The sequence below is a fragment of the Oncorhynchus masou genome, chromosome 12 (genome assembly GCF_036934945.1).
Source record: "Oncorhynchus masou masou isolate Uvic2021 chromosome 12, UVic_Omas_1.1, whole genome shotgun sequence".
NCBI lineage: Eukaryota > Metazoa > Chordata > Actinopteri > Salmoniformes > Salmonidae > Oncorhynchus > Oncorhynchus masou.
In genome coordinates, this window is record NC_088223.1 from 77029579 (window position 1) to 77143925 (window position 114347).

Consider the following 114347-nt stretch of genomic DNA (forward strand, 5'->3'; position numbering starts at 1 on the left):
TACAGTGTGTTTATGTTTTTATTTTTTGATCCAGTACTATTAGTGCTCTACACACAAAAAAAGTACAACATTTTACAAAACGTCACGCATTGCTTTTGCCAGTATCACTTTGGTTTACAAAGCTTAAGTATCTGCCTCTCGGCCTTCATCAGAGCTTCTGTGATATGTTTTGTTTCACCCTTTAGTAGACTGCTCTACCCACATCTGTTGAGCGAGGTGAATGGAGTTGGTGTCAATAACTTTTTTATCAAACATAAATGTGCATTTCATCATATAATATATCTCTCTCTTTATATATATATATATAAAGTGGGGAGAACAAGTATTTGACACACTGCCAATGTTGCAGGTTTTCCTACTTACAATGCTTTTAGCGGTCTGTAATTTTTATCATAGGTACACTTCAAAGAAGTGGAAGGAGGTTATCACTCAGAATCTCACGATACATGGCCCCATTAATTTTTTCCTTTACACGGATCAGTCGTCCTGGTCCCTTTGCAGAAAAACAGCCCCAAAGCATGATGTTTCCACCCCCATGCTTCACAGAAAGGTATGGTGCTCTTTGGATGCAACTCAGCATTCTTTGTCCTCCAAACACGACGAGTTGAGTTTTTACCAAAACATTCGATTTTGGTTTCTTCTGACCATATGACATTCTCCCAATCTTCTTCTGGATCACCCAAATGCTCTCTAGCAAACTTCAGACGGGCCTGGACATGTACTGGCTTAAGCAGGGGGACAAGTCTGACACTGCAGGATTTGAGTCCCTGGCGGCGTAGTGTGTTACTGATGGTAGGCTTTGTTACTTTGGTCCGAGCTCTCTGCAGGTCATTCACTAAGTCCCCCTGTGTGGTTCTGGGATTTTTGCTCACCGTTCTTGTGATCATTTTGACCCCACGTGGTGAGATCTTGCGTGGAGCCCCAGATCAATGGAGATTATCAGTGGTCTTGTATGTCTTCCATTTCCTAATAATTGCTCCCACAGTTGATTTCTTCAAACCAAGCTGCTTACTTATTGCAGATGCAGTCTTCCCAACCTGGTGCAGGTCTACAATTTTGTTTCTGGTGTCCTTTGACAGCTCTTTGGTCTTGGCCATAGTGGAGTTTGGAGTGTGACTGTTTGAGGTTGTGGACAGGGGTCTTTTATACTGATAACAAGTTCAAACAGGCGCCATTAATACAGGTAACGAGTGGAGGACAGAGGAGACTCTTAAAGAAGAAATTACAGGTCTGTGAGAGCCAGAAATCTTGCTTGTTTGTAGGTGACCAAATGCTTATTTTCCACCATAATTTGCAAATAAATAAATTAAAAATCCTACAATGTGATTTTCTGGATTTTTTTTCTCATTTTGTCTGTCATAGTTGAAGTGTACCTATGATGAAAATTACAGGCCTCTCTCATCTTTTTAAGTGGGAGAACTTGCACAATTGGTGGCTGACTAAATACATTTTTGCCCCACTGTATGTGAATGACTTGCCAGCAGCATTGAAATACAGGGCCAGCTTTGGGAATAATCGACATAAGTGTTTGCTTCGGGTCCCCAGCCACGAATCCATATTATTTGGATCAAAACGGAGACTGAACAAAGTGGATGGGATTAAGGTGACTTGTGCAGGAAATTACATAGTGTCGAAAGAAAGTGTCACTTACTTGGGAGTGACTGTGGATCAGTCTTTCTTTTTTTTCTTTAAAACATTTTTTTACCCCCTTTTTCTCCCCAATTTCGTGGTATCCAATTGTTAGTAGCTACTATCTTGTCTCATCGCTACAACTCCCGTACGGGCTCGGGAGAGACGAAGGTTGAAAGTCATGCGTCCTCCGATACACAACCCAACCAAGCCGCACTGCTTCTTAACACAGCGCGCATCCAACCCGGAAGCCAGCCGCACCAATGTGTCGGAGGAAACATCGTGCACCTGGCAACCTTGCTTAGTGTGCACTGCGCCCGGCCCGCCACAGGAGTCGCTGGTGCGTGATGAGACAAGGATATCCCTGCCGGCCAAACCCTCCCTAACCCGGACGACGCTATGCCAATTGTGCGTCGCCCCACGGACCTCCAAGTCGCGGCCGGTTACGACAGAGCCTGGGCGCGAACCCAGAGGGATCAGTCTTTCTCATGTCAAGCTATTACAACAAGAGTCGTCATCAAGAGTGCCAACAAGCTCAAGTTTTTATACCGCAAAACTAGGGTGTTTGACACCAGGATCAAGATAATTGCTGGTGACAACGTTGATACAGTACACCACTTTAAGTTATGCCTGTTCAATTTGTAAGTCGCTCTGGATAAGAGCGTCTGCTAAATGACTTAAATGTAAAAATGTAAATGTTCAACATGGTATAGTGGGCTGACAGTGAAGCAGAATAAGAGAATGCAGGTGGTAAAGAACAATATAATCATCTATCTGCTGGACGTATCTGCCAGAACCCATGTAGGAGCTAGTCAGTGCAGGGCATGCTGGTATGCTTCCAGAAGAGCAAAAAGTAGCACAGCTGAAACTTAGCCACATACACAACGTCAAACAAGTTACTGCCCCTTGGTAATTGAACACTCATATACACATGGTGCAGCATATAGCCACAATACAAGAACCAGTGTCCACTATTGCAAGGTGCACAGAGCCAATGATGCGGCACAGAGCATTTTCTGTGATACTGGAATTCAACTGTGGAATAGCCTCCCAATAGCCATTAAGCTGTCCCAGTCCAAAAATATTTTTAGAGGGCAGGTTAGAAAACATGTACAGGCCTACAAAAGAGAATGACTGAAATAGACTTATTTTAGTCTTGAAATTTTGTATTAATTATGTATTAATTGAGATGTAGGCTAGTTAGTTTCTCATCATAGGCCGATGTATTTTCCTGTGTATTTCCATGTATTTTCCTATGTTTTATGTCCTGTGTTGGTCTTACACCGAGGACAACACTGAAATAAGTGTTTTTACAGACCTGGGTTCAAATACTATTTCAAATATCTCAATTACTTTCACATACATTCAACGTAAGTTTTCAGATATCTTTTAGTTTAAAATGTTGATGTATTTGGAAATACACTTGGAAAATTATTTGAAAATTCCCACGTACACTGATTCATATACACTGACTCAATTACACTATTTGGTAAAACAAAAATAACCGTTCAAATACTCAAACAAATGTACTTGTTTTGGACTGTGCATTTGAAAATATTAAAATACACAGAAAAAGGTGTTTAAATAATAAATACTCAAATACACATGTGTAAACCCAGGTCTGTTCATGTGTCATCCTCTGGGCTTCTTGTAGTTTTTAAACTGTACAAATTGTTTTACCCCCCAAAAATGTATCAATCCATCAATAAATCAATTTAATCAATATAAATCATGAAACCTCAATGTAGACATTGACCAGTGTAGTCATTAAAGTGCAGGATAAAAAAGTAATCTATACATCAGTAAGTTCATATTTTATAGCGACAACATTACATGAAACAACATTTCTAACCAAATTTGGCTCAAACATCCATTGATCAGTGAGCAGTGCGCTAGGAGAGAGTCTGTGGACTATCTGCGTTTGAAAGGATAGTGTATGCCCAAAAAATGTGTCTGTCGTCTGTCGTCTATGGGGTGAGAAGGCACTGGCATTTAGGTTTCTCCAGCCTTGGACGGTGGTTCCTGAACTCGTCATCCCTTGCATAACCCAAAAAAGATTAACCAACTCTCTGCATTAGGAAACATTGACCATTGACCATTGACAACAAGACAGTATAAAAAGCATCTATAGTCTACAGATGTAGGATCTTAATTCGATCACTCTTTCGTTGCTGAGAATTTCCATGCCACAGGAAATGCAGATGAGCTTTATGATTTACATAAATTCACTGAAAACCTGCATTAACACACCTGTATATTAACAGTATTCCACTTTTCATGTAGCCTCATTTTGTCCAGCTATTAGCTTAACCACGATCAAGCAACATTATGGACGTTCAAATCCTGTTGCTGTAGTATTATTTTGCTGTGACAATAAAGGTCAAATTAAGATCCTACATCTGTATGTAGTGAGGTGGACAGACTGTGAGCTCATTTTTGAGGGGTTTCCATATCTTGTGAAGTCGCAGTGATTCCGTGGCTTCTGTAGTGTGGTCTGTCGGTTCACACGCATCGTATAATGACCCTCCGTTGCATAACTGTTCTAGCTCAGATCTGGGCAGCTGTAGTGTGTGATGTTTGCACTTTGCAGTTGCTATATCAGGAGACTGAGAGAGTCATTCTTAGACGCTATTACTTGACTGTCTCTCAACCTACAGCTCGACTAATGATCGGTATGGAAGAAACACACTGAAAACACACAGGCCAATTACTGCACTACTGAGGTTACCATTACCAAGTAGTGAGTTGTCAACCCATTCCAGCCCAGTAGACTCATTCCAATGTCATAATGCAAAAACAACACAATCTTTAATTTACAACGTGTATCCATTGCAAAAAGTTGGATGGTCAGCTTTAATCAGGGCTGGGTCGCTCCTCTTTTCAGTTCGCTGCAGCTAGCGACTGGAACAAGATGTAACAAACACTTACACTGGACAGTTTTATCTCAATCTCTTCATTCAAAGACTCAATTATGGACACTCTTACTGACAGTTGTGTCTGCTTTGCGTGATGTATTGTTGTCTCTAGCTTCTTGCCCTTTGTGCTGTTGTCTGTGCCCAATACTGTTTGTACCATGTTTTGTGCTGCTACGATGTTGTGTTGCTACCATGCTGTGCTGTCATGTGTTGCTGCCTTGCTGTGTTGTTGTCTCAGGTCTCTCTTTATGTAGTGTTGTGTCTCTTGTCATGATGTGTGTTATGTCCAATATTTATATATATATATTTTTAATCCCCGTCCCCGCAGGAGGCCTTTTGCCTTTTGGTTGGCCGTCATTGTAAATAAGAATTTGTTCTTACCTGACTTGCCTAGTTAAATAAAGGTTAAATAAAAATAAAATAAAGAAAGTCTGACAGTTAAGATTGCTGATGAGTCTTGGGGTGTGGGGGATTGGGCATAGGGAGAGGGGTGGGTGGCAGGAGCTGGGAAAGAGACTAATTTGGTCATTCCCCTGTTGAAGGTGGACATGCCGCAGACAGCTGTGTAATAAGAGACAGAGTGTCAATTCAGGGCAAGGGCAGCGTGACCAGCCCACACTCCACCCCTCCGTATCCCCTCACAGTGGTAGAGGAGGGAGGGAGTAGACTAATGGGTTGGGGTGTACTAGGTAAGGTTGCAATTGGGGTGAGGGAAGGCAGCGGGACCGAGGGAGTAATCAGGGGTCAGGAAAGAAAGAGTGAAGACATAGTGTGTGGGATTGAGTGTTCAGTTAGGGTTAGGAACAAGGTGGCGTGGTGGGTGACAGGTGTGATTGGGTAAGGCAAGTGTTGTGGTGAGACGAACCAGGGGTGCAAGCTGTTGCCGTTGCCTGTTGGCCAAATCACACCATAGACTTGCAGCGTTGGCAGGATGCCCGTCTCCCCTGGGGCTATCTCAAGGCACTTCACCCATCACAATAGCTCGCTCATTGGACTTTCTGTGCATCAGTGTTGGTCTCCTCTCGCTTTGTCCAGACTCTGTAACCCTGCTGCAAATAGACCAAGTAGTACATTCCGACAGGAGGATGACAATGATGCTGCCTTCAAGTGCTGTCCGAAAATTCTGGAATACGATTATTTTAGTACGCAAGTTAATGAGTTGTGATGTTTCTTCACTGACCTTTCACCTTTTCAATCAAGACGATATTGTCAAGATTAGCAAGTTAGACAACTTTATTATCAGCAATGTTAGCTATCTTATCTAGCCTGCTAACATGGTTGAAGAATTGTTCTGAATAAAAAACACTTGAATGCCATCATGTCATATTTATGACCTCAATAACCAGGAAATATAACACACAGAGGAGCATTTGAGAGCAGCACGACATCATAAGAATGAATAAATTAATTTAATTAGGGAAGGGGTCTGTAGTGTCCATTATGTGTGAAAAGTAATGTGATTGAATACTGGGGGTCATTTGATCATATTAAAATTATAGTGGGAGATGCATGGATGAATTTGCACTAGACGGGAATTGGTCAGAGTATACCTTTAAAACAGTTGTAATTCCTCCTTTGCTTTATATTTCATTGCTTTGTTGTTGATGTTGTTGTTCTATTGCAGTGGCATGTTCCATCATCTTTATTCTGGGGCTTCCGTGGTGAAGAAATGACTGATCCCCTTCAGGGGGTTCATTACGCTCCATCACGGAGGCATCTGTTAAACCTGGATCATCAGCAATGGGCCTGCCCTCATCCGCCAACAGATACATATCCCCGCCCACATAATGGGCTTCCAACGCTGCTAAAATGTCCTTCTTGCAAATATTCTGTCTGGATAAAAACAGAATGATGAGCAAACTAGACCTGCTGTTCAATAAATCAATTAAATGCATTTTAAGCCCTTTTTACATCTGCAGTTGTCACAAAGTGCTTTACAGATACCCAGCCTAAAACCCCAAAGAGAAAGCAATGCAGAAGCACAGTGCATAGAAAAAACTCCCTAGATGGCAGGAACCTAGGAAGAAAGAAACCTAGAGAGGAACCAAGCTCAGAAGATTGGCCAGTCCTCTTCTGGCTGTACCTGGTAGAAATTTAAGAGTGCATGTGATCATTAATGCCAGATCGTTGATCTAATATGACCTGCATTGATCTAAGGTGACATTATAGATAACGTTCATATCATTCACTTCACATGTAAATAACATGCATTACACATGCATTACTAATTAATCTGTACAAAACAAAACACATTAAAAGACAAACCTACTAGGTTAAACTGAGTAGCGTTTGTGGGGTATAAGAATACATGTGATAAGGGAAAAGAATTCCAGCTTTTCCCAACCTGTGCTACTGACATAAGGACCCCTGCTATCCATGGCATGTTAGGCAAAAGCATTGCTCAGCTTTTTTGGAGCGTGCTACTTACTACATCCACCCCATCGCACAACCCCTCCCACCATCCTGATGACCCCGTGGAGAGTCGACTCCAAAATACTCAATTCCTCAACCCCTTGACCATTGACTCCGCGGGTCTACTCTCATTTTCTTTAAAAAATTATTGATTGCTGCTAATATCGATTATTTTAGGATAATGTAAGTAACACATATCTGCAATACAATAGCATGTTCTTAGACTAAAGAGCAGCTTCAAGCTGTCTGTTTATTGAGTTTTGAATGAATGAATTAAGGTTTAGGCAGCTAGGCTGATGTACTGATAACCTTGATTATTTTGGTTAGTAGATTGTCAGACAGCTCCGTATGCATCGCTAGTCAATCACACAGTTCATGAGTGCATATACACACACTCTCAATTATAGCTAGAGTCAGGAGTCGACTGCAAAAATCCTGGATCGACTCCACAAAAACACTAGATCCCCTACCACAGGCACTATGGCGGCGGACAGGGAGTGGAGAGCAGGGAGGGGTAAGGTGCAGCTGCAGCCCCGCCTTGGATGACAGATGTAAATCCAGTCCTTCCGTAAACTAAACTGGGTATCAGAGACACAGGATTGGGCCAATGAGAGACCAGCATGCAGTAAAATGGGAAGCCAATGGCTGCGTGTCTGCCTGGTATATAAGAAGAGCTCAAGAATCTTCAGAGTTGGGTGACCTCTATATTTTGGCTCTGGTGAACAGGATCTGATCCCAAGGACTGTTACTTTTTTTCTTGTCTGGTGTGCAGGTAAAAATGCAACGCTGTGCTTTGTATGAATAGCTAATGCTTTGGGATAAGGGCAGTGTGGCGGTTTGGATTAGTTGGACTCGGAAAGGCTTCTGACCTAAAACATTATTGGGAGAAATGGTTTGAAAAATTGAATGGTGCACATTTTTGATTTTAGCGGAGTTCTGTTATTTTGGTGTGTCCTTATTTGAAAGGGAGAGGTGCTTTTTAAGCTCCTCAGGTTTTTTTTTTCCTCTCCTACACACTTTTCTTTCATTTTTTAGTTTTAATCATATAATTTTGTATTTTTCTTCTGTGCAAATAATTAATTCAAATGACAATATACTTAATGATGCAAAAATAAGCCCTGGGTCAGTAAATGTACATATGGGGGCAATCTGGAAGGGTTTCAGATCAGTGGGATAATGCACAGGATATTTTAGTAGGAGTCTGATTCTCTTGGCTCATTTGATGATTATTTATTTTTCTGGAAATGAAGATGTGAATTGTAAAGTTGTGAACTGTTGCAAAGTTTTATAAGCTTTGTGTCAGCAAATGGTTCTCTGGTGCGGCTACTGAGATAAATAAGTACGTGTATCACAATCAGATACAGTATGAGGGCTATACACAGCTGTGGAACAGGTGTAAAAAGATAGCTGGTCTGGAATGTCCAGCAATTGCTTTCGGACAGTTACTGTAACAGTCACACCCTTTTCATTGCTTTTGGACATGGGCATGTGATGCAACAAGTGCGTCAATAGGTCCAGATCATGTGCTCATTTTTTAAATAAATATTTAATGAAAGGTTGAGGTAAATTCAATGCCAACCAAATGCATTTAAGGAAAATAAATGAAATACAATTTATGAATTTGAGAATGGCCTATCAAGTATAGTGAATACAATTTAATTAACGAGTTGACCTTTAAACAGCAATGTTGTTTCACAAGACTTCATGTGTGATGAGCATCAAGGTAGCTAAATTTTCCAAGATATTGTGATGGAAAACCAAGAGGGGCTGCAAAGGGTAATGACATGAAGAGGGGGGCTCTTTGCATGAGTGGAGAGGAGGGGTTGGAAATATGTTGCATATGTAAGAGGGCAAATGGAATATAGGATAAGGGTGGAATGTTGAAGAAGATGTGAGGTTTGGGTTGAGGGTGTTAAAAATACCCAACACACAAGTGCTCCTCCCCCTTATCTATTCCAGAACAGAAACATGACCCAATGGACAGGGGACGTTGACTGACATTTGTAACTAGGATACGGGGTATCCACACCACTAGGAGTTTTTGCAGCTGTTCTATTGAGTATCCCGCAGTAATCTTTAAATGTTTGGCAAAGGAAGTTTCTCTTACCCCGAGACAGAGCACTCCTTGTAGACTTTACTCAGCTGTCAGTGTCAGGGAACTTCCTTTCAAATAGATTTGTGGATTGTTTTCTGTGCAACTAGACAATAAATATCTGAAGATTTCTTATTTTCTTTCCCTCCTGCAGTGTTAGAAACGCAATCATGCCTTTCGGTAACACCCACAACAACTTCAAACTCAACTTCAAAGTTGAGGAGGAGTACCCTGACCTCACCAAGCACAACAACCACATGGCCAAGGTGCTGACCAAGGACATGTACGCCAAGCTGAGGGACAAGCAGACCCCCTCTGGCTTCACCTTGGATGACGTCATCCAGACTGGTGTCGACAACCCCGGTGAGTGCCACATATCTCCCAAACACCCCCTGAGGATAGCCACCAACCTCCACAAACACACAACTGTCAAAGGTAGAACTGAGACGGTCTGGACAACCAAGTTAGCGCTCTAGGGTTTGATCGATCCTCATACCATTGCAATAATTACATATGAAAATAATACAATCCATTTAGCAGACACTTATATCCAAAGTGACAGAGCTGTACATACATTGCTCAAGACCTGTTCACGCTACTTGCTAGCAACAACACTGTGTCACCATCAGTCAACTTACTTGTAATAATGTCAATTCTGAAATGTTACATTATATGGTTGTGGTATTAGTATGTCTTGAGCTAGCTGAGGATTTAAAAAAAAATAAAGTATGTATTTCAACACCGGGATGATTTGATTTATATGGTTGTATATTTCAGCACCGGGATGCTGAAATACATACTTAGATTGTTTTTAAATCCTCAGCTAGCTCAAGACATACTAATACCACAACCATATAACTCAAATCAAATCAAATTGTGTTAGTCAAATGCACCGAATACAACAGGTGTAGACCTTACAGTGAAATGCTTACTTACGAGCCCCTAACCAACAATGCAGTTAAAAAATATGGCTAAGAATAAGAAATAGAAGTAACAAGTAATTAAAGAGCAGCAGTAAAATAACAATAGCGAGACTATGTACAGGAGGGTCAGGATGTTCTTGATGGTGTAGTCAGGATGTTCTTGATGGTGTAGCTGTAGAACCTTTTGAGGATCTAAGGACCCATGCCAAAACTTTTCAGTCTCCTGAGGGGGAAAAGGTTTTGTCATGCCCTCTTCATGAATGTCTTGGTGTGCTTGGACCATGTTAGTTTGTTGGTGATGTGGACACCGAGGAACTTGAAGCTCTCAACCTGCTCCACTGCAGCCCCGTCGATGAGAATGGGGGCGTGCTCGGTCCTCTTTTTCCTGTAGTCCACAGTCATCTCCTTTGTCTTGATCACGTTGAGAGAGAGATTGTTGTCCTGGCACCACATGGCCAGGTCTCTGACATCTTCCCTATAGGCTGTCTCGTAGTAATCTGTGGATCTGTTGGGGCGGTATGCAAATTGGAGTGGGTCTAGGGTTTCTGGGATAATGGTGTTGATGTGAGCCATGACCAGCCTTTCAAATCAATTCATGGCCACAGACGTGAGTGCTACGGATAGGTAGTCATTTAGGCAGGTTACCTTAGTGTTCATGGACACAGGCACAATGGTGGTCTGCTTAAAACATGTTGGTATTACAGACTCGGACAGGGAGCGGTTGAAAATGTCAGGGAAGACCCTTGCCAGTTGGTCAGCGCATATTCGCACTACACGTCCTGATAATCCGTCTGGTCCTGCGGTCTTGTGACTGTTGACCTGTTTAAAGGTCTTACTCACATCGGCTGCAGCGAGCGTGATCACACAGTCGTCCGGAACAACTGGTGCTCTCATGCATGTTTCAGTGTTATTTGCCTCGAAGCGAGCGTAGAAGTAGTTGAGCTCATCTGGTAGGCTTGTGTTGCTGGGCAGCTGTCAGCTGTGGTTCCCTTTGTAGTCTGTAATGGTTTGCAAGCCCTGCCACATCCGACAAGCGTCAGAGCCGGTGTAGTACGATTCGATCTTAGTCCTGTATTGACGCTTTGCATGTTTGATGGTTCGTCTGAGGGGATAGAAAGATTTCTTATAAGCTTCCGGGTTAGAGTCTCGCTCCTTGAAAGAGGCAGCTCTATCCTTTAGCTCAGTGAGGATATTGCCTGTAATCCATGGCTTCTGGTTGGGGTATGTACGCACGGTCACTGTGGGGGCGACATCATCAATGTGCTTATTAAGCCATTGACTGATGTGTTGTACTCGTAAATGCCGTCGGAGGAATCCCGGAACATATTCCAGTCTGTGCTAGCAAAACAGTCCTGTAGCTTAGCATTAGCTTCATCTGACCACTTTTTTATTAATCTTGTCACTGGTGCTTCCTGCTTTAATTTTTGCTTGTACGCAGGAATCAGGATAGAATTATGGTCAGATTTGCCAAATGAAGGGCGAGGGAGAGCTTTGTATGCATCTCTGTGTGTGGAGTATAGGTGGTCCAGAGTTATTTTCCCTCTGGTTGCACATTTAACATGCTGATAGAAATTTGGTAAAACGGATTTAAGTTTCCCTGCATTAAGGTCCCCTGGCCACTAGGAGCGCCTCCTCTGGGTGAGCATTTTCTTGTTTGCTTATGGTGGAATACAGCTCATTCAATGCTGCCTTAGTGCCAGCCTCAGTCTGTGGGGGTATGTAAACTGCTTCGAAAAATACAGATGAAAACTCTCACGGTAGATAGTGTGGTCTACAACTTATCATGAGATACTCTACCTCAGGCGAGCAATAGCTCAAGACTTCCTTAGATATCGTGCACCAGCTGTTATTTACAAAAACTCATAGTCTGCCACCCCTTGCCTTACCAGACGGCGCTGTTCTATCCTGCAGGTACAGCGCATAACCAGCCAGCTGTATGTTGATAGTGTCGTTGTTCAGCCACGACTCCATGAAGCATAAGATATTACAGTTTTGAATGTCCCGTTGGTAGTTTAATCTTCTGCGTACGTCATCAATTTTAATCTCCAAAGATTGCACGTTTGCTAGCAGAATGGAAGGAAGTGGGGTTTATTCGAAGTTGTTTTCGGTCATAAGAGACGATAGCGGCAACATTATGTACAAAATAAGTACAAAAATAGGTTACAAGCAACACAAATAAACAAAAACACAATTGGTTGGGGACACATAGATCATCAGTCTTCTTCTCCGGTGCCATTTCTAGTATAGATATGCAGGTTACCTTATTAAATATGCAGCAGATATTTATTGCATATTTTTCACACCACAGAGTGGGATATTAATGTCAGCTAGTCTACTAATGTAGATGTGCAATGTAGATGTGCTGCCTTCTTACCCTTTTCCTCCACTCCTCTCTCTCTGTCCTCAGGTCACCCCTTCATCATGACTGTTGGCTGCGTGGCTGGTGATGAGGAGTCCTACGAGATCTTCAAGGATCTGTTGGACCCCATCATCTCAGATCGTCATAGTGGATACAAGCCCACAGACAAGCACAAGACCGACCTGAACTTTGAGAACCTGAAGGTAGTGTCTAATTCTTCTGACATGTTTTATGGGTTTCATTTCCTATAAGAAATGCCAAAGAGTACTGCTGAGTAAAATCAGTGTGAAAATGTTTGAATAATCTCTACATAGGAGGTTGGGAATCACAAACTTCTTTGAGACACTTTAAATGTTCTGGTCTGAAACTCTGTTGTGACCTTCTCTCTGTATAGGGAGGTGATGACCTGGACCCCAACTACGTCCTGTCCAGCCGTGTGCGTACTGGCCGCAGCATCAAGGGATACACCCTGCCCCCCCACAACAGCCGTGGCGAGCGCAGAGCAGTGGAGAAACTGTCCGTCGAGGGTGAGCTTCCCAACTATCAATAGCTACATGACATATGTATACGCAGGATTATGCATGAAGCTAGGCAATAAAACAAACAAATGGAAATGGAGATCCAAATGTATTTATTTAAAAACATTTACCCCCTTTATCTCTCCAATTTCGTGAGATACAATTATGATCTTGTCTCATCGCTGCAACTCCCCAACGGGCTTGGGAGAGCCGATGGTTGAATCATGCTTACTCAGAAACATGACGTGCCAAGCCGCGCTTCTTAACACCCGCTCGCTTAACCAGGAAGCCAGCTGCACCAATGTGTCGGAGGAAACACTGTTCAACTGGAGACCGTAGTCAGCTTGCAGGCGCTCGGCCCACCATAAGGAGTTGTTAGAGCGTGATGAGCCAAGTAAAGCCCCCCCGGCCAAACCCTCCCCTAACCCGGAGGACACTGGGCCAATTGTGCTCCGCCCTATGGTACCCCCGGTGACGGCTGGTTGTGACACAGCTTGTGATCGAACCCCAGGCAGTAGTGATGCGGCAACACCGCCATTCGGGAGGCCGGAGATCTGAATTCTTAGGAACGCCTTAGATAATTGGAAATAGAGATCAAAAGTGAAACCTTAGCTGCAATGACTAGTGCATGGTGTCAAATAACTCCAGGCAGGTAGATACCATGTTGAGATTGAGCGGAAACTGAGGGGTTTTCTGTCCCTCCAGCTCTGAACACCCTGGACGGTGAATTCAAGGGAAAGTACTACCCCCTGAATAAGATGACCGATGCCGAGCAGGAGCAGCTTATCGCTGACCATTTCTTGTTTGACAAGCCCGTCTCCCCCCTGCTGCTGGGCGCTGGTATGGCCCGTGACTGGCCCGATGCAAGAGGAATCTGGTATGTACCCAGAACACAGACCAATAGTCAACCAAAACAATACTGTATTGTACTGTACAGAATATCCCACAATGTATCATAGTGATGTATCATGTGAAACCTCATCCCTCCTTTTTGAAGGCATAACGATGCCAAGAGCTTCTTGGTCTGGGTGAATGAGGAGGATCACCTGCGTGTCATCTCCATGGAGAAGGGCGGCAACATGAAGGAGGTCTTCAGACGCTTCTGCGTTGGTCTGAAAAGGGTATGTACTGGTACTCAAACCATTTTACAACTAGCTCTCACAGTCTCACGTCCGAATTAGACATTCATCCATATTTCTCAAATGTCAAGTTTTGAAGTTAATGCAAACATCACCTTTCAAAATGTTTAAGGTTACATTTTCAAGGTTATGGTTACGTTTTGGCCCCAAAATCTTACATTTAGGCATTAACTCTGAATGGTTAAGGTAAGGGTTAAGTTTAAGAATTGATGTAAAACAAAAATCTCAAAAACTTTGGAATCAGAGGCAGATGTTTACGCTCATCCACCAGCCCCGTCCACAACACACTAGCAAATCTGACACCTACTTTAAGGTAACAGTGCTCACTGTTGCCCCTAGTGGCCGGTTTCCACGTCATCTCCTGACGTTCTCAGATATGTATGGCCGTTGAATACTGACTTGTATCACGGGTAACCTGGCTGCCATTTTGACATGGTAGAAAAACATACCTAACACAATGAAAAGACATGAAAACGCAGAGAGACAATTACAAGAATGTTGATACAGGGTTTATTTCCCCTGACAGATTGAGGAGACTTTCAAGAAGCACAACCACGGCTTCATGTGGAACGAGCATCTTGGCTACGTGCTGACCTGCCCCTCCAACTTGGGAACTGGTCTGCGTGGTGGCGTGCACGTCAAGCTGCCCAAGCTGAGCAAACACCCCAAGTTTGAGGAGATCCTGACCAGGCTGCGTCTGCAGAAGCGTGGCACAGGTACACACACACACAACAAAAAACATCTAGAGCAGCTGCTGATATATTCAACTCTAAATCGTCACAGATCACGACAGTCTTCCCTTTTACCACACAACAAGTAAAAAGGAACAGAGATTAAGATGAGCAAAAGCTATTCTGAAATAGCCTTGTCCACAGCGGTTAGGACGTCTGTTCATTGAGTCTGTTATTTTTGGTGATATTGGATAATTTACAGTATGAGTAATTTTGCAGAGATTGTCTGAGACATACACTTAAACCTGCTTCTCTCTCCCTTTTCCCTGCTCTCTACAGGTGGCGTGGACACCGCCTCCGTGGGTGGAGTGTTCGACATCTCCAACGCTGACCGTCTGGGATCTTCTGAGGTAGCTCAGGTCCAGATGGTGGTGGATGGTGTCAAGCTCATGGTGGAAATGGAGAAGAAGCTGGAGAAGGGAGAGGCCATCGACGGCATGATCCCCGCCCAGAAGTAAAGAGTTGTTGACGTCGCTGAACGTATTTTGTTTTTCTATTTTCAAGTTATTTGCCATTGAGCCAACCAACCGGCGCTTAGGGGAAACTGATGCTCGCTCTAGAGACTCTTCACTGCTCACCTATTTTTCTTCTTTCCTTCAGCTTTTTCTTTCTCTCTTGTTTTTTCCTTTCCTTTTCTTCCTTGCGCCATTTTTTCCACTTCTCTCCTGTTCAGTTTGTAACATCCTGGATCAGCTTCCACTGAAGTCAGCTTGCCTGACAGATGTGGCATCACGTACATTTGAAATTTGGTTTTAGAAAAATGATAATTGAAACTGTGATTAAATAAACTTGGCCTCATGAACCAAAACAGATTGGTCTTTCTTGGTCATACACTCATGATAAGTCACTGTAAATGTTAAATCAAGTCTAATAGTGTTCAATTTAACAGTCAAAGTCTCTATATGGTCCTACACTGCACTGCGTTAATGGTACACATTCAAATGTGTAAATTTCACAGATATTCTGAAACTCAGTAAATAGTTGCAAATTAAGATAACACTGGCCATCACTGGTTTTTATTGGAATTACTCTACTTTGGTATAAAATGTAAAAAATATATATAATCCATTTGAGAAACTTCTTAAAGACATGCTCCCGAACTTTTGTCGACTACTAAGTATTTTTTAAACCTCCCACTTTGGTCTGGATGTGTCAATGTGTAGTTCATAAATGCATAATATATGAGCAAAATTACTGTTTACCACAATTACACAAAATCCCTAGTTTGAAAGCAACAGTTTTTCTGTATGCTGTGCTGTGCCATTTTTCCTACGTTTACACCCATAGAAATTTGTTTTCAACCAAAGGAAGAAGCCACTCCTGTCCAAAAGAAACATTGCTGCACGTCTGAAGTTCGCAAAAGAGCACCTGGATGTTCCACAGCGCTTCTTGCAAAATATTCTGTGGACAGATGAAACTAAAAACCTCATCCCAACTGTAAAGTATGGTGAAGGGAGCATCATGGTTTGGAGCTGCTTTGCTGCCTCATGGCCTGGAAAGCTTTCTATCGTCAACGAAAAAATTAATTCCCAAGTTTAACAAGACATTTTGCAGGAGAATGTAAGGCTATCTGTCGGACAATTGAAGCTCAACAGAAGTTGGGTGATGCAACAAGACAACGACCCAAAACACAGAAGTAAATCAACACCAGAATGGCTTCAACAGAAGAAAATACACCTTCTGGAGTGGTCCAGTCAGATTCCTGACCTCAACCCGATTTAAAATGTTGTGGCATGATCTCGAGAGCTGTTCACACCAGACATCCTAAGAATATTGCTGAACTGAAACAGTTTTGTAAAGATGAATGGTCCAAAATTCCCCCTGACAGTTATGCAGGTCTAATCCGCAACTACAGAAAACATTTGGTTGAGTTTATTGCTGCCAAAGGAGGGTCAACCAGTTATTAAATCCAATTCACATTCTTTTTCCACCCTACACTGTGAATGTTTACACAGTGTGTTCAATAAAGACATGAAAACTTTTAATTGTTTGTGTGTTATTAGTTTAAACAGACTGTTTGTCTATTGTTGTTACGTAGATGAAGATCAGATCAAATTTGATGACAAATTTATGCAGAAATCCAGGTAATTCCAAAGTTTTCACATACTTTTTCTTGCCACTGAATATGCCAAATTGTTCCTTTAACCTGACTCTATATGCACTAGTGAAGCCCCTATGGATAATATTTTGACAGGTATAAGCATTCTGGGTATAACTCCACCTTGCCTCCTTAGGTAAAGTTACATCCAGATAGCTTTCATCTGACAAATAATCTCAGATAGCCACTAGCGCATATGGAGTATGGAGTAAACAAAACTTCTTTGTCTCTTATGACTTCACCAAACAAAGACCATAATCTAAACTGTAGCTCGTATACCACCTAGCAACTATCTTTTCAGCTTACTGAGTAGGGTTTAGACCACAGTGTGTGAGTGGCCCTTTGAGAGTTCTCATAGATATCGCTGAAAACAAGTAACTTCATCTTTAGAGCTTGGAGCCATGGGGAGGTCCTGAGATCATCAAGGTCCAAGAATACTTTTTGGAACACCTCAAAAGGTATATTTCAGTTCTCTGGAGTACCTTAGATTTAAGCCATAGATGAGGCCCATAAACAAGGTACATGACTAACACTGGGAATACCAGCCAGGACCTCTGCTCCTTTGATGCAGATCACATGTGTAACCGATGTGAAATGGCTAGCTAGTTAGCAGTGGTGCGCGCAAATAGCGTTTCAACTGGTTGTCTGTGTGTGCAGAGGGTCCCTGGTTCGAGTCCGGGTCGAGGCGAGGGGACAGACGAAAGCTATACTCTCTCTCATTAAGAGTTCAGAAGAATTACAACTGTTGCTCGAGTCCACCTTTATGTAGAATCTGGACGATTATATACCAACACTATTGGACTTGTTTAAGTCAAAAGGAGGTGTTGTGAAGGTGGACATGGAGAAAATCCTTGAAGTTCTGTACGGGGTACAGTAACACCTTCACAATAGTATATATTTGTTATACTGTATGTATTCAGTTGCCAGTATTAAATGCAATTATTTAAAAACGGAGACATCATAAGAACAAATTCTTATTTACAATGACGGCCTACCAAAAGGCCTCCTGCGGGGATGGGGGAATGGGATTAAAAAAATAAATACAATATAAATATAGGACAATCACAAGAAGAGAGACACAACACTACATAAAGAGAGCTAAGACAACAACATAACAAGGCAGCAATACATGACAACACAGCAATGGTAGCAAGACAACATGACAACAACATAGTAGCAGCACAAAAACACCTCTGCCTGTTACCTCTGCCTTCTTTGTTTAAAAAATATATGTTTTTGGCAACGGGCCTGTCCTCTGATTTTCTCTTGACAGAGTTCACTTCCAGTACTGGACAATCCAATTCCTCTCAGTTTCTTCAGGCTGTTTTGCCATCCGTACAGGCCTGAGAAGGACCCAGACTCTTTAAGGCATGGCTACTTTCTTACCAAAGCTACTGCAACTTGGAAGATTTTGTAGACTTGGCGGATAGGCTGTAAACTGGAAGATCCTTTCAGACAGTTTCCAGGATGTCTCATTTCACAGACAGATTGTTGAGTAGTGTTCCATTCTTTGTGTGTGCTTCATTAGCTGCCTCAAGAATGAGCTTTGTATCAGTACTCAGGAACGTCTGAATACCTATACCTAAAAGAAGACTTGTATTAAAATCTATGACAATGTCAGGAAAATAAAACTCGAAAACTCAGCTTTAGATGGTTAGCTAAAAAACGGAGACATCACAATCCTATCGGACTTGAAAGAGCTGCTTGTTATCTATCTTACTAGCCAGCCCAGTTATTTAATTTAGCTAGTTTTGCTGTTAGATTATTGACTAGATAACTATTGCACAAGGTTAACATTTGCAGTGCTGCCTAACATGTTGTGAATACGTGAACAACACAAAGGTTTCTGCAAGGACAAGTGTCGCTAGATAGCTAGGTTTAGTTAGCTATCTAGCTACATTGTTTATTCCTCTCTGCCTGTTGGGCTTGCCTAGCAGTCAATCATTAAACTGCAGGGACACCATGTGTTCAGTTCTACTGTAATGTAATGCTGACGATACATTTTTTGGTAACATAGCTATTTCAGTTAATATAAAACTTACACAAAATGACAAAGGTTAGAAACAGCGCTGAGGCGAGTAAATGCACTGCTAACTTACTGCTAACTTTCTGCTAACTTTCCCACCACTAGCTTTCTTTTCAGACATCACGGCCGTTAACTAGCTAGCTTATCAATGTGCAAATAAACTCAGCAAAAAAATAAACGTCCCTTTTTCAGGACCCTGTCTTTCAAAGATAATTCGTAAAATTCCAAATAACTTCACAGATCTTCATTGTAAAGGGTTTAAACACTGTTTCCAAAGCTTGTTCAATGAACCACAAACAATTAATGAACATGCACATGCAGAACGACCGTTCTAACAGCTTACAGACGGTAGGCAATTAAGGTCACAGTTGAAAAACACCAAAAGAAAGATTCCCAGGGTCCATGCTCATCTGCGTCAACGTGCATTAGGCATGCTCCAAGGTAGCATGAGGACTGCAGATGTGGCCAGGGCAATAAATTGCAATGTCCGTACAGTAAGACACCTAAGACAGCGCTACAGGGAGACAGGACGGACAGCTGATCGTTCTCGCAGTGGCAGACCACATGTAACAACAGCTGCACAGGATCGGTACATCCGAACATCACACCTGCGGGACAGGTACAGGATGGCAACAACAACTGCACAAGTTACACCAGGAACGCACAATCCCTCCATCAGTGCTCAGAATGTCTGCAATAGGCTGAGAGAGGCTGGACTGAGGGCTTGTAGGCCTGTTGTAAGGCAGGTCCTCACCAGATATCACTGGCAACAACGTCGCCTATGGGCACAAACCCACCATCGCTGGACTAGACAGGACTGGCAAAAAGTGTTTTTCATTGACGAGTCACGGTTTTATCTCACCAGGGGTGATGGTCGGATTCGCTTTTATCGTCAAAGGAATGAGCGTTACACCGAGGCCTGTACTCTGAAGTGGGATCGATTTGGAGGTGGAGGGTCCATCATGGTCTGCGGCGGTGAGTCACAGCATCATCGGACTGAGCTTGTTGTCATTGCAGGCAATCTCACCGCTGTGCGTTACAGGGAAGACATCCTCCTTCATCATGTGGTACTCTTCCTGCAGGCTCATCCTGAGATGACCCTCCAGCATGACAATGCCAACAGCCATACTGCTCGTTCTGTGAGCGATTTCCTGCAAGACAGGAATGTCAGTGTTCTGCCATGGCCAGCGAAGAGCCCGGATCTCAATCCCATTGAGCACATCTGGGACCTGTTGGATTGGAGGGTGAAGGCTAGGGCCATTTCCCCCAGGAATGTCCAGGAACTTGCAGTTGCCTTGGTGGAAAAGCGGGGTAACATCTCACAGCAAAAAAACGGGCAAATCTGGTGCAGTCCATGAGGAGGAGGTGCATTGCAGTACTTAATGCAGCTGGTGGCCACACCAGATACTGACTGTTACTTTTGATTTTGTCCCCCCTTTGTTCAGGGACACATTATTCCATTTATGTTAGTCACATGTCTGTGGAACTTCTTCAGTTTATGTCTCAGTTGTTGAATCTTGTTATGTTCATACAAATATTTACACATGTTAAGTTTGCTGAAAATAAATGCAGTTGACAGTGAGGGGACATTTCTTTTTTTGCAGAAGTTATATATTGATGGCCTCAGGATCTTCAAACATCCTAAATCGAAGTCTCCCACTGGGCACAGATGTCATTTCAACATTTAGTTTTGATTTAATTTTGGTTGAGATGTCAACTAACATGAATTCAATATGAAATCAACAAAGGACTTCACATAATTTGATTTAGGTTATAAATTGGGTGAAAACAATAAAACAATTCCATTACATTGATGACTTTTTGCAAATCCAATCAGATTTCGAAGTTGATTCAACGTCATCAGATTATATTTTTGTTGTTGTTGAAATGACGTGGAAACAACATTGATGCAACCAGTTTCTGCCCAGTGGGCAATTTTTAGTGATCAGGCTGACCTCACAACCTCATCAACATTCCAGCCACCATGTATAATCATCTCTTCAGCCCCCTTACCTATATCTCACGCTCAACCCCTCTCTTGAACAGCCCTTCCGTTGATTCCCTTTGTCCACATTCACACCGTACACTTAAAAAATAGACGTTTATCCATAAACTGCGAATTTCGGAGGGAAACTATGCGATCTTGTTGTGTGAGGTTTGGGATAAGGATGTTAAAAATATCCAACGCACAAGTGCTCCTCCCCCGTATCTATTCCAAACAGAAACTTGACCCAGTGGATGGGGACATTGACTGACGTTTGCAGCTGTTCTTTTGACTATCTTCCACTGTCAGTGTCTGGGAATGTCCTTGATAGGTTACTATTAGGTTTGGTGGTTTAAACGTTTTCCATGGGTTCCTGGTGTCTCTATACTGTGATGTTTTCTGTGCAAATTATGGACTCTAAAGATCCAAGCAATTCTATAATTTACCCCCGTGCAGTGTTAGAAATGCAATCATGCCTTTCGGTAACACCCACAACAACTTCAAACTCAACTTCAAAGTTGAGGAGGAGTACCCTGGCCTCACCAAGCACAACAACCACATGGCCAAGGTGCTGACCAAGGACATGTACGCCAAGCTGAGGGACAAGCAGACCCCCTCTGGCTTCACCTTGGATGACGTCATCCAGACTGGTGTCGACAATCCTGGTGAGTGCCACATATCTCGCAAAACCCCCTTATTAATATACAGTGGTATATTAATGTCAGTTTGCCTACTATGTAGATGTGCTGCCTTTTTACCGTCCTCCCCCTCCTCTCCTCAGGTCACCCCTTCATCATGACCGTTGGCTGCATGGCTGGTGATGAGGAGTCCTACGAGATCTTCAAGGATCTGTTAGACCCCATCATCTCAGACCGTCAAAGTGGATCCAAGCCCACAGACAAGCACAAGACCGACCTGAACTTTGAGAACCTGAAGGTAGTGTCTAATTCTTCTGACATGTTTTATGGGTTTCATTTCCTATAAGAAATGCCAAAGAGTACTGCTGAGTAAAATCAGTGTGAAAATGTTTGAATAATCTCTACATAGGAGGTTGGGAATCACAAACCTCTTTGAGACACTTTAAATGTTCTGGTCTGAAACTCTGTTGTGACCTTCTCTCTGTATAGGGATGTAATGATGGCAGGTAGCCTAGTGGTTAGAGCATTGGGCCAGTAACCAAAAGGTTGCAAGATCAAATCCCTGCGCTGACAAGGTAAAAATCTGTCGTTCTGCCCTGAACAAGGCAGTTAACCCACTGTTCCTAGGCCGTCATTGTAAATAAGAATTTGTTCTTAACTGACTTGCCTATGAACCCCAACTATGTCCAGCCGTGTGCGTACTGGCCGCAGCATCAAGGAATACACCTTTCCCCCCCACAACAGCCGTGGCGAGCGCAGAGCAGTGGAGAAACTGTCTGTTGAGGGTGAGCCTTCCAGCTATCAATAGCTACAGCACATATGCATACACAGGATTATGCATGAAGCTAGGCAGTAAAACACATGAAATGGAGATCTGAATTCTTAGCCACTCCTCAGATGAATTGGAAATAGAGATCAAAAGTGATTCCTTAGCTGCAATAACTAGTGCATGGTGTCAGATAACTCCAGGCAGGGAGATACCATGTTAAGAGTAAGGGGAAACAGGGGTTTTCTGTCTCTCCAGCTCTGAACACCCTGGACGGTGAATTCAAGGGAAAGTACTACCCCTTGAATAAGATGACCAATGCCGAGCAGGAGCAGCTTATCGCTGACCATTTCTTGTTTGGCAAGCCCGTCTCCCCCCTGCTGCTGGGCGCTGGTATAGCCCCTGACTGGCCCGATGCAAGAGGAATCTGGTATGCACCCAGAACACAGACCCATACCAATAGTCAACCAAAACAATACTGTATTGTACTGTACAGAATATCCCACAATGTATCATGGTGATGTATCATGTGAAACCTCATCCCTCCTTTCTGAAGGCATAACGATGCCAAGAGCTTCTTTGTCTGGATGAATTAGGTTCACCTGCTTGTCATCTTCATGGAGAAGGGCGACAACATGAAGGAGGTCTTCAGACGCTTCTGCGTTGGTCTGAAAAGGGTATGTACTGGTACTCAAACCATTTTGACATGGCACAAAAAAAACGTTAACACAATGGAAGCGCAGGGACACAATTATAAGAATATTAATTTAGGTTAACCCAGAACTAAAGTCTTGTGTAACTGGTCCGATGCTCAATTAAGATTTCGGTCCAGGGATAGTACACTTTCTTTTTTTTCTTTTTAAAATTTCGCCTAAATGACATACCCAAATCTAACTGCCTGTGGCTCAGGCCCTGAAGCAAGGATATGCATATTCTTGGTATCATTTGAAAGGAAACACTTTGAAGTTTGTGGAAATGTGAATTAAATGTAGGAGAATATAACACAATAGATCTGGTAGTAGAAAATACAAAGAAAAAAACAACTGTTTTTTGCTACCTGAAAAAACAGAAAGGTCAATGTTCCAGCCATCACTCTGGTTGTAATTCCGATTATGTCCACAAGATGACAGCAGTGTATGTGTCATGCATAGGTGTAATAGGTGGCAGGGAAGTCAGGCGCAGGAGAGTCAAACTGAGTGTAAAATGGAGTCTTTTAATAAAGTTCCACGAGTATGCTCCATAACGATAAATGAACAAACAAACCAAACATGGGTACAAGGACCCGACGCGCACCTATGTAACAATCACACTATACTGACAATAAAACAATCTCTGACAAAGACATGAGGGGAAACAGAGGGTTAAATACACATCAGGTAATGAATGGGATTGAAAACAGGTGTGTGGGAAGACAAGACAAAACCAATGGAAAATGAAAAAAGGATCAATGATGGCTAGAAGACCGGTGACGTCGAACGCCGAGCACCGCCCGAACAAGGAGAGGCAACGACTTCGGCAGAAGTCGTGACAGTATGTGCAAAGTTTCAGACGGATAACTTGAACTATGAGTGAACTACATGACATTTGGTGTGAAGTCACCCAGGTACGTTTGGGCAAATTGTGAAGGAGACATTTGCATTCATATTACATTTTTTCTGCAAGAATATCATCAAATCTCTATACTTGGACTTTAATTGAGCTTTTCCAGTATTAGTAGCCATATTATAAGTTCAACATTTGCAAAACAACCAGTTTTCATAACTTCATAACTGAATATTCTTAGAATTTTTGTCCTAAAGGAAAAGGCATGCTGTCGTACAAGGTCAGTAGCTACATTTTACAACAGATACATGGTTTCCGGATACTCCCGTAAAGCCCCGATCAATGGCTATCTAGCTAGCATTGACCCGATTGGAGTTGTTCAAGTGAAGACCGCCCACGTCATCGGTGTGCCATGAAGGCATCGCTCTCTGACCAAATATGGTGCCATATAGGATATACTATACCCCTAATGATATGGTGAAGTCTGGTTACGTTCAAGGATCTCTGAGGAATACATACTAATGTGATTTGACTGGTTGAAACAACGTTTAGGGTTAGATTTTCACAGATTCCTTTCTTTGCAAATTGAACGAGTGGAAATACAAAATCGATCGTGCATGCTATATGGACCATTTTAGGATATAAAAAAAATATTTGATCAAACAAAACGACACTTCATGTTATCTCTGGGACCCTTTGGATGAAAAATCAGAGCAAGACTTCAAAATGTAAGTGCACATTTCACTTTCAGAGGTGAATTTATCAAACGTATCGCGGTGAAAGAAGTGTTTTGTTGTTAGGAGTTCTCCTCAAACAATATTATGGCATTTCTTCGCAGTAATAGCTCTTGTAAATTGGACAGTGCAGTTCTATTAACAAGAATTTAAGCTTTCAGCTGATTGGAGACACTTATATGTACCAATATTTGTTGTTTCTCTAAAAATCTGCGATCGTGACAAGGCGGTGTATGATTTGAAACTGTCCCGTTGACGGGACGCCTATCCTTAAGAAGAAGAAGAAGCGATAGAACAAGGATCAGAACCAGAACAAAGAGCTCAACCCCTCGCTCTTTTCAAGTTACAGGCAATTCTATTTGCCAAATGTCCCCTCCCCTTTTGGAATTCGAAAGACTAACACCGGTGAAATCCTGTTCAAAGCATCGGAACTAATGCTGCTTGTTATCTCACACATCCCGTTGTATCATGGCAGATCAACACTACTACTACCACTACCACCAGGCTGCGTCTGCAGAAGTGTGGCACAGGTGCACACACACACAACAAAAAACATTCAGAGCAGCTGCTGATATATTCAACTCTAACAGTCTTCCCTTTTACCACACAACAAGTAAAAAGGAACAGAAATTAAAATAAGCGAAAGCTATTAAGAAATAGCCAGGGAAAATGTATGGAGTAAAAAGTACATTATTTTCTTTAGGAATGTAGTGAAGTTAAAGTAAATGTTGGCAAAAATAGAAATAGTGAAGTACAGATAACCCCAAAAACTACTTAGGTAGTACTTAGTATTTTTACTTAAAAGTACTTTACACCACTGATTTTTGGGACATTTGGATAATTTACAGTATGAGTAATTTTGCAGAGATTGTCTGAGACATACACTTAAACCCGCTTCTCTCTCCCTTTTCCCTGCTCTCTACAGGTGGCGTGGACACCGCCTCCGTGGGTGGAGTGTTCGACATCTCCAACGCATGGCCCTAAGAATCAAGCGGTACAATGACGCCAACCAACCTGCGTGTAGTGGAGATATTTTTCTTCTTTCCTTCTGCCTCTTCTCTCTCTCTCTCATTTGTTGTTCTTCTGTTTTTTACTTTCATTTTCCTCCTTATGCCAATCTTTTCCACTTCTTTCCTGTTCAGTCGGTAACATCCTGGTATCCGCCTCCACCAAAGTTGGGCTTACCTGACAGACGTGAACATTACATTGGTTGTTAAAAGGTATAATTGAAAGTTATCATTGAAACTGTGGTCCAATAAACCTATTACCATGAACCAATACAGATGTCGATGTAGTTTGGTCTTTCTTGGTCATGCACTCAAGGTAAGAGCATAACAAGTGTTAAATCAACTTGGAAGTTTACACTGTTCTTATATTGTCCCACACTACACTAGCTTTCTAAACATTTCAGTTTGTTGCTCTGTGAATAGTTGAAATTTATCATATACTAACACTGCTTGTTTGATTTACTCTTCACTGGCATCAAGTGTTAAAATTAAACTCCATCAGAATAAATTTGAACTTTAATAGTGACTACATTTGAACAGTATAGTGTAAACATGAATTGTTACACAAAATCAGCTCTGTGTAAATGTTTGGCCACTAATAGAGTAGACTACCTTTTACTACAGTAAGGTGTAGACTAGACCAGTGGTGTAAGTACTTTGAAGCAAAAAATACTTTAAAGTACTACTTTAAATTAAGTTGTTTTTTGGGGGTATCTGTACTTTGTTTGACTATTTATATTTTTTTACAACTTTTACTTTTACTCCACTACCTTCCTAAAAAATCATGTACTTTTTACTCTCATACATTTTCCCTGACACCCAAAAGAACTCATTACATTTTGAATGCTTACAGGGGTGGGAAACTCCAGTCCTCGGGGAGGCCTCAGCAGGACAGGAAAATTGTCAAATTCACAAACTTATCAAGAGAACATCCCTGGTCATCCCTACTGCCTCTGATCTGACGTACTCACGAAACACCAATACTTTGTAAATTATGTCAGCGTTGGAGTGTGGCTATCAGTAAATTAATTAAAAAACAAGAAAATTATGCCATCTTGTTTGCTTAATATAAAGGAATTTGAAACAATTTCTACTTTAACTTTTGATACTTAAAGCAATTACATTTACTTTTCACACTTAAGTATATTTAAATCCAAATACAGTACTTTGACTTTTACTCAAGTAGTATTTTACTGGGCAACTTTCACTTGAGTCATTGTCTTTTAAGGTATATTTACTTTTACTCAAGTATGACAATTGGGTACTTTTTCCAATAATGGAATAGACTAATAGTTATTAAAAGTGCTGTTAAGCCATGGCAGCACTTACATGGTTTTCAAGGGCACGTTGAAGCTCACAACCTGGAGTAAACACTGAGACAACATCGTGTGGTGCTTGTGTGTTTGCTGGGTAGTAAGGTAAATATGATATTCAAAGTCTAACTGTCCAACAATGAAGGAGGAAAAAAGTTATTATTAGCAGTAAGAGCAATAGCAAGAATCAAGTGATGATCACGCACGCAGCAAACTGAGAGATCCATTGGAAGAAAAAACTAAAAGAAAAGGGAAAAGATAACATTTGTGAATTTTATTTCTCGTCAGCTCCATGTTTCTCACTTTCGCTGTAGACCAAAAGCACCAGGGCCTTTGGGCTACACAATCTCACATTGTTTGTTTCTGAAGGGGTCAATGGGTGAACAGAATTAGGCGTCCAGGTCAAAACGTGTCTCTTCATCCATCTCATTGGCCTCTATTGCATATTACATCAACGGTTAAAACAAATAAACAGTTCCAGCATGACAATGCACATTACTTAAATACTGAGCCCCTGAGGCCATAATACTGTTTCCAACAACCATCTATACCACTGACAGTCTCTTATAGGCATACCAGCACACATTGTACTATCTTTTTCTAAATGCATTTCATAGGTTTGTATTCCACCTGGAAACAATTTTTTCCTTCACTTTAGCAACCACTTTGGATATGTTCAACCAGATGCTTTCCTTTCATTCTGTAAAAACTTAAATGGACGTTTCTATGGCTTGAAAGAAACCCAACCCAACCCCAGATGTGCCTGACCATCAGAGATGGTCTCAATTTAAACATTTGTAACAACACATTGGAATTTAAAAAAAAATCTGTTATTTTACATTTTGTTATACAGTAGAGAAATTTAGAGATTTGTGAATTACATTTAGGAATATCAAGTGAATCAATTTCCCTGTAAGTAATAGAAGGAGTCAAATCATTGGAATTTACCCCAAATCTGCCATCTGTACTTGTGATAGGGGGGGGGGGGAAGCAGGGACAATACCCAGTACAGTTTCTCTGTGTCTATAATCATGTCGAAACACTGACTGCATCTTTATTTCATAAAGCATCCACCTATGGGTGTGAATCATTACATTTTCTACCCCCAAAACCCAAACTCTGAAGTCATGCAGGATTGCAAGTTGGTATTGTTCCCTATTGTCATTGACAGAAACTGCTTAAAACTAGAAGCACTTCCCTTGTTCTAGCTATAAATAAACCTTGACCGCTAAGATATATACTATATTCATATATTTTATATTCAGCCATTAACTGGCTGATATAAATCCATTTTTTTATTACGATATTCATCTAAAAAATAAATAAAAGTACCTGTGCAAATATCCACAAATTGAAGTGTTCACATTTAAGACATTGGCGCCATCCAGTGGCTCATTATGGGCATGGCCCTAGGGTCCACTGGAAGGAGCTGATTCAAGTCAAAGCAAAGTGCATTGAGGTCTATATTACCTAATGCTAATATACACCACAATGTTATAGGACATAGGACTGACCCTCTTCAGGTCAATAAGTGTGTCTGTCTGTACTGTAAAGGGCGGTGAAATGTAGTGGACTAGTATTGTTCTCCCATATAGGGGATCCTGTCATGGGGCAGACAAAACAGCACAAGGAGATTCAGAAGAGATGATTCAACAACGTGTCTGTGAAGCAGATGACAGTTGTGTGTTTTTGAAAAAATAAACGACAGGAGGAGGATTGCAAAAACAAACTGACATACAGACAGCAAAAACACTTGTGATGAAGATCAAACCCTACATGATCACGTTGGTCTGACTGGTTAAATCACCATGAGCAAAAAGCCAAAACTGAGACCGAGAGCGTTAACAGTAAATAACCAAGCCGACATCTTGGTCCCTGTAGCCTACATGAACATCACAGTACATCCTTCATTCTAATCAGGAGGAGGGTGAGGAAGCCTTTTTGAGGTTCTTATTTTCCAACATTGTACTTTTACTGTATGTAGGCTTACTGTAAGAGGAGCAACATGGAAAACACAGCATCCCAGTCACATTGTCTTTATGTCTCTCTCTGTCTCTCTAAATGACTCCTCTGCGTGTCTATGCACTTCCCCTACAACCCACAGTAGCCGACTCCACATGAAAAAATACATCAATATACTATGGTAAAAATACTGTAGTATTACTATATTTATATACTATAGTATTCACTGTAGCGTTTTGCAGACTTTACTATAGTATTCAACTGTAGTGTTTTTGCAGACATGACTGTTGTGTACTGTAGTATATACTGTAGTGTTTTTGCAGACATGACTGTAGTGTACTGTAGTATATACTGTAGTGTTTTTGCAGACATGACTGTAGTGTATTGTAGTATATACTGTAGTGTTTTTGCGGACATGACTGTAGTGTACTGTAGTATATACTGTAGTGTTTTTTCAGACATGATTTACAGTTTACTATAGAGTTTACTATTGTTACATATACCAGATAGGTGCAGTGAAATGTGTTGTTTTACAGGGTCAGCCATAGTAGTATGGCACCCCTTTAGCAAATTAGGGTTAAGTACCTTGCTCAAGGGCACATTGCACAGATTTGTCACTTTGTCAGCTCATGCATTCAAACCAGCAACTTTTCGATTACTGGCCCAACGCTCTAACTGCTAGGCAACTTGCCGCCCTGAAGGAAACCAACAGGACAAACACTAAAAGAGCTAATTTTCCATAACCTGTAAGTAGGTAGGAATGAAGTCTGAACGGATACTTTAGAGCTTCTGCTCTTTTATATAACCTGTAGGAAACACAATATATGGTCTATACTTGGCATGTATGTTTCTCATTCATGGGTGGCACAAATTGCGGTACGGGGTATGGGAATGGGTGAGGTATATGCAAATGAATATTGTAGAATTACTATAGTTAGAACACTGTAGTGTTTTTTGCGGGTACTGTAGTATTTTGAGGAAATTACTGTAGTATTTACTATAGTATTCTACAGTATACTACAACATGCTATAGTACTACACATGATCAATGGATACTACAACGTAGAGTTAAGTATTCTACAAAATTCTATAGTAAGCACTACATGATCGAGGGATACTACAGTATGGAGTATAGCATTCTACAGAACACTACAATATTCTAAAGTAAGTACTACACACGATCAATGGATACTACAGTGTGGAGTATTGTATTCTACAATATACTACAAGATTATATAGTAAGAACTACACGATTGAGGGATACTACAGTGTGTAGTATAGCATTCTACAGTATACAACAAAATTATATAGTAAGTGCTACACATGATCGAGGGATACTACAGTGTGGAGTATAGTATTCTACAGTATACTACAGTTAACTACATAATTCTATAGTAAGTACTATAGTACTATATAGTAAACTGTAGCATTTTGTCATGTGGGATAGTCATCAGCAGTAGACAAAACCAGTTTGATCTGAAGTTCACCAATTTCAAAATGCTGAAGGGTGTCAGAGTAGAGGCACCAGTGTGTGTAACAGTGGAAATGGGATTGGGTGGTTTCAGTTGCCTCAGAAAAAAAAAGATTTTGATGTTCACCTTCAATGTAGTGAGATGGCTGAAGATAAATCGGCATGGCACGGAATGGAAATCAAACGAAATTGCATTGCATCGCATTGCACTGAAAGCAATATGACATTTATATATCTATATATATCTATATATATATCCATATACATATATATACATATATACATATACGACTTACTCAAATACACAGAAATAAAATATTTCAAATACTTAAATAATCATGTACTTCAAACATTGTCTGTTACAAATTTGGTTCACTAGTATGTCTGACAGCTTTTCATTTTGGCAAAGCCATGTGGCATTCAAGGGCGCAATGTTCTGCAGTGAACCGCGGTTGGATTTTCTTCCTTTCCACCACCCTTTCAGCCATAATACATTGAGTTAGGCTATTTTATGCAGAGGAAATGTGTAACTCTTTCATTACTTGAATTCAACTTTGCTGAAGAAAGGTAATATTGTGAGAAGTATGGGATGAAATGCTTAAAAACAGCGTGATATGATTATTGGTAATGACCAGTTCCAACACAGACATTGATCCCAGCCAATCAGAGGGTTAAAATAGTTCCTCAGGAAAAGGAATGTGCCAATGGAATTACTTTGGAAGGGTGTGTGCAGGAAACCAAATGTACAGGTAGCTAAAGAGGTATGAAGGTGAAAAAATAGCACTATGAACCACAGTTTTGATCTACATAGATTACGTTTTCATATTGCCGCTGATGGAGCATGATGTGTACCAAAGTGTATACTACCTGATCTTATACATTAACAAAACAGCTTATTACGGTGTGGGTTGTACAATACTACAAAACTGAAACCTATATCTGTCCAGTTTATATTTGTCATGTGCTATAAGACTTACTGAGAAAGATTCATGGTGTGTCCAAGAAAATATCCCCATCTGCTACTTTATTCTGTTGATGATATTGTAAGCGGAAAATGGATGTGAAGGTCACCATTGGCTGGTTCAAAGTGTCTGTCAACTCCTCTGTCATTGCCAATAATTCAATCCCGCCCATACCATGCACACAATGAAAGACAGAGCAACTTTTCAGGCCACTTGTCAAATCATTGAGTTAACTGTCTCCCTATTTGTGCATGTTGTCCACTGGCGACAAGTCCTTGGATAATCACTTTATCCATATTAATGTTCAAATGGGAGAAGAATGACCAAAAACACATACAGTGACACGCAGAAGACAATCAAAGACGGCGAGACACAAGAAATGTTTTCGAGAATGTTTTCGATAGTGTCGGTTCGGAGGTGGTGATGGTTAAAAACCACAATGATACCAATCATAAAAGTAATAGCCATTCTGGCTTGAGTTAACAATAAAAAATATGAAGCTGGATATCTCTCTGGTCCGGATCCAGTGGATGAAGTTAGGGGGAGGAGATGCTTGAGTCTGTGTGGCGTGGGGGTTTGGGTGGTTAGGTTGAGACTGGTGTGGAGGGGGGTAGGTCTTTAGCCACGTAAGAGACAGGAGGAAATGTATTTATCTGCAGCCCAAAGTCCCTTCATCTATTTCTCTTTCCATCCTTCTCAACCCCCATTATATTCAGAGTTTGAGGTCCTTTGAGATTTGCGTGGCGATATCCCGGAAAGCAAGCGGTGCCCCCCAGAGTCGCGTGTATCGCACCCCGTTGGAAGACTCATTGTTGGTGGTGCTGCCCCCTGTGGAGAGGTGGCACACCTCGGCCTCAAAGGCCACTTGACCACCGGCCGCCCCGTGGGTGCAGGAGAGCAGAAAGGGGCCGGCATGGTGGACCTGGCAGCCGCAACCCCGTGCCGCCTCCCGCAGAGCCAGCACCACCTCCGCCGGGTCCCGCCGCCCCCCAGGTCCCCTCAGATCCCAGCCACGTCCGACGGCCCGGGGCTCGGACGCTTTTTGATGCCCAGGTAAATGGCGACTGGAGGCCAGAAAGGGACAGAGAAGTAGGAGAAAGGACAGAGGTGTGGAAGAGTGGAGGAAAAAGGAGGAGAGAACAGCTGTTAGAGAGAAAGGGGTAGTAAATGTGGGTAAGTAGAAAAACTTGTGGCGGGTTGTTGAATCTAAACTTTAATGTCCAGTTAAGGTGTGCAAGTTTACTGTCTGAAACATGAGTTCTAGATGGGTTGACGAAGGGTTGCCGGATATACTGACCTTGTGACATATACTGACCTTGTGACCGCAGATCGGCAGATTCCCTCAGGTTCATTTGTGACCCTGCGTAGAGAACAGACACACACACACACACAGTTAAAGGGGGAATCGGAGAGGTGATTTATGGGAGATGCAGTTCCATGTCCACCAAGTACACAGTCATCATCCATCCACAATACAGTGAAGCCATTCAAAAAGAAAGAAAAATAAATCAGAGTGAGGACAAGCAAACAACAACAGCAACAAAAACCTCCAGGTGTTCATGGGTTGCATGTTTCCTCACAATATTATTATGTAAGATCTATTGACTCCTGAGTCAATGGTTTACTCATCAATTGGCGCTGATGAAGCGTTGATGAAGATTTCGTGGATTTAGTGGCTTGGAAATACGATGTCATTTCTTTTTCTTTTTTTTTTGACATTTTACCCCCTTTTTCTCCCAAATTTCATGGTATCCAATTATTAGTAATTACAACTCCCGTACGGGCTCAGGAGAGACAAAGGTCAAAAGTTATGCGTCCTCCGAGACACAACCCAACCACTTCTTTTTAACACAGTGCACATCCAACCTGGAAGCCAGACGCACCAATGTGTAGGAGGAAACACCGTGCACCTGGCGACCTTGGTTAGCGTGCATTGTGCCCGGCCCGCCACAGGAGTCCCTCCCTAACCCGGACAATGGGCCAATTGTGCATTGCCCCACGGACCTCTCAGTTGTGGCCGGCTGCAACAGAGCCTGGGTGCAAACCCAGAGTCTCTGGTGGCAGTGCGGTGGCAGTGTGGTGCAGTGCCCTGGACCACTGCACCACCTGGGAGGCCCAATGTAATTTCTAAAGGAGACAAATAATGAGTAGGAAAACCTTTTGTCATCATTGTGATGTCGTCAGATTAACTTTAGATGCAGTATAACCACAGATAGAACAAGGAGCCATATGTTTCACCAGATGTATAAATCTGAATCATCCGGTTTGAAGTTCCACTCCCCACCAAATATGGTGAGGAGAGGAAGCACCAGTGGCCGGCAGTGAATGAATATGGAGCCAGATGGAACTGGTCCAACACGCTAGTTTTCTCAGCGATTAAACATTTGATCTGAATACAGTTTGCTTTTCACAAAACAATAATCTGTTACGGACAGAGTTGACTAAGTCTTGTAGACTTTAACCTTTGCCAAAGTGGTAAAATTGGTTGTTGTTTAGAAGGAGGGCAATGGCGAATTGAGTTACTGCACACACGCAGTTCACAGAGTAGGCAATTCCTAACGGCAATATGCAAACACATGCTAGAACGCGCCAATAGGACCTCGCTAGCTCGTGCTTGGCTCTGCCCACCTCCTTGCTTGTTCTGCCCACTATGCTTAATTTGCTCCCATTGGAAACGACTGGTTGTGGTGTAACATTAGTGAGCCTCCGTTCAGATGATGTGACACGACTGGGTGACGTAAGTGCAACCCATGAATACAGGTCAGAGTATGGAGTGATATTGCTGCAATATTACCCCATATCAGAGGCCCTGACTCGCACCACAGAGTCAACTAATAAGGCTGTATCAATATACAAATATAAAAAACAACCCCATGCTTCTCATATTGTGTTTGTTCGGTGGCAACAGTGAATCTGTACTGATATGATTGTACTCCACGTCTTTCAGGGGGAGATGGGAGAATCCACAGCAGCGTAAATGTTGGTGCATTCTGTGACACCAACTGTATGTCACTATCAATTCCACCACACAACAAAGACCGTCCGCATGTCCAGGAATCAACTGTCATTCAAAATAAAACAAGGTAGATGGAGTCACAGGAAGACCTTATGCACTAGGATGGTGCCCCTGGAACAAATAATTATTTGAACGCAATCCCTTACGTATAATAAAAGGATAAATAACACTTTCATAACATATATCATAGGTGTCACTTTATGACAACTAAGACCATGTTTACTGTTTATCAGCCAATTGTCTAGCAAAACTGCCATAGCTAATTCATTGTTTGTGTCACGTTAAGTCATTGTTATGACAGTGTTATGTAGCCCTTATGATGCAGGTTTCAGGTAAAGTGTAATCCCCCAGGCATGCCAAAGGAATGAACCAAAAAGCAGTGTGAGAGAGCTATAGAATAAAGACAAGTAGGTAGACACACAGTCATGCAGATAGACAGACAAACAGGCATGCATACAGACAGACAGAGACAGACAGACAGGCCTACAGACAGACAGGTAAGGCAGACAGGCATACAGACAGGTACGGCGTAGAGACAGACAGGCCTACAGACAGACAGGTAAGGCATACATACAGACGGACATACAGACAGGCATACCGATAGGCATACAGACAGGCATAGACAGACAGGCATACAGACAGGCATACAGATGGGTATACAGACAGGTATACAGACATGCATGTAGAGAGGCATATAGACAGGCATATAGACAGACAGACAGACCGACAGACAGGCATACAGACAAGTAAGTACTAGGCACATGGGAAGTTAGAGAAAGGAAGTCATACAGACAGACAGGTCAGTAAGACATAGACAGACAGACAGGTATGTACAGACAGAAACAAAGGTATGTAACAGAAAGGTAAACAGATAGGTACAGTACCAGTCAAAAGTTTGGACACATTGTAGAATAATAGTGAAGACATCAAAACTATGAAATAATGGAATAAATGGATTAATGTAGTAACCAAAATTAATGTAGTAACCAAAAAAAGTCTAAACCAAATCAAAATATATTTCATATTTGAGATTCTTCAAAGTAGCCACGCTTTGCCTGATGACAGATTTGCACACTCTTGGCATTCTCTCAACCAGCTTCATGAGGTAATCACCTGGAATACATTTCAATTAACAGGTGTGCCTTGTTAAAAGTTAACAAGGTAGGGGTGTTATAGGTAGGAGTGTTGTGACAAGGTAGGGGCGGTATACAGAAGATAGCCCTATTTGGTAATGCAAGAACAGCTCAAATAAACAAAGACAAGCGACAGTCCATCATTACAGCCAATTACAGCCAATTCGGAAAATTTCAATTTCAAGTGCAGTCGCAAAAGCGCTATCATGAGGATTACCACAGGAAAAGATGACCCAGAGTTACCTCTGCTGCAGAGGATAAGTTCATTAGAGTTAACTGCACCTCAGATTGCAGCCCAAATGAATGCTCCACAGAGTTCAAGTAACAGACACATCTCAACATCAACTGTTCAGAGGAGACTGTGTGAATCAGGCCATCATGGTCGAATTGCTGCAAAGAAACTATTACTAAAGGACACCATAAGAAGAAGAGACTTGCTTTGGCCAAGAAACACGAGCAATGGACATTACACCGGTGGAAATCTGTCCTTTGTTCTGATTTTTGGTTCCAACCACCATGTCTTTGTGAGACGCAGAGTAGGTGAACGGAATATCTCCCTATGTGTGGTTCCCACTGTGAAGCTTTGAGGAGGAGGTGTGATGGTGTGGGGTGCTTTGCTGGTAACACTGTCTGTGATTTATTTTGAATTCAAGGCACACTTAACCAGCATGGCTACCACAGCATACTGCAGCGATACGCCATCCCATCTGTTTTGCGCTTAATGGGACTATCATTTGTTTTTCAACAGGACAATGACCCAACATACCTCCAGGCTGTGTAAGGGATATTTGACCAAGAAGCAGAGTGATGGAGTGCTGCATCAGATGACCTGGCCTACACAATCACCCGACCTCAACCCAATTGAGATGGTTTGGGATGGGTTCGACCGCAGATTGAAGGGACAAGTGCTAAGCATATATGGGAACTCCTTCAAGACTGTTGGAAAAGCTTTCCTCATGAACCTGGTTGACAGAATGCCAAGAGCGTGCAAAGCTGTCATCAAGGCAAAGGGTGGCTACTTTAAGGAATCTTTGTTTATATTTTGACTTTTTTGGTTACAACATGATTCAATATGTGTTATTACATAGTTTTGAGTAGGTGTGTCCAAACTTTTGACTGGTACTGTAAGTAAACAGGAATGCAGTCACACACACACACACACACACACACACACACACACACACACACACACACACACACACACACACACACACACACACACACACACACACACACACACACACCGTTAGTATGTCCAGAAGGCAGGCAGGCAGGCAGGCAAGCAGGCCGACAGAGAGAAGCTAGAGACATGGGAACTTACTAACTGCTTTTGATCCCTGGGGAAGGGTACAACCCGAGACTGATTTGTTTGAGCCCTGGCGCTTAGAGGGTTCTAGATTGACCCTGATATAAGGAGAGGAAGAGCAACAGAGAGAGATAGAAAAAGAAATAGGAGAGGAAGGGGAGAAAGAGAAAATAATTGAATCATGGCCAAAGGAATGGTGGATAACAGCGCAGCTGTAGCTGATTGGCATGGAGGAAGCATATGTTTCATTACATTACATATATGTGATTATACTGTATATTATAGCTGATTCCAGGGATAGCTGGGTAAGCTCTGTTTCCAATGTCAGGGCCCAGGGCTGTGGTCTGTAACTTTGTGTAACAAATTCAGTTAGTGTGCCTACCTCCCCCGTTTCCCCTTCTAAACACAACCCTGGTCCACAACTACCTGCTTGTGAGTTTGGAGGCAGGTGTTACGGAGGTGACTACTATTATTCACTAAGGTGATTGTCCCCTGCATTTGGAGGCAAGCGTTACTGAGGTGAGTGTTGCGGAGGTAAACAATTACCTGCGCATGAGTATGGGGGCAGGTGTTACGGAGGTGACTACTACAATTCACTAAGGTTATGGAGGTGACTGTTACGGAGGTGACTGTCACAGAGGTGACCATTATAGAGGTGACCGTTACAGAGGTGACCGCTTACCTGCGTGTGAGTTTGGAGGTGAGCTTGGTGAAGAGGTTGGAGGTGGCACGGCTGCGGGCGTGCGGCAGGGGACTTGCATCATGGTGGGACAGAGTGGGGGAGGTGGGTGGGGCCGAGTAGACGGGCGGGCCCCGGTCTCTCAGCTGGCCTCCGTGGAAGGTGCTTCGAATGGTGGAGCCCCGTGTCAGACGACAGCGCTCGCTAGAGGAGGAGGAGGCCCCGGCCCCAGAGATGCTCAGGGTGGAGGGGGATGTGGGGGGCAGGCGGTGGGACAGGGAGCTGGATCAGAGAGACAATTCGAATTAGACAAATGTTACTGTCCACACTAAGTGGAAACTTGTTTTCGGCTTCACAATAACATGGTTGACAAAAAACAACACTAGAAACGGTGTGCCAGGTAGCCTAGCAGTTAGAGAGGTGATCCAGCAGCCAGAGGGTTACCAGTTCAAATCCCGGGTCCAACAGGAGAAATCTGTCGGAAGTGACCTGGCAGGAAATGGGAAGTGATCTGGCAACCAACTGGAGAATTGCTGGTATCAAATCCTAGATGCCATTTCCTGCCGTTGTCCCCTTCAGCAAGGCACTCAACCCCCCACAACAACAACTCCCCGGGCACTCAGTCTGGCAGCCCCCTGCACATATCCAAAAGCCTGTGTGTGTGTGTGTCTTTTGAATGAGTTGGGTTAAAGGAGAAGTTTTGCTTTTAACAATCAAATCTCAATTTTTTATGTAAATTAAATGTTATAGATGGTAATGAGCTTGAAGCTATAAATAGAATCCCGGATCCGGGATTGCTCGACGCAAGAAGTTAAGTTACAGCTGGCCCAAAATAGAGCGGCACGTTTTGTTCTTAATTGTAATCAGAGGGCTGATATAAATACTATGCATGCCGGTCTCTCTTGGCTAAGAGTTGAGGAGAGACTAACTGCATCACTTCTTTTTATAAAAACATTAATGTGTTGAAAATCCCAAATTGTTTGCATAGTCAACATACACACAGCTCTGACACTCACACTTATCCCACCAGATATGCCACCAGGGTTCTTTTCACAGTCCCCAAATCCAGAACAAATTCAAGAAAGCATATAGTATTATATAGAGTCCTAGTTGTATGGAACTTCCTTCCATTTCATATTGCTCAAATAAACAGCAAACCTGGTTTCAAAAAACAGAAAGCAACACCTCGCGGTGCAACGCCTCTCCCCTATTTGACCGAGATAGTTTGTGTGTATGCATTGATATGAAGGCTACGTGTGCCTTTTTAAAACATTTATGCAGTTCTGTCTTTGAGCTGTTCTTGTCTGTTGATGATGTGTATTATGTAATTCTTTATTATGTTTCATGTTTTGTGTGGACCCCAAGAAGAAAAGCTGCTGCTTTAGCAACAGCTAATGGGGATCCTATTAAATACCAAATACCAAACAGGACAATGAATCAACACACCTCCAGGCTGTGTAAGGGCTATTTGACCAAGGAGAGTGATGGAGTGCTGCGTCAGATGACCTGGCCTCTACAATCACCTGACCTCAAACAACTTGAAATTGTTTGGGATGAGTTGGACAGCAGAGTGAAGGAAAAGCAGCCAACAAGTGCTCAGCATATGTGGGAACTCATTCAAAACTGTTGGAAAAGCATTCCAGGTGAAGCTAGTTGAGAAAATGCCAAGAGTGTGCAAAGCTGTTATTAAAGCACGTTTGTTGTTGTTGAAAGCTGTCAAACGCCGAAACTGAAACCTGAACTAAAGACCTCGATTTAAAAGCTGACAGTGTTTTTATATACTTTAATTTTATGTTGAATTCTGCAGTTCTGTTGTGCAAAATTGCTGTGAGCGCTGCTATCTGTCCCGGGATCCTGCCAGATTCCATACAGGGGGAGAGATGCGAAAGCCCAGCTAGCCTTGCTGGCTCGGCGGCTCAAATGGAGACCGCTATTGAACGTTTCCAAGGTTGCAGGAGCTGAGTTTACATTGCTTTGTTCCGGGACAATGTGGACCACGTTGACTTTCAATGTAGCAACTGCTTGCTTGCAGAGGACTACAGGAGCGAAGTAACTACTCTTAGCAAGCAAGAAGAAAACCTACATAAGCTAATGGGGAACCCATGCCCACCTACTATTTATTTTTCTTCCACCCCAGTAGCCGGTTGCCGCTCTGGACGGGTGGAAGATGAACTGCCGTGTCGGCTCCCCACAGCCGACTGGCAGGTGCTAGGCAGGGTTCCATCACCGAAGGCCGAAAGGGTCTCCCCCTTCCCTGGAGAACAGAGCTGATCTCCACCCAACCAACCAGCCATGGAGGTACGTCACTCGCCGTGGAAGTGGCAACGGGGGTCTTCATGGAGATGTTGAGGCGGGAACTGACACAGACCAGAAACAGCTTTGCCGCCTTGGATCCAGAGGTTCTCGCGCCTTCGTCTGTGGTGGCTTCCCAATCACACAGATGCTAGGAGCTGACACTGTCATAGTCCATTTTTATTTTTTATTTCACCTTTATTTAACCAGGTAGGCTAGTTGAGAACAAGTTCTCATTTGCAACTGCGACCTGGCCAAGATAAAGCATAGCAGTGTGAACAGACAACACAGAGTTACACATGGAGTAAACAATTAACAAGTCTACAAATCAGTAGAAAAAAAAGAGAGTCTATATACATTGTGTGCAAAAGGCATGAGGAGATAGGCGAATAATTACAATAGGACACTTAGGACACTAAAGAGGCCTTTCTACTGACTCTGAAAAACACCAAAAGAAAGATGCCCAGGGACCCTGCTCATCTGCGTGAACGTGCCTTAGGCATGCTGCAAGGAGGCATGAGGACTGCAGATGTTTCTAGAGCAATAAATTGCAATGTCAGTACTGTGAGACGCCTATGACAGCGCTAAAGGGACACAGAACGGACAGCTGAACGTCCTCACAGTGGCAGTAACAACACCTGCACAGGATCGGTACATCCAAACATCACACCTGTGGGACAGGTACAGGATGGCAACAACAACTGCCAGAGTTACACTAGGAACGCACAATCCCTCCATTTTTTTTATTTTTTTTATTTGACCTTTATTTAACTAGGCAAGTCAGTTAAGAACAAATTCTTATTTTCAATTATGGCCTTGGAACAGTGGGTTAACTGCCTGTTCAGGGGCAGAATGACAGATTTGTACCTTGTCAGCTCGGTGATTTGAACTTGCAACCTTTTGGTTACTAGTACAACACTCTAATCACTAGGCTACCCTGCCTCCCATCAGTGCTCAGACTGTCCGCAATAGGCTGAGAGAGGCTGGACTGAGGGCTTGTAGGCCTGTTAATATATTATAATTAAGTCTATGATGTGATATTTGATAAAGCAGTCTGACTGAGCGGTGGCAGGCAGCAGCAGGCTCGTAAGCATTCATTCAAACAGCACTTTCCTGCATTTGCCAGCAGCTCTTCGCTGTGCTTCAAGCATTGTGCTGTTTATAACTTCAAGCCTATCAACTCTCTAGATTAGGCTGGCAATACTATAGTGCCTATAAGAACATCCAATAGTCAAAGGTATATGAAATACAAATGGTATAGAGAGAAATAGTCCTATAATAACTACAACCTAAATCTTCTTAACTGGGAATATTGAAGACTCATGTTAAAAGGAACCACCCGTTTTCATATGTTCTCATGTTCTGAGCAAGGAACTTAAACGTTAGCTTTTTTTACATGGCACATATTGCACTTTTACTTTCTTCTCCAACACTGTGTGTTTGCATTATTTAAACTAAATTGGACATGTTTCATTATTTATTTGAGACTAAATTGACACACACACACACACACACACACACACACACACACACACACACACACACACACACACACACACACACACACACACACACACACACACACACACAGTACACACACAGTACATACAGTATGTATGATTTTTAAGTAATTAATTCGCATTTTATTGCATGACATAAGTATTTGATCACCTACCCACCAGTAAGAATTCCGGCTCTCACAGACCTGTTTGTTTTTCTTTAAGAAGCCCTTCTGTTCTCCACTCATTACCTGTATTAACTGCACCTGTATGAACTTGTTACCTGTATAAAAGACACCTGTCCACACATTCAATCAAACAGACTCCAACCTCTCCACAATGTCCAAGACCAGCGACATCAGGGATAAAATTGTAGACCTGCACAAGGCTGGGATGGGCTACAGGACAATAGGCAAGCAGCTTGGTGAGAAGGCAACAACTGTTGGCGCAATTATTAGAACATGGAAGAAGTTCAAGATGACGGTCAATCAACCTCGGTCTGGGGCTCCATGCAAGATCTCACCTTGTGGGGCATCAATGATCATGCGGAAGGTGAGGGATCAGCTCAGAACTACACAGCAGGACCTGGTCAATGACCTGAAGAGAGCTGGGACCACAGTCTCAAAGAAAACCATTAGTAACACACTACGCCATCATGGATTAAAATCCTGCAGCGCACGCAAGGTCCCCCTGCTCAAGTCAGTGCATGTCCAGGCCCGTCTGAAGTTTGCCAATGACCATCTGGATGATCCACAGGAGGAATGGGAAAAGGTCATGTGGTCTGATGAGACAAAAATAGAGCTTTTTGGTCTAACCTCCACTCGCTGTGTTTGGAGGAAGAAGAAGGATGAGTACAACCTCAAGAACACCATCCCAATCGTGAAGCATGGAGGTGGAAACATTATTCTTTGGGGATGCTTTTCAGCAAAGGGGACTGTCAGGATTTGGCCAGGGTTGTTCCGGGTTTTGGTCACTAGATGCCCCCATTGTGCTTTTTGACCTTATGTTTTTTCCCTTGTTCCCCATTATTATTTGCACCTGTTCCCCTTTTCCCCTGATTGTATTTAAACCCTTAGTTTCCCTCAGTTCTGTGCTCTGTGTTTGTATGTTAGCACCCAGCCCTAGTGTTCTGTGTTTTCCTGTCGATTCCGGTGGATGCTCTTGTGGAATTCTGTTTTTGTTTTTGAGTGTCTCTTGAGGCTTTTTTGTGCTATTCCTACCACCTTTTGGATTTGCCATTTTTGTATTTAAGGACTTCTCCTTTTTACTTTATTAAATACACCGTCTTAAGTACTGCTGTGTCTGCCTCATCTTCTGGGTTCTGCTGACTATTCGTGGCTCAGTTGGTTAAGTGACTGTTTCTCACTCCGGAGACCCAGGTTCGTAACCGGGTCCTGACAGAAACACAGAGCCAAAAATGAACCCAGAGGCAGCCAGTTCCCAGGACCTATTTGCCATGCTGTCCCACCACCAGGAGACTGTCCAACGCCACGAAGCCGCCCTGGTTCAGCAAGAGGCCTTAATGGCTAGACATTCTCATCTTCTGTCAGAGATGCTGACTTCCATTAAGCAAATATCTGATCGTCTTACCCCGGCAACAGTTCCCATCCCAGTACCTCAGATTCACGTACCCATGGCAGTTAACCCCCTGGCTGAACCTCGTCTTCCACCTCCCCAACGGTTCTCAGGTGATCCAAGTGCTTCTAAAGGGTTTCTCACCCAATGTTCTCTCTCCTTTGAGCTACAACCCTCGTCGTTTCCCACCGACCGGTCTAAGATCGCTTATATCATCACCCTGCTGTCGGAAAAAGCCCTGGCCTGGGCTACTGCTGTGTGGGATGCCCATAGTTCCTGCTGTGCCAGCTACTCTGCCTTTGCTGAGGAATTCAAACGAGTGTTTCAAGGCCCAAGCAGTGGTTCTGACTCAGCCAAACAGCTCCTGACTCTCCACCAAGGTTGGCGCAGCGTGACGGACTATGCCATCCAGTTCCGCACGGTGGCAGCAGCAAGTGGCTGGAACAACGAGGCGCTCACGGTGTGCTTTCTGAAAGGCCTTTCCGACACTATCCAAGATGAACTGGCCACTCGGGAACCACCGGACAATCTCGAGTCCCTGATCAAATTGGCCTCACGCATTGACCAGCGTCTGAGAGAGAGAACTCAACCGTAGACCTCTAGCCCCTATCAGTCCCAGCTCCGAGTCCCCACCTTTATCCTCGCTGGCTCCATCGGAACCCATGCAGATTGGACGCATCTCCCAGGCTGAGAGAGACCGCCGGATGAGGGAGCGACGCTGTCTATATTGCGGCAAACCGGGCCATTTCCGTTCCACGTGTCCCGGGCTCCAGGGAAACGCTCTGTCACGTACAGACCGGGGGGAACTGTAACGGGAAACATAACCTCCTCCCATCCGTCCAACTCCCGTCTGCTCATTCCAGTCACCCTCTCCTGGGACAACCACAAGCTTCACCTTCAAGCCTTGGTAGACTCTGGAGCCGCAGGTAACTTCATGGATGGTGTCTGGGCGAAGGAGAATGGCGTTCCCTCTGAACCTCTAAGTGAACCCATGAGGGTCACTACATTGGATGGAAGCCCTTTGGGATCTGGACTTGTCACTCATGTCACTACCTCCTTGCGACTTTCAGTTTCACAACACCAGGAATTGATGAGTCTTTAGAATCCATCGACCTGACCCGAGTTCCCGAGTGTTACCATGACCTCAAACTGGTGTTTAGCAAACAGAGGGCCACCATGCTACCACCCCATAGACCTTACGATTGCCCCATCGACCTGTTTCCGGGCACTTGCCCCCCCAGGGGTCGGATCTTTTCCCTATCTCCACCCGAACGAGCTGCTATGGATACCTACATCAAGGACGCTCTGGAAGCAGGCCTCATGCGTCCATCCACCTCCCGGCGGGAGCAGGGGTTTTTCTTTGTGGCCAAGAAAGACGGTGGATTACGTCCTTGCATCGACTACCGGGGACTCAATGCCATAACCGTCCGTAACCGTTACCCGCTACCCCTTATGGCCACAGCCTTGAGCTGCTCCAGGAAGCAGTTGTTTTCACTAAGCTTGACCTGCGGAACGCATACCATCTTGTGCGGATCAGACCTGGTGACGAGTGGAAGACCACTTTCAACACGCCTACTGGTCACTATGAATACTTGGTGATGCCCTTCGGCCTGACCAACGCCCCAGCGGTGTTCCAAGCGCTCATAAACGATGTGCTTAGGGATATGCTTAACATATTTGTGTTCGTTTACTTGGATGACATCCTCATCTTTTCGAGCTCCCTTCAAGAACACACTAAGCATGTCAGACAAGTACTCAAACGCCTCCTGGACAGCCATCTGTACGTTAAGCCGGAAAAATGTGAATTCCATTCATCCCGAGTACAATTCCTGGGATTTGTAGTGGAATCCGGTCGAGTCCAAATGGACCCCAGGAAGGTAGGGGCGGTAGCGGATTGGCCCACCCCAAATCCGTTAAGGAAGTTCAGCGTTTCCTGGGCTTCACAAACTTTTACCGCAAGTTCATCAAGAACTTCAGCTTGGTGGCAGCCCCTCTCTCAGCTTTAACCAAGGGTGGCAATGCAAGGTTTTTGTGGGGAAGAGAAGCTGAGACGGCCTTCCAAGGACTCAAGCAGCGCGTTCTCTCTGCTCCCATCCTGATACTACCGACTACGGATGAACCATTTGTGGTGGAGGTAGACGCATCAGAGGTTGGTGTTGGAGCTGTCCTGTCTCAGAGGGGTGAAGACAAGAAGCTTCATCCGTGCGCTTTCTTCTCACACTTGCTTACCCCGACTGAGAGGAACTACGATGTGGGGGATCGTGAACTCCTAGCGGTTAAGATGGCATTGAAGGAATGGAGACTGGCTCGAGGGGGCTTCTCACCCGTTTCAAGTGCTTACGGACCACAAAAATCTGGAGTATATCCAGCAGGCGAAGCGGTTGAACTCTAGACAAGCTAGATGGTCTCTTTTCTTCAATCGATTCCAGTTTATCCTCACCTATCGGCCCGGGTCGAAGAATCTCAAACCGGATGCCCTGTCCCGAGTATACGCTCCTGCCATTCGAGATGACACGGACATGCCTGTCCTTCCTGCTGCTAAGATTGTGGCTCCGATCTCGTGGCAAGTTGAGGATACCGTGAGACGTGCTCAAGCTAGCGAACCGGACCCGAAAGGAGGTCCTGCCAATCGGTTGTTTGTCCCCAAGGCAGTGAGGACTCAGGTCCTTCTGTGGGGGCACTCCTCTCGCCTCACCTGTCATCCGGGCGTAGGTCGCACCTTGGAGTTCATCCAGCGTAAGTTCTGGTGGCCTACCATAAGAGAAGACGTTGCCACTTTCGTCAATGCCTGTCCCGTGTGCTGCCAGGGCAAATCTTCTCACCTCCGCCCTCAAGGACTCCTTCACCCTTTACCTGTTCCCCACAGACCCTGGTCCCATATCTCATTGGACTTTATTACTGGACTTCCTCCATCCCATGGCAATACTACTATCCTAGTCATAATCAACAGGTTTTCAAAGGCGGCCAGGTTCGTCCCTCTGACTAAGTTACCTTCTGCCAAGGAAACGGCTGAGTTGGTAAGTAATCATGTGTTCCGAGTCTTCGGCATTCCTCAAGATATGGTTTCTGACAGAGGTCCCCAGTTCGCCTCAAGGTTTTGGAAGGCCTTCTGCCAACTCATGGGGGCTTCTGCCAGTCTATCTTCAGGGTACCATCCGGAGTCCAACGGCCAAACAGAGAAGATGAACCAAGAGCTGGAAACCACCCTCCGATGTATGACTCGTGACAACCCGTCCACATGGTCATCCTTTATTGTTTGGACCGAATACGCGCACAACACCTTGCGCTCCTCCTCCACTGGTATGTCCCCGCACGAGTGTCAGTTTGGCTATGCTCCTCCATTGTTCCCGGACCAGGAGGCAGAAGTCAGAGTGCCTTCAGCCTTGAAGTTCGTCAGACGCTGTCGGCTTATGTGGAGGAAGACCCGTCTTAATCTTATGCGTTCCTCACAGAGGTACCAACAACAAGCCAACAGACGTCGCCGTCCCGGGCCTACCCTGCGCCCCTGCCAGAGAGTCTGGCTCTCCACAAGAAACTTACCTCTACGGGTGGAGTCTCGCAAGCTGTCCCAAAAATACATCGGTCCCTTCAAGGTTGCCAGGAGAGTTAACCCAGTTTCTTATCGCCTACACTTACCCAGATCCCTTAAGATTAATCCCACATTTCACATTTCATTGTTAAAACCTGTTGTTTTTCTCCCCTTGTCCCGGCAGACAGACCTCCCCCTCCGCCTCGTGTCATTGGAGGCCAGCCGGCTTATACCGTCCATCGGATACTGGATTCCCGCCGGGTGCAGCGGTCCTGGCAGTATCTGGTGGACTGGGAAGGCTACGGTCCCGAGGAGCGCTCCTGGGTTCCTGCCAAAGACATTCTGGATCCTGACCTCATTCGTCAGTTCAGGGCCCTCCACCCTGAGAGAGCTGGTAGGAACGTCAGGAGCCGTTCCTAGGGGGGGGGGGGATTCTGTCAGGATTTGGCCAGGGTTGTTCCGGGTTTTGGTCACTAGATGCCCCCATTGTGCTTTTTGACCTTGTGTTTTTTCCCTTGTTCCCCATTATTATTTGCACCTGTTCCTCGTTTCCCCTGATTGTATTTAAACCCTTAGTTTCCCTCAGTTCTGTGCTCTGTGTTTGTATGTTAGCACCCAGCCCTAGGGTTCTGTGTTTTCCTGTCGATTCCGGTGGATGCTCTTGTGGAATTCTGTTTTTGTTTTTGAGTGTCTCTTGAGGCTTTTTTGTGCTATTCCTACCACCTTTTGGATTTGCCATTTTTGTATTTAAGGACTTCTCCTTTTTACTTTATTAAATACACCGTCTTAAGTACTGCTGTGTCTGCCTCATCTTCTGGGTTCTGCTGACTATTCGTGGCTCAGTTGGTTAAGTGACTGTTTCTCACTCCGGAGACCCAGGTTCGTAACCGGGTCCTGACAGGGACAGGATGACTGCACCGTATTGAGGGGAGGATGGATGGGGCCATGTATCACGAGATCTTGGCCAACAACCTCCTTAACTCAGTAACAGCATTGAAGATCGGTCGTGGCTGGGTCTTCCAGCATGACAACGACCCGAAACACACAGCCAGATCAACTAAGGAGTGGCTCAGTAAGAAGCATCTCAAGGTCCTGGAGTGGCCTAGCCAGTCTCCAGACCTGAACCCAATAGAAAATATTTGGAGGGAGCTGAAAGTCCGTATTTCCCAGTGACAGCCCCGAAACCTGAAGGATCTGGACAAGGTCTGTATGGAGGAGTGGGCCAAAATCCCTGCTGCAGTATGTGCAAACATGGACAATAACTACAGGAAATGTATGATCTCTGTAATTGCAAACAAAGATTTCTGTACCAAATATTAAGTTCTGCTTTTCTGATGTATCAAATACTTATGTCATGCAATAAAATGCAAATTAATTACTTAAAAATCATACAATGTGATTTTCTGGATTTCTGTTTTAGATTCCATCTCTCACAGTTGAAGTGACCTCTACATGCTTTGTAAGAGGGAAAACCTGCAAAATGGGCAGTGTATCAAATACTTGTTCTCCCCACTGTATGTGCTAGTGGTGGAGTAGGGGCCTGAGGGTACACAATGTGTTGTGAAATCTGTGAATGTATTGTAGTGTTTTAAAATTGTATAAACTGCCTTTATTTCGCTGGACCTCAAGAAGAGTAGCTGCTGCTTTTGCAGCATCTAATGGGGATCCATAATAAATACAAATAGAAATGCAAAGCTAAGGGTGGATACTTGAAGAATCTAAAATCTTAAATATATTTAGATTTGAACTTTTGACTGGTACTTTACATACAAAATATATATTTGGTTGTAAAAACTAAAACTTCTTCTTTAAATACAGAAGTCAAATTTCGACCTTGTGTTCAATTCACCAATAAATTGATCTTAATCTTAATCTCTTAATCTTAATCATCATCAGGGGACAAGTGGGGATATATTTGGGAGTCTCTCTCTCTCTCGCTCTCCTTCCCTTGTCCCTTCATGTCCTTCACCTGTTCTCCTTGCCATTCTGCAGCAGGGAGTGTCTGTCGGTGCTGGAGCGGTCCGTGCAGACATATGTGTTCCGCCGGGTCATGGCACTTCCCGGGATGTTGTTCTGGGAAAGTAAGAGGGCAAATGATCATATCAGACGTTACCATAGATACCAGTTGTCACATCATACTACCAAAGAGGAGTATGATGGTGGTTATTTTGAAACATGTGGGGACTACAACCTGGGACAGGGACATTCTTGCAAAATTATTATTCTATTTTATCTCATTGAGTTTTATTTTATATATATTTTGTATTTTTATTACACTTCTTTACCCATTGACTTTCTCTATTGTTGTTGTACTGTTGAGAGATGAGCCTACTCCATGTACATCATGTGTATATGACGAATAAACAAACATGAACAATCAGAGTCCCGCAGTATTATTGGTTGTTTAACTGCAAGCATTTGAGTAAATGCATGCAAAACAATAACTGCATGCAATACAATATTTCTAAGCGCATCCGATGCGGAGTAGGCTACTACATGGGCCAGCTCTATGGAGTGGCAAAGCCGGAAAAATAATTTGTGCCCATGCAATTTTGTTACCCCATAAACATAACAAATTGGTTGGTTTTGCCAGTGTAGCGCTGCCGGGCTTGCCAGAGGCTATATGCCGGGTCAGCGCTCAAGATCTGAGGAGGGGGGGATGTAATAATGTAACATGTAGTAGTTCAAATCCAATGCATTCTGATTGGGCACCTAGCCATGCAATTTCATAAGGTACGCCTTCATTACCTTGTTTAGGAATGTCATTGCATCCCAACCAGGGCAGGGTCAAATTGACCCGTTTTTTTTCTCACACAGAGGGAAAAAAAGTTCACTTTTGCAGACAGCTACAGCTAATACTAGTCTAGCTAGTATTTTCTAGTTTCGTTAAGTTTTGGTAGTGACAAGCTGGATAATTATAGCTGGCTAATGGCTGGGCACTGCCAAGAGCAAAACACTGAGGACCACCATGTCGAGAGCGATCCCTAGCTCACTGAACAGCCTGCTGGCTCGACCACGGAGGTTGAGAAGCCTAGCATCAAATGGAGTATTCGCCCATCCCTTACGCTGCCTGCTTACCAACAAGATCGAGACGAGCCAGAGCCTAGCACCGACAGCACGAGATTAACATCACAACAAGCACCTGCACCTCTGTTACTCTTAGCCACAAGCAACTGACGACCTGTTGGATTTATCCAAAATTTAACCAGTGGAAGCAGAGTTTATTGCGGTTTGCATATTTTTGCAAAGTGAAATCTCAACCAGAGCCAGCGACAACAAATGGACCCCACTCAGTGTTCTTCAAAGATTCTTAATGCAATTGCTTGCTTATGCGGGTGTAATTGCTATTGATATACACTACCGTTCAAACGTTTGGGGTCACTTAGAAATGTCCTTGTTTTTGAAAGAAAAGCACATTTTCTGTCCATTAAAATAACATCAAATTGATCAGAAATACAGTGTAGACATTGTTAATGTTGTAAATGACTATTGTAGCTGGAAACGGCAGATTGTTTATTGAATATCTACCTAGGCGTACAGCGGCCCATTAACAGCAACCATCACTCCTGTGTTCCAATGGCATGTTGTGTTAGCTAATCCAAATTTATAATTTTAAAAGGCTAGTTGATCATTAGAAAACCCTTTTGCAATTATGTTAGCACAGCTGAAAACTGTTGTCCTGATTAAAGAAGCAATAAAACTGGCCTTCTGTAGACGAGTTGTGTTCCAAAATGGTACCCAATTTCCTGTGTAGTAGTGCACTACTTAGGGAATAGGAAGCCATTTAAAACGCATATCTTTCCCAGGACGCGTCCGAAATTGTATTGTAATCTGTATAGTAATGCATTACTTATGGAATAAGGTGCCATTTCAAATGCAGCCCTATAACCCCCACACCACCCAATCCACCCATCATACCTCACTGTTTCTCACCGTGGTGGCAGTCATCTCCTTTCGGCGGTCGGGGATTTCTGACTTGTTGGGGTTATTGGCGCTGCTGACCATGGGACTGGAAGGTGGCAGCGAGCGACTGCCCATCACGCTGCAGCTGGCCTTACGCGGGGGCATGCGCCCCTCCCGCAGCTCCCGGTCACCTGTGCTGGTGGGGCTTCTCTTGGGGTGCATGACCGGCATGGAGGGCCCGCCTGAGGGGGGAACACACATGTTAACACTGGCAGACAGACAGATACAAACACATGCACACACTCACAGACACTTAGTCAGTGGACAGGACAGGAGCTGAGGATATGGGTAGGATGACCACATGTCCCGGATTGTGCAGGACAGTCCCACATTTTGTCCCGTAACCAAACAAAACAGTCCCGCATTTTAGAAATTCAAACACCACATTTTTTTGTCCCATACAGTGCCTTGCGAAAGCATTCAGCCCCCTTGAACTTTGCGACCTTTTGCCACATTTCAGGCTTCAAACATAAAGATATAAAACTGTATTTTTTTGTGAAGAATCAACAACAAGTGGGACACAATCATGAAGTGGAACGACATTTATTGGATATTTCAAACTTTTTTAACAAATCAAAAACTGAAAAATTGGGTGTGCAAAATTATTCAGCCCCTTTACTTTCAGTGCAGCAAACTCTCTCCAGAAGTTCAGTGAGGATCTCTGAATGATCCAATGTTGACCTAAATGACTAATGATGATAAATACAATCCACCTGTGTGTAATCAAGTCTCCGTATAAATGCACCTGAACTGTGATAGTCTCATAGGTCCGTTAAAAGCGCAGAGAGCATCATGAAGAACAAGGAACACTCCAGGCAGGTCCGAGATACTGTTGTGAAGAAGTTTAAAGCCGGATTTGGATACAAAAAGATTTCCCAAGCTTTAAACATCCCAAGGAGCACTGTGCAAGCGATAATATTGAAATGGAAGGAGTATCAGACCACTGCAAATCTACCAAGACCTGGCCGTCCCTCTAAACTTTCAGCTCATACAAGGAGAAGACTGATCAGAGATGCAGCCAAGAGGCCCATGATCACTCTGGATGAACTGCAGAGATCTACAGCTGAGGTGGGAGACTCTGTCCATAGGACAACAATCAGTCGTATATTGCACAAATCTGGCCTTTATGGAAGAGTGGCAAGAAGAAAGCCATTTCTTAAAGATATCCATAAAAAGTGTCATTTAAAGTTTGCCACAAGCCACCTGGGAGACACAACAAACATGTGGAAGAAGGTGCTCTGGTCAGATGAAACCAAAATTGAACTTTTTGACAACAATGCAAAACGTTATGTTTGGCGTAAAAGCAACACAGCTCATCACCCTGAACACAACATCCCCACTGTCAAACATGGTGGTGGCAGCATCATGGTTTGGGCCTGCTTTTCTTCAGCAGGGACAGGGAAGATGGTCAAAATTGATGGGAAGATGGATGGAGCCAAATACAGGACCATTCTGGAAGAAAACCTGATGGAGTCTGCAAAAGACCTGAGACTGGGACGGAGATTTGTCTTCCAACAAGACAATGATCCAAAACATAAAGCAAAATCTACAATGGAATGGTTCAAAAATAAACATATCCAGGTGTTAGAATGGCCAAGTCAAAGTCCAGACCTGAATCCAATCGAGAATCTGTGGAAAGAACTGAAAACTGCTGATCACAAATGCTCTCCATCCAACCTCACTGAGCTCGAGCTGTTTTGCAAGGAGGAATGGCAAACAATTTCAGTCTCTCGATGTGCAAAACTGATAGAGACATACCCCAAGCGACTTACAGCTGTAATCGCAGCAAAAGGTGGCGCTACAAAGTATTAACTTAAAGGGGCTTAATAATTTTGCACGCCCAATTTTTCAGTTTTTGATTTGTTAAAAAAGTTTGAAATATCCAATAAATGTCGTTCCACTTCATGATTGTGTCCCACTTGTTGTTGATTCTTCACAAAAAAAATACAGTTTTATATCTTTATGTTTGAAGCCTGAAATGTGGCAAAAGGTCGCAAAGTTCAAGGGGGCCGAATACTTTCGCAAGGCACTGTAAGTCAAAAATAGATAAGCCAAAAATAAAAAAATAATTAAAGAGTAGCAGTAAAATAACAGTAGCGAGGCTATATACAGGGGGTACCAGTAAAGAGTCAATGTGCGGGGGCACAGGTTAGTCGAGGTAATTGAGGTAATATAATTGAAGTCGGAAGTTTACATACACCTTAGCCAAATACATTTAAACTCAGTTTTTCACAATTCCTGACATTTAATCCTAGTAAAAATTCCCTGTATTGGGTCAATTAGGATCACCACTTTATTTTAAGAATGTGAAATGTCAGAATAATAGTAGAGGGAATTATTTATTTCAACTTTTATTTCTTTCATCACATTCCCAGTGGGTCAGAAGTTGACATTCACTCAATTAGTATTTGGTAGCGTTGCTTTTAAATTGTTTTACTTGGGTCAAACGTTTTGGGTAGCCTTCCACAAGCTTCCCACAATAAGTTGGGTGAATTTTGGCCCATTCCTCCGGACAGAGCTGGTGTAACTGAGTCATGTTTGTAGGCCTCCTTGCTCGCACACGCTTTTTCAGTTCTGCCCACACATTTTCTACAGAATTGTGGTCAGGGCTTTGTGATGGCCACTCCAATACCTTGACTTTGTTGTCCTTAAGCCATTTTGCCACGACTTTGGAAGTATGCTTGGGTCCATTTGGAAGACCCATTTGCGACCAAGCTTTAACTTCCTGACGGATGTCTTGAGATGTTGCTTCAATATATCCACATAATTTCACCTCCTCATGATGCCATCTATTTTGTGAAGTGCACCAGTCCCTCCTGCAGCAAAGCACCACCACAACATGATGCTGCCACCCCCGTGTTTCACGGTTGGGATGGTGTTCTTCGGCTTGCAAGCCTCCCCTTTTTCCTCCAAACATAACGATGGTCATTATGGCCAAACAGTTCTATTTTTGTTTCATCAGACCAGAGGACATTTCTCCAAAAAGTATGATCTTTGTCCTCATGTGCAGTTGTAAACCGTAGTCTGGCTTTTTTATGTCAGTTTTGGAGCAGTGGCTTCTTCCTTGCTGAGCGGCCTTTCAGTTCATGTCGATATAGGACTCGTTTTACTGTGGATATAGATAATTTTGTACCTGTTTCCTCCAGCATCTTCATAAGGTCCTTTGCTGTTGTTCTGGGATTGATTTGCACTTTTCGCACACAAAATCTGTTCATCTCCAGAAGACAGAACTCCTTCCTGAGCGGTATGACGGCTGCGTGGGCCCATGGTGTTTATTACTTGTGTGCTATTGTTTGTACAGATGAACGTGGTACCGTCAGGCATTTGGAAATTGCTCCCAGGGATGAACCAGACTTGTGAAGGTCTACAATTTTTTTCTGAGGTCTTAGCTGATTTCTTTTGATTTTCCCATGATGTCAAGCAAAGAGGCACTGAGTTTGAAGGTAGGCCTTGAAATACATCCACAGGTACACCTCCAATTGACTCAAATGATGTCAATTAGCCTATCAGAAGCTTGACCTTGTTTTCTGTAATTTTCCAAGCTGTTTAAAGGCAGTCCTTAACTAACTTGCCTAGTTAAATAAAAAAAGATCAGTTCAGGAGTCTTATGGCTTGGGGGTAGAAGTTAAGAATTCTTTTGGATCTAGACTTGGTGCTCCGGTACTGCTTCCTGTGCGGCAGTCGAGAGAACAGTCTATGACTAGGGTGGCTGGAGTCTTTGACAATTTTTAGGGCCTTCCTCTGACACTGCCTGGTATAGAGGTCCTGGATGGCAGGAAGCTTGGCCCCAGTGATGTAATGGGCCGTACGCACTACCCTCTGTAGGGCCTTGCGGTCAGAGGCCGATTAGTTGCCGTAGCAGATAGTGATGCAACCAGTTAGGATGCTCTCGATGGTGCAGCTGTAGAACTTTTTGAGGATCTATGCCAAATCTTTTCAGATTTGCCCTCTTCACGACTGTCTTGGTGTGCTTGGACCATATAGGGGCTAACATGGTCCAGTTTGATGAAGTGCTACAAATGTAAGTAAATAGCCGTATTAGACTGAAGGATAAGGTCATTTTGTCAAACTTGTGAGAGTCTCCACGCCATCGGCTCCTTACAAGGCACCATGACCTACGTCCCCAATATCTCTGTCTCTTCTTCATGTGAATTGTCGGGTGTCTGAAGTAAATGCCACGCGTCCGATTCGTTAAAGAAAAAATACTTGTCCAGTTCGAGGTGAGTAATCGCTGTCCTGATGTCCAGAAGCTCTTTTCGGTCATAAGAGACGGTGGCAGAAACATTATGTACAAAATAAGTTACAAATAACGCAAAAAAACACACACAATAGCACAATTGGTTAGGACGCCGTAAATCGTCAGCCAACTCCACCGACGCCATTATTCAATATTCTTATGATACATATATTTTAAGCTCAATGTGACTGCAATTCCAACCTGTCTCTTGTAGTCACAAAATCATGTTGAGCTTAAAATATATGTATCATAAGAATGTGGTACTGGTGATGTTAAACACTTCTCCAATCGTTGTTGAGATCTAATATTCTGCGCAGCGCAAAACAAGATTTCCACCAATCACATTTCTCAAATTCTTTCAACAAAATTCCAGCTAATCTTGGAGAGGACAGTTAGGCCTAACTACTTACAAAAGTGTGATTCTGTCGAAGTAAATAGCCGTATTAGACTGAAAGATAAGGTAATTTCTTCAAACTTGTGAGGCACTCCATACTCATTAGCTGTTCATTCAACATATTTACTAATTCACTCAACCACATTTTAAAAGTCTCCCTTCGTAACTGACTAACATTCCCCGAGACTAACCAGAAATATTTCCTTGGCCACATATTCCCAGATTTTCATTAAAAAAAGCCACATTTGGTTTCTCATTTCTGCATCACCAAATTTTGAGTGCTGCAAAAGAATAGGGTACAGTAGGTGCGCTTCAATTAACTCAATTAACAGCGGGAGCAGAAGTGTAGTGCAGCCGCAGCGCACCTGAGCGACCACTCTGCCACTTCTCACAATGGTGATAGTTTAGTAAAGTTAAATCAAAGCTCAATATGATTTCTTGGAAGATCACATAATGATGAATTGGTATTCTACATAACAGAACCAAATATAAATTAATACTATAACGTTGCTCTTACACCAAAAACACCACCTCATTCTTATGAGATTTTATGATTGGATAGCAGAATAGTAAAAAAAAAAATTGAATGCGGCCAAAACTCAACAGCGTGTGCCACTAGACAAAATGTGCTTTGATTGAAACTAAATACAGGAAGTCTACATAGTTTAACACCACCTGCTCTAATATGCTCACGGTAATTCAAGAAGAACTAAATGCATATTCCCATTAAACTGATTGATATCAAATAATTGGCATGCAGATGCCGCTTGGACATTTGACCGTATAACGTGAAGAATTATCATTCACGATTGACAGTGATGATGGCCTATTTTGAAATGAGGTATGCCTAACTTGGTGTTTGAGGGTATTAAAAATATAACATTTTCTTGTTACAATATGTGGTCAGATGTTGCAATTGGAGGATGCATTTTATATAATGATATTCAATAGGCTATCTGTTGGTAGAAACTTTGAGAAATGATTTATTTACATTTGTATTGCACTCCGGCACCTAAACAATGTCCGCTACACCATTAGCGGAATTAGGATTTCTGTGTTTGTGAGGGGGGGATATGAGATGGTGAGGGAAGGTACAGTATAATCTACAGTATAAAGTAAACAAGAGGGTACAGTAGCAGGTGCAGCAGAATGCACAGTTGAACACTCACAGAAGTCACTGTGCCGCCGCTGCCTGTGATAGGTGGAAGCGCTACGCTGGGTCTTGCTGTGTGAGGAGGATGAAGAGGAGGAAGAGGAGCCTGCAGTGGCCAAGGAGTGCTTGTTGGTCCCGTTGGTGATGGGGCTGGGCCGGACCCGTGCCAGGGACAGGGTACTGGCCGAACGAGACTCGCCACCATCCTGTTACCAAGACAACCACAGCACGGGTGTTAACTTGCTGCATGGACTAAATGTGGAGCCACCAAGAACACTGTGGCTTTCCATATACCGATATGTTGTTTTACATTCACATAATATGCCTATATAAATATCAAAATACCTCTTTTGTTTGTCTACATAATTCTTAATCAAATAAGTATTTTAGTATGTTCTTACAAAAATACATATTCTTACCTAAATCCAATATACATACTGATTACAAGGGCTGCAGTGTTTTTCAGTGTAATAGCACATTGATATCTTGTGCTGCACTCTGGTTGCCAGGCCCAGACTGCTCACCTCATTCTTGAGGCCCAGCAATAGGTAGGTAGCGGTGACCTCGTTGTACTTCTGGTTGAGCAGAGCGTCCTTGATCTCCTCGGGAGTAAAGCCCATCCCCACCATCACCTCTGAAGACCACAAATAAGGGGAGATGGGGAAAAAGAAGGTGGCCATTTTGGAAATCATTTTAAGTTAAAGTTCATTTTAAGCTAACATTTCATGAACAGATATTAACTGAAAGAATACTGTATCTGAAATATGTTTCATAAGAATGTCAAAAGGCATGAAGTGACCTGGCTAAATAAGCCACCAGAGCCAAAGTGGAAGAGTACACATTGCCTTTGGTGCAGAAATGGTGGATAGCAAGGCATTGGCCTGGACATAGCTGGCTCACCTATGCGAGCGGCATCACTGTAGTCCTCAACAGGCTCTATATGGGGCTTCAAGGAATCCTCATCATACCCTGCGTTTATCCACTTGTCCTTCATGACTTGCTGTGGAGATCACAACAAGATTCCATGTTAGAGAGTAGCTAAGTTGGAAACCCTGTGTGTGTGTGTGTGTGTGTGTGTGTGTGTGTGTGTGTGTGTGTGTGTGTGTGTGTGTGTGTGTGTGTGTGTGTGTGTGTGTGTGTGTGTGTGTGTGTGTGTGTGTGTGTGTGTGTGTGTGTTATGGTGGTTTGTAAGGCCGGTGGCGATACCAGTATCGTAATACTCGTTAGTATCGTGGCAAGGAAACAAAACACGAAGTGGATTGAACTTCTTAAGGAAAACCACCCAAATGTTGGAAAAAACCATTATGTTGTCATCCAGAGACATATGTATTTATTTTCCAAGCTACAGCACACAATATTTAACATACAGGAGGTTTTTAAAGGACCAAAGTGTATTGGTCTGCTTTGTGTAAAAAATGTTGCGATACTGGTATGGTCCTGGCCTAGTGGTTTGGAGCTTTATTACATGTTGGGGTATTAGTGTGTGACATGTTATACCCTTTTTACACTACTGAGCCAACCCGAACCGAGCCAAGCTGTACTGGGCTGGCATAGTTACACATCCACTATAATTGCTAAAACTATGCAAGAAAGGACAATGTGAAAAGACAATATCCAAGCCAGCACAATATGGTTTGGGTTGGTCCTATAGTGTGAATCAGGCATGTGTGGTTGGTTCTCCTCACATCTAAGGTGCAGCGCTTGGTGGGATTGAGGACCAGGAACCGGCGTAGGATCCCCTCGCAGTCGGTGGACATGTAGAAGGGCACACGATACTTCCCTCTCAGGACGCGCTCACGCAGCTCCTGGGGGCCGTGACAAACACACACACACATACACACACGTTTCTAAACAGTTTGATTCCCAGACTACAGACACCCACCTCTAACCGCCCCCCCCCTCGCCTCCCTGCCCCCCCCCACACACACACACACCTTGAGGTTCTGCCCATCGAAGGGCAGCGACCCTGACACCAGTGTGTATAGTATGACTCCCAGGCTCCAGACGTCCACCTCGGGCCCGTCGTACTTCTTCCCCTGGAACAGTTCCGGGGCAGCGTAGGGCGGGGAACCACAGAACGTGTCCAGCTTGTTGCCCAGCGTGAACTCATTACTGAAGCCGAAGTCGGCGATCTTGATGTTGGCGTTGGCGTCCAGCAGGAGGTTCTCGGCCTGGAGAAGGGATGGAGGGAAGAGAGGGCGGAGAGAGAGTAGAGGGAAAGAAGGATGGAGGGGTAGAGGGATACATGCAGCAGATGGACGTCGGGATAGAGGGGGAGGGATGGAGGGATGGAGGTGGGGAGATGGAGAAGGAGAGCAGTCATCCAGGATTTATATAGATAGAGTAGTCCGGAAAGACTGGGAGAAGAAGTGACTCACACTGCGTCTGTCTGTGCTTATGTTTAGGGACATAATATCCAATAATAATCAGAAGACGTATCTATCTCCTCTACCCATTCCACATCTATAAATACATGTACTGTACATCCATAAATGTTCACATCTATAAAATAGGAGGATGACTGACTGCAAGGTCACAATTTTTATGTTTAGGATTATAATGACGTTTACAATCACAAATAATTTACACAGAATAAAAATATGAACACATGTAAAGTGTTGGTCCCATGTTTCATGAACTGAAATAAAAGATCCCAGAAATGTTCCATACACACGAAAAGCTTATTTCTCTCAAATTTTGTGCACAAATTTGTTTTCATCCCTTTTAGTGAGCATTACTTATTTGCCAAGATAATCCATCCACTTGACAGGTCTGGCATATAAAAAAGCTTATTAAACATGATCATGATCATTACACAAGTGCGCCTTGTGCTGGGGAGAATAATTGGCCACTCTAAAATGTGCAGTTTTGTCAGACAACACAATCCCTCAGGTTTTGAGAGAATGTGCAATTGGCATGCTGACTGCAGGAATTCCCACCAGAGCTGTTGCCAGATAATTCATGTTAATTTCTCTACCATAAAAGTTGTTTTAAAGAATCTGGCAGTATGTCCAATTGTGTGCGTAACCACGCCAGCCCAGGACTTCTGAGACCAGCCACCCGGACAGCTGATGAAACTGTGAGTTTGCACAACCGAAGAATCTCTGAACAAACTGTCAGAAACCATCTCAGGAAAGCTAATCTGTGTGCACGTCGTCCTCACCAGGGTCTTGACCTGACTGTAGTTCAGCGTTGTAACCAGCAAATGCTCACCTTCCATGGCCAGTGGAACGCTGGAGAAATGTACTCTTCAGTGATGAATTCCGGTTTCAAGTGTACAGGGCAGATGGCAGCCGTCGTGTGGGCGAACGGTTTGCTGATGTCAACGTTGTGAACCGAGTGCCCCATGGTGGCGGTGGGGTTATGGTATGGGCAGGCATAAGCTACGGACAAAACAATTGCATTTTCTCGATGGCAATTTGAATGCACAGATACCGTGACCAAATCATGAGGCCCATTGTCGTGCCATTCATCCGCCGCCATCACCTCATGTTTCAGCATGATAATGCAAGGCCCCATGTCGCAAGGATTTGTACACAATTCATGGAAGCTGAAAATGTTGCAGTTATTACATGGCCTGCATACTCACCAGATATGTCACTTACTGAGCATGTTTGGGAAGCTCTGGACTGACGTTTACGACAGCATGTTCCAGTTCCCACCAGTATCCAGCAAATTCACACAGCCATTGAAGAGGAGTGTTACACGATTCCACGGGGCACAATCAACAGCCTGATCAACACTATGTGCTGCATGAGGCAAATGGTGTTCACACCAGATAGTGACTGGTTTTCTGATTCACGCCCCTACTTTTAAGTATCTGTTTCCAACAGATGCATATATGTATTCCCAGTCATGTGAAATCCATAGATTAGGGCCTAATGAATTTATTTAACTTGATTGATTTCCTTATATGAACTGTAACTTTGTAAAATCTGAAATAGTTGCATGTTGCGTTTATATATTTTTGCTAAGTGTGTATTCAATTAGCATTCTCACCTTCAAGTCTCGGTGGACAATGTTCTTCATGTGGCAGTAGTGGACAGCAGACACAATCTAGAGGGCAGAGAGACAGGTAATCAGACAGACAGACAAACAGACACACAAACATACATACAGACAGGCAGATTGATATACACACACAGACAGACAGCTTTAGCAAGCAGCAAGCCAGCCAGCAAGCCAGACAAACAGACTGACTAAAAAGACAGCTAGACATCCAGAGAAACAGACAGACAGACAAGTGTGCGAGGCACCGTGGTCATCATACCTGTCGAAATTTGGCTCTGGCTTCAATCTCCTTCATTCTACCATGAGATACGAGGTAGTCAAACACTTCACCTTAAAACAAAGAGAGTGGTCAACATGGTGAGGGAAATACTGTATGTGACAAAATATGTTTCAATGCATCATACTGTACACTCAATCTTCCTTAAACCCTTTCCTGGTTACATAATGTACTCATATTGTGCTCGTTGAATCTGCAGTATTTTCAACCATCATTAACAGTTAAACTAATATCTTTCCAGCAGCTAATATCAAAGGCCTAACACTAATGTTATAGTGACAGAGACTGTGGGGCTGTGGCCTGCTTCCTCCCAGATTTTATCCTAATGACATTTCAGCTGGTAGAAATATTCTCCCTGGCCACTAAACCCTGTCATTAGCTATAAGCCTATTACCGAAATCCCCCCTACATTTCCAATATAATTTCGTAGAACACCAAAGGTAAAATACGCAACATTAGGTTATGTTTACTTACACATACAGTAGTAGTACGTACTGTACAACCATTGTGTTCGGTAATGGTTTTGAGTCATTTCCATTGTTTTATTTATACTTTTCTCCCCTGTCAATCAAGCACAAGCTAATCCGCCATTACGGAGACATAGTAGCTAGGTCTATTGAAACAGACAGGAAGGCAGATGCACCCACCTCCACTGGCATACTCCATGATTAGGTAAAGGGTCTTATCAGTCTCAATCACCTCGAACAGCTGCACTGTAATAGGCACAAACAAAATCAGATAAAAAATAATAAATAAATAAAATCTCCTTTTGTAAAAAAAAAAAACTAAAAAAAGACATATCTGATAAATCCAGCAGGGCATGAAAGCGGTCTAGTCTAATGCCATGTGTTTTTTATTTATTTTTATCACATTTCAGCTTTAGAAAATCCCGTTCCCCTCGCCAACCCAACCCTGGGCCCTCCTTCCCCACGTCTAGCTAGCAACTGTATGTGCTAGTAGTATAGTCTATTCAACACATACAGTGAGAGGCCAAGACAAAATCCTGCTGTCTGGGTGGATGAGACAGGAGTGGACCAGCCATTTAGACTACACACACTACTATCAGTATTCTATGCTATCTTATGCTATACTATACTAACTATACACAAACAACATGGACTAGAACATTGACTGCGGACTAAAAGTACATTTAAGCCATGGCCACAACATAAGTATACAGCACTGTAATAGCCTACATATTGACATAGTGTGATCATGTGAAAGACAGACAAACAGCATAAACACCAGCACAAATGCATAGGATGGTGGTACAGTTCAGTACATACTAGCACAAAAGCTTGATATAAATATAGAATAGATACAACACAGCATGTATCAACATAAACACACACACACACACACACACACACACACACACACACACACACACACACACACACACACACACACACACACACACACACACACACACACACACACACACTTAATGCAGGCCCTTACCTATGTTTGGGTGATTTAAACCTTTCATTATCCGAACCTCTCGAAAAAGCTGCGAAAGGCATTAGGATTTTTGTTAGAAGTGAATAGAATAAAAATAATCTATATAGAACATATCCATATGGGGTTTTCAACTGAGAGAAAATGTTACAGCAATGTGTACCATGTGTTTTTTCAAAATGTTATGCATTTTCAATTCAAACTGCTGTAAGGCTTACACTTACAGTATTGGAGGAAATCAGTTCAAATGCATTGTCACAAAGAAGGCTTTTTAATTTGAACCATCTATCTGACTCATCTGGTTCACAATATATATAAGCTCCTAACTTTGTGACAAAACATCGAGAGTCTGTGTATTGGTTGGACTCTCTGAGTTGTGCATCGTTCTGGTGATTGGCAAAGGAAAATAACCATACCACTAAAAAAACCAAAGCATATGTATAATCTGTAGCAACTCTACGTTAAGTGAAATGTGTCCCTTGATATCAAAATAAACATTTTAATCCAACTTTTGTCCAAACCGCACAATATTCCTGCTGTCTAAACAGTAGTAGATTGTGGTAGGAAGTCTCGCATGAAGTACGTGGTTTAATGTCAGCCACGTGTATAATTTTGCAGGAATATGGTAGGGTTCAAGTCAGACTCAAAAAAAAAGATAGTATGATAAGTTTTAATATCCTCTTTCTTCATTCCTCCCCCTCTTTCTATATGTCTCTCTCTTCCTCCGTTTCCTCCTTCATTCAATCCCTTATTTTCTCAGTCTAAAGACTCCGGCACTGCCCAACGTCACTGTTGCCATAGCGACCCGGGTTTTAAGACGAGGCCCTTCCTCGCTTCTTCAGCTGTGCCAGAGGGAATTGTGGGATATGATGATGTCGCCCCCTGATGTCTTGCCGTCGTCGTCCAGAAATTCCGTAATTCCACAGACCAAACATGCCCCAGCACATTTGCTATCACAAACGCCTATCTGACCTACTGTCATTGATATACCATTAATACAGTATATAGGGTACAGATGCATTTGATTGTCCGTCGTATAATCATCTTGTGAGGCTTATTAGTGCAAGTACTTAAAATTGACACAGTTCTGACCACCTCTAGATAGCATTAACACTACCCAACGCGTCACTCTCTCACCAAACTCTCTCCTCTGTCTCTTTACCTCCCCCAACTCTCTCTTTCCCTCTACCCCTTCCTTCTTTATGCGTAACAGACCAGATTATGCTAATATGGGCTCTTTCATGTCTTCTGTATTGAGGATTTTCTCTAGCCACGGGTATGTAAAGCAGCATGTTTTCAACGCCAATTGTCTTTGCTAGCCAATCCCGGACCACTCTCATCAATCTAGGCCAAATCTGATAGACAGTAGGTGTTGTCTCTGACAATGGCCCAATCGCATTGTTTGGTCTCAAGCAGCCATCCAATCAGTCTCCTCTCTTGCACTGCTGCCCAATAGAAGATAAGCGAGAGAATTTAGGTGGACCTATCAAGGAAAGACATAGGCATAAGATCACAGATCTTGGTAAGACATGTCCTCCAGGCAAGAACAGTGCTATCTCAAGGGAAAGACAAACTAGCCATGCATTAGAACCCACACAGTGGCCATCTGAAAGATGGTGAATTTGAATCATCCTATATATCTGCAAAGAAATAACAGGTACAATAGATCAAAAATAAATGTTATACGATCATTAAGACTCTCACACCAAGTTCATTCTATAAATGACATACATAACATAATACAGTTCTCATCTATGGACAGTGAAGATACAATTAGAATTTGGGCTTTATGCTCTAGCATTTTGGATTTGAAATCAAATTTAGAGGAGACAGTACAGAATGTCACTTTTTATTTGAGGGTATTTTTCTGTATCTCCCTCCCTCTCTCTCTCCCTCTCTACCGCACCAGCTGTCTCAACATCTGAATGCTCAGCTATGAAAAGCCAACTGACATTTCCTCCTGAGGTGCTGACCTGTCGCACCCTCTACAACCACTGTGATTATTTTTTGACCCCGCTCGTCATCAATGAATGTTTGAACATCTTGAAGAATGATCTGGCCTTTAATGGTCATGTACTCTCATAATTTCCACCGGGAACAACCAGAAGACGACAGGCCACCCCTCAGAGAGTGGTTCTTCTCTAGGTTTCTTCCTAGGTTCCTGCCTTCTAGGGAGTTTTTCCTAGCCACCATGCTTCTACGTTAAAATTGCGCCGACAGATAGGGCCAGCGTGCTTCTAGCTCTTAGGAAATGTTGCAGTGTTTTTTTCATGTGTTATTTCTTACATTGTTAGCCCAGGTTTTTTTGTGTTATTACATACAGCCGGGAAGAACTTTCGGATATATTGACTGGCGGTAACCAGCATTACCAGCATTACGACCAGAAATACAACTTTCCCGAATCAGATCCTTTGTTCGTACCCCACAGGGCAATTGAACTGATTCCAGAGGCTGATCCAAAACACTGCCGGCGGAGGAGAGGTACTCGGAGTGGACTTCTAGTCCGACTCAAGAGGCGCACACATCACCCACCGCTTCCGAGTATATTACTCGCTAATGTTCAGTCTCTGGATAATAAAGTTGACGAGTCCCTGAACTTAGTCCGTACAGCCAGCCAGGTTCTCAGTTCATTGTGCAGACAGGATTAATATCTCTCTGGGAAGAAGAAGGACAGGGGTGTATGTTTCATGATTAACCACTCATGGTGTGATTGTGATAACATACAGCAGCCTTTCTTAAAGTATGGGTGGGTCACGGACCTGTTAATGGTGGGTCGCGACGTGTGAGAGTAAATTTATCATTATTTCATTAATTACTGGAATTGATTTGGCCAAGTGCATCTGCGCTCTCTGTTCAGTGCGCTCTCTGCTTAGCAGCGGTCTCTGCTTAGATTGGTAGCTGTGCAAGTGGGAGAAGGAGATGCTGTGTGTTTCACGGTTTACCAGATCTTTTTTTCTGCAGTTTTCTTGAAAATCAGGGCAGAATGCTTCAGGAAACAGTGCTTCGACATTGGAAAAGCAAGTCAGCTAACAAGGCATTGCCTAAGCAGAAATACGGGAGTACTAACTCTCATAGTAGTAGATGTGAGTTTCTCTTTCAAACAATCCCCTGGCCTTGTACACAGCTAATAGCTAACATTCGCCAAATCAAGCTAGCTACTTATAGTGCAAATGAAGATGAAAAATGATCAAGCTTACTGTACATCTTACTGTAGAAATTATTGTTGAAAGAAAGTCTAGGTTGGAACTGTTGCTGTTAAAATGTATTAACTGGAATACACTGATTGAAGCAAGATGCTGTTTGAGGCAAACACACTCACACAGTTCTGGTTTGCTCATCTACAGCAGAAAGTGGTCTCCTGCCTGACTGAGAAAGCAGTAGATGTTCTCATCCAGTTTGGCACCACATACCTATGCAAGTCAGGGTTCTCAACTCTGCCATACTTAAAAAACAAGTACAGAAATGGCTTAAAAAACAGAGCCCAAATAGACATGCTTGTTGAAAACTTCAACCAGCCACACACCTCTCATTAGAACAGTGTATGTGTGTGTTTTCTGGTCTAAATCTGTGTGATGTGATCGATCAGTTTATTTCAGTTCAGAATAAAAATTATTTATTGTATTTTAACAGCACCAGTTCCAACCTAGACAGATATGTAAGAGTGTTAATAAATAAATCTGAATAGATATTTATATGGATATTTAATTTCATTGTTATTTGTTTTGTCTATATTGCATTTGTTTTAGGCATAAGGGCAATGAAATATTTATTATATACATATTTATGTATAGTTGCATATTTTCCTAAGCTTGGGTCCCAAGAAAATACAGAAAATCTCATTTGGGTCCCAGGCTGAAAAAGTTTAAGAACCCCTGACATACAGGAACTCAAGTTATTTTGTTCACTCGAATTAGAATACCTCACAATCCAATGCCGGCCGTATTACATCCCAAGAGAATTCTCTTTGGTTATAGTCACAGTCATGTATATTCCCCCTCAAGCCGAAAAACGCTACAGAAGTTCTATCAACACATTGACTGTAGTACTCGCGTTGCTAAAACACTCAGCCATTGCTACTCCAACTTGCGGAATGCCTACAAGGCCCTCCTCGCCCTCCCTTCGGCAAATCTGATCACGACTCCATTTTGCTCCTCCCTTCCTATAGGCATAAACTTAAACAGGAAGTACCCGTGCTAAGAACTATCCAATGTTGGTCTGAGCAATTGGAATCCACACTTCAAGTTTGTTTTGATCACGCGGACTGGGATATGTTCCGGGTAGTGTTGGGGAATAATCAGAATTAGTTGGTAACATAGGTAAGATGTTTTATATTCATCATATGTTTGTAAGTTACTTCTCATCAGAATGTTATTTTTGTATAATACTGTGGCGGGTTTGCAGTATCTGTTCTATGTCAAGACTAAGTTGCTTGGGCCGGAGAGAGGGGAGAGGTCAAGCGTGTATCTCTTGGCTCCACAATGTCTGTGTGCCAGTCAGTGTGTCTCTGTGATCTTGTCAAGATAGGATGGATTCAATATATGGCTGTTGATATGGAGGATTTGTCTATGGTTCTGAGTTTGAGAAAAGAGCATAGTTTAGGAGACAAAGCTGAACGATAAATTATGCCTATGCTGTCTGGTTATGTGTGTCTTTTGCTATTAAAGGATCTCAGTTGCAATGTGTAAGGGACTCTCAGAGAATTCATTGATAGACACTGAATTGATCTGAGAGTCACAGGGTTGTGAAAGAGCTCATATAATTAAAGATGGACTTTGATAACTAACTCTGACTTGTGTGTGGTTTGCTCTCATGATTTGGTAAATAGAGGAAATTTCTACGACAGTAGCCTCAGAGAATAACATCAATGAATACACTGATACGGTGACTGAGTTTATCAGGAAGTGTATAGGAGATGTTGTATCAACTGTGACTATTAAAACCTACCCTAAACAGAAACTGTGGATAGATGGCAACATTCGTATTTAAGATTGGCAAGGTGACTGGGAATATGGCCGAATACAAACAGTGGAGTTATTCCCTCCGTAAAGGGCAATCAAACAGGCAAAACGTCAGTATAGAGACAAAGTGGAGTCACAGTTCAATGGCTCAGACACAAGATGTACGTGGCAGGGTCTACAAACAATCATGGATTACAAAGGGAAAACCAGTCACGTCTTGCTTCCGGACAAGCTAAACACCTTCACCCTCTTTAAGGATAACACAGTGCCACCGACACGGCCCGCTACCAAGGACTGTGGGCTCTCCTTCTCCGTGGTCGACGTGAGTAAGACATTTAAGTGAGTTAACCCTCGCAAGGCTGTTGGACCAGACGGCATCCCTAGCCGCAACCTCAGAGCATGCGCAGACCAGCTGGCTGGAGTGTTTACGGACATATTCAATCTCTCCTTATCCCAGTCTGCTATCCCCACATGCTTCAACATGTCCACCATTATTCATGTACCCAAGAAAGCAAAGGTAACAGAAATAAATGACTATCCCCCCATCATCATGAAGTACTTTGAGAGGCTAGTTAAGGATTACATCACCTCTACCTTTTCTGACAACCTCGACCCACTTCTATTTGCTTACCGCCCCAATAGATCCACAGATGATGCAATCGCCATCACACTGCACACTGCCCTATCCCATCTGGACAAGAGTAATACCTATGTAGGAATGCTGTTCATTGACTATAGCTCAGCATTCAACACCATCGTACCCTCCAAGCTCATCATTAAGCTTGAGGCCCTGGGTCTGAACCCCGCCCTGTGCAATTTGGTCCTGGACTTCCTGACGGGCCTCCCCCAGGTGGTGAAGGTAGGAAAGAACACCTCCACTTCACTGATCCTCAACACTTGGGCCCCACAAGGATGTGTACTCAGCCCCTTCTTGTACTCCCTGTTCACCCATGACTGTGTGGCCACAAATGCCTCCAACTCAATCATCAAGTTTGCAGACGTCACAAGAGTTGTAGGCCTGATTACCAACAATGACAAGACAGCCTAAAGGGAGGAGGTGAGGGCCCTGGGAGTGTGGTGCCAGGAAAATAACCTCTCACCACACGTCAGCAAAACAAAGGATCTGATCGTGGACCGCAGTGTAGAACGTGGAACGCTTCAAGTTCCTCGGCGTACACATCACTGCTTCGCTCACAACTGCAAGGCTCTCCAGAGGGTGGTGCGGTCTGCCCAACACATCACTTGGGGCAAACTACCTGCCCTCCAGGACACCTACAGCACCCGATGTCACAGGAAGGACAAAAAGTTCATCAAGAACAACAACCACCCGAGCCACTGCCTGTTCACCCCGCTATCATCCATTCTCATTTTGTCTGTCATAGTTGAAGTGTACCTATGATGAAAATTACAGGCCTCTCTCATATTTTTAAGTGGGAGAACTTGCACAATTGGTGTCTGACTAAATACTTTTTTGCCCCACTGTAAATATATATATATATATCAGTTTTACCATTAAGCCATAAAAAGCACTTTATGTATCTAGTCCCATAAGTAAGAAGCCCTAAGTATTTGGACAGATTCACTTTTAGTGTTTTAAAGTAGTCAAAGGTTAGGTATGTGGTCTCATATCCCTTGCACACAATAACTGCATCATTATGCTTCATTATCATCTTCATGTTAGATGAATTTACAGTTTTCTTTGGCTGTGTTTTGGGAAATGTCTTGTCCAATAGTAACTGAATATTGAATAATGTCTTGTGTCATTTTGGAGTCTTTTTGGTAAGTGAGAAATAGAACAGGTTCCTAAACACAAAAAAGGCACAGAGAGGCACAAAGACCATACCCCCCCCCAAAAATGCTAACCTCCCCTTTTATTCCTAATGGTGAGTGGCTAGCATGTTTTTGTGCATCATTATTCATGATCCATTCATGTGTTTTCTTTATCATGGTATTATCAGGATCAATTGAGAAGTATTCACAAACTTTTTATTTCCACACTTAGAAAGAAAATTACTCCAGATATCATCTCATCATTTAGTTACTATTGGACATGATAAGTGCATTAATTTCTAAATAGTAAGACATATTTATGTGAGTATTGGCCATGTATGTAGTCTTTTGATCTCAAATCCAAAATGTTGGAGTATAGAGACAAAATGTTAATGTTTGCTTCACTTTCCAAATACATATGGTGAGGACTGTACACCATTTCGAAAAACAGTTTTTATCCAAAGTGACTTACAGTCATTCGTGCATACATCTCCGTATGGGTGGCCTCAGCAGGAATCGAACCCACAATGATCCTGTCCCTCATATCTATATCATTAACCCACATATGAGACGGTCCTACAGTCCAACAAAACCATGATGTGCTGAACACTACAGACATTCTCCCAATCCAACACACCCCCACCCACCCCCCAGGGCCTTATATGCATTCTGGAAGGTGTATAGCAATGGTCGAGCGTTTTAGCAGCGCAAGTACAACAATCAATATGTTGATAGAATTTCGGGAGCCTTTTCCTCAAATTTACATTGTTGAAACAACCAGCTACAATAAATGCAGCCTGTGGATATGTGGTTTTCAGTTTGCATAAAGTCCAGTGAAGTTCTTTGAGGGCCATCGTGGCATCCGCTTGGGGGGGATATAGACCGCTGTGGCTATCATTGACAAAAATTATCTTGGGAGATAGTACGGTCGGCATTTGATCGTGAGATATTTAGAAGGACTTGAGTTCCTGTATGTTATGACAGTTACACCATAAGTCGTTAATCATAAAGCATATACCTCCACCCTTCTGCTTCTCGGAGAGATGTTTGTTCCTGTTGGCGCGATGTATTGAGAACCCAACTGGTTTTACAGAGTCAGACTGTATATCTTGAGAGAGCCATGTTTCTGTGAAGCAGAGTATGTTACAATCCCTGGTGTCTCTCTGAAAAGCAACTCTCGCCTTGAGCTCATCAATTTTATTATACAGAGGTTGGACATTAGCGAGTAAAATACTCGGGAGAGGTGGGTGGTGTGCACGCTTCCTAAGTCGGACCAGAAGACCGCCTCGAGTACATCTCCTTCGCCGGCGTTGTTTTGGGTCAGCCTCTGGAATAAGTTCAATTGCTCTGGGGAGAGCAAACAAAGGATCTGCTTCATGGAAGTCCTAATCCTGGTATTAATGCTGGAAGTCCTGGTGAGTTACTGCCGCTCTAATATCCAATAGTTCTTCCCGGCTGTATGTAATGACACAAATCCATTCCTGAGCTAATAACGGAAAAAATAGTACATAAACAAACAAAATACTGCAGAGTTGCTTAAGAGCTAGTTGCGATGCTGCCATCTCCGTCAGCGCCATTAAAATCATAGGGTTAAGTTAGGGGTAAGGGAAACAGGATTTTGAATGGGATTCAATTGTTTGGACCCAACAAGTATAGTAAAACAAACGTGAAACAAACATGCATGTGCAAGTGGGGGGTTATGAGGCAATGCTACCATGTGCACTACAAGTTAAAGTACTATATGTGTATTCATGTCTTTACATTTTCCATTTCTCTCTTTACTCTGAGTATTGCATGTTTGTGTTGCATATTAAATTCTGCCCTGATGGTGTGACCTGAGAAATATTCTCAAAACAGGAAGTAAGTTAGCATTCAGTATTGTGAGGTAGTTGGATGATAGGATCAAGATACTTGCATATGATGAGTCCAGGGTTTTTCCTGCATAGTGAATTCTTAGGTCGGCTGACTGTGACTACTGCCTCACTGAGTTACCACCAACTACCTTTTTTTTGAGCCAGGAAAAATCCTGGAGTCATCCTGAAGGCTCTGTTCCAATATCCATATACTAGCATACGACTTAAAATTAGGCAATATATTGGGCATGCATTGAAAGTGATGTGCTAGTATGGACATGGGAACGTAGCCAATGGTCAATGATCCCTGATTGTCAGCCATGTTTCTTATACCCTTCATGCACAGCAAACCCTGAGCGTCCATTGTAGGTCTTCCATTTATGCACAGGAACAACTAGCCTGTTTGTCCACCATTCTGGTTCTGGTAAAACTCAAGTGTCCACTGTCTATCATTCGGGATATACCCTGAACGTGCTGATGAACATCAAATCATCTCACTGTGACAGACCTCACCATTCCCAAAGACACACTTGCAACTCATGCCAACCGCAAAACAAAATAGCTGCTTTCACAGCAACAACACCTTCAAATCCACAGCTGTTCCATTTTCCAGTCACCCAGTCAGTCATCCAGTCGTCCTTCTATCCAGTCAGCCAGCCATCCTCCATCTAGTAATCCAGTTATCCAGTCACCCAGTAATCCAGTCACCCAGTCATATAATTATGCAGTCAACTCGTCATCCAGTCGTCCTTCCATCTAGTCAACCAGTCATCCAGACATCCTTCCTTTCAGTCAGTTATCCAGTAATCCAGTTCACAGCACCTGCCAAACAGTATCACGTCCCTCTCTCTCTCTCTTGCTCTCTCACTAATCCGGAGACCAGAGTAGCAGCGTTCCACAAAAACACTGATCCTGCTGCAGGTTTCCTGGTACTTTACTTTAGTAATTCAGTCATTGATAAAACTCACTTAATAAAGATGCCCTGCCTGATTGTGAGACTTATGGTGATCTTACTCAGTGTAATGTCAATGGGAAAAGAGGGAGTTTATTAAGCATTTATTAAGTGTTCATTAAGCGTTTATTAAAGTCACGTCCACTGTGACTGAAAGAAACAGATTGATAATTTAAAAAAGCAAATGGCCAATACTCACCTTTTGTAGGCTGGTTGGATTCAACTGAGTTTTGTCAATGATTTTTATTGCAACCTGGAGGAGGCACGAGGAGAACTTGGGGTCAGAGAAAGCAAAGAAGGACATTTTACAAAAAAGCACAACAAGAAGACAAAAACATCCCAGTAGTAAAACTAGTGGTCGCTAAGGCCAAAGCTAATGGGGATCCATCTAAATAAAAGAACAACCACAACTACAGATCCCCCTCCCATCCACTTCCTACCCCTCCTATCCATGACCAAGTCTCACATCTCTGCCCTATATCCCATGTCCCCCCCCAATCACTACAACAACCCAAACCCAAGACCAGGGTTCCCCAACTGACAACCCGTGGGTGGTTTTATTCCCACCTCCCCCTCTCTCTTTGCATCCGCTTGCTCTCTCTCCATCTCTCTTGCTTTCTCTCCTCCTCCTCTCTCTCTCCTCCTCCTCTCCCTCCCGCCTCTCTCCCTCTCTCCACACTTCTCTCTCTCTGTGCCGCTCTTTTTCTCTCCCCGTGCCTCTCTCTGTAATTGTTGGACATAAAATAATGTAAAAACACCAGGAAATCAGCTCCAAGTGATTTTAATTTTGGAAATCTGTTCCCAAGTATTCCCAAGCATAATAGAGAGACATGTGATGTTATACAAATGTAAGCAAGGTTTGAAATTCTTATGTTTAATTCAAATATTATATCTGTTTAGGCTTCTTGCAGTCAATTTGCAGTCTACAAATTATTTGTAATTATGTTCCGGCCCCCCGACCAGCCGCCCAAGAAAATCGGCCCGCGACTGAATCTAGTTGATGATCCCTGCCCTAGACTTGACATCCTATGCATCTGAAGAGATTTTAGATAATTTGCTTGGTATAAACACTAGAGTGAAGCTTCTGGCTATGCTGGGTCTAGGGGTCAATTTGGGATTGGGCCCATGCATCCGTCCAACTCACTACCATAGAAATGTACACTATTTCTACGCTTTCTATGACTAGCACCCTTCCTTTGCATCACATACCTTACCCAACAAGCCCCCACCCTCCCTGTGCCCCAGCCTCACCTCCTTGCCCGTCAGGATGTGGCGCGCCAGTTTGACCTTGGCAAAGTTGCCCTTGCCGATGGTCTTGAGCAGGCGGTAGTTGCCGATGTGCGGAGTCTCGTCAGAGCAGGAGGCCATGGAGTTCCTGCAGCGGGCACCCAGCGAGCGGCTGGACAGGCTGGTTCCCTTGTCTGAGCGGCTGGCAGCCAGGGTCACATGCTGGGGGGAGAGAATATATGGGAAAAAGGGGGGGGGGTCACCACCAGCACCCCGATGACAATGACCATGCAAAGCCTGGGAACTCTAAAACTCTTTTCACACTATCCTAGTGACCCGAAACATACACTGAACAAAAATAGAAATCGCAACATATAAAGTGTTGGTCCCATGTTTCATGAGCTGATCAAATAATTCCCAGAAATGCTACAGTACATAGACACAAAATCTTATTTCTCTCAAATTTGGTGAACAAATTTGTTTACATCCCTGTTAGTGAGCATTTATCCTTTGCCAAGATAATCCATCCACCTGACAGGTGTTGCATATCAAGAAGCTGATTAAACAGCATGTTGATTACACAGGTGTGTAAAATGTGCAGTTTTGCCACACAACACAATGCCACAAATGTCTCAAGTTTTGAGAGAGCGTGCAATTGGCATGCTGACTGCAGGAATGTCCACCAGACCTGTTGCCAGAGAATTGAATGTACCTTTTTCTACCATAAGCTGCCTCCAATGTCGTTTTAGAGAATTTGGCAGTACGTCCAAACATCCTCACAACCCCAGAGCATGTTTAACCACGCCAGCCCAGGACCTCCACAAACCCATTCTGATTGGCTGGGCCTAGCTCTCCAGTGGATGATGCCCCCCCAGCCCACCCCTAACCACACCCCTGCCCAGTAATGATAAATCCATAGATAGAATAGAGGAACGGTGATGATATAAAGGTACACGGCTAGCACGGAAGCCCGAGAGGCAGCCCCAATAAAATAATGTTGGGGGTGCTCATGAGGAGATTGCCTGAGTCAGGTCGGAGACCTGAGCCTACTCCTTGTGCTTACTGTGGGGAGCGTGTTACTGGTCAGGCAACGTGTTATGCGGTAGAGCGCATGGTGTCTCCAGTGCGCTATTCTAGCCTGGTGTGCTCTATTCCAGCTCCTCGCATTGGCCGGGCTAGAATGGGCATCCAGCCAGGAAGGAGGGTGCCGGCTCAGCGCTCCTGGTCTCCAGTATACCTCTTTGGACCAGGATATCCTGCGCCGGCTCTGCGTACTGTGTCTCCGGTGAGTCTGCACGGCCCAGTGCGTCCTGTGCCAGCGCCCTGAAAATAAACATCCAGCCAGGACGGGTTGTGTCAGCTCTACACTCCAGACCTACAGTGCGCCTCCACAGTCCAATACGTCCTGTTCCTCCTCCCCGCACTCGCCCTGAGGTGCATGTCACCAGCCCGGTACCACCAGTGCCGGCACCACGCACCAGGTTTCCAGTGCGCCTCCAGAGTCCTGTACGCCCTGTTCCTGCTCCTCGCACTCGCCCTGAGGTGCATGTCCCCAGCCCAGTACCACCAGTGCCGGCACCACGCACCAGGCCTACAGTGCGCCTCGGCAGTCCAGTACGCCCTGTTCCTGCTCCTCGCACTCCCCCTGAGGTGCGTGTCCCTAAACCGGTACCACCAGTGCCGGAACCACACACCAGGCCTACAGTGCGCCTCAGCAGTCCAGAGCGTCCGGCGACATTACCCAGTCCAGAGCATCCGGCGATGGTACCCAGTCAAGAGCGTCCGGCGACGGTACCCAGTACGGAACCTCCGGCGACGGTACCCAGTCCAGAGCGTCCGGCGACGGTACCCAGTCCGGAACCTCCGGCGCCGGTACCCAGTACGGAATCTCCTGCAACGGTACCCAGTACGGAACCTCCAGCGACGGTCCTCAGCCCGGGGTCTCCAGCGACGGTTCTCAGCCCGGAAGGGGGGCGGCATCCAAAACCAGAGCCGCCACCGAGGTTAGATGCACACCCAGACCCTCCCGTTTAGGTTTGCGGCCTTGGGGGGGATTACTGTCACGACCTGAACTTAGTTAACTTTGTTTACTTTATTATTTTGGTTAGGTCAGGGTGTGACGAGGGTGGTATGTGTGTTTTTCTTGTCTAGGGTTTTTTGTATATCTATGGGATTTTGGTATTGTCTAGGTATATGTAGGTCTATGGAGGCCTGAATTGGTTCCCAATCAGAGACAGCGGTTTATCGTTGTCCCTGATTGGGGATCCTATTTAGGTTGCCATTTTGGTTTTGTGGGTTATTGTCTAAGTGTAGTTGCATGTCAGCACACAACTTATAGCCTCACGTTCATTTTGTTAGTTTGTTTAAGTGTTCTTTTTTAATTAAAGAAGTATGTATTCCTATCACGCTGAGCCTTGGTCTCATCAATATGACGAACGGGACAGTTGCATTTATATTTTTGTGCAGTATACTTAGCTGGCTCTGATATTTTATTTTCACATTGCCTTCTCTAGTACGTTTCCAGCAACTATGGTGGATGCGTAACCAGGCCAGCCCAGTACAGCTCGGCGGGCTGAAAAGGGTACAAGACCAACTGTGAGACCAATAGCCCTTTCACACTACTGTGCCAACCGATGACCTGAACCACACTAATGTGCTGGCTTGGATGGAAGGAATTTTTGTTTTCAAATGGCCCGTTCCAGCATGGTTTCAGCAACTATGGTGGATGTGTAACCAAGCCATTACAGTTTGGCACGGCATGGTAGTGTTTAAGGTACTATTCTACTGGACTGGACTGCCATTATAGCATGGTGGCTCGGGCTCTCCAATAGGACAGGGTATTTATTTATTTATTTTTTATTTCACCGTTATTTAACCAGGTAAGCAAGTTGAGAACAAGTTCTCATTTACAATTGCGACCTGGCCAAGATAAAGCAAAGCAGTTCGACACACAATGACACAGAGTTACACATGGAGTAAAACAAACATACAGTCAATAATACAGTAGAAATAAGTCTATATACGATGTGAGCAAATGAGGTGAGATAAGGGAGGTAAAGGCAAAAAAAGGCCATGGTGGCAAAGGAAATACAATATAGCAAGTAAAACACTGGTATCTGGAATGGTAGATTTGCAGTGGAAGAATGTGCAAAGTAGAAATACAAATAATGGGGTGCAAAGGAGCAAAATAAATCAATAAAATAAATAAATACAGTAGGGAAAGAGGTAGTTGTTTGGGCTAAATTATAGGAGGGCTATATACAGGTGCAGTAATCTGTGAGCTGCTCTGACAGCTGGTGCTTAAAGCTAGTGAGGGAGATAAGTGTTTCCAGTTTCAGAGATTTTTGTAGTTCGTTCCAGTCATTGCCAGCAGAGAACGGGAAGGAGAGGCGGCCAAAGAAAGAATTGGTTTTGGGGGTGACCAGAGAGATATACCTGCTGGAGTGCGTGCTACAGGTGGGTGATGCTATGATGACCAGCGAGCTGACATATGGGGGGGCTTTACCTAGCAGGGTCTTTTAGATGACATGGAGCCAGTGGGTTTGGCGACGAGTATGAAGCGATGGCCAGCCAACGAGAGCGTACAGGTCGCAATGGTGGGTAGTTTATGGGGCTTTGGTGACAAAACGGATGGCACTGTGATAGACTGCATCCAATTTGTTGAGTAGGGTATTGGAGGCAATTTTGTAAATGACATCGCCGAAGTCGAGGATTGGTAGGATGGTCAGTTTTACAAGGGTATGTTTGGCAGCATGAGTAAAGGATGCTTTTGCAAAATAGGAAGCCAATTCTAGATTTAACTTTGGATTGGAGATGTTTGATGTGGGTCTGGAAGGAGAGTTTACAGTCTAACCAGACACCTAGGTATTTGTAGTTGTCCACGTATTCTAAGTCAGAGCCGTCCAGAGTAGTGATGTTGGACAGGCGAGGAGGTGCAGGCAGCGATCGGTTGAAGAGCATGCATTTAGTTTTACTTGTATTTGAGAGCAATTGAAGGCCACGGAAGGAGAGTTGTATGGCATTGAAGCTTGCCTGGAGGGTTGTTAACACAGTGTCCAAAGAAGGGCCAGAAGTATACAGAATGGTGTCGTCTGCGTAGAGATGGATCAGAGAGTCACCAGCAGCAAAAGCGAAATCATTGATGTATACAGAGAACCCTGTGGCACTCCTATATAGACTGCCAGAGGTCTGGACAACAGACCCTCCGATTTGACACACTGAACTCAGAGAAGTAGTTGGAGAACCAGGCAAGGCAATCATTTGAGAAACCAAGGCTGTCGAGTCTGCCGATGAGGATGTGGTAATTGACAGAGTCGAAAGCCTTGGCCAGATCAATGAATACGGCTGCACAGTAATGTTTCTTATCGATGGCGGTTAAGATATCGTTTAGGACCTTGAGCGTGGCTGAGGTGCACCCATGACCAGCTCTGAAACCAGATTGCATAGCAGAGAGGGTATGGTGAGATTCGAAATGGTCGGTAATCTGTTTGTTGACTTGGCTTTCGAAGACCTTAGAAAGGCAGGGTAGGATAGATATAGGTCTGTAGCAGTTGGGTCAAGAGTGTCTCCCCCTTTGAAGAGGGGGATGACCGCAGCTGCTTTCCAATCTTTGGGAATCTCAGACGACATGAAAGAGAGGTTGAACAGGCTAGTAATAGGGGTGGCAACAATTTCGGCAGATAATTTTAGCAAGAAAGGGTCCAGATTGTCTAGCCCGGCTGATTTGTAGGATTCCAGATTTTGCAGCTCTTTCAGAACATCAGCTGACTGGATTTGGGAGGAGAAATGGGGAAGGCTTGGAGGTTGCTGTGGGGGGTGCAGTGCTGTTGACCAGGGTAGGGGTAGCCAGGTGGAAAGCATGGCCAGCCGTAGAAAAATGCTTATTGAAATTCTCAATTACAGTGGATTTATCAGTGGTGACAGTGTTTCCTATCTTCAGTGCAGTGGGCAGCTGGGAGGAGGTGTTCTTATTCTCTATAGACTTTAAAGTGTCCCAAAACGTTTTTGAGTTAGTGTTGCAGGAAACAATTTCTGCTTGGCTTTTCTAACTGCCTGTGTATAATGGTTTCTAGCTTCCCTGAAAAGCTGCATATCACGGGGGCTGTTCGATGCTAATGCAGAACGCCATAGGATGTTTTTGTGTTGGTTAAGGGCAGTCAGGTCTGGGGAGAACCAAGGGCTATATCTGTTCCTGGTTCTAAATTTCTTGAATGGGGCATGCTTATGGTAATACTGAGAGTGAAGACCTCTAAGCAAGATAACACTGATGTAACATTGTTTTCCCTAGATCCATTTGTTCATGCAGTTGAAGTCAGAAGTTTACATACACCTTAGCCAAATGCATTTAAACTCAGTTTTTCAGAATTCCTGACATTTAATCAGAGTAAACATTCCCTGTCTTAGGTCAGTTAGGATCCCCACTTTATTTTAAGAATGTGAAATGTCAGAATATTAGTCGAGAGAATTATTTATTTCAGCTTTTATTTCTTTCATCACATTCCCAGTGGGTAAGAAGTTACATACACTCAATTAGTATTTGGTAGCATTGCCTTTACATTTTTTAAACTTGTGTCAAACGTTATGGGTAACCTTCCACAAGCTTCCCACAATAAGTTGGATGAATTTTGGCCTATTCCTCCTGACAGAGCTGGTGTAACTGAGTCAGGTTTGTAGGCCTCCTTGCTCGCACACACTTTTTTTAGTTCTGCCCACACATTTTCTATAGGATTGAGGTCAGGGTTTTGTGATGGCCACTCCAATACCTTGACTTTGTTGTCCTTAAGCCATTTTGCCACAACTTTGGAAGTATGCTTGGGGTCATTGTCCATTTGGAAGACCCATTTGCGACCAAACTTTAACTTCCTGACTGATGTCTTGAGATGTTGCTTCAATATATGCACATAATTTCACCTCCTCATGATGCCATCTATTTTGGAAGTGCATCCGTCCCTCCTGCAGCAAAGCACCACCACAACAAACATAACAATTGTCCTTATGGCCAAACAGGTCTATTTTTGTTTCATCAGACCAAAGGACATTTCTCCAAAAAGTATGATCTTGGTCCCCATGTACAGTTGCAAACTATAGTCTAGCTTTTTTATGGCAGTTTTGGAGCAGTAGCTTCTTCCTTGCCGAACGGCCTTTCAATTTATGTCGATATAGGACACACTTTACTGTGGATATAGATACTTTTGTACCTGTTTCCTCCAACATCTTCACAAGGTCCTTTGCTGTTGTTTTGGGATTGATTTGCACTTTTTGCACCAAAGTACGTTCCTTTCTAGGAGACATAACACATCTCCCTCCTGAGCAGTATGACGGCTGTGTGGTTCCATGTGGTTTATACTTACGTACTATTGTTTGTATAGACGAACGTGGTACCTTCAGGCATTTGGAAATTGCTCCCAAGGATGAACCAGACTTGTGGAGGTCAACAATTTTTTTCTGAGGTCTTGGCTGAGTTCTTTTGATTTTCCCATGATGTCAATCAAAGAGGCACTGAGTTTGAAGGTAGACCTTGAAATACATCCACAGGTACACCTCCAATTGACTCAAATGATATCAATTAGCCTATCAGAAGCTTCTAAACCATGACATCATTTTCTGGAATTTTTCAAGCTGTTTAAAGGCACAGTCAGCATAGTGTATGTAAACTTCTGACCCACTGGAATTGTGATACAGTGAATTATAAGCGAAAAAATCTGTCTGTAAACAGTTGTTGGAAAAATTACTTGTGTCATGCACAAAGTAGATGTCCTAACCGATTTGCCAAAACTATAGTTTGTTAACAAGAAATTTGCGGAGTGGTTGAAAAAATAATTTTAATGACTCCAACCAAAGTGTATGTTAACTTCCGACTTCAACTGTAGGCGGAGGATTAATGGACTGAAAGCAACACCCAGGACTGCTGGTATACCATAGTTCTACACTGAAATTATATTCTAAGTTGGTATATTATCTTTGATTTGGACAACATCATGCCTGGGCTGCTGGGCACAATGCACAATGTTTTGGAACGTTTAGATAGAAACATATAATGTAGAACAGATGTCTCGCTACAAACATGTAGACTAAAGAACCATGTTCTATTCATGATACTTATATTTGCGATGCTTCACAAGGTTTACTCATGGAACGTGGCCCTAGTGCGGATGGAATAGAAATACGGGAGATCATTGACTTCTAGGTAACAGATGTTGCTGAACATATGAATATGTCATTATAAATACTACTTTCATAGAACATCTTGTGCCAATTTTGGACTTTCTGATCTGTCTGATACCTGGGACAAATGTACTACTGTGTGAGGTGACTATCAGTGGTCAGAAAAGTATCCAATTGTTCTACTTGAGTAAAAAATAAAGGTACCTTAATCTAAAAGGACTTCAGTGAAAGTCACCCAGCAAAATACTACTTGAATAAATGTCTAAACGTATCTGGTTCTAAATGTACTTTAGTACAGTGGTGGAATAAGTACTCAATTGTCATACTTGAGTAAAAGTAAAAAGCACAAGTAAATGCAATACATCAAAATTCCTATATTAAGCAAACCAGATGGCACCATTTTCATGTTTTTTTTAATTTAGGGACAAACAGAAGCACACTCAGACATCATTTACAAACGCAGTATTTGTGTTTAGTGAGTCCGCCAGATCAGAAGTATTAGGTTTGACAACGCGTTATATTGATAGGTGTGTGAATTGGACCATATTGCTACCCTGCCTGAGCATTCTAAATGTAACGACTACTTTTGGGTGTCAGGGAAAATGTATGGAGTAAATAGTACATAGTTTATTTAGGAATGTAAGAGGAAATGTTGTCAAAAATATAAATAGTAAAGTACAGATACCTCCCCCAAAAGACTTAAGTAGTACTTTAAATTATTTTTACTTAAGTCATTTACACCACTGGTGACCAGTCACATAATGTCCATGTTAAATACTTAGTCAGGAGCCAAGATGCCAAGATCACTGATGTTACTTCTAGCACTACAAATACTGAGCTCGTGTACATCAAACCTGGGTTCAAATACTATTTGAAATCGTTCAAATATTTTGAGTGTTTGTTTTAGACTGCCTGGAGTGCCATTTGTGCAGGATTTGCAATTTTGGGAGTTTTCTATCGGTTCTATTGCAAGAGGCAAGCTCAATCAAACACAGCTAAAGTATTTGAAATGATTTCAAATAGAATTTGAACCCAGGACTAGAATGCATCACATGCTAGTAAGTGCTCGATTCCAGAACCCAACAGCTTTAGTAATTGGTGCTGTGAAGATCCAATCCAAAGCTTGAGTCATGGCTAATTTTCAGTCAATCAGGCAGGCAGCAGAGCATAAGAAAAAAATGTGTCATGTGATCAAAAGGAAACAGGGCCCAAAAAAACATGAGAATAAGATGCCAGTAAGAGAGCGAGAGAAAAGAGAGAAACAGAGAGAGGCAGAGAGAGAGAGGTGGAGAGAGGTGGAGAGAGAGTGAGGTAGAGAGAGAGAGAGAGGTGGAGAGAAAGAGAGAGAGAGAGAGAGAGAGAGAGAGAGAGAGAAAGAGAGAGAGAGGTGGAGAGAGAGGTAAAGAGAGAGAGAGGTAGAGAGAAAGAGAGGTGGACAGAGAGAGAGCGGCACAGAGAGAGAGAGAGCACGAGAGAGAGAGTGAGTGAGCGAGAGAGCAGATGCAGGCACAGTGGTCCCTGGCCGGTCTCGAGGCCTGAGGCATAACACTTCCATCCCCTCAGCATGTCCTCCTGCTCTCTGCCTGAATGGCAACCTATTCCCTTTAAAATGCACTACTTTTGAATAGGGCCCATCTGGTCAAAAGTATCAAATCAAATCAAATCAAATTTTATTGGTCACATACACATGGTTAGCAAATGTTATTGCGTGTGTAGCGAAATGCTTATGTCCACTAAATAAGGAAGAGGCCCATGGGGCTCTGGTCAAAAGTAGTGCACTTTATAGGGAATAGGGTGCCATCCACAGTCTCCACACAAACATTTGGGATTCGTAATAATGACAGATTGCTTCATCAAACAGTTCCTTGATAAACACACATTTCAGCAGAGAAATTACCATTTATGGAATCACATCTAAAGAGGAACCCCCATACCCAAGTGCATATAGTACGTTAAGCAACTTAGATAGGCCTACAGTGCATTTGGAAAGTATTCAGGCCCCTTCCCCTTTTCCACATTTTGTTATGTTACAGCCTTATTCTAAAATTGATTAAATGCAACTTTTCCTCATCAATCTACACACAATACTCCGTAATGACAAATCAAAAACAGGTTTAGACATTTCTGCAATTATATATAAAAAAAAAACAGAAATACTCTATGTATCGGGCGGCAGGGTAGCCTAGTGGTTAGAGCGTTGGACTAGCAACCGGAAGGTTGCAAGTTCAAACCCCCGAGCTGACAAGGTACAAATCTGTCATTCTGCCCCTGAACAGGCAGTTAACCCACTGTTTGTAGGCGGTCATTGAAGATAAGAATTTGTTCTTAACTGACTTGCCTAGTTAAATAAAGGTAAACATTTATTTTTTTAAATTACCTAAGTATTCAGACCCTTTGCTATGAGACTCAAAATTGAGCTCAGGTGCATCCTGTTTCCATTGATCATCCTTGTGATGTTTCTACAACTTGATTGGAGTCCACCAGTGGTAAATTGATTGAACATGATTTGGAAAGGCACACACTTGTCTATATAAGGTCCCACAGTTGACTGTACATGTCAGAGCAAAAACCAAGCCATGAAGTCAAAGGAAATTTCCATAGAGCTCATAGACTGGATTGTGTCGAGGCACAAATCCGGGGAAGGGTACCGCAAAATTTCGGCAGCATTGATGGTCCCCAAGAACACAGTGGCCTCCATTCATTCTTAGAGCAAGAGCCCGATGGTCACTCTGACAGAGCTCCAGAGTTCCTCTGTGGAGATGGGAGAACCTTCCAGAAGGACAACCATCTATGGAGCACTCCACAAATCAGGCCTTTATAGTAGAGTGGCCAGACAGAAGTGACTCCTCAGTAAAGGAACATGACTGCCCACATTTTTTGTTGCCAAAAGGCACTTAAATGACTCTCAAACCATGACAAACAAGATTCTCTGGTCTGATGAAACTAAGATTGAACTCTTGGCCTGAATGCCAAGCGTCACGTCTGGAGGAAACCTGGCACCATCCCTACGGTGAAGCATGGTGGCTGCAGCGTCATGCTGTGGGGATGTTTTTCAGCAGCAGGGACTGGGAGATTAGTCGGGATCTTGGGAAAGATGAATGGAGCAAAGTACAGAGAGATCCTTGATGAAAACCTGCTCCAGAGCGCTCAGGACCTCAGACTGGGATGAAGGTTCACCTTCCAACAGGACAATGACCCTAAGTACACAGCCAAGACAACGCAGGAGTGGCTTTGGGACAATTCTCTGAATGTCCTTGAGTGGCCTAGCCAAAGCCTGGACTAGAACCCATCAAACATCTCTGGTGAGACCTGAAAATAACTGTGCAGCAACGCTCCCCATCCAATCTGACAGAGTTTGAGAGGATCTGCAGGGAAGAATGGGAGAAACTCCCCAAATATAGGTGTGCCAAGCTTGTAGTGTCATACCCAAGTAGACTCAAGGCTGTAATCGCTGTCGAAGGTGCTTCAACAAAGCACTAAGTAAAGGGTCTGAATGCTTATGTAAATGTCATATTTCAGTATATATTTTTTATACATTTGCAAAAATGTCAAAAAACCTGTTTTGCTTTGTCATTATAGGGTATTGTGTGTAGATTGCGGATTTTTCATTTAATCCATTTTAGAATAATGCAACAAAATGTGGAAAAAGTCAAGGGGTCTGAATACTTTCCGAAGGCGCTGTAGATAGATAGATTATGTTTATTACTAATCTCTATTGTTGCTTGTCCGTGCCCGGCTGCTACTGGCTCGAGGCTGTAGCGGATGGCGCTGCGCTGTTTAACCCGATAGCTCTGTATAGTCCCCTATACGCAGCAATCAATTGCATTTGCACAACATTGTATGCAATGATCCGAAAGAGTTATCTTAAAATCAATCGGACTCGTGAAGATTTCTCGTTTTTATTAATAGGGTACGACAATATGCCAGTCATAACGGCTGGAATACACCGGCAGTACGTGACATCACTATCTATACAGCGTTATAAATAGGTGACGGTTAGTATGAAGCGTCTGCGCATATCCACTGACTGAGTGTTATCGTATGCGGATGGGCTCATCCCGGTCTGTTCGCCTTTTGCCATCATCTCTTTCGCTGTTAAAACGTTCAAGGATACGGCCCATTTTGAGAGAACCTGCTATGCTAAATATCCATCCACTCTCATAAACTGGCTCCCTTTTCAAACAACCAAAATGCACAGCATATAATATGCGCTACAAATAAATATGGTGAATGTAAGGCACCATATTATGAGACATAAAACAGTAATCCACATAGGATGCAGAATTTCTGCATGCACACAAATTATGGGGATAGCCTAATAATTCCACTTACATGGTCCGTGCCCCTGTCGTTCCCAGACGGTAATGCAGAACGAGAAGACATTTTCCCTGAGTTTTTCCAGAATTACTCTTTGTTTGCGCTTCTAATATTTACAAGATCAGGCTTCGCTGATAATAACATCCGACATCGGCAGTTCCGCAGCTGAGACCAGGTCCAAATCAATCTGCTTCTTCTCCAACCCGCGAAGCAGTGATCGAGAGGAGACTTCTGCCAATCATGGCAGCAGCAGCCAACCGATATCGGGGGTGTCCTCAAGCAAGCTTCATTTCTCTGGCAATATTCGCTCAATTCGGAAATTTTGCACGAAAAGGAACGCAAACCCACGACTAAACGTAAATTATGGACTAATACAGGGTGATGTTTGGCCAAAGCCCAATGTTTCTGTAGCGACTCTCCACCCCCTGCCTCAGTTTGGCATACAAAACAAATATGGCTTCGGGAGGAGCGTCCCCGTTTATAATAATACAACTGTATGATCTACCAACGGCCCATCGCTGACCTGCATGAAGCCGACGGTGATTGCATCACTCCACGGGAAAACATAGCGAATTTTTGCAAAAAGGCCGAATCGTTCATAACCCGATTGTCCTGGTGGCTGCTCCGTGAGATGCGCCAATTCTCCCGTCAAAGACGCTTACTGACACATCCACCGACCGAAAACGCACTGCCTATTTTATGAGCGTAAACTTGAGCGTAAAATAAACCTATCCAAAACTGCAGAGGGAATGAGCGTGTTTAAAATCACTGACCCAACTTCAATATGTATTATAGGCCTACTGCATCATTTATGTAGCCTATAGTTTGTTCTTGCATTTGTATCCAACCCGTTACAGTACATTACGATCGGTGCTATTCTGATTGGTTAGATAAACAAACACCCCGCCACGCTCTCCAATGCATCAATCCATTTTTAAGGTATTCTCCCAACCAAAGCCATCACTCAAGAGCAGGTGCACACATTGGGATTATTATAGGCTAGCCTACAGATCGACCAATATACCTTCTCTAGTCAAATCGGGAGCCTGGCCATTTTTTATGATATGAAGATTAATATGAATACATTTTTCCAAAAGGGAGAGTTAATTGGACATCACTTTTGGTATTGTAGACTTGGACTAGCCTAGTTACAACTATGTTGCAGATAAAATCAGGACTATGCCTAAAGTGTATAGCCTAATATTAAAGTGTATAAGAAATAAAGGAATTCAAATGTTTGCACATCTAAATCATATATAAAAACACAAATGGTATGTGTTATAAAATGCAAGCCACTGCTGAGGGTGGACTATGTAGCAATGTGTAATTACATGGTTATAACAGTTAAGCAGCCTTTGTAACAACAATGTTGATATTTTGATTTGAGCAAATATAGGCCAGTCTTTGTTGTTGTGAATTTTGATTTGGGTGGGGGTGCAATGGGGTAAAGATAGGATCTAACAGTATCTCAGTCATAGGGTTGCAAAATTCCTCCAAACAGAATTTGGGGAAAGTTACTGGAATTTGGCAACTCTAAACTAACCCATTTCCTAACCTTAACCTAAATCTCTTAACCTGCTGCGTTATTTATCCAAACCTGCTATGTAAATTCTCCTAAACTTTGTCATTAGTTCTCTTAAACTGCAACATAAATTCTCCTGAACTTTGTCTTTATCACAAATTCTAATAAAGAAACAAGCTACGTCCAATTCATCTGATATTGTATGATGGGTAAAACGTATGATAACACGTACTCTAATTCAGATTATATTGTATGATGAGTAAAACGTATGATAACACGTACTCTAATTCAGATTATATTGTATGATGGGTAAAACGTATGATAACACGTACTCTAATTCAGATTATATTGTATGATGGGTAAAACGTATGATAACACGTACTCTAATTCAGATTATATTGTATGATGGGTAAAACGTATGATAACACGTACTCTAATTCATCTGATATTGTATGATGGGTAAAACGTATGATAACACGTACTCTAATTCAGATTATATTGTATGATGGGTAAAACGTATGATAACACGTACTCTAATTCAGATTATATTGTATGATGGGTAAATGGGTAAAATTCAGATTATATTGTATGATGGGTGATAACACGTACTCTAATTCAGATTATATTGTATGATGGGTAACTCTAATTCAGATTATATTGTATGATGGGTAAACGTATGATAACGTACTCTAATTCAGATTATATTGTATGATGGGTAAAACGTATGATAACACGTACTCTAATTCAGATTATATTGTATGATGGGTAAAATGTATGATAACACGTACTCTAATTCAGATTATATTGTATGATGGGTAAAATGTATGATAACACGTACTCTAATTCAGATTATATTGTATGATGGGTAAAACGTATGATAACACGTACTCTAATTCAGATTATATTGTATGATGGGTAAAATGTATGATAACACGTACTCTAATTCAGATTATATTGTATGATGTATGATAAAATGTATGATAACGTACTCTAATTCAGATTATATTGTATGATGGGGGTAACTCTAATTCAGATTATATTGTATGATAAAACACGTACTCTAATTCGTATGATAACACGTACTCTAATTCAGATTATATTGTATGATGGGTAAAATGTATGATAACACGTACTCTAATTCAGATTATATTGTATGATGGGTAAAACGTATGATAACACGTACTCTAATTCAGATGATATTGTATGATGGGTAAAATGTATGATAACACATACTCTAATTCAGATTATATTATATGATGGGTAAAATGTATGATAACACGTACTCTAATTCAGATTATATTGTATGATGGGTAAAATGTATGATAACACGTACTCTAATTCAGATTATATTGTATGATGGGTAAAACGTATGATAACACGTACTCTAATTCAGATTATATTGTATGATGGGTAAAACGTATGATAATTTCCTATTCAGGTATGGGCCGTGTTCAAATTCACACAATATGCATCTTTCCTCCCTTCCTTCCTCCCTTGAGCTTATGTGAATTGGTGAAATTAATGTAGTGGAAATCTTGATGTTAGATAGGTGATTACTTCAAGGAAGGGTGAAAGGATAGAAGGAAGGATGTTTTTAAACAAGCCCTTGGTCGACCCAGCAGGGGCACAACCCTGCAGTGCTTTAAAGCTTCCAGCAGATGGTACTAGTGTGTTGTCACAAAATCACACAGTAACCTTTTCACCAAACCTAATCTAGAAATACCTTTCATATAAAGTTATTGCCTTTCACAATGCAATGGTCACAGTACTTTTCATATGATTCTCTTTTCATTTGTTTAAATACATCTGACCATCACTTAATCCAACTGCGCTTAAGGTTTAATCACCACCGTTTGATACACCTATAGATTTTAAACTGGTTTGTCTACTATAGAATGGATTTTGATTTTGATAAGTATATACATCTAAATTACATGCATGATACCTGATAAGCATACATAATGACTACTCGTTATTGCTAATTGATTTCACATAGTGATAACCACAATATGTTCACCATATAAAAGGGTGTGTGTGAACACTTGCAATTTCATTCAATATAGATAGAGCAGGATAGATAGCAAGGGAGAGGAAGAAATCAAAAAGCTTGTAAACAAGGGGCCCATCAGCGAGATGGGCATGGGCCCCGTCAAAGATGTGGACATAAGAGAGAGGGAACTGTTGTGTCTAATGAATTCCGGGCCATCGTTGTTGACCATGTGGTAAAAAGAGGCCTTACCATGGCAGAGGCTGACAGATTAGTTCACCTCAGTCTGACAAGATCAACTGCCAATTCGATCATGGAAACATTTCACCAAGAATACAGATAAGTCTGCAGGATATATACTATGCTTCACCATTACATTTAGACTAAATGACATTATAATGCGTGTAAATTCACAGAACATGTTACAGTATTCTTACAGTATGATTTATTGACTGTATACTCTGTCCTACCCTCAGAAGTAATAGAGGACCCTATGGTGGTGGCCGTGTGCTGACCGTCCAGCAGTGGTTGAAAGGGTGAGGACCAGGAATGACATAAGGCTGTCCGAAATAAAGCAGGCCATTGAGGAGAACGATGACATCTTTGCCGATGTGGCATCCATCAGCCTACCAACAATCATCCCGCCTTTTAAGGCGGCACCAGGTATCTTTGAAACACATTTACCTGGTACCTTTTGAGAGAAACAACAACCTGGTGAAACAATTGCTGGCCAAGTATGTTCAGGTACAGCACTATATACTGTATTACAGTTACTATGATGCACATGTTACTTCACAATACCATATTGGATCTATATTGTAAAAATTATCTAATCAAAATATATTTTTAGAGGGTGATGGTGCTTGATGCTGCTATGAACCATCACAAGTATATCTTTGTTGATGAAGCAGGCTTCAAAATGACCAAAACTCAGCGCCGTGGGCGGAACCTCATTGGTAAACGGGCGACCGTCCTTGTGCCTGGACAACGTGGGAGAAGCATCTCCATGTGCACAGCCATCACTGACGATGATATCGTAGCACGTAGGCCATTACTTGGATCCTGTAATCCTGTGCACCCCATTGTGTTTCAATTAAATTGAGCAGGCCTGTCAAGGTGAAGGGGTCACCTATGTCATTGTGTGGGACAATGTCAGGTTCCACCATGCAGAGGTTTTTCAGGAATGGTTTTAGGCCCTTCCCCAATTCTTGACCCTATACCTGCCCCCATACATTCCTTTCCTCAACCCTATTTTTTTCAGCACAGAGGTGGAATGTGTTTACGATCACCATGAGCGTGCCACCCTACTTCTGGCCATGGATGAGGCACACAACCTCAAACCTGGATTCGCCATGCCAAAAGGTTTTTCCCGCGGTGCATAAACAATGACATTCACTGTGACATTAATTTAATTAGTTGTGACATTCGTTTCATTTAATTTCTTACATTTGATTACAGGCAGTACACCTATATGTTGCAATTATATCTGAAAAAAATTTTTTTTTGCATGAGTGATTGTCGAGGATGTCTTCATTGAAATCACCTTCGATTACACATTGCATAGATATTATGGAAATTATAGATTTTCTGTACATTTTGTTTGGTAATGTAAGTGTATTGCCTAAAGTGAAAACTGTAATGTATAGTACTGTAGCATATTACTTTCAGCACTTCTAAGAGCGGTTTCAAACGTGTATCTTGCATTGTTTGCTATTGGATGAACTGGTAGTTAAAACTACTTGACAATATATCATTATTTTGTGCTTCGGTGATTAAACAAATGTTCTCATTACATTTCACAACTTATATTTTCAATCCATGGTCGTTTGGTGAGAGATGTTTACAATCCAAATGAATGCACAATGACAGGTTTTTAATGAAAGCTTGACTGCCTTACGTGTGACCAGTTTGGAGTTTTGTACTAAGAGTTATGAAAATGCACCACATACAGTGCGTTCGGAAAGTAAATCACACTCCTTGACATTTTCCACATTTTGTTACGTTACAGCCTTATTCTAAAATCAATTAAATTATTTCCCCCCTTGTATATACACACAAAACCCCATAATGTCAAAGCAAAAACAGGTTTTTAGACATTTTTGCAAAAAGAAATTTTTTAATTAAAAAACTGAAATAACTTATTTGCATAAGTATTCAGACCCTTTGCTATGAGACTCAAAATTAATCTCAGGTGCACCCTGTTAACATTGATCATCCTTGAGATGTTTCTACAACTTGATTGGAGTCCAACTGTGGTAAATTAAATTGATTGGACATGATTTGGGAAGGCACACATCTGTCTATATAAGGTCCCACAGTTAACAGTGCATGTCAGAGCAAAAACCAAGCCATTAGTTCAAAGGAATTGTCCGTAGAGCACCGAGACAGGGTTGTGTCGAGGCACAGATCTGGGGAAGGGTACCAAAAGAATTATGCAGCATTGATGGTCCCCAAGAACACAGTGGCCTTAAATGGAAGAAGTTTGGAACCACCAAGACTCTTCCTAGTGCAGGCCGGCCGGCCAAACTGAGCAATCAGGGGGGAAGGGCCTTGGTCACGGCACACTGCCAAGACAAAGCAGGAGTGGCTTCGGGACAAATCTCTGAATGTCCTTGAGTGGCCCAGCCAGAGCCCAGACATGAATCCAATCAAACATCTCTAGAGAGACCTGAAAATAGCTGTGGAGCGACACTCCCATTCAATCTGACAGAGCTTGAGAAGATCTGCAGAGAAGAATGGGAGAAACTCCCCAAATACATGAGTGCCAAGATTTTAGCGTCATACCCAAGAAGACTCGTGGCTGTAATTGCTGCAAAAGGTTCTTCAACAAAGTACTGAATAAATGGTCTGAGTACTTATGTAAGGGAACACCCCCCTGAAATGGACAAAAATGAATGGGAACATATTGGCACCATATGAAACATATACACAATGACCAATACCACTCAATTGGACATCTTTCATTCAAAGTTGATTGCAAATGCCATATGGCAAATACCAAGTGTAACACTGCAAAAAGCCAATAGATGTGCTCCACTGTAATTTTTCATATTGCAAATGTAACACAAGTCAAGACCCAAGAGTAAAATGTTCAAAACTTTGAAAATTTTTCAAAAACGTATCACCCCCTTAGAAAAGTGCTTTCTGGACCATTTTTCGAAATTCTTTCGATTTTTTTTGTCAATTACACATGTATAAGAACTGTATGAACATTTTGTCAAATTGTATTATCATAATATGTAAAAAAATTCAAATACAAAAAAATACTTGTCCATAAGGCAAATGTTTTGTCCATTTGCAATATAATTTCATAGAAAGTCAAAAGTCAAAAGTCGAAAATAGCAAAAGATTTGACAAAACTTATCACCCCGGATTTTCTAAATTCTTTCGATTTTTTTGTTGTCAATTACACATGTATAAGAACTGTATCAACAAACTTCAGTCATATTTTATTATCATCATCATTTTATATTTTTTTTACTTGTCCATAAGGCATGTGTTATGTCCATTTGCAATATGATTTCATAGAAAGTCAAAAGTCAAAAGTCGAAAATAGCAAAACTTTTGACGAAACTTATCACCCCCGTTTTTCAAAATTCTTTAGATTCTTTTGTCAATTACACATGTATAAGAACTGTATCAACATACTTCAGTCTTTTTTTTACTACACTGCTCAAATAAATAAAGGGAACACTAAAACAACACATCCTAGATCTGAAAGAATGAAATATTCTTATTAAATACTTTTTTCTTTACATAGTTGAATGTGCTGACAACAAAATCACACAAAAGTTATCAATGGAAATAAATTTATCAACAAATGGAGGTCTGGATTTGGAGTCACACTCAAAATTAAAGGGGAAAACCACACTACAGGCTGATCCAACTTTGATGTAATGTCCTTACAACAAGTCAAATTTAGGCTCAGTAGTGTGTGTGGCCTCCACGTGTCTGTATGACCTCCCTACAACGCCTGGCCATGCTCCTGATGAGGTGGCGGATGGTTTCCTGAGGGATCTCCTCCCAGACCTGGACTAAAGCATCCGCCAACTACTGGACAGTCTGTGGTGCAACGTGGCATAGGTGGATGGGGTGAGACATGATGTCCCAGATGTGCTCAATTGGATTCAGGTCTGGGGAACGGGCGGGCCAGTCCATAGCATCAATGCCTTCCTCTTGCAGGAACTGCTGACACACTCCAGCCACATGAGGTCTAGCATTGTCTTGCATTAGGAGGAACCCCAACCCAAGAAATGCCACCTCACACCATGACTGACCCACTGCCAAACCGGTCATGCTGGAGGATGTTGCAGGCAGCAGAATGTTCTCCACGGTGTCTCCAGACTCTGTCACGTCTGTCACGTGCTCAGTGTGAACCTGCTTTCATCTGTGAAGAGCACAGGGCGCCAGTGGCGAATTTGCCAATCTTTACATTTACATTACATTTACATTTAAGTCATTTAGCAGACGCTCTTATCCAGAGCGACTTACAAATTGTAGATTCCAAGCTGAATTGCACACACTATATACCTTCCTCCTACAGATAGCCATTAACTTCTGGTGTAGACCCTCTAAACCTCAGTGACATGAATAAGTACATTTCATATTCTCAGAACCCAACACCATAGAACTCATGCGGGGGGGGGGGGGGTTACTTAAAAATATACACGCGCCAAAGAAGTCTATATTAGTAGATCTGGTAAGCAATGATAGCGCCGATAGAGGTGCCAGCTTCGCTTCTAGTCCCTAGGAAACTGTGCAGTATTTTGTTTTTTTATGTATTATTTCTTACATTGTTAGCCCAGAAAACCTTAAGTGTTATTACATACAGCCGGGAAGAACTATTGGATATCAGAGAGATGTCAATTTACAAGCACAACCAGCACTACGACCAAGAATACGACTTTCCCAAAGCGGATCCTTTGTCTACACCTCCCAGGGCATTTGAACTGATTCCAGAGGCCGACCCAAAATAATGCCGCCGGAGGAGAGGGTGCTTCCAGTGTGCGCACACCGTCCACCGCTTTTGAGTATATTACTCTAAAGTCCAGTTCCTAGTAAAGAAAGTCAATGAAATTAGGACAAGAGTTGCTTTCCAAAGAGATATCCAGGATTGTAACATACTCTGTTTCACAGAGACATGGCTAGCTGGGGACATGCTGTCGGAGTCCGTACAGCCAACCGGATTTTCAGTACATCGCGTCGACAGGAACAAACATCTCTCCGGTAAGAAGAAGGGCGGGGGTGAATGTTTCATGATTAACGACTCATGGTGTAATTGTAACAACATACAATAACTCAAGTCCTTTTGTTCACCTGACCTAGAATTCCTCACAATCAAATGCCAACTGTATTTTCTCCCAAGAGAACTCTCCTCGGTTATCGTCACAGCTGTGTATATCCATCAAGGAACTTCACTGGACTTCATGCAAACTGAAAACCAAATAACCCGAGGCTGCATTTATTGTAGCTGAGGATTTTAACAAAGCTAATTTGAGAACAAGACTACTTAAATTCTATCAGCATATCGATTGCAATACACGAGCGACTAACACGCTCAACCATTGCTACTCTATCTTCCGCGATGCATACAAGGCCCTCCCCAGCCCTCTTGGCAAATCTGACCATGACTCCATCTTACTGCTCCCCTACTATAGGCAGAAACTGAAACAGGAAGCGCCCGTGCTTAGGTCTATCCAATGCTGGTCTGACCAATCGGACTCCACACTTCAAGATTGCTTCTCTCACATGGACTGGGATATGTTCCGGGTAGCTACAGACAATAACATTGACGTATACGCTGACACGGTGAGCGAGTTTATAAGGAAGTGTATAGGAGATTTTGTACGCACTCTGACTATTAAAACCTTCCCTAACCAGCAACCGTGGATTGATGGCAGCATTCACTCAAAACTAAAAGCACGTACCACCGCATTTAATCCTGGCAAGGTGACTGGAAAAATGGCAGAATACAAACAGTGTAGTTACTCCCTCCATAAGGCAATCAAACAAGCAAAGTGTCAGTATAGAGACAAAGTGAGTCGCAATTCAATGGCTCAAACACGAGACGTATGTGGCAGGGTCTACAGACTACCACAGATTACAAAAAGAAAACCAGCCCCGTCGCGGACATCAATGTCTTGCTAGGTCTTAACCTGGGTCTCAAACCCACCCTGTGCAACTGGGTCCTGGACTTCCTGACAGGCCACCTCCAGGTAATGAAGGTAGGAACCAACATCTCCACTCCGCTGACCCTCAACACTGGGGCCCCACATGGGTGCGTTCTCAGCCCCCTCCTGTACTTCCTGTTCACCCACAACTGCGTGGCCATGCACGGCTCCAACTCAATCATCAAGTTTGAGGTGGTGAGGGCCCTCGGAGTGTCGTGTCAGGAAAATAACCTCACACTCAATGTCAGCAAAACAAATGAGATGATTGTGGACTTCAGGAAACAGCAAAGGGAGCACCCCACTATCCACATTGACGGGACAGCAGTGGAGAAGGTGGAAAGTTTTAAGTTCCTTGTTGTACATGTCACCGACAAACTGAAATGGTCCACGCACAGCACCTCTTCAACCTCAGGAGGCTGAAAAAAATGGTCTTGCCACCGAAAACCCTCATTAACTTTTACATGTGCACAATTGAGATCATCCTGTCGGGCTATATCACCACCTGGTATGGTAACTGCACCGCACACAACTGCAGGGCTCTCCAGAGGGTGGTGTGGTCTGCACAATGCATCACTGGGGGCAAACTACCTGCCCTCCAGGACATCTACAACACCCGATGTCACAGGAAGGGAAAAAAAAGATCATCAAGGACAATAACCACCCAAGCCACTATCTGTTCACCCCGTTTCCATCGAGAAGGCGAGGTCAGTACAAGTGCATAAAAGCTGGGACAGATAGAATGAAAAACAGCTTCTATCTCAAGGCCATCAGATTGTAAAACAGCCAACACCAGCACAGAGAGGGGGCTGCGTACCTACAGACATGATATCATTGGCCTCTTTAATAATTGGAACACTAGTCACTTTAATAATGCCACTTTAAGAATGTTTACATATCTCGCATTGCTCATCTCACAAACTCAGCAAAAAAAGAAACATCCCTTTTTCAGGATATTGTCTTTCAAAGATATTTTGTAAAAATCCTAATAACTTTGCAGATCTTCATTGTAAAAGGTTTAAACATTGTTTCCCATGCTTGTTCAATGAACCATAAACAATTAATGAACATGCACCTGTGGAACGGGTAATTAAGGTCACAGTTATGAAAACTTAGGACACTAATGAGGCCTTACTACTGACTCTGAAAAACACCAAAAGAAAGATGCCCAGCGTCCCTGCTCATTTGTGTGAACATGCCTTAGGCATGCTGCAAGGAGGCATGAGGACTGCAGATGTGGTCAGGGCAATACATTTAAATGTATGTACTGTGAGACACCTAAGACAGCGCTGCAAGGAGACAGGACGGACAGCTGATCGTCCTCGCAGTGGCCGGCCACGTTTAACAACACCTGCACAGGATCGGTACAGAATGGCAACAACAACTGCCTGAGTTACACCAGGAACGCACAATCCCTCCGTCTTTGCTCAGACTGTCTACAATAGAATGAGAGAGGCTGGACTGAGGCCTTGTAAGCCTGTCATAAGGCAGGTCCTCACCAGACATCAACGACAACAATGTCGCCTATGGGCACAAACCCACCATCGCTGGACCAGACAGGACTGGCAAAAGTGACTGACGAGTCACGGTTTTGTCTCACCAGGGGTGATAGTCAGTTTCGCATTTATTGTCGAAGGAATGAGCGTTACACCGAGGCCTGTACTCTGGAGCGGGATCGATTTGGAGGTGGAGGGCCCGTCATGGTCTGGGGCAGTGTGTCACAGCATCATCGGACTGAGCTTGTTGTCATTGCAGGCAATCTCAATGCTGTGCGTTACCGGGAAGACATCCTCCTCCCTAATGTGGTACCCTTCCTGCAGGCTCATCCTGACATGACCCTCTAGCATCACAATGCCACCAACCATACTGCTCATTCTGTGCGTGATTTCCTACAAGACAGGGATGTCAGTGTTCTGCCATGGCCAGCGAAGAGCCCAGATCTCAATGCCATTGAGCACATCTGGGACCTGTTGGATCGGAGGGTGAGGGCTAGGGCCATTTCCCCCAGAAATGACCGGGAACTTGCAGGTGTCTCGGTGGAAGGGTGGGGCAACATCTCACAGCAAGAACTGGCAAATCTGGTGCAGTCCATGAGGAGGAGATGCACTGCAGTACTTAATGCAGTCAGATACTGACTGTTACTTTTAATTTTGCTCCCCCTTTGTTCAGGGACACATTATTCCATTTCTGTTAGTCACATGTCTGTGGAACATGTTCAGTTTAAGTCTCAGTTGTTGAATCTTGTTATGTTCATACAAATATTTACACATGTAAAGTTTGCTGAAAATAAACGTAGTTGACAGTGAGAGAACGCTTCTTTTTTTGCTGAGTCTATCTATTCTTTACTACCTATTGCATCTTAGCCGCTGTGTCACTGCTCATCCAAATATTTTATACTTATATATTCTTATCCCATTCCTTTACTAGATTGTGTGTATTAGGTTTTGTTGTGGAATTATTAGATATTACCTTTTAGATGCTGCACGGTCGGATCTAGAAGCATAAGCATTTCGCTACATCTGCTAACCATGTGTATGTGACCAATAACATTAGATTACATTTGATTTATCGGCCCGCTAATACAGGACTGGCTTAACTAAATGTATTTAGTGCTTACCAGCATTTTTTACTTGAGTGCAAAAAGGTTAAATCTGATAACGCTTGTAGAATATAAAAAATACTTGCTTGATATACACTACCGTTCAAAAGTTTGGGGTCACTTAGAAATGTCCTTGTTTTTGAAAGAAAAGCTGATTTTATGTCCATTAAAATAACATCAAATTAGAAATCAGAAATACATTGTAGACATAAACGACGTTAATGTTGTAAATGACTATTGTATCTGGAAACGGAAGATGATTTTTAATAAAAAATCTGTTGTTTCCGGCTACAATAGTCATTTACAACATAAACAATGTCTACACTGTATTTCTGATCAATTTGATGTTATTTTAATGGAAAATCTTTTTATTTTCTTTCAAAAACAAGGACATTTCTAAGTGACCCCAAACTTTTGAACGGTAGTGTATGTTTTCCATTTTCTTGAAATACTTTGCAAATGTAACTTATTTCTATGTGAAAACTGAAATGGTCAATTCACTCCTCATCCATTTTAGTAGACACTGTTATCCAGAGCAACTTACAAAGTGAGTGCATACATTTTCATACTGGTCCCTCGTGGGAATCAAACCCACAACCCTAGCATTGCAAGTGCCATGCTCTACCAACTGAGCCACATCATCACAAACCACTCGATGTCTCAATGTACTCAATTACTGTATTGTACATTGTTTTTCTTCATGGTGATGAAAAGTCGACAGGTACAAACCTAGTCACCAGCCTATGTACAATACAATAATGCACATTTACATTAAGTGGTTACTAAGGACAGTAAATCAATACTGCACAAAAAGTGGTTGTTTTCCATGTTATTTGATAAAGAAAAATATTTAATTTGGATGTTTTGTGTCTTTGCCTAAAACTTTGCACCTTTTGATGTATATATGTGAAACTTCAGCAAAACAATAAACAAACAACGAAACGTGACCTACGTGGTGCAACATGCACATACACAAAACAATATCCCACAAATACAGGTGGAAACAGGGACACCTTAAATATGATCCCCAATTAGAGACAACGATAATCAGCTGCCTCTAATTGGGAATCATACTCAAACCCAAACATAGAAATACAGCGACTAGAACACCCCCTAGTCACACCCTGACCTACAACACCATAGAGAACCAAGGGCTCTCTATGGTCAGGGTGTGACAGTACCCCCCCAAAGGTGCGGACTCCGTCCAGAAAACTTTAAACAAAATGGGGGGTTGGGGGGGTGACTAGTGTCAGTGGCAGCTCCGGTGCGGGTTGTAGCCCACTCCCAGACCCCAGATCCGGCGCCGGGCTGAACGCCGTGCTTGGACTGGGCATCGGCGCAGAGGAAGGCTCCGGCCTTGGAGTGGTACTGGATGCCGTGTCTGGACTGGTCACCGGCACAGAGGAGGGCTCCGGCCATAGAGCTGGATTGGACGCCATGCCTGGACTGGGCACCTGCACAGAGGAACGCTCCGGCCTTGGAGCGGGACTGGACGCCGTGCCTGGACGTCGTGCCTGGACTGGGCACCGGCACAGAGGAACGCTCCGGCCTTGGAGCGGGACTGGATACCGTGCCTGGACTGGGCATTGGCACAGGTTGCACCGGACTGATGGCACGCTCCTCAGATCGAGTGCTTGGAGCCGGCACAGGACGCTCCGGGCTGGGGAGGCACACTGGAGGCCTAGTGCATGGAGCCGGCACAGGTGGCACCGGACTGTTGACACGCACTTCAGGGCGAGTGCGGGGAGCCGGCACAGGACGTATCGGGCTGGGAAGGGGCACTGGAGGCCTGGTGCGTGGAGCCAGCACAGGTGGCACCGGACTGTTGACACACACTTCAGGGCGAGTGTGGGGAGCTGGCACAGGACGCACCAGACTGGGGAGGTGCACTTGGAGGCCTGGTGCGTGGAGCCGGCACAGGTGGCACCGGACTGTTGACACACACTTCAGGGCGAGTGCGGGTAGCTGGCACAGGATGTACCGGACTGGGGAGGCGCACTGGAGGCCAGATGCGTGGAGCCGACACAGGTTTCACCAGACTGCTGACAGGCTCCTCAGGTCGAATGTTGAGCAGAACACACTTGACCAACATCTCTCTCCTCTCTCTCTCCCCCAACTTCTCAATCGCCTTCCTGATGGTCTCTGGCTCTTCCCTCTGCTCAGCAGCCAGCTCCATGTGCCAACCCCCCCGCCCCCCCCAAAAGAATCTTGGGGTTTCTGTGGCAGCGGACTGAAGACACGCTCTTCATGGCGAGTGCGAGGAACCGGCACAGGACATACTGGACTGGGGAGGCGCACTGGTGGCCTGGTGCGTGGAGCCGGCACAGATGGCACCGGACTGATGACACGCTCTTCACCTCATTAACACGCTGCTTGGTCCTTGCTTGGTGGGATATTCTGTCACGGTTGTTATGCTAGACGGACCAAGGTGCAGCATGATTCGAGTTCCACATCTTTATTTAAAGTGAAACTTCAGCAAAACAATAAACAAACAACGAAACGTGACCTATGTGGTGCAACATGCACATACACAAAACAATATCCCACAAATACAGGTGGAAACAGGGACACCTTAAGTATGATCCCCAATTCAAGACAACGATAATCAGCTGCCTCTAATTGGGAACCATACACAAACCCAAACATAGAAATACAGCGACTAGAACATCCCCTAGTCATGCCCTGACCTACAACACCATAGAGAACCAAGGGCTCTCTATGGTCAGGGCGTGACAATGTTTGAGGACAGGGTTTTGTTCTTTCTTTATTCCATTAAAAGTACAATCATGGAGAAAGGGACAGGACAACAACTCTTACAATTCCAACGACTGAATCCTGCAAGATACTGTTCTTAATTATACAACAACCTTTTTGCCAAAGTGGAGATGCTGGAAACATTTGTTACCCTCTCTACAGACATCTATTTCTACAGACATCTATATAGGTCCACAGTACTAGTAAAGGCCCAGTGCACTACTTTTGAAAAAATCATAAATATATATATATTTTATATTTTATATATGTATATATTTATTTTTCATGGGTTGCTGCAGCACCCTCTGCACCCCTACCTCCCGCGGCTACGTACTGCCCTATCCTATCCAATCTTATGATTTAGGGACTGTCTTGATGTACTGGATGTTCAACAATAATTATGTTGACTCACAATAGTGGGTTTTACAACTAAACCACAACTCTATATATAGTCTACGTTTTGACAATAACATCTGATAGGGAGTCCAGGGTCATATTCATTAGGCACCAAACGGAAGACAACAGACTGAAGAAGGGGGCTATTGTTGAACCTGTCCAATAAGAAACAGTCATTTTTGTTTTCTGTTGCAATTTTTTTTGCTACAGTGTGCCCTAATAAATACGACCCAGTAGTAGTACCACATTGGCCGACTTTAGAGAGGGCACCAAGGAGGTCCAAAAGTCAGCACGTGTCTCACCAGGAGGGGGAAGTGGCAAGCCGAGTGCATGGTGCTCTAAGATCTGTGATAAGGATCACACTGGGGTTCTAATGCTGTGAGTTTACCCTGGATTCTAACACAGGTTTGTGCTTCCTGCAACGCCTCTTCCTGATCGGGTACGAGAGAGCAGGGAACACAGCCTTACGTAAATAAGGCAGGGGGAGAAAAGCATACAGAGCCAAAGGTGAGGCCCTGTTGCCATATTTCACGAGAGGCACCATTGTTTGTGCTCCAGACTTATTTCTTACCATGCAAAGTAGTTTCCTTTCCTGGGATCAGGTCGCGCCAATACATTTGTGGTTCTGCAGAAACGTATTTTTTTGGTAGCAGGTGAATGAAAAAACTAAACCCAGTGGGGGAGGCCTCTTAGTTGTTGTCTGTCTTTATCGTTCGCTTTGTCTATAGCTATGAGCTCCATTTGCTCAGAACTCTGACACTCTGCCAAAAGCAGCTTTAATTAAAATAAAGGTCACATTAATGAGATTTAATTTCGCAATACAGACATATTTGCTGTATTAGGAGTGTTATATTTATAAATGATAAATTAAATCACAATTTAAATCAACATTTTTCTACAGCGTAATTATCGAGCTCACGTCAACAAACACAAATCTACGAGCAACTTTTGTCGTTGAGTTCATGAGATTAATGAAGAGGGTCTCAACTTATTGTGACTAGACTGCTATTATTACGACTTGACAGAGAATATCACAATATCAATCTACAGCCACCTAGCACGGCCCATGGACTTCCCCTTATAATCCATAATGAATACACAGCCATTGAGGATGTCCGTTTGTCCACCCTGTTTTCCATTAAAGATCTGACAGCACAATCACTCACTGTCTCGCTCTATTAATAGACCCTTTTTTCCCTGAAGTTGTTTTGGAGGGTTTCCTCTCTCTCTCTCTCTCTCTCTCTCTCTCTCTCTCTCTCTCTCTCTCTCTCTCTCTCTCTCTCTCTCTCCCTCCTCTCTCTCTCTCTCTCTCTCTCTCTCTCTCTCTCTCTCTCTCTCTCTCCCTCCCTCCCCTTGGAGCTTAGTGAGAGCATGGTTTTCTTATGGTTATTTAGCATACAACCTTCCCACAATGTTCTGGTAATGGTGCAGGATAGTTCATTCTCAGCACATAACAATATTTTCTTGGTATTTCATTACTTTAACAGAATGTTTCCAAAAAGTTCAAACAGGGTTACATTTAACGTTGTCCAACTGGTTTGTCATTGGGAATGAACTCAAATAGTTCAGAGAATGTTAAGAAACAACGTCCTTCTGTGGGAATTTCAGTACTTTCGCATAACGTTTTCAGCAGGTTTCCTCATCAAATAAATTGTATTTGTCACATGCGCAGAATACAACAGGTATTACCTTACAGTGAAATACTTACTTACAAGCCCTTAACTAACAATGCAGTTTTAAGAAAAATAAATGTTGAGTAAAAAATAGTAAAAGTAACAAATAACTAGACCAGCAGTAAAATAACAGTAGTGGGGCTATACACAGGGGGTACCGGTACAGAGTCAATATGCAGGGCACCGGTTAGTCAAGGTAATTGAGGTAATACGTACATGTAGGTAGGGATAGAAGTGACTATGCATAGATAATAAACAGATGTGTCGTTACATTACCACCTGGGGGCGGCCCATCAGGAAGTCCAGGATCTAGTTGCAGAGGGAGGTGTTCAGTCCCAGTGTCTTTAGCTTAGGGATGAGCTTTGAGGGTACTATGGTGTTAAATGCTGACCTGTAGTCAATGAATAGCATTCTCACGTAGGTGTTCCTTTTGTCCAGGTGGGTAAGGGCAGTGTGGAGTGTAATAGATATTGCATCATCTGTGGATCTGTTGGGGCGGTATGCAAATTGGAGTGGGTCTACGGTTTCAGAAATAATGGTGTTGATGTGATTCATGACCAGCCTTTCAAAGCACTTCATGGCTACAGACGTTAGTGCTATGGGTCTGTAGTCATTTAAGCAGGTTACCTTAGTGTGAAAATAGTGAAAATGTCAGTGAAGACACTTGCCAGTTGCTCAGCGCAAGCTTGCAGTACACGTCCTGATAATCCATCTTGTGAATGTCGACCTGTTTCAAGGTCTTACTCACATCGACTACGGAGAGCGTGATTACACAGTTGACCAGAACAACTGATGCTCTCATGCATGTTTCATAAAATGTAATTGTATGCTGTAGCGTTAAGATTTGCCAACACTGGAACTAAAGGGCCTAGACCGAATCATGAAAACCAGCCCCAGACCATTGCTTGCCTCAAAGCGAGCATAGAAGTAATTTAGCTCGTCTGGTAGGCTTGTGTCACTGGGCATCTCGCGGCAGTGCTTCCCTTTGTAGTCTGTAATAGTTTGCAAGACCTGCCACATCTGACGAGCATCGGAGTATGATTCAATCTTAGTCCTGTATTTGATGCTGTGCCTCTCTGAACATCGGAGGGCATTTCGGGATTTCTTATAAGCTTCCGGGTTAGAGTCGCGCTCCTTAAAAGCGGAAACTCTACCCTTTAGCTCAGTGCGGATGTTGCCTCTAATCCATGGCTTTTGGTTGGGGTATGTACGTACAGTCACTGTGGGGATGATGTCATCAATGCACTTATTGATGAAGCCAGTGACTGATGTGGTGTACTCCTCAATGCCATCGGAAGAATCCTGGAACATATTCCAGTATGTGCTAACAAAACAGTCCTACAGCTTAGCATCTGCTTCATCTGACCACTTTCTTACTGACCGAGTCACTGGTGCTTCCTGCTTTAGTTTTTGCTTGTACGCAAGAATGGTCTAATTTGCCAAATGGAGGGCGAGGGAGAGCTTTGTACGCGTCTCTGTGCGTCTCTGTGGAGTAAATGTGATCTAGAGTTTTTTTCAATCTGGTTGCACATTTAACATGCTGGTAGAAATGAGGTAAAACGGATGTAAGTTTTCCCTGCATTAAGGTCCCCGGCCACTAAGAGCGCCGCCTCTGGATGAGCATTTTCCTGTTTGCTTATTTTCCTGTTTGTATACAGCTCATTGAGTGCGGTGTTCGTGCCAGCATCGGTTTGTGGTGGTAAATAGACAGCTACGAAGGATATAGATGAAATCTCTCTTGGTAAATAGTGTTGTCTACAGCTTGTCATGAGACACTCAACCTCAGGCAAGCAAAACCTTGAGACTTCATTAGATTTTGTGCACCAGCTGTTGTTTACAAATATGCATAGACCGTCACCCCTTGTCTTACCAGAGACAGCTGTTCTATCCTGCCGATACAGTGACTCGGTGTAACATAAGATACTATGTTTTTTAATGTCCCGTTGGTAGGATATACATGATCATCGTAAGTCTATTTTATTATCCAATGATTGTACATTGGCTAATTGGGCCGATGGTAAAGGCAGATTACCCTCTCACCGTCAGATCCTTACAAGGCACCCCGACCTACGTCCCCGATATCTCCATCTCTTTCTCCCACGAATGACAGGGATGAGGGCCTTTTCGGGTGTCTGAAGTAAATCCTTCTCGTCCGACTCATTAAAGAAAAAGTCTTCTTCCAGTACGAGATGAGTAATCGCTGTCCTGATACCTTGAAGCTCTTTTTGGTCATAAGATACAGTGGCAGAAACATTATGTTCAAAATATGGTTCTATTTAAAGTCATGTTCTCGGAACATTAAAGAAAACTTTCCATAAAAACAGGAAGAAAACATTAGTAACGTTCAAATAACATTCTAAGGATGTTATTTAAAACATATACATACCGTTCTCAGCGCCAACAAAACTCTCTCTAGCCTCTATCTTGTTAAGTGTTTTTCAGGTGTGTTAGCCACACCCTATAATTGGCCAAACCTGATCTTAACGAGTGCTTGTTTACTTTGAAATGGGGTCTGTATGAATAGACTAAAAAGAACAGCTTAGTAGAATCATTGATAGAAAAGAGAAGATCATAGGTTTTAATGTCAATGATGCTGTGCCACATTAAAAATAGAAATGTGTTTGCATGATTTATGCCTAAGCAAATTAATTTCCAAGCATCCTATCTGTGCTCGGAGTTCAAAACAGTTAACCCAAACTAAGCTAGCAGTGTTAGTAAAAACGCTCTACATTTCGTTCAAAACATTCACAACATTTAGAGAATGTTCTCAGAACATTATTTAATTACCTTCCAATAACCTATAATTTCCATTCTCAGAACCTTAATTAAAACATCCCTGGAAAATGTTCAGGAAACCATAGTAAAACGTTCTCAGAACCTCTCTGAAACCCAAAAATAACATTCCCAGAACAGGCAACATTTTCACTTCCATTCTCAGAATGTTAAAAAAAAAAACGTTTTCCCTTTTTACCGGTCAGGAAATGTTTGGCTTCATTCACAGAACCGAGGGGAGACCAAAAAACATATGTTCCCACAACTCCCAAGGAACCAAATATGCTAACTGAGTTTCTAGTTTCTCTCTCTCACACACACACACACACACACACACACACACACACACACACACACACACACACACACACACACACACACACACACACACACACACACACACACACACACACACACACACACACACACACACACACACAGGCAGTGATCAACCCTGTCCTACAGAGAGATCGCAAGTTAACTGTATTCCAATTGTGGTAAATTTTTACTGAATTTAATGACATTTTAACAACCTTATTGAGGTTGAAATCATGAAAACCAGCCCCAGACCATTATTCCTCCTTCACCAAACTTTACAGTTGGCACTCTGCATTGAGGCAGTTAGCGTTCTCCTGGCATTAGCCAAACCCAGATTAATCCATTGGACGGCTAGATGGTGAAGCATGATTCATGATTCCAAAGAACGCGTTTCCACTGCTCCACAGTTCAAGAGTGGCAAGCTTTACACCACTCCAGCCGATGCTTGGCATTGCGCATGGTGATCTTAGGCTTGTGTGTGGCTGCTCGGCCATGGAAACCAATTTCATGAAGCTCCCGACTAACAGTTATTGTGCTGACCTTGCTTCCAAAAGCAGTTTGGAACTCATTAGTGAGTGTTGCAACCGAAGACAGATGATTTTACGCACTACACGCTTCAGCACTCGGTGGTCATGTTCTGTGATTTTGTGGGGCCTACCACTTCGTAGCTGAGCAGTTGTTGCTCCTAGACGTTTCATTTCACAATAACAACACTTACAGTTGACCTGGGCAGGTCTAGCAGGGCGGAAATTTGGCGAACTGACTTGTTGGAAAGGTGGCATCATATGACGGTGTTACGTTGAAAGTCACTGAGATCTTCAGTAATGCCATTCTACTGCCAATGTGTGTCTATGGAGATTGCATGGCTGTGTGCTTTATACACCTGTCAGCACTAGGTGTGGCTGAAATAGCCAAATCCACTAACTTGAAGGGGTGTCCTTATACTTTTGTATATATAGTGAACATAAAATGTGTCCATGTGTGATCTATCCTGGTCCCACCATTTCTTTGGTATACTGTATCTCTCCGACGTCTCCTGTCACTGCCCTGTCTGTTCAAATAAAATATAGAAAATATTAAGAGCTGAACACACATAAAGCAATAGACCGTGTTGGCACCTATTGAGTACTTTTTTGTTTTTCCTATATTTAACTAGGCAAGTCAGTTAAGAACAAATTCTTATTTTCAATGACAGCCTTGGAACAGTGGGTTAAGTGCCTGTTCAGGGGCAGAATGACAGATTTGTACCTTTTCAGCTCAGGGGTTTGAACTTGCAACCTTCCAGTTACTAGTCCAATGCGCTATCCACTAGGCTAGCCTGCCGCCCCACTTTGGGCATTGAAATGTACAATTATAGAATAGATTGTACTTTATTTCTATGGATTTGTGCCCCTGTTTCAATTATGAAAGTGAGGTAAGGTGTCCTGTCCTGTGTGTGATGAGTGTAGATAGTGCTCCTGTATGGCAGCCAGGTCTCGAAGGGCAGGGGATGTGATCACGTAAATAAAGACAGCTGCATACGCACACATGACGAATAAAGCATCCCCCTTTTTTTCTCACTATTATTCAAATGTCAAAACAATTTACACAAAGGGAAAAAAATATCCCAGCCGCTTTGGATGTTTACAGTGTCCGTGACATCATGCGAGTTCAGACCCAACCAAATAGTTACGGTACATTCAGAAAGTATTCAGACCTTTTGACTTTTTTTTAATAGCCTCATTCTAAAATATATGAAATTGTTTTCCCCCGATCAATCTACACACAATACCCCGTAACGACAAAGCAAAACAGGTTTCTACACATTTTTGCAAATTCATCACAACCCGCCCCCTCCCCCGGAAATATCACATTGACATAAGTATTCAGACCCTTTACTCAATAGTTTGTTGAAGCACCTTTGGCAGTCGATTACAGCCTCAAGTCTTCTTGGGTATGACATTACAAGCTTGGCACACCTGTATTTGGGGAGTTTCCCCCATTCTTCTCTGCAGATCCTCACAAGCTCTGTCAGGTTGGATGATGAGTGTCGCTGCAAAGCTATTTTCAGGTCTCCAGAGATGTTCGATCGATCGAGACCTGTCCCGAAGCCACTCCTACATTGTCTTGGCTGTGTGCTTAGGGTTGTTGTCCTGATGGAAGGTGAACCTTCGCCCCAGTCTGACGTCCTGATCTCTCTGTACTTTGTTCCATTCATCTTTCCCTCGATTTTGACGAGTCTCCCAGTCCCTGCCACAGAAAAAGATTCATCAGACCACATAATGTTGTTTCTCATGGTTTGAGAGTTCTTTAGGTTTTGGCAAACTCTGTCATGTGCCTTTTACTGAGGAGTGGCTTCCATCTGGCCACTCAACCATAAAGGCCTGATTGATGGAGTGCTGCTGAGATGGTTGTCCTTCTGGAAGGTTCTACCATCTCCACAGAGGAACTCTGGAGCTCTGTTAGAGTGACCATCCAGTTCTTTGTCACCTCCCTGGCCTAGGCCTTTCTCCCGATTGCTCAGCTCTAGCTCTTGGTGGTTCCAAACTTCTTCCATTTAAGAATGATGGAAGCTAATGTGTTCTTGGGGACCTTCAATGCTGCCGACATTTTTTAGTACCCTTCCCCAGATCTGTGCCTCGACACAGTCCTGTCTTGTAGCTCTACAGACAGTTCCTTCAACCTCAAGGCTTGGTTTTTGCTCTGACATGCACTATCAATTGTGGGACCTTATATAGACAGGTGTGTGCCTTTCCAAATCATGTCCAATCAATTGAATTTACCACAAGTGGACTCCAATCAAATTATAGAAACTTCTCAAGATGATCAATGGAAACAGAATGCACCTGAGCTCAATTTCAAGTCTCATATCAAAGGGTCTGAATACTTCTGTTTTTATTTTTAATACATTTGCAAAAAAACATGTAAAAACCCGTTTTCACTTTGTCATTATTGTGTATTGTGTGTAGATTGATGAAGATTTTTTATTTATTTAATCAATTTTAGCATAAGGCTGTAACGTAACACAATGTTGAAAAAGTCAAGAGGTCTGAATACTTTCCAAATGGGGACATATACTTTAGTCAATTTAGTCAATTTAGTGTTGTGTTTCGGGGGATTGTATTATAATTTTTTATACTGTCAATCTCTATCACTTTGTCCGGATTATGAATTGCCCTCAAGACAAAATATATCTTGTGTGGGCAAAAATGTTTACTCTTTGTTAACAGAGTAAAGCAATTATTTAATTATTACACCCTGAGTTTATTTTCATCTTCTGTATGTTCTCATATTGGTTTTGATCCGTTTTCACAATTAATACTTATTTTTGTGCATTTCATGACACAAACACAGGCACGTTTTTACCTGATGTAGTCTTACAGCGAACATCTGCATAAGACTTCTATGTCAGATTAGATTTTATCAAGGTTATTTTAGGATGCCCCGTGAACAAAGATGTACATCCGCTTCTCTGCTTCTAGTCGAGGGTGATAATTTACAGTGGACACTTACACTAACAGGGTGAGTGGTCCACCAAAGCCATATGGCCCCTGGTCAAACATAGTCCACTATATAGGGAATACCCAGCTAGCACATAATGTTCAGAGAACCATGTGTTTCTTGGAGCTTGGTGAGAGTGTGGTTATTTTTGCATACAACCTTCCCACAACATTTAGGATATTGATTGAAGACCTGGCATCTGAGAGATGTAGATGTTATCTATGATTGTATTTTTGATGTTTGTGTATTAGCTGTTGTTTGTATTCTATAAAATGTGTAAATTGTCAAATGCAGGGTCACCTTGTAAAAGAGACCTTGTTCTCAATTGGACTCCCGGTTGAAATAAAGGTACATTTAAATAAATATGCCAGTTGGCCACCCTTTAAGGTGCATTACATCACCAACATTACAGAACCAACTGGACATCGTTCATCTTTCAATCACCCATGTGGATTAGTATGCTCCTAAAAACGAATGAGTAAATGGTAGACGCGGGACTTGCAGCGCATCAAGTGTCTAAAATAAACTCGGGAAGAAAAGAAATGTCCTCTCACTAGCAACTACGTTATTTTCAGCAAACTTAACATCTATAAATATTTGTATGAACATAACAAGATTCAACAACTGAGACAAAAACTGAACAAGTTCCACAGACATGTGACTAACAGAAATGGAATAATGTGTCCCTGAACAAAGGGGGGGGAGGTCAAAATCAAAAGTATCAGTCAGTATCTGGTGTGGCCACAATTGAGGTAGTATGTACACGAATGTATAGTTAAAGTGACTATGCATATAAGATTAACAGAGAGTAGCAGCAGCGTAAAAGAGGGGTTGGGGGAGGGGGCACACAATGCAAATAGTCCGGGTAACCATTTGGTTACCTGTTCAGCAGTCTTATGGCTTGGGGGTAAAAACTGTTGAGAAGCCTTTTTGTTCCAGACTTGGCACTCCGGCACTGCTTGCCATGCGGTTGTAGAGAGAACAGTCTATGACTGGGGTAGCTGGGGACATTGACAATTTTTAGGGCCTTCCTCTGACACCGCCTGGTGTAGAGGTCCTGGATGGCAGGCAGCTTTGCCCCAGTGATATACTGGGTCGTACGCACTACCCTCTGAAGTGCCTTGCGGTCGGAGGCCGAGCAATTGCCATACCAGGCAGTGATGTAACCGGTCAGGATTCTCTCAATGTTGCAGCTGTAGAACTTTTGAGGATCTCAGGACCCATGCCAAATCTTTTTAGTTTCCTGAGGGGGAATAGGCTTTGTTGTTCCCTCTTCACAACTGTCTTGGTGTGTTTAGACCATTCTAGTTTGTTGTTGATGTGGACACCAAGGAACATGAAGTTCTCAACCTGCTCCGCTACAGCCCCGTCGATGAGAATGGGGGCGTGCTCGGTGCTCCTTTTCCTGTAGTCCACTTGGTGCTCTTTTTCCTGTAGTCCACTTAGTCTTGGTTACATTGAGGGATAGGTTGTTATTCTGGCACCACCAGGCCAGGTCTTAGGCGTCTCACAGTACGGACATTGCAATGTATTGTCCTGGCCATATCTGCAGTAGTCATGCCTCCTTGCAGCATGCCTAAGGCATATTCACGCAGATGAGCAGGGACCCTGGGCATCTTTCCTTTGGCGTTTTTCAGTCAGTAGAAAGGCATCTTTGGTGTCCTAAGTTTTCATAACTGTGACCTTAATTTCCTACTGTCTGTAAGATGTTAGTGTCTTAATGACCGTTCCACAGGTGCATGTTCATGAATTGTTTATGGTTCATTGAACAAGCATGGGAAACCGTGTTTAAACCCTTTACAATGAAGATCTTTTTCGAATTATCTTTGAAAGACAGGGTCCTGAAAAAAGGATGTTTCTTTTTTTTCTGAGTTTAGCACCTGGCTAAGCAGTCACCATCGACGCACACAAGCAGTTTGGATGAAATTATTGAATAACATATATGTGTACAGTACATTTATTTTTGCAACACTCAAACACGTAACGCAGGCGGTTTGGTCAGCATGTAAGATTGTTATTGAAAAACATATTCATTCCGTTCTCAACGTCAACAAAACGCTCTCTATCATCTATCTTGTTAAGTGTGTTCAGGTGTCTTGGCCACACCTGATCTTAATGAGTGCTTGTTTCCTTTGAAATTGTGTCTGTTTTAATAGACAAAAATGAACAGCTTTGTATGTTTAAAAAACATGGCATGCTACTTTCATTCTGCTGGCACAGTGGACTAATTCCAATGATAAAAAAAAACTGAAAATCATAAATCACAATTAAAAAGAAAAATGTTTGCATGATTAATGCCTAAGCAAATTAAATTCCATGTGTTCTATATGTGCTTAGATTTCAAAACAGCTAACCTAAGCTAGCAGTGTTACTAAAAGTCTTATTGAAACATTCAGTTATTCAAAAACCTAAAAAATAACCTAGAATCTCCGTTCTCGGAACGTTAATAAAACCTCCCTGGAAAACGTTCAGGGTACCATTGTATAATTTTCTCAGAACCGCCCTGTAAGCAAATAAAATCTATCTTCCCATAACACGTGAAATGTTCACTTCCGTTCTTACAACGTTTTAAAAGCTTTCCATTTTACAGATCAGGAAACTTATGGCTTCATTCCCAGAACCAATGGGAAACCAAAAACGTACGTTCCCATAACTACCAAGTAACCAAATGTGCTAGCTGGGTAGGGTGCCATTTCAGAAGCACCCTGAGTCTTATTCTTAGTTCACAGGGTGCTGAACCATACGTCTCTTACGAGGCTTAATAAAGAGTCACCTGATGGATTCACTGTGATAACAAATCAGGATATCCCATCAGGTTTCACGAAGTGCCGCATTGTTTTGATTGAAGTGGGTAGACATCCTGCCAGACGTGGATGAGGCATATACAGTATATGTGGGAGAGGACATGAGGTTATATTGAGTCTTCCTCTCTGTCTGCATGTGCCATGGCGTGTTATTGCGGCCTGCATTTTGGGAATTTATAGGGATGTTGTTGTGCAATCTGTAAGCAGTCAATGCCAAGCCCCTGCCCTGCTGGGACGTCATCCACTAGGAGAGAAAAAGAGAGGGGACACAACCCTGAGGCGCATCCAGACCAGAAGCTTGTATTTATAATCAATGTGAATAGAGGGCTGCTGTGCTCCAGACTGGGCCAATCTGGAATGAACCAGACCTGGGAACAACACCTTCTCTCCTCAAAACAGCCAAGGCACTCCAGTGTAAACAAACAAAAAAAAAATAGAGGAACCAAACCATTAAAAATATAATCGATTGAGCGGAAAAAGAGAGGGGGAGGAGGTTGAGGATGCCTTGTTCCCGAAAACAAACAGTGGATTGTTGGTGATTAACGTCCAATGTGTTTTCCAGTGCTGGCCTGTATTAATTAGGAGGAAGCTGGGTAGTGCTTCCCAGGGACTTCATTGTGATGTTCTGTTGCTGTTCCATCATTAAAGGGCCTGATCAGGGGCAACCTCCATGTACATGAGCTCGTTTAGCTTATGCCCCCACCTGACTGCCTCTGCCAGAACAGTTGGTCCTTGCCTGAAATACACACTGGTGGCATCCGTGTCAGTAGTCTTCTAAGTATATTAAAGGATGTCTGATGATGCCGTTAGATATCCATATGAGTTAGAGTCAGCCAGCCAAGCTCAACATTTAAAGCAGTGCCAAACTTCAATTGATTTACTTCCTGTCCTTCAATGTGTTCACAAGACTTGCCTAAATGGACAAAACAATGTGCTTTCCTAGGCCAAATAGCCTGGCCTCACAGTGTTCTGTACACTTTAAATGTTTCAACAGGGTTAGCATAGAAGTTAATATGGCTACAGCTAAAATGTTAGCCCCAATCAACATGGACGGGCTAAGTTGAAGCTTTGATGAAAGCATAAAATCTTTTAATTGTGAGCAAAAGTCGTGTCTATTATTTATCTTAGGTCAATATAGGAGGACATTTCCTGTTTTAAATGTATTCTTGCACTGACGCTGCAATCGCAAGCTCAGTATTAGTAACTTGTTTTTTGTCTTCCGCATTCTGACTATTTAAAATATTTAGGTTACTTTTTGCACTTTTTTGTGTGTTTACAAGAGGGAAATCCGGTAACCATCCCAAAATTCCAACATTTTCCAGAATTACTGGTTGGAGGATTCCCTTGTATTCCCTCCTGAGTCCAGGAATCTTCCAGCCAGGATTTTGGTAAAGTTGCCAGAATTGTGCACCCTACCCTAGGAGCTCAGTGGCCTTGTGGTTAGAGTATCCATGCTGAGTTTGGAAGGTTGGGAGTTCAATCCCTGGCTGAGTAATACCAAAGACTATAAAAATGTAACTCTGCTTGGCACTGTAAGGAGTGAAATATGGGGTAGGGACCTGCCCAGAGGGTGTGCCTGTTTATCAAGCTGCTACATTAACAGGCTTGTTTGGACTTATGCTGGTGACCATGCAGTTGAAGTGGCACACTGCACTGTTGGCAAGCATTGAAAACCCAGATGTTTATGTGAATCATCTTATCTGCATATTATATTGGTTGCCATGTGTTGTAATTTCCCCATGGAAAGTTACATGTAGTGAGAAGTAACATGCTTTTTGAGATACAGTCCAATATAGGGAGTGTGTGAAGGGAACACACAGTACAGAACCCATACTGAGGTTGCATTACTTTGTTTTGAACAGCCCATGAGCGTTGATCAAACATAAAGATCCACTGTGGCTGAACCTGTGCTCCGACCAGTGAGAAGGAAGTTCCCTCCTACTGCGTGGTGTAAACATGGCTCTAATAAAAGCATCCGTTTGCCACCTTGGTGGTGGACAACAGGAAGCCTTTGTTTACTGCAAAACATCCCTTCAGTCAACTCTGGAGGTACAACCCTTCAGTATCTCTCTGCAGCTTTGTCCATACAGGAGCTACAGTGGAGCCCAATTGGACATGGCTGCTATAACACACATACAGAGAGACAAACAACAGAGGTGTATATATACGGTAGGTGCTCAAATATATATCCTGCGTCAGACACTATATCAGTTTGTCAGACGGCCCTTTGGTTTGTATTGTTCAACACTGCTGTTTTGAAGATGTTCAGCACTCCTCCCTTGGCAGGGCACCACCTTTCCGTCATCAAACAGATGCTTCTAAGCACAGGACATTTTGTATTTTAAAGGGGCAATCTGCAGTAGGTACTTCTATATGATCAAATAAATGCTCCCCCCCACCCACTAAATGAGAAGTTAGTTCAATCCACAAAATCAATTGGGAATTATTTACTCTGACACCCAATCGATTTACTCTGTGGCAACAGAATATATCATATATCACATGTCCATTCACAGTGAGTGTTCAAAACATTTACAATCCATGTAACCCACACACATTTAAGTACCAGACAAAAATTAGGACACAACTACTCATTCCAGGATTTTTCTTTATTTTTACTATTTTCTACATTGTAGAATAATAGTGAAGACATCAATACGTTGAAATAACACATATGGAATCATGTAGTAACCCAAAAATTGTTCAACAAATCAAAATATATTTTAGATTTTAGATTCTTCAAAGTTGCCACCTTTTGCCTTGATGACAACTTCCCACACGCTTGGCATTCTCTCAACCAGCTTCATGAGGAATGCTTTTCCAACAGTCTTGAAGGAGTTCCCACATATGCTGAGCACTTTTCCTTCACTCAGCAGTCCAACTCATCCCAAACCATGTCAATTAGTTTGTGGTCGGGTGATTGTGGAGGCCAGTTCATCTGATGCAGCACTCCATCACTCTCCTTCTTGGTCAAATAGCCCTTACACAGCCTGAAAGTGTGTTGGGTCATTGCCCTGTTAAAAAAAACAAATAATAGTCCCACTAAGCACAAAACAGATGGGATGGCGTATCGCTGCAGAATGCTGTGGTAGCCATGCTGGTTAAGTGTGCCTTGAATTCTAAATAAATCACTGACAGTGTCACCAGCAAAGCACCCCCACAGCATCACATCTTCTCCTCCATGCTTCACAGTGGGAAACACACATGCGGAGATCATCTCCGTTCACCTACTCTGGGTCTCACAAAGACATGGCAGTTGGAACCAAAAATCTCAAATTTGGACTCATCAGACCAAAGGACAGATTTCCACCAATCTAATGTCCATTGCTCATGTTTCTTGGCCCAAGCAAGTCTCTTCTTTTTATTAATGTCCTTTAGTAGTGTTTTCTTTGCAGCAATTTGACCATGAAGGCCTGATTCACAGTCTCTTCTGAACAGTTAATGTTGTCTGTTACTGGAACTCTGTGAAGCATTTATTTGGGCTGCAATTTCTTAGGCTGGTAACTCTAATGTAGGCCATCGTTGTAAATAAGAATTTGTTCTTAACTGACTTGCCTAGTTAAATAAACAAATGTAAATTAAATATCCTCTGCAGCAGAGGTAATTCTGGGTCTTCCTTTCTTGTGGCAGTCCTCATGAGAGCTAGTTTCATCATAGTGCTTGATGGTTTTTCCGACTGCACTTGAAGAAACTGTCAAAGTATTCCGAATTGACTGACCTTAAAGTAATGATGGACTGTCATTTCTCTTTGCTTATTTGAGCTGTTCTTTCCATAATATGGTCTTGGTCTTTTACCAAATAGGTCTATATTCTGTATACCAACCCTAACTTGACACAACACAACTGATTGACTCAAATGCATTAAGGAAAGAAATTCCACAAATTAACTTT

General features: G+C 43.0%; 2 protein-coding genes and 1 pseudogene across 12 annotated transcripts; 2 read left to right on the forward strand and 1 right to left on the reverse strand.

Moving 5' to 3' along the window:
* The first annotated feature begins 7641 nt into the window (after positions 1-7641).
* Positions 7642-15526, forward strand: LOC135550842 (creatine kinase M-type). The gene is made up of 8 exons (XM_064981990.1): positions 7642-7728; positions 9203-9411; positions 12379-12533; positions 12725-12857; positions 13554-13725; positions 13846-13969; positions 14514-14703; positions 14998-15526. The coding sequence occupies exons 2-8, from the start codon at positions 9219-9221 to the stop codon at positions 15174-15176; spliced, it is 1146 nt and encodes a 381-aa protein (XP_064838062.1). The 5' UTR covers positions 7642-7728; positions 9203-9218; the 3' UTR covers positions 15177-15526.
* On the forward strand, positions 7659-25490 carry LOC135549405 (creatine kinase M-type-like; annotated as a pseudogene).
* A 1595-nt stretch (positions 25491-27085) lies between these two features.
* Positions 27086-84835, reverse strand: LOC135550843 (MAP/microtubule affinity-regulating kinase 4-like). Of its 11 annotated transcripts, none has more exons than XM_064982003.1 (18): positions 84000-84835; positions 72528-72725; positions 71476-71529; positions 61747-61795; positions 60933-60998; positions 60268-60338; positions 59997-60053; positions 57932-58168; positions 57683-57802; positions 56898-56997; positions 56522-56631; positions 56014-56203; positions 50184-50395; positions 48220-48323; positions 37359-37637; positions 36688-36774; positions 32537-32581; positions 27086-32285 (listed from the first exon to the last, which is right to left on the reverse strand). In XM_064982003.1, the coding sequence occupies exons 1-18, from the start codon at positions 84048-84050 to the stop codon at positions 31934-31936; spliced, it is 2382 nt and encodes a 793-aa protein (XP_064838075.1). In that variant the 5' UTR covers positions 84051-84835; the 3' UTR covers positions 27086-31933. The 11 variants fall into 11 exon arrangements, with proteins under 11 accessions (XP_064838075.1, XP_064838070.1, XP_064838067.1 ...); XM_064982001.1 differs by having other exon boundaries at positions 32131-32285; positions 36692-36774; XM_064982000.1 differs by having other exon boundaries at positions 32131-32285; positions 36692-36774; positions 50169-50395.
* Between the last annotated feature and the right edge of the window lie 29512 nt (positions 84836-114347).

Coding starts and splice junctions, on each gene's coding strand:
- LOC135550843 (XM_064981992.1), bottom strand. CDS start 84,050: ATGTCTTCTCGTTCTGCATTACCGTCTGGGAACGACAGGGGCACGGAC. Junction 71,530..72,527: donor ACATCCTGACGGGCAAGGAG/GTGAGGCTGGGG, acceptor TGCCTCCTCCAG/GTTGCAATAAAAATCATTGA. Junction 61,796..71,475: donor ATCCAACCAGCCTACAAAAG/GTGAGTATTGGC, acceptor TGCCTTTCGCAG/CTTTTTCGAGAGGTTCGGAT.
- LOC135550842 (XM_064981990.1), top strand. CDS start 9,219: ATGCCTTTCGGTAACACCCACAACAACTTCAAACTCAACTTCAAAGTT. Junction 13,970..14,513: donor TCTGCGTTGGTCTGAAAAGG/GTATGTACTGGT, acceptor TTCCCCTGACAG/ATTGAGGAGACTTTCAAGAA. Junction 14,704..14,997: donor TCTGCAGAAGCGTGGCACAG/GTACACACACAC, acceptor TGCTCTCTACAG/GTGGCGTGGACACCGCCTCC.